Genomic DNA, 144,179 nt, shown 5'->3' with positions numbered 1-144,179 from the left:
ATTTGCCTCATCAAATATCTAATAATACACACCTTTCACATTTGGTCATTCGGCCACAATATACACACATCTCCTACATATTTCACACTAGCCCTTCGGCTTTACCACATATACATATCTCATACATATTTCACATTAGCCATTCGGCTTTACCACATATACATATCTCATACATATTTCACATTAGCCATTCGGCTTTACCACATATACATATCTCATATATATTTCACATTAGCCATTCGGCTTTACCACATATACATATATTTATCTTGTGCATCAATTTCAGCAATAGCTTATAAACAACTCAAATAGTTTCATCAATGTTTTCAACAAATTCACATATTCACTACAAGCTGTTTTCCTAAGCAATAGTCACTAAATTATTTATAACTGGAGCTACAAAACTCAAAATCAATTTCCGTTAATTTTCCCTAAATATAGACTCATATATATTCCATCCATAAAATTTTCAGAATTTTAGGTTTGGCCAATCAATACCAGATTTTTCTTAAAGTTTCCCCTGTTTCACTGTTTGACTAATCTGACCACTCTTCACAACGAATCAAATTTCTCATTGTACAGAATTCAAAATATGTTCCATTTGATTTCATTTGAAACTAGACTCCTTAAGGAGTCTAAGCATATAAATTTTCTCTTATAGCCATTTTTGTACAAATTATAATGATTTCCTAAATACACAATAGGGGATTTCGGAGTCATTCCGACACTGTCTCACACAACTTTAAATATCTCTTTATAGGAAATTTCTTTGCTCACACGGTCTCTTTTACAAGAAACTAGACTAATTAAGCTTTGATTACATATTTTATTCAGCCTATAATTCCACACCAACAATTTATGGTGATTTTCTAAATCCACGTACTGCTGCTGTCCAAAGCAAATTATTACAATTTGCTCTTAAATTTCCAAGTCCAAATACTTATGAACTTACCATTTGAATTTAAGACATATCATGGCCACATCATATCTTATTAAATCAACTCATTATGTCCAATTATGATTGAATTTACTCAACGTTTAATCACTTAAAACTTACCTCGGAAGTTGCCGAATGATTCTGACGGCTATTCGATCACTTTTCCTTCCCTTTATCGGATTTAGTTCCCTTTGCTCTTGAGCTTAATTTAACAAATAAATTGATTTAATCATTTGAACATCAAAAAGAGAAACTCAAGGTACTTAACCCATATATACATTAGACATTAGAGTCATATATATATGAAATCATGAATCAACTCAACATATTAGCCCACACTCTCTTTTAGCCGATTACCTAAGCCAAGATAAAAGCATCAATATGCTTGCCTCTAACCGAATACATGCAACACCAATCTACCTCATGTGGCCAAATATGCATGTCTATGTTGAGGCCGATTATATGCTTAATACATTCTACAAATATGGTCACATGTATTGACTAATTACCATTTGTTTCAAGTTCAAAGCTCGGCTAAAACACCTATATACACTAGTAATCAAATACTAACATTTGCACTTCACCTTAATAGCTAACTTAGCAACCCTTAATTTAACATATAATTGTTCATAAGAAAATTAGAGCGTCCTCTCCATTCCATCAATTCAAAACACATACATTACTCAATAATATTCAAAGTCACATTCGGCCTTAGCACACAACTTCTCTACTTCATCTAACATGAACAACAACTATATTTCTCTTCCACTTCTTAACATGGCCGAATGCTTCATGAAGTTGCTAAGACCTACCTTTTTCAAATTCTCACACACACTCACATCCAATCCTTTTTTGTTGAGCACTCAAACTCTATCATCTCCCTCACATAGCAAAGATTTAAACCATGGGCTAGGTAGAACTCAAGCTAACAACCAAAAATATACATGAATCTCATGGAGCAACATCAAACATACCTTAGCCTAGTTACATTCATGGCCGAACCTCTTCAACCTTTCTTCTTCCTTCCTCCTTAGAATTTTTGGCCAAGGATGTTAAAGGATGAACATTTTTTTTTCTTTTCTTTTTCTAGTCACGGCAATGGGGAGTAAGGGGGGACAACTTTGGTTTCTCCTCCCACTCACCTCATGTTTTATCATTCTCAATTCACTATTTTATTTTCTAAACCCATAATGCTAATAGGAAATTCATATTATCATCTTTGACCCATCCATGGCCGGCCACTACTCAAAATAAATGGATATTTGACATGCAAACCCTTCATTCTTATAACATGCATTAATAGGCCACTTACATTTGCCTAGCACATTTCTAAATTTTCTCACATAAGTCCTATTAACTAAATTCACATGCAATCGACTAAATCGAAGCTTAAAACTTTCACACATTCATATTCACATATTCTAGACAATAAATATCACATTCAAATGCTTCGGTGACTCGGTTTAGCGGTCCCGAAACTACTTTCCGACTAGGGTCACTTTAGGGGTGTCACAACTCTTCCCCTTTAGGGATTTTCGTCCCCGAAAATTTCTACCGATGCATAGTTTTGGATAACGTCCTCTTATTGAATTATATTCATATAAACATTAGCTCATCGATAGCAATTGTAATTCATTATTGATTTTGCATCGATCTAAAAAAATCATTTTCTTATCTTAAAACAAATACATAAACATTTCTACAAGTATGCACATATATCTCATTTTCTTGATTTCATAAGCAATAATCACTTAATTTAATTCACAAATGCATTTCAAACGCATATTAAGCACATATTAACATGTATAATTCACATCATCAACCCACATATTTGTAACCCACATTTTCATTCATGTATAAGCTGTAACCTGACCGAAAGTACACATATAGTCAAACATCCCAATAAATATCCTTTATGACTCCATCATATCTCACTATTCAACTTAACCTATTTCCAACAGAAAATCAACTTCCACATACCTGAACATTGAATTCATTTAGCACATTCAATCACCGTTAACGATACCCGTATACAATCGATTTGGCATAAAGCCTCATATAGTATATCGGCATGGGATTTATTTTAGCACATAACCCATATATCCAAAATTATCAGCATTCATAAAAAATTCTTACAGACTTTCAAATGTCGAACTTAATCGAAATTATTTCTTGAACATGATTAACAAAAAAAATAGGGGTCATTTAGCAATAGCACATATGACTTCATATACCAAGCATCCCATAAACGAAATCTGTAACACATTTATAACATGAATTCATTTCTTAACAACATATCCACCATCTTAAATCAATGCCTTCGTTCCATACGAGGTCTTACATGAATCTTGTTTTACTCATTTAATGTCTCTCGATCGATCTCGCACACATAGTGCTCGGTTGAAGAACTCGCACTCTCAGTGCCTCTAATCATTTGCACACATAGTGCCCCTATTCATTTGTTGTTACACATTGAAATGACTTAACCAAGTCTATAAACATCATGTATGTACACTTTTAAATATATCATCTCATTTAAATTTGAATTCGTATAGTAATGAACACTTAAACTTTGCTCAAATTAAAGCACGAAGCCTACTAGGCACGAAGGCGAATACACGCCACCAAACATGATTGCTCTTGGGACCTAGCCCGGATATAACACTAGCACGAATGCTCTTCGGGGTTTAGCACGGATATATCACTAGCACGAATGCTCTTTGGAACTTAGCCCGGATACATCACTAGCACGAATGCTCTTCGGAACTTAACCCGGATACATCACTAGCTTGAATGCTCTTCGAGACTTAGCCCGGATACATCACCAGCACGAATGCTCTTCGGGACTTAGCCCAGTTACATCACTAGCACGAATGCTCTTCGAGACTTAGCCCGGATGCATCACTAGCACGAATGCTCTTCGGGACTTAACCCAGATACATCACTAGCTCGAATGCTCTTCGGGACTTAGCCCGGATACATCACTAGCACGAATGCTCTTCGGGACTTAACTCGGATACATCACTAGCTCGAATGCTCTTTGGGACTTAGCCCGGATACATCACTAGCACGAATGCTCTTCGGGACTTAACCTGGTTACGTCACTAGCACGAATGCTCTTCGGGACTTAGCCTGGATATATATAACTCTCAATTCTCATGTATATATACATATATAACAATACGCATTAGTATATCATTTACATTACTTGAATATAAACACATCATGCTTATCGACCATTCAACTTTCAGTTCCATAGCCACATACAAAGATCACATTTATAGTCGTACAATATTTCAAAATTGCATCACTTATACCCTTATAATTCAATCCAAATCAAAATTCAAATGCGAGTACATGATACGTACCTGATTAACTTAATAATTTAAGCATATCCAAGTGAAGTTATATCATAAATTCTCATAGTTAGAAGCTTGCTACAGCTCGATCGGGATCAAAATTCATTGCAATACAACAAACACATTTTAATAGTAAAAAATCATCACACTATCATTTTATCACTTTATGGCATGTATAAATACACTCACGCATGCTACATTAGTCCTAGAATCGACTAAACCGTAGCTCTGATACCAATAAAATGTAACACCCCTATCCCATAACCGTCGCCGGAATAGGTAAGGGGCATTACCGGACATGTAACTCATATCAGAACAGTAAAATTTTGAACTTTTTCTTGAAATAAAGATCATTCATTTAAATAAGTACTAAGCACAGCCAGGGATAAAATTCAAACTTCTCTAAGTAAACATTCAAAAGATGCCATTTTCGCATGGCTTATATACATTGACCAAAAATATTCTTCCGCCACTAGTCTATTCTATACATGCCATAAAATAACTCAAAACATAACAGTAACAAGCAGTGGATAGTGATAATGTGACTAGTTGCTGACGATCCCCGAGCCTGTAGCTTCGAAGTGAGATCTATAAAACAGAGAAAACAAAGTAAACGGAGTAAGCATTACAATGTTTAGTAAGTTTTAAGCAGTGTCAACAGATAACAATCAAATTATAACATAGTTGTTCGTATTTATATTTCACTCTTCCTTCGGGCATACCATCCCTTTACCGAATATGCACATCTCATCATATACAATAGGCAGATAAACTTTCACATAAAAGTGAGCTCATGTGACATAGATATACTGCAAAATTTCACATAACCTCTCACACTGATCCGATGTCACATAATCATAGGAATAGTCTCATAGATTGCTCAGGTATGCATCACATAACTACCTTATGATTTAGTTCAAATCAAGCTCACATATAAACTTGGAGTACATACCTGTTTAACCTTTCGCATTGAATATATTTATAAGCAATTCTTATTACGAAGTCTTATAGCTTTAACCTCTACTCGGATTATCAGCGAGACCTTTAGCTCAGATGAAATCTCCACACGAAGTTATCGGGTCTTACCCGGACAAAATCTCCACACGTAGTCTTCGGGTCTTACCCGGAATATATTTCCAAGTTTCATGTACATTTAATCACATGTTATAACATTCACATCGACTGTCATATTTGTAATTCATTTGCCTCATCAAATATCTAATAATACACACCTTTCACATTTGGTCATTCGGCCACAATATACACACATCTCCTACATATTTCACACTAGCCCTTCGGCTTTACCAAATATACATATCTCATATATATTTCACATTAGCCATTCAGCGTTACCACATATACATATCTCATACATATTTCACATTAGCCATTCGGCTTTACCACATATACATATATTTATCTTGTGCATCAATTTCATCAATAGCTTATAAACAACTCAAATAGTTTCATCAATGTTTTCAACAAATTCACATATTCACTACAAGCTGTTTTCCTGAGCAATAGTCACTAAATTATTTATAACTGGAGCTACAAAACTCAAAATCAATTGCCGTTAATTTTCCCTGAATATAGACTCATATATCTTCCATCCATAAAATTTTCAGAATTTTAGGTTTGGCCAATCAATACCAGATTTTTCTTAAAGTTTCCCCTATTTCACTGTTTGACTAATCTGACCACTCTTCACTACGAATCAAATTTCTCATTGTACAGAATTCAAAATATGTTCCATTTGATTTCATTTGAAACTAGACTCATTAAGAAGTCTAAGCATATAAATTTTATCTTATAGCCATTTTTGTACAAATTATAATGATTTCCTAAAAACAGAATAGGGGATTTCGGAGTCATTCCGACACTGTCTCACACAACTTTAAATATCTCTTTATAGGAAATTTCTTTGCTCACACGGTCTCTTTTACAAGAAACTAGACTAATTAAGCTTTGATTACATATTTTATTCAGCCTATAATTCCACACCAACAATTTATGGTGATTTTCTAAATCCACGTACTGCTGCTGTCCAAAGCAAATTATTACAATTTGCTCTTAAATTTCCAAGTCCAAATACTTATGTGTAACAGCCCAAAATTGACCCTAGCCGGAATGTGGTTTCGGGACCACAAAACCGAGGCATAAAAATAATTAAAAATTTATTTTGATGCCTATAATATGTGTGTGCTCATGTATGACATTTTATGATGATTGATTTAGTGTTATAAAGGTGAATTTCACTAGAAAGGACTTGTGTGAGAAAATTTAGAATTGAGATAGGCAAATGTGGAAGTGGTCTATTGATGCACACTAGGAAATGTTGTCCTTGCATGTCAAATTCCCCAAATTTGACTATAGTGTCCGCCAAGGTGGGCATGATGGGCAAGGGAAAACATGTTTCCAACATGTTTGGCTAGTGAGTTATGTAGGAAGTATTATAATAAAATAAGCATAAAAAATGAAAAAAAAAGAGAAAGATGAGCTTGGATGCCCTTGTTGCCGTGAGTGTGGAGAAAGAAAGAAGAATTTTTGTTCATCATTTTCATTTCCTTTGGGCTGAAAATTCTAAGGAGGAAGGAAGGAATTCTTGTTTCATGTTGGTTTGGAAGAGGTTTAGGAGGAGGTTTGGCCATACTTGTACCTAGATTAAGGTAAGTTTGATGTTTTGCCATGAGATTCATGTATATTTTAGTTGCTAGCTTGATGTTCTTGTTAGCCCATGGTTCAAATCTTTGTTATGTCATGGGAATGAAATTCGGCCAAAGTGAATATGGTGTTAATGCCATTGCATGCTAAATATCAAGCTTGATAATGATTCATGTGATGGTAGATTGAGGATTCTTAGATTTTCTTTTAGCATTTTGAATGAGATACTAAGTTCTTTGTTTAACCATGACCAAATTGAAACGGTATGGTGTTGTGGTATTCGCCATGTTGTATCCATAAGTATGATTCATGCATGTTGCATGGTAAGTAAGATTTAAGCTTTGGATATGTGTGTATATTTGGATATAAGCCACTTGAGAATTCGGCCATTGCACCTACATGAATATATGTTTGCACATGATGAATTGGTATGACATGTATACTATTTTAAGGTGTCTATTTGCTTGTGATGTTGTTTGGTTATGAAATAAATGAGAGATGTGTATAGAACTACAATATGTAATGCGTTAATTAGGAAAATGTATGCTGTTTTTTTGTGTAGTATTAAGTGTAAAATTAGCCTCCACATAGACATGCATATTCGGCCAAAGGAAGTAGATTGGTGTGCATGTATTCGGTTAGAGGCAACCATATTGAAGCCTTATCTTGGCTTAGATTGTTGACCAAATGGGTAATAAGTGAGGATGGTTGCCGAATATACAAACATACATATGCATGTGTAATTGAATTATGAATGTTTAGCAAGAGGGTTAAACTAGTTGATTTATTGATTAAGCTCAAGGAGTTAAAGAAGGAGAATCAAGCAAGGGAAAGATGAAGGTCATCGAGTAGCCGACTTGGACTGTTTTACCCAACACAAGGTAAGTCATTAAGCGTATATTTGGTGTTGATTTAAATGATCAATATATATATGCAAATGTGTTTAAATGAGTTGGTGTGTAAATGGAAATGTATGTGTATGGAATGATGCCATTGTTGAATGTATAAAGGCAGCAAAATACATAAGGTATTGGTCTCGGCACTAAGTGTGCGGGTATAAATGGACACGGTGACAAGATTGGCACTAAGTGTGCGGGTTTAAAATTGTACAGCACTAAGTGTGCGAGTTTGATTATATAGCACTAAGTGTGCGAGTTGAATACATATAGCACTAAGTGTGCGGATTCACTATATGTTCTTGCATTACAATTGGCACTGAGTGTGCGACATTATCGAGCTAATCCCGGACAGCGGATTGGGTAAGTACCTCGAGCTCTTGACGAATAGAAAATATGTTCATGCTCGGGGTTGAATTTGGTAAGCCTTAAATCTATGTGATGATTGAAATTGTATGGTTGTGCTGGAAATTGAGTTAATGTGTAAAAATGCTTTGATTATCTTGTTGTGTAGAATATGAAATGTGGATGTATGAATTGGTGCGAGATTGGACCGAAAGGTTCGAGGTATTATGGTATAGATTCGATATGGACGAGTACCTAGCCTCATTTGTTGTACATGTAGTAGTAACTTTATCGATGGATTGACGAATGCTTATGACTTACTGAGTTGTAAACTCACTCGGTGTTTTCTTGTCACCCATTTTAGGTCTCTTGGACTCGTATTGTTGCGTGCTCGGAACCGTCGTTGAAGTCATCACACCGGCTGAAATCTTGTGGTATTGTTTTTTGTTGTTGAAGAACATTTGGCATGTATAGGCTATTATATTTTGTCGAATTGTGGGTTGTAAACTTTAAGCCATGTGAAAATGGCCTATGTGGTCGTCGAGTGGGATGCTAGAACCTATAGCCACGAGTCTTAGAAACTCAAATTTTGTTAAGGTGGCCATAATTTGTGTCATGTATGATGGATGATTAAGGCCAAGGAAAAATTCATGAAATTGGCATAGTCTACTGCAGTAACTGTTGCGGACAGCAGCAGTGAGATGAGATTGAAAAATCACTAAAATAGTAGAAGTAGAATTAAATAGTGAGTAAATTATGGAACTGAACCTTGATGAATCTATTTTATATGGACAAAACGAAACGACCATATGAGCAGTATACTGGGAAATATTAAAGTTCTCGTGAGACAGGGCCAGAACGATTTCTGGGTCCCCTGTCGCGACTTTGAAAATTACCATAAATTATCCAGAAAGAATTAGGAGTCATGCCTTATATGTACAGATTCCATTTTGAGTCTAGTTTCATTAGAAACAAACGGCACCAGTATTAAAGCCCTGTACAGAAAGATATTCAAGTTGTAACGCGCGGAGGTCAGAGCAGTCGATCCCTGTAACATGGGTGATTTTAACTAATAAACTGTACCAATTGGCCCAACCAAAATTCTAAAATAAATCCATGGATGGGTATATGAGTCTAAATTCAGGAAAATTTACGAAACCAGTTTCCGAGTTTTGGAACTCGAGATATGATTTTTAAGGCGACGGTGACGCAGTTTTCCAGCCTGTCCAGAAATGCCAAATTGGTCGGTACTTTAAGAGGATTTGTCTCGTTAACCCCTCGTGTCCGACACACGGCGTCGGTCACGAGTTAGGGTGTTACAATTTTATTGGTATCGAGCTATGGTTTAGTCGGTTCTAGGACTACCATAGCGCGTGTGAGTCTAGCTATACATGCCAAATTGTTAGCGCTTAATAATGTGATGACTTGACGGTTGGAATTTTTGTTTTGATTAGCAATGGAACCCGGTAGAGAGACCCTTGGCGGATGACGTTGAAAGTGTAGCGGCTGCTCTGCGCAAGGGACACCGCCCGTTGAGCCTCAGTCATCCGCGAATAATCAAAATGAAGGCGAAACAAGCCTTCTTCACCATGATGAATGAGTGGGTCGCGCAATATGCCCGAACCAACCCTATTGTCCAACCATTCCCGAATTTAAATACTCCACCCCAAGAGCCCGCAATGCCTCCAGATTCTTGATCCTGTGAGGTTGAGTAAACCACCGTGGACTTGATTAGGAAGCGTGGGGCGAGGAGTTCAAGGCCATAGTTCTTGATGATGCCGAAAAGGCCGAGTTCTGGCTCGATAACACCATTAGAGTGTTAGATGAATTGTCATGCACACCCGACGAATGTCTTAAGTGTGCTATATCCTTGTTGCGAGACTCAGCTTACTATTGGTGGAGGACTTTAATTTCCATAGTCCCAAATGAACGAGTTACTTGGGATTTCTTCCAATCCGAATTTTGAAAGAAATACATTAGTCAACGGTTCATCGATCAGAAGCGTAAGGAATTCTTGGAACTCAAGCAAGGCGGATGATCAGATCTGAATCTGAACATGAGTTCGTAAGACTTAGTCGGTATGCTCGGAGTGTGTGGCTGATGAGGTTGCGATGTGCAAAAGATTTGAAGAAGGATTGAATGAAGAGTTAAAGTTACTAGTGGGAATTTTGGAGATAAAGGAGTTCGTGACACTAGTCGAACGAGCACGCAAGGCGGAAGAACTTGGGAAGGAGAAGAAGAAGGCTGAATTTGAAGCAAGAGATTACCGTAAAAGATCGACGAGTAAAGCTCCATTCTCGGCTGTAAAGAGGTTCAGGGAGGACACCAAGAAGTCGAGGACGATGCGGGAATTTCCATTAGAGCAGACCAGCGACGGACTCGAGCTACTTTAGTAGCTAGTGTGGGCAATAATCGTCAAGAGAGACCTGAATGCCCCCAATGTGGAAGACGACACCTAGGTGAATGTTGGGGTAAGTCTGTTAATAGGGCTGTTATGGATGCGGTTCAAGGACCACTTCATTAGAGATTGCGGAGCTAGATGAGAGGAATAAGACGCAAGGTGCAAGACCTAGTGGAACGACGGCTGGAGGTAGGCCCCCGAGAATCTCTGGAGGTAGGGGTGGTAATCAGAGAGGAGCCTCTAATACGGCTGTCCGATCCGAGACCCGTACTCTGCTAGAGCATATGCCATCCGCGACGAGAGGAGGCATCCTCCCCGACGTTATCTTTGGTACTTTTACTCTCTTTGATACTATTGTGATTGCATTGATTGACCCCGCTCTACTCACTCATATGTATGTGAAACCTTAGCATCCAAAGAAGACTCTACCGTTGAGTCTCTCGAGTTCGTAATTCGAGTGTCAAACCCTTTGGGTCAATACGTGCTTGTTGATAAAGTGTGCAAGAGATGCCCCCTAACAATTCGAGAATCCTGTTTTCCAGCCGATCTGATGCTTCTACCATTTAATGAATTCGATGTTATTCTTGGTATGGATTGGTGACCATACATGATGCAATGGTGGATCGCAAAAGGAAAACCATTGATTTGAGGAGTGCAAATAATGAGGTAGTCCGAGTCGAGTCTCTTGATTTAAAAGGAGCGCCGGCGATAATATCTTCTATGACCGCCGGAGGTATGTGAAAAAGGGTGTGAAACATACCTTGCGTATGTGTTTGGAAGTAAAGAGACGGAAAGGAAACTCGAATCGGTACCAGTGGTTTGTGAGTATTCAGATGTTTTTCCGAGGAGTTACCGGATTGCCACCGGTTCGAGAAGTGGAATTCGCATCGGTTGTACCGGTACTACGCCGATTTCAATAGCCCGTATCGTATGGCATTAACGGAATTAAAGGAATTGAAGGTTCAATTGCAAGAATTGACGGATAGAGGTTTCGCTCGATCGAGTTTTTCTCCATGGGGCGACTTTGTATTGTTTGTGAAGAAGAAGGATGGAACCATGAGGTTGTGCATCGACTATCGTCAACTCAATAAAGTGACGATAAAGAATAAATATCCATTGCCACGAATTGACGATTTGTTTGATCAATTAAAGGGAGCCTCGGTGTTTTCAAAGATAGATTTGATGTGACAGCCCAAAATTGACCCTAGTCGGAAGGTGGTCTCGGGACCACAAAACCGAGGCATAAAAATAATTAAAAATTTATTTTGATGCCTATAATATGTGTGTGCTCATGTATGACATTTTATGATGATTGATTTAGTGTTATAAGGGTGAATTCCACAGGAAAGGACTTAGTAATGAACTTTGAAAGTATGATAGGGAAATGTGTGATGACTAATTAAAGCATGCATGCAAAATAATGGACTTGCATGTCAAATTCCCCTTTATAGGTGGTGGCCGGCCATGACAAGGAGGATGGGCTAAACATGTCATGAAACATGTTTTGTTGGTGCATTAGGGTGAAATAATAAACAAAGGTGTATGGGTGATAAAAAAAAAATGAAAAAAAAAAGTGTGAGTGTGGTAATCCCCCCCATTGCCGTGAGTTGTAGTGAAGGAAAGAAAAAAATTTTGTTCATCCTTTCTTTGAGCCAAAACTAAGGAAGAAGGAGGATTTTTGCTTCATGCTTGGTTTGGAAGAGATCTAGAAGGAGATTTGGCTAAGTTTGCATCAAGATTAAGGTATGTATGAGGTTGTGTTAGGAGTTTCATGCATGTTTTGGTTGCTAACTTGATGTGCATGTTAGCCATGGCTCAAATCTTTGTTAAGCCATGGAAATAGTATTTGGCCAAAGTTGTTATGGTGATAAAGCCATTGCATGCTAAGTGTGAAGCTTGATGATGATGCATGCAATGATGGATTGTCTACTCTTGAGTAAGATTTTGAGCTTTCTTTTGTTTTATCATGATTGAAGTTGAAAAGGAGCATGATTGTCATATTCGCCATGATGCATTCATGAGCATGGTTCATGCTTCTTGCATGTTAGTTAAAATTTGTGTTTTGGATGGCTATGGACACCTTGAAATTCGGCCATGCTCATATATGTATATATATGTTTGTACATGATGTTACAAATGGATGTGAAAATATATGCTAGATTGGGAAAATTTGATTAAATGTTCATGAGATGAAATTAGGTGATTAAAAGATGTTAGTTGACATTGTACATATATATATATATATTCGCCATTAAAGTGAGTATGTAGGTAATGTTGAATCAAGTTTTGGTGCATATTCGGTTAGGTGTATAATCGACCAAATGGGTGATTAGTAAGAATGGTTGCCGAATATACAAGCATACATATGCATGTGTAGTTGAATTATGAATGTTTAGCAAGATGGTTAAACTAGTGATTTATTGATTAAGCTCAAGGAGTTAAAGAAGGAGAATCAAGCAAGGGAAAGACGAAGGTCATCGAGTAGCCGACTTGGAACTATTTTACCCAACACGAGGTAAGTCATTAAGCACATATGTTTGATATTGCTTAAATGATTGGAAAATCTATGCAATTGTGTTTAAAGGAATGCTATATATATGTATAAATGAAATTGTATGTGTATGGAATGAGGATAATTGTTGAATGTAAAAGAAATAGTGGAATGTGTAGAAAGTTTGCTTTCGGCACTATGTGTCTTGGCAATACGTGTGTATGGTGACGAGATTGGCACTAAGTGTGCGTGCTGGAAATATATGGCACTAAGTGTGCGTGCTGGAAATATATGGCACTAAGTGTGCGTGCTGGAAATATTTGGCACTAAGTGTGCAAGCTGGAAAAATCTGACCTTGGGTGTGCGAGTTCGGAGGGTATGGCATTGTGTGTGCGAGCTTAAATTACGTGGCACTAAGTGTGCGAAATCGAGTGGTAAGCACTGTGTGTGCGTACTCTATATATATGGAGGTGTGTCTCCATTGAATTGAGTATGGACAGCGGATCGGTAAGTACCTCGAGCTCATGACGAATAGAGAATACGTTCATGCGTGGGGTTGAATTTGGTAAGCCTTAAATCTATGTGATGATTGAAATTGTATGGTTGTGCTGGAAAATGAGTTAATGTGTAAAAATGCTTGATTATCTTGTTGTGTAGAATATGAAATGTGGATGTATGAATTGGTGCAGATTGGACCGAAAGGTCCGAGGTATTATGGTATAGATTCGATATGGACGAGTACCTAGCCTCATTTGTTGTACATGTAGTAGTAACTTTATCGGTGGATTGATGAATGCTTATGACTTACTGAGTTGTAAACTCACTCGGTGTTTTCTTGTCACCCATTTTAGGTCTCTTGGACTCGTATTGTTGCGTGCTCGGAACCGTCGTTGAAGTCATCACACCGGCTGAAATCTTGTGGTATTGTTTTTGTTGTTGAAGAACATTTGGCATGTATAGGCTATTATATTTTGTCGAATTGTGGGTTGTAAACTTTAAGCCATGTGAAAATGGCCTATGTGGTCGTCGAGTGGGATGCTAGAACCTATAGCCACGAGTCTTGGAAACTCAAATTTTGATAAGGTGGCCATAATTTGTGTCATGTATGATGGATGATTAAGGCCAAGGAAAAATTCATGAAATTGGCATAGTCTACTGCAGTAACTGTTGCGGACAGCAGCAGTGAGATGAGATTGAAAAATCACTAAAAATAGTAAAAGTAGAATTAAATAGTGATTAAATTATGGAACTGAACCTTGATGAATCTATTTTTATATGGATGAAACGAAACGACCATATGAGCAGTATACTGAGAAATATTAAAGTTCTCATGAGACAGGGCCAGAATGGTTTCTGGGTCCCCTGTTGCGACTTTGAAAATTTACCATAAATTATCCAGAAAGAATTAGGAGTCATGCCTTATATGTACAGATTCCATTTTGAGTCTAGTTTCATTAGAAACAAACGGCACCAGTATTAAAGCCCTGTACAGAGAGATATTCAAGTTGTAACGCGCGAGGGTCAGAGCAGTCGATCCCTGTAACATGGGTGACTTTAACTAATAAACTGTACCAATTGGCCCAACCAAAAATTCTAAAAATAAATCCATGGATGGGTATATGAGTCTAAATTCAGGGAAAATTTACAAAACCAGTTTCCGAGTTTTGAAACTCGAGATATGATTTTTAAGGCGACGGTGACGCAGTTTTCCAGCCTGTCCAGAAATGCCAAATTGGTCGGTACTTTAAGAGGATTTGTCTCGTTAACCCCTCGTGTCCGACACCGGTGATGGTCTCGGGTTTGGGGCGTTACAATTTTATTGGTATCAGAGCTATGGTTTAGTCGATTCTAGGACTACCATAGCGCGTGTGAGTCTAGCTATACATGCCAAATTGTTAGTGCTTAAAAATGTGATGACTTCTGACGGTTGAAATTTCTATTTTGATTAGTAAATGGAACCCGGGGTAGAGAGACCCTTGGCGGATGACGTTGAAAGTGTAGCGGTTGCTCCCGCGCAAGGGACACCGCCTGTTGAGCCTCAGTCATCCGCGAATAATCAAAATGAAGGGGCGAAACAAGCCTTCTTCACTATGATGAATGAGTGGGTCGCGCAATATGCCCGAACCAACCCGGCTGTCCAACCATTCCCGAATTTAAATACTCCACCCCAAGAGCCCGCAATGCCTCCAGTTATTGATCCTGTGAGGTGAGTAAACCACCGTGGACTTGATTAGGAAGCGGGCCGAGGAGTTCAAGGCCATAGTTCTTGATGATGCCGAAAAGGCCGAGTTCGCTCGATAACACCATTAGAGTGTTAGATGAACTGTCATGCACACCGATGAATGTCTTAAGTGTGCTATATCCTTGTTATGAGACTCACTTACTATTGGTGGAGGACTTTAATTTCCATAGTCCCAAATGAACGAGTTACTTGGGATTTCTTTCAATCCAATTTCGAAAGAAATACATTAGTCAACAGTTCATCGATCGAAGCGTAAGGAATTCTTGGAACTCAAGCAAGGCGGATGATCAGATCTCGAATCTGAACATGAGTTCGTAAGACTTAGTCGGTATGCTCGGAGTGTGTGGCTGATGAGGTTGCGATGTGCAAAAGATTTGAAGAAGGATTGAATGAAGAGTTAAAGTTACTAGTGGGAATTTTGGAGATAAAGGAGTTCGTGACACTAGTCGAACGAGCACGCAAGGCGGAAGAACTTGGGAAGGAGAAGAAGAAGGCTGAATTTGAAGCAAGAGATTACCGTAAAAGATCGACGAGTAAAGCTCCGTTCTCGGTGTAAAGAGGTTCGGGAGGACACCAGAAGTCGAGGACATTGCGGGAATTTCCATTAGAGCCCGACCATTGACGGACTCGAGCTATTTTAGTAGCTAGTGTGGGCAATAGTCGTCAAGAGAGACCTGAATGCCCCCAATGTGGAAGACGACACCTAGGTGAATGTTGGGGTAAGTCATTAATAGGGCTGTTATGGATGCGGTTCAAGGACCACTTCATTAGAGATTGCACGGAGCTAGATGAGAGGAATAAGGCGCAAGGTGCAAGACCTAGTGGAACGACGGTGGAGGTAGGCCCCGAGAATCTCTGGAGGTAGGGGTGGTAATCGAGAGGAGCCTCTAATCTACCGTCCGATCCGAGACCCGTGCTCTGCTAGAGCATATGCCATCCAGCGCACGAGAGGGGCATCCTCCCCGACGTTATCACTGGTACTTTTACTCTCTTCGATACTATTGTGATTGCATTGATTGACCCGGCTCTACTCACTCATATGTATGTGAAACCTTAGCATCCAAGAAGACTCTACTGTTGAGTCTCTTGAGTTCGTAATTCGAGTGTCAAACCCTTTGGGTCAATACGTGCTTGTTGATAAAGTGTGCAAGAGATGCCCCTAATAATTCGAGAATCTTATTTTCGGCACGATCGATGCTTCTACCATTTCATGAATTCAATGTTATTCTTGGTATGGATTGGTGACCAGTACATGATGCAGTGGTGGATCGCAAAGGAAAACCATTGATTTGAGGAGTGCAAATAATGAGGTAGTCCGAGTCGAGTCTCATCGATTTAAAAGGGCGCCAACGATAATATCTTCTATGACCGCTCGGAGGTATGTGAAAAGGGTGTGAAACATACCTTGCGTATGTGTTTGGAAGTAAAGAGACGGAAAGGAAACTCGAATCGGTACGATGGTTTGTGAGTATTCGATGTTTTTCCGAGGAGTTACCGGATTGCCACCGGTTCGAGAAGTGGAATTGACATCGGTTGTACCGGTACTACGCCGATTTCAATAGCCCCGTATCGTATGGCATTAATGTAATTAAAGGAATTGAAGGTTCAATTGCAAGAATTGACGGATAGAGGTTTCGCTCGACCGAGTTTTTCTCCATGGGCGCTTTGTATTGTTTGTGAAGAAGAAGGACGGAACCATGAGGTTGTGCATCGACTATCGTCAACTCAATAAAGTGACGATAAAGAATAAATATCCATTGCCACGAATTGACGATTTGTTTGATCAATTAAAGGGAGCCTCGGTGTTTTCAAAGATGGATTTGAGGTCGGGTACTATCGGTTGAGGGTCCAGAATCGGACATACCCAAAACCGCTTTTAGAACGAGGTACGGTCACTACGAATTCTTGGTGATGCCGTTTGGGCTCACTAATGCCCTGCGGTGTTTATGGATTTAATGAATAGAATTTTCCGGCCATACTTGGATCGGTTCGTAGTTGTATTTATCGATGACATTTTGGTCTATTCGAGAGATGAAACCGAACATTTGAACACCGAGGCTAGTGTTGCAAATCTTACGAGATAAGCGATTATACATAAAGTTCGATAAATGTGAATTTTGGTTGAAAGAGGTTAGCTTTTTGGGGCACGTGGTGTCCGCGATCGGTGTCGGTGGACCCGAACAAAATTCGCCATAGTCGATTGGAAACCACCAAGGAATGTTACGAAGTTAGGAGCTTTTGGGGCTTGCCGATTATTACCGACGATTTGTAAAGGTTTCTCGACGATAGCCACGCCAATGACGGCTTACTCCAAAAGGATGTTAAGTTCGAATGGACGGAGAAATGTCGAAAAGTTTCGATCAACTGAAAGCTTATTTGATGAAGCCCCAATTCTAGTGCAACCCGAATCGGGCAAAGAGTTTGTCATTTATAATGACGCATCCCTACTTGGGTTGGGTTGCGTATTGATGCAAGAAGGGCGAGTTGTGGCCTATCGTCGAGGCAATTAAAGCCACATGAGAAAAATTATCCGACCCATGATCTCGATTTGGTCGCCATCGTATTCGCCTTTAAAGATATGGCGACATTACTTATTTGGTGAGAAGTGCCATGTGTATTCGGATCACAAAAGTCTCAAATATTTGATGACCCAAAGAGACTTAAATCTGCGACAAAGGCGATGGCTCGAGTTGTTAAAAGATTATGAGCTCGTCATTGATTATCACCGGGAAGGGCTAATGTGGTTGCGGATGCCTTAAGCCGAAATCACTTTGTTTGCTTTATGACGATGAATGTACACTCATCTATCCTACCCGACAATGTGTTAGTAGCTGAATTGAAAGCCAAACCATTATTGATACGTCAAATTCGTGAAGCTCAGAAAGTCGACGATGAGTTGGTTGCAAAACGGGATGAGTGTGTTCCGAACAAGGACTTGGAATTTCAAATCGATGATGACGATTGTTTCAGGTTCAGAAGTCGTCTGTGTGTTCCAAAGAATTCGGAACTTATTCCAATAATTTTGAACGAAGCCCATTGTAGCCGAATGGCAATCCACCCGAGGAGTACGAAGATGTACAACGATTTGAAACGTCAGTTTTGGTGGCATGGTATGAAACGAGACATCTCTGATTTTGTTTCGAGATGTTTAATATGTCAACAAGTGAAAGCGGAACATCAAGTGCCTTCAGGATTACTTCAGCCGATCACGATACCCGAGTGGAAATGAGATCGAGTCACAATGGACTTTGTATCCGGACTGCCATTGTCAGTGAGTAAGAAGGATGCGATTTTGGTCGTTGTCGATAGACTGACTAAGTCGGCTCACTTTATCCCCGTACATAAGGATTTTTCAATGGACAAACTAGCCGAATTGTACGTTTCTCAGATTGTGAGATTACACGGGGTGCCTATTTCCATCGTGTCGGATAGAGATCCGAGATTTACCTCGCGATTTTGGAAGAAGTTGCAAGAAGCTTTGGGTACCAAGTTGCATTTCAGCACCGCCTTTCACCCCCAAACCGATGGTCAATCCGAACGGATAATTCAAATACTCGAGGATATGTTGAGATGTTGTATCCTTGAGTTTAGTGGTTCATGGAACAGTATCGCCTTTGATTGAATTCGCCACAACAATAGCTTTCAATCAAGTATTAAGATGGTGCCTTACGAGGCTTTATACGATCGTAAATGCCGTACCCCATTATTCGGGTGAACTTAGTGAAGGTAAATTCTTGAGGTTGATTTGGTTAAGGATGCCGAGCAAAGAGTTCGAGTAATTCGTGAAAGTTTGAAAGTCGCCGGATCGCCAAAAGTCGTATGCGATTTGAAAAGAAAAGATATTGAATATCGGGTTGGAGACAAGGTCTTTCTCAAAGTTTCACCTTGGAAGAAGGTGCTTAGATTCTACCGTAAGGGCAAGTTGAGCCCGAGTTCGTTGGGCCATATGAGATATCCGGCGAGTCGATCCGGTGGCATATCGTTTGATTTTGCCCCCGAACTCGAAAAGGTTCACGATGTCTTTCACGTTTCGATGCTTCGACGCTATAGATCCGATCCATCGCACGTGATTAGTCCATCGAAATTGAAATTCAAGCTAATATGAGTTATGAGGAAGAACCGATTCGTATCCTATCACGAGAAGTGAAAGAGTTGTGAAACAAGCGGTTCCGCTAGTAAAAGTGTTATGCCTCAATCACGGGATAGAAGAAGCTACTTGGGAGACCGAGAACTCTATGAAAGAGCAATATCCAAACCTATTTACGGTAAGATTTTCGGGACGAAAATTTTTAAGTGGGGAGAGTTGTGATGCCCAAAATTGACCCTAGTCGGAAGGTGGTCTCGGGACCACAAAACCGAGGCATAAAAATAATTAAAAATTTATTTTGATGCCTATAATATGTGTGCTCATGTATGACATTTTATGATGATTGATTTAGTGTTATAAGGGTGAATTCCACAAGAAAGGACTTAGTAATGAACTTTGAAAGTATGATAGGAAATGTGTGATGACTAATTAAAGCATGCATGCAAAATAATGGACTTGCATGTCAAATTCCCCTTTATAGGTGGTGGCGGCCATGACAAGGAGGATGGGCTAAACATGTCATGAAACATGTTTTGTTGGTGCATTAGGGTGAAATAATAAACAAAGGTGTATGGGTGATAAAAAAAATGAAAAAAAATGTGTGAGTGTGGTAATCACCCCCATTGCCGTGAGTTGTAGAGAAGGAAAGAAAAAATTTTGTTCATCCTTTCTTTGAGCCAAAACTAAGGAAGAAGGAGGATTTTTGCTTCATGCTTGGTTTGGAAGAGATCTAGAAGGAGATTTGGCTAAGTTTGCATCAAGATTAAGGTATGTATGAGGTTGTGTTAGGAGTTTCATGCATGTTTTGGTTGCTAACTTGATGTGCATGTTAGCCATGGCTCAAATCTTTGTTAAGCCATGGAAATGGTATTTGGCCAAAGTTGTTATGGTGATAAAGCCATTGCATGCTAAGTGTGAAGCTCGATGATGATGCATGCAATGATGGATTGTCTACTCTTGAGTAAGATTTTGAGCTTTCTTTTGTTTTATCATGATTGAAGTTGAAAAGGAGCATGATTGTCATATTCGCCATGATGCATTCATGAGCATGGTTCATACTTCTTGCATGTTAGTTAAAATTTGTGTTTTGGATGGCTATGGACACCTTGAAATTCGGCCATGCTCATATATGTATATATATGTTTGTACATGATGTTACAAATGGATGTGAAAATATATGCTAGATTGGGAAAATTTGATTAAATGTTCATGAGATGAAATTAGGTGATTAAAAGATGTTAGTTGACATTGTACATATATATATATATATATTCGCCATTAAAGTGAGTATGTAGGTAATGTTGAATCAAGTTTTTGGTGCATATTCGGTTAGGTGTATAATCGACCAAATGGGCGATTAGTAAGAATGGTTGCCGAATATACAAGCATACATATGCATGTGTAGTTGAATTATGAATGTTTAGCAAGATGGTTAAACTAGTGATTTATTGATTAAGCTCAAGGAGTTAAAGAAGGAGAATCAAGCAAGGGAAAGACGAAGGTCATCGAGTAGCCGACTTGGAACTATTTTACCCAACACGAGGTAAGTCATTAAGCACATATGTTTGATATTGCTTAAATGATTGGAAAATCTATGCAATTGTGTTTAAAGGAATGCTATATATATGTATAAATGAAATTGTATGTGTATGGAATGAGGATAATTGTTGAATGTAAAAGAAATAGTGGAATGTGTAGAAAGTTTGCTTTCGGCACTATGTGTCTTGGGCAATACGTGTGTATGGTGACGAGATTGGCACTAAGTGTGCGTGCTGGAAATATATGGCACTAAGTGTGCGTGCTGGAAATATATGGCACTAAGTGTGCGTGCTGGAAATATTTGGCACTAAGTGTGCAAGCTGGAAAATACTGACCTTGGGTGTGCGAGTTCGGAGGGTATGGCACTGTGTGTGCGAGCTTAAATTACGTGGCACTAAGTGTGCGAAATCGAGTGGTAAGCACTGTGTGTGCGTACTCTATATATATGGAGGGTGTGTCTCCATTGAATTGAGTATGGACAGCGGATCGGGTAAGTACCTCGAGCTCATGACGAATAGAGAATACGTTCATGCGTGGGGTTGAATTTGGTAAGCCTTAAATCTATGTGATGATTGAAATTGTATGGTTGTGCTGGAAAATGAGTTAATGTGTAAAAATGCTTGATTATCTTGTTGTGTAGAATATGAAATGTGGATGTATGAATTGGTGCGAGATTGGACCGAAAGGTCCGAGGTATTATGGTATAGATTCGATATGGACGAGTACCTAGCCTCATTTGTTGTACATGTAGTAGTAACTTTATCGGTGGATTGATGAATGCTTATGACTTACTGAGTTGTAAACTCACTCGGTGTTTTCTTGTCACCCATTTTAGGTCTCTTGGACTCGTATTGTTGCGTGCTCGGAACCGTCGTTGAAGTCATCACACCGCTGAAATCTTGTGGTATTGTTTTTATTGTTGAAGAACATTTGGCATGTATAGGCTATTATATTTTGTCGAATTGTGGGTTGTAAACTTTAAGCCATGTGAAAATGGCCTATGTGGTCGTCGAGTGGGATGCTAGAACCTATAGCCACGAGTCTTAGAAACTCAAATTTTGATAAGGTGGCCATAATTTGTGTCATGTATGATGGATGATTAAGGCCAAGGAAAAATTCATGAAATTGGCATAGTCTCTGCAGTAACTGTTGCGGACAGCAGCAGTGAGATGAGATTGAAAATCACTAAAATAGTAGAAGTAGAATTAAATAGTGATTAAATTATGGAACTGAACCTTGATGAATCTATTTTATATGGACGAAACGAAACGACCATATGAGCAGTATACTGAGAAATATTAAAGTTCTCGTGAGACAGGGCCAGAATGGTTTTTGGGTCCCCTGTCACGACTTTGAAAATTTACCATAAATTATCCAGAAAGAATTAGGAGTCATGCCTTATATGTACAGATTCCATTTTGAGTGTAGTTTCATTAGAAACAAACGGCACCAGTATTAAAGCCCTGTACAGAGAGATATTCAAGTTGTAACGCGCGAGGGTCAGAGCAGTCGATCCCTGTAACATGGGTGACTTTAACTAATAAACTGTACCAATTGGCCCAACCAAAAATTCTAAAAATAAATCCATGGATGGGTATATGAGTCTAAATTCAGGGAAAATTTACAAAACCAGTTTCCGAGTTTTGAAACTCGAGATATGATTTTTAAGGCGACGGTGACGCAGTTTTCCAGCCTGTCCAGAAATGCCAAATTGGTCGGTACTTTAAGAGGATTTGTCTCGTTAACCCCTCGTGTCCGACACCGGTGATGGTCTCGGGTTTGGGGCGTTACATTTGAGGTCGGGGTACTATCAGTTGAGGGTCCGAGAATCGGACATACCCAAAACCGCTTTTAGAACGAGGTACGGTCACTACGAATTCTTGGTGATGCCGTTTGGGCTCACTAATGCCCCTGCGGTGTTTATGGATTTAATGAATAGAATTTTCAGGCCATACTTGGATCGGTTCGTAGTTGTATTTATCTATGACATTTTGGTCTATTCGAGAGATGAAACTGAGCATGCTGAACACCTGAGGCTAGTGTTGCAAATCTTACGAGATAAGCAGTTATACATAAAGTTCAGTAAATGTGAATTTTGGTTGAAAGAGGTTAGCTTTTGGGGCACGTGGTGTCCGTCATCGGGTGTCGGGGTGGACCCGAACAAAATTTTGGCCATAGTCGATTGGAAACCACCAAGGAATGTTACCGAAGTTAGGAGCTTTTTGGGGCTTGCCGGTTATTACCGACGATTTGTAAAAGGTTTCTCGACGATAGCCACGCCAATGACGGCTACTCCAAAAGGATGTTAAGTTCGAATGGACGGAGAAATGTCGAAAAGTTTCGATCAACTGAAAGCTTATTTGACTGAAGCCCCAATTCTAGTGCAACCCGAATCGGGCAAAGAGTTTGTCATTTATAGTGACGCATCTCTACTTGGGTTAGGTTGCGTATTAATGCAAGAAGGTCGAGTTGTGGCCTATCGTCGAGGCAATTAAAGCCACATGAGAAAAATTATCCGACTCATGATCTCGAATTGGCCGCCATCGATTCGCCTTAAAGATTTGGCGACATTACTTATTTGGTGAAAGGTGCCATGTATACTCGGATCACAAAAGTCTCAAATATTTGATGACCCAAAGAGACTTAAATCTGCGACAAAGACGTTGGCTCGAGTGTTAAAGGATTATGAGTGATCATTGACTATCACCCGGAAAGGCGAATGTGGTTGCGGATGCCTTGAGTCGTAAATCGTTATTCACTTTCGAGCGATGAATGTGCACTTGTCCGTCCGATCCGAGCGGTGTGTTAGTGGCTGAATTGAAAGAACCATTATTGACACACCAAATTCGAGAAGCTCGAGAAAGTCGACGACGAGTTGGTTGCAAAACGGGCTGCATGTGTTCGAACAAGGACTCGGAGTTTCAAATCGACGATGACGATTGTTTGAGGTTCAAAAGTCGTCTGTGTGTCCCAAAGAATTGAACTCATTTCGATAATTCGAATGAAGCCCATTGTAGCCGAATGGCAATCCACCCGGGAGTACGAAGATGTACAATGAATTGAAACGCGTCGGTTTTGGTGGCATGGTATGAAGCGAGACATCTCCGACTTTGTTTCGAGATGTCTAATATGTCAACAAGTGAAAGCGGAACATCGGTGCCTTCAGATTACTTCACCAATCACGATACCCGAGTGGAAATGGGATCGAGTCACAATGGACTTTGTATCCGGACCGCCATTGTCGCAAGTAAGAAGGATGCGGTTTGGGTCGTGATAGATCGATTGACTAAGTCGGCCCACTTTGTCCCCGTCGCACGGATTTTTCAATGGACAAATTAGCGGAATTGTACGTTTCTCGATTGTGAGATTACACGGGTGCCTATTTCTATCGTGTCGGATAGAGATCCGAGATTTACCTCGCGATTTTGGAAAAAGTTGCAAGAAGCTTTGGGTACCAAGTTGCATTTCAAGACCGCTTTCACCCCCAAACCGATGGTCAATCTGAACGGATAATTCAAATACTCGAGGATATGTTGAGATGTTGTATCCTTGAGTTTAGTGGTTCATGGGAACAGTATCGCCTTTGATTGAATTCGCTACAACAATAGCTTTCAATCAAGTATTAAGATGGCGCCTTACGAGGCTTTATACGATCGTAAATGTGTACCCCATTATTCGGATGAACTTAGTGAAGGTAAATTCTTGAGGTTGATTTGGTTAAGGATGCCGAGCAAAGAGTTCGAGTAATTCGTGAAAGTTTGAAAGTCGCCGGATCGCCAAAAGTCGTATGCGGATTTGAAAAGAAAAGATATTGAATATCGGGTTGGAGACAAGGTCTTTCTCAAAGTTTCACCTTGGAAGAAGGTGCTTAGATTTGGCCGTAAGGAAAATTGAGCCCGAGGTTCATCGGGCCATATGAAATATCTGAACGAGTCGGTCCATCGCGTATCGTTTGATTTTGCCCCCGAACTTGAAAGGATTCACAACGTCTTCCATGTTTCGATGCTTGACGCTATAGATCCGATCCATCGCACGTGATTAGTCCATCAGAAATTGAAATTCAAGCTAATATGAGTTATGAGGAAGAACCGATTCGTATCCTATCACGAGAAGTGAAAGAGTTGCGAAACAAGCGGGTTCCGCTAGTGAAAGTGTTATGGCTCAAGCACGGGATAGAAGAAGCTACTTGGGAGACCGAGAACTCTATGAAAGAACGATATCCAAACCTATTTACCGGTAAGATTTTCGGGGACGAAAATTTCTTAAGTGGGGGAGAGTTGTAACAGCCCAAAATTGACCCTAGTCGGAATGTGGTTTCGGGACCACAAAACCGAGGCATAAAAATAATTAAAAATTTATTTTGATGCCTATAATATGTGTGTGCTCATGTATGACATTTTATGATGATTGATTTAGTGTTATAAAGGTGAATTTCACTAGAAAGGACTTGTGTGAGAAAATTTAGAATTGAGATAGGCAAATGTGGAAGTGGTCTATTGATGCACACTAGGAAATGTTGTCCTTGCATGTCAAATTCCCCCAAATTTGACTATAGTGGCCGCCAAGGTGGGCATGATGGGCAAGGAAAACATGTTTCCAACATGTTTGGCTAGTGAGTTATGTAGGAAGTATTATAATAAAAATAAGCATAAAAAATGAAAAAAAGAGAAAGATGAGCTTGGATGCCCTTGTTGCCGTGAGTGTGGAGAAAGAAAGAAGAATTTTTGTTCATCATTTTCATTTCCTTTGGGCTGAAAATTCTAAGGAGGAAGGAAGGAATTCTTGTTTCATGTTGGTTTGGAAGAGGTTTAGGAGGAGGTTTGGCCATACTTGTACCTAGATTAAGGTAAGTTTGATGTTTTGCCATGAGATTCATGTATATTTTAGTTGCTAGCTTGATGTTCTTGTTAGCCCATGGTTCAAATCTTTGTTATGTCATGGGAATGAAATTCGCCAAAGTGAATATGGTGTTAATGCCATTGCATGCTAAATATCAAGCTTGATAATGATTCATGTGATGGTAGATTGAGGATTCTTAGATTTTCTTTTAGCATTTTTGAATGAGATACTAAGTTCTTTGTTTAACCATGACCAAATTGAAACGGTATGGTGTTGTGGTATTCGCCATGTTGTATCCATAAGTATGATTCATGCATGTTGCATGGTAAGTAAGATTTAAGCTTTGGATATGTGTGTATATTTGGATATAAGCCACTTGAGAATTCGCCATTGCACCTACATGAATATATGTTTGCACATGATGAATTGGTATGACATGTATACTATTTTAAGGTGTCTATTTGCTTGTGATGTTGTTTGGTTATGAAATAAATGAGAGATGTGTATAGAACTACAATATGTAATGCGTTAATTAGGAAAATGTATGCTGTTTTTTTGTGTAGTATTAAGTGTAAAATTAGCCTCCACATAGACATGCATATTCGGCCAAAGGAAGTAGATTGGTGTGCATGTATTCGGTTAGAGGCAACCATATTGAAGCCTTATCTTGGCTTAGATTGTTGACCAAATGGGTAATAAGTGAGGATGGTTGCGAATATACAAACATACATATGCATGTGTAATTGAATTATGAATGTTTAGCAAGAGGGTTAAACTAGTTGATTTATTGATTAAGCTCAAGGAGTTAAAGAAGGAGAATCAAGCAAGGGAAAGATGAAGGTCATCGAGTAGCCGACTTGGACTGTTTTACCCAACACAAGGTAAGTCATTAAGCGTATATTTGGTGTTGATTTAAATGATCAATATATATATGCAAATGTGTTTAAATGAGTTGGTGTGTAAATGGAAATGTATGTGTATGGAATGATGCCATTGTTGAATGTATAAAGGCAGCAAAATACATAAGGTATTGGTCTCGGCACTAAGTGTGCGGGTATAAATGGACACGGTGACAAGATTGGCACTAAGTGTGCGGGTTTAAAATTGTACAGCACTAAGTGTGCGAGTTTGATTATATAGCACTAAGTGTGCGAGTTGAATACATATAGCACTAAGTGTGCGGATTCACTATATGTTCTTGCATTACAATTGGCACTGAGTGTGCGACATTATCGAGCTAATCCGGACAGCGGATTGGGTAAGTACCTCGAGCTCTTGACGAATAGAAAATATGTTCATGCTCGGGGTTGAATTTGGTAAGCCTTAAATCTATGTGATGATTGAAATTGTATGGTTGTGCTGGAAATTGAGTTAATGTGTAAAAATGCTTGATTATCTTGTTGTGTAGAATATGAAATGTGGATGTATGAATTGGTACGAGATTGGACCGAAAGGTTCGAGGTATTATGGTATAGATTCGATATGGACGAGTACCTAGCCTCATTTGTTGTACATGTAGTAGTAACTTTATCGGTGGATTGACGAATGCTTATGACTTACTGAGTTGTAAACTCACTCGGTGTTTTCTTGTCACCCATTTTAGGTCTCTTGGACTCGTATTGTTTGCGTGCTCGGAACCGTCGTTGAAGTCATCACACCGGCTGAAATCTTGTGGTATTGTTTTTTGTTGTTGAAGAACATTTGGCATGTATAGGCTATTATATTTTGTCGAATTGTGGGTTGTAAACTTTAAGCCATGTGAAAATGGCCTATGTGGTCGTCGAGTGGGATGCTAGAACCTATAGCCACGAGTCTTAGAAACTCAAATTTTGTTAAGGTGGCCATAATTTGTGTCATGTATGATGGATGATTAAGGCCAAGGAAAAATTCATGAAATTGGCATAGTCTACTGCAGTAACTGTTGCGGACAGCAGCAGTGAGATGAGATTGAAAATCACTAAAATAGTAGAAGTAGAATTAAATAGTGAGTAAATTATGGAACTGAACCTTGATGAATCTATTTTTATATGGACGAAACGAAACGACCATATGAGCAGTATACTGGGAAATATTAAAGTTCTCGTGAGACAGGGCCAGAACGATTTCTGGGTCCCCTGTCGCGACTTTGAAAATTTACCATAAATTATCCAGAAAGAATTAGGAGTCATGCCTTATATGTACAGATTCCATTTTGAGTCTAGTTTCATTAGAAACAAATGACACCAGTATTAAAGCCCTGTACAGAAAGATATTCAAGTTGTAACGCGCGGAGGTCAGAGCAGTCGATCCCTGTAACATGGGTGACTTTAACTAATAAACTGTACCAATTGGCCCAACCAAAATTCTAAAATAAATCCATGGATGGGTATATGAGTCTAAATTCAGGAAAATTTACGAAACCAGTTTCTGAGTTTTGGAACTCGAGATATGATTTTTAAGGCGACGGTGACGCAGTTTTCCAGCCTGTCCAGAAATGCCAAATTGGTCGGTACTTTAAGAGGATTTGTCTCGTTAACCCCTCGTGTCCGACACCGGCGTCGGTCACGAGTTAGGGGTGTTACATTATGAACTTACCATTTGAATTTAAGACATATCATGGCCACATCATATCTTATTAAATCAACTCATTATGTCCAATTATGATTGAATTTACTCAACGTTTAATCACTTAAAACTTACCTCGGAAGTTGCCGAATGATTACGACGGCTATTCGATCACTTTTTCCTTCCCTTTATCGGATTTAGTTCCCCTTTGCTCTTGAGCTTAATTTAACAAATAAATTGATTTAATCATTTGAACATCAAAAAGAGAAACTCAAGGTACTTAACCCATATATACATTAGACATTAGAGTCATATATATATGAAATCATGAATCAACTCAACATATTAGCCCACACTCTCTTTTAGCCGATTATCTAAGCCAAGATAAAAGCATCAATATGCTTGCCTCTAACCGAATACATGCAACACCAATCTACCTCATGTGGCCAAATATGCATGTCTATGTTGAGGCCGATTATATGCTTAATACATTCTACAAATATGGTCACATGTATTGACTAATTACCATTTGTTTCAAGTTCAAAGCTCGGCTAAAACACCTATATACACTAGTAATCAAATACTAACATTTGCACTTCACCTTAATAGCTAACTTAGCAAACCTTAATTTAACATATAATTGTTCATAACAAAATTAGAGCGTCCTCTCCATTCCATCAATTCAAAACACATACATTACTCAATAATATTCAAAGTCACATTCGCCTTAGCACACAACTTCTACTTCATCTAACATGAACAACAACTATATTTCTCTTCCACTTCTTAACATGGCGAATGCTTCATGAAGTTGCTAAGACCTACCTTTTTCAAATTCTCACACACTTACATCCAATCCTTTTTGTTGAGCACTCAAACTCTATCATCTCCCTCACATAGCAAAGATTTAAACCATGGGCTAGGTAGAACTCAAGCTAACAACCAAAAATATACATGAATCTCATGGAGCAACATCAAACATACCTTAGCCTAGTTACATGCATGGCCGAACCTCTTCAACCTTTCTTCTTCCTTCCTCCTTAGAATTTTCGGCCAAGGATGTTAAAGGATGAACATTTTTTTTTTCTTTTCTTTTTCTAGTCACGGTAATGGGGAGTAAGGGGGGACAACTTTGGTTTCTCCTCCCACTCACCTCATGTTTTATCATTCTTAATTCACTATTTTATTTTCTAAACCCATAATGCTAATAGGAAATTCATATTATCATCTATGACCCATCCATGGCCGGCCACTACTCAAAATAAATGGATATTTGACATGCAAACCCTTCATTCTTATAACATGCATTAATAGGCCACTTACATTTGCCTAGCACATTTCTAAATTTTCTCACATAAGTCCTATTAACTAAATTCACATGCAATCGACTAAATCGAAGCTTAAAACTTTCACACATTCATATTCACATATTCTAGACAATAAATATCACATTCAAATGCTTCGGTGACTCGGTTTAGCGGTCCAGAAACCACTTTCCGACTAGGGTCACTTTAGGGGTGTCACAAGAACACAAGTAGAACACTTCATTTCAAAAATTTATTTTTGAAACAAGCAATAATAATTTTATTTAATAAACATGTCATTCAATTATATACAAAGCTTAATTCGAGCCTACAAGGCCTTAAAATGATTTAGAAACAATGAATGATTAAATCGAATCAAAATATGAAAATAAGATAAAAATTGAAAACAGGGGTCACACGGCTGTGTGAAAGAGACCAGCCTGTGTGGCCTCAAACACGGCCGAGTGACTTTTTCACATGCCCGTGTACCAAACCATGTGCAATTCAAAATTGGGTCATACAATCGTGTCGCCAAGCCGTGTAACAAACTGAACCCTTGTGGAAAATCCTACACCTACAAATCAATAAGACACACAGCCGTGTGGGTGGCCAAGTGTGGCACGTGACCGTGTGACAGCCCGTGACACCCGCCGTGTGCAACCAAATGACTTTACATTCAAGCCAATTCATCAACCATTCCTTAGGTACCAAGCCAAACCATTTCCAACCACTTTCACTTATTCAAAACACATGTGAACACACCTAAAACATACCAAAACCACATAATCTAAGTCCCTAACCAATTGCCCTCATTGGAACCATAATTTATATATATCAACAAGTAATATAACCAAAAACATAACCATCTAGTTAATCTTATTCAAACATCATCAAAGCTCCAAATACCAAATGCTAAGCTCATTCATTTATACCACATATCAAGGACCAACATATTTATTCAAGACAATAAACTACTTTGTAACGCCCCCATGCTCGAAACCGTCACCGGAGTCAAGCTCGAGGTGTTACTAAACTTATCTTACCTTTTAAACAACTCTAAACCACTTATTTTAATTTTCGGAATAAAATACTTTTCTGCATCATGGTTACTTAAAAATTCATTTCTCGAGTTTCAAAACTCGAAATTAAGATCCGTAAATGTTTCATGAAACTAGACTCATATATCTATCTACTAATTTTTTTCTAGAATTTTTGACTCAGCCAATTAGTACAGTTTATTAGTTAAAGTTACCCCTGTTTCAGAATTCGACTGCACTGGCCTCTACTTACTACGAACCACTTTTCTCTTTGTACAAAAATCATATGACTATACTGTTTGTTTCTGTTAAAACTAGATTCAATAAGGATTCTATCCATATCAATTAAACCACCTAATTATTTTTTTAAAATTTATGGTGAATTTCTAAATTTTAAATAGGGGATCCAGAAATCGCTCTGGCCCTATTTCACTAAAACTCAGATATCTTTTAAAATACAAAACCTTTACCTGTTTTGCTTAATCCATATGAAAATAGACACAATGAGCTTTAATTTCATATATTATTCACCATCAACCTATGTCTCTACAATTCCTTGTGATTTTTCAAAATCACATTATTTTTGATACTTGAATCTATTTTTAAGTTACTTTCACATTTTTCTTAGTTTTCATGTGATTGTCACTACTTATTCATACATACTATTAAACATGTATATCATCAGCCCTTCTATTAGTTAATCACTAGCAAGTATTTACACATCATTCATTGATCATATCGTATCAAAAGAAAACAAGTTCCTATACATGCCATACACAAAACGAAACGTCTAACTATACCAATGTGATTTCTTCGATAGTGTGATCGGTCTTCGACGTTTCCTTCGATCCCCGAGTGGCTTGATAAGAACTATAAGAAAAAGAAAACGAAGAGAGTAAGCACTAGGCTTAGTAAGCTTACAAGCAAATAAATTATAACATTCAATGTAATGAATAATTATACATAATGTCACCTAGCCTCATAAACTTTCTTTACTTCTCATTTTCTACCTTCTTCTTTACTTATTTACCTTCTTTCTTACCTGACCTTTCACTATTCATAAATATAATCTACCTTCCCTTTTGCTGATAATTCACTGTAATTTAACGTGTACAATGACCCATTGAACCACTCGGAATACTAAGGATACTAGGGCCGTTCCTGTCTATCAATATTCTGCCAATGCCATGTCTTCGACATGGACTTACATGAATTATTCCTGTCTCCAATGCCATATATATATATATATATTATGGGCTTACATGGCTCATTCCTGTCTCCAAAGCCATATATTTGATATGGACTTACATGGCTCATTTCTGTCTTGTCCTGTCCTGTCAACCCCAATATCCTAACATTCTTAAGGTTCAAACGGGGCTTCCTAATGCTTTTTCTCTGTCACTTCGCCTTTAATTCGACTTTAAATATTTTCAAGAAAAATAAGTATATAAATGATGGAAATTGATAATAATAATGTAAAATAAAATAATATTTCATTTATTTACTGTAAACTTACTTCGTATGCAAAAATAACTACTTTTACCATTTCATCCACAACTTGGTATTTTCCCCATTTTAGCCCGAATTTCAGTTTTCCTTGCTCTATCATTTAAAATATAGTCTAATTAGGACTCACATTATTCAAATTGACCCAAAATCATATTTTGGAAAAATTACAGTTTTGCCCCTAAACTTCACATATTTACACTTTTGCCCCAAAGCTCGTAAATTAAACTTCAGCCTATTTTCTTATGTTTTATGACATGCTGATCATTTTCCCTTCTATGGCAGCATCAAATTCACACTCTAACATGTACTTATGACTATTAGGTATTGTTACCGATTAAGTCATTTTACTCGTTTTTGCTTAAAACCGAGTAGTACAAGTTGTCTAACATAATTTAAAACCTCATATTCTATCATAAAACACCAAAATACACAAATTTCACCTATGGGTATTTTTCCAAATATGAACCCTAGGTTGAATTATTGCTAGCATAAGCTTAATCGAGCTACTGGGACTCCAAAAACGTAAAAATCATTAAAAACGAGGCTAAAACGGACTTACAATCGAGCTTGGAAGCTTGAAAAACCCTAGCCATGGTTTCTCCTTGCTATATTCGGCCATGGGGTTGAAGATGAGCAAAATTGGCTTTTAATTTTGTATTTTAATTCATTTTACCCCTAAATGACCAAAATGCCCTTGCTACTAAACTTTCCAAAAATTCCATCCATGTCCAATTTTTGTCCATAGACTTAGAAATTGGTAAAATTCCTCTTTAAGGACCTCTAATTAATAATCTAATTCAATTTTATGCAAAATACTTCTAGAACACAAGTTTTGTAATTTATTCAATTTAGTCCCTAATTTCAAATTAAGCACTTTATGCATAGAATTTCTTCACAAAATTTTCACACAATCATGCAAACATATAATAGATCTCAAAATAATAATAAAATAAAATTTTCTACCTCGGATTTGTGGTTTCGCAACCACTGTTCCGTTTAGGCATTATTTCGGGATGTTACATACTTAGACCATAACGTCCACTTCATATTTATGCACACATGATACATCAAAGTTACTACCATATCAATGTAACAAACATCAATTAATGTTTTCCATATTTATGACATAAAACATTTCGCCACCCATTATAGCCATCAAGACAATTCAATTAGACTTTTCTACCAACATCACAATTTAAACACAAAACATGATATTACTATTATATATCTTATGAACCAAATTTAAAAATCCAACTAGAAGTCTAAACTCATTAACTTCAAAACCCTATATACATGCTACAAACCCAAAATAGTCAAGTCAAAAACTACCGAGCAAAGGCTGGATAGTGTGAGCTCTGAAGTTGATCTGTTTGACCAGTTCCACAAAACGTCAACTATAGAAAACAAGAATTAAACAAGTAAGCTTAAGAAGCCTAGTAAGTTCATAGATATTTAAACAAAACTCTTACCGTAGTTTACAATTAAGTAAATGAATATAATTAAATTTAATACAAGTTCCTGTCTATACATTTAAAACAATTAGGTGAGCATTTCACATATCAATCGTATAGTCTCTCAATCATTTAATATGACATGTTTTTGTATCATTCAATAGGAAATATTCGACATATAAAGCATATCAACCATTTGATCATGTCAATTCATATTAATATTCCATTTCTTTTGAACACATGACTTTATCACCAATATCTATTTGCAAATCGAGCGTTTCATATCTATAATTATCAAGTTTCCAGTTATTTCATATCGTTTTAAACAACCTTTAAACACATAATCATTATTTATTCAATTTCATCATTTAAAATTTCAATATTCATATAAACATATCATTTCACTTTAACTTATTAATTAATATTAAAATAGTTTTCATAACCATACCTTGACAATTTTGCAAATTTCACTTAACGTTAGTATCGAAGAATTCAATAGAATAATTCATGTACCACAATAGTTCCAAACCAACAATTCATAAGTGTATATATATACATAAATGACACTTTCCAAAAAGGCTTAACCAATTCCATCAACCATACTTTCTTAATGTATCTGTAAAAATAAAATAAAATAAAATAAAGAACACACAGATTTTACATGGAAACCTTTCGGGAAAAAAAACCACAGGCAGAGGAGAAAACAATTCACTATGTCGAATTCGAATAATTACAAGAGGAATAGATTATGTCTATTTATAGGCTTGTAAAGCCATATTCTAATAGGAGTGTAGTAAGATTGAAACACCTTATTCTAATCAATATAAAATAGATGGAGTTTAATAAGATTTAAAAAGCCTTATTCTAAAATAAAATAAAAGAAGTGTAGCTCTATATAGATTTTACTTTTATTTTATTTTACCATTGTATTTTATTTAAATAAGGATTCGGGTCACTTAATTCTAACAATCTCCACCTTGACACAAATTCTCAATGAACAAATTCTTCATTGCGAACTCTCAACGAACAAGTTCTCCACCTCTTGCATAAAAACCCTTTAAGGGTTTAACTTCAACAATGAACACTAACCAAGTCTAAACAATGCTCAAACTTAGTTATAGGAAGTGACTTAGTCATCATATCTGCAGGATTTTCATGAGTACTACTTTTGCTCACAATAATATCACCGCAAGCAATAAAATCACGAACAAAATGATACTGAACATCAATGAGTTTTGTTTTCTCATGAAACATTTGATCTTTTGTAAGGAAGATTGCACTCTAACTATCACAAAATACTGTACTAATTTGAAGGTCTTCATTGAGTTCACTAAAGAGTCCCTTCAACCAAATAGCTTTTTTACAAGCCTCAGTAATCACCATGTACTCAGCTTCAGTGGTAGACAAAGCGACTGTAGTTTGCAATTTGGCTTTCCAACTGATTGCACAACCTCCGTTTGTAAATACATAACCTATGAGAGATCTTCTTCTATCAAAGTATCTAACAAAATTAGCATCAACATACCCAATGACTCCATTTCTAGTTCTTCCAAACTGTAAGCAAACATCAGTAGTACCTCGTAAGTATCTTAAAATCCACTAAAGTACTTTCCAGTGTTCTTTACCGGGATTCGCCATGTATCTACTAATTGCACTGACTGGGTATGATAAATCTGGACGTGAACAAACCATAGCATACATGAGAGATCCCACTGCACTAGAGTATGGAACATGTGACATGTACTCAATCTCATCATCTAATTGTAGAGACAAAGCCGATGAAAGTCTAAAATGGGTTGCTAAAGGAGTACTAACAGGCTTAGCACTCTACATATTGAACCTAAAAAGAACTTTCTTAATGTACCCCTTCTGACTTAGGTACAATTTACTTGCTTTTCTATCTCTGAGAATCTCCATACCAAGTATCTTCTTTGCTGGTCCCAAATCTTTCATCTCAAATTCTTCACTTATTTGGGCTTTGACCTTTCTTATCTCTCCTTTATCTTTTGCTGTTATCAACATGTTATCAACATAAAGAAGTAGATACACGAAAGAACCATCATTGTTTTTCTTAAAGTAAACACAACTGTCAAAACTAATTCTTTTGAAATCATGAGAAGTCATAAAGGAATCAAACCTCTTATACCATTGTCTTGGTGACTGTTTCAAACCGTAAAGGGACTTTTTAAGCAAGCAAACATAGCCCTCTTTTTCTAATACTGTAAAACTGTAACACCCCTCGCCCATATCCCTCTCCGGAATAGGGTTTGAGGTGTTGCCCGACTTAAACTCAATCAGTCACACAAAAACAGTGCCGAAAAATTTCAATCAATTTAAAACTTTTCTTTTCACATGCAATTTGTCCCATATATGGGCTTACGAGGCCCAAAACATCACTAGCCAACACCTTTGGCTAAATTATAATATCACATACTCAACATTAAAACCCTATACATGCCATAGACTCGAAATACTAGGATTTACTTACACCAATAGCATGAGCTCGACAGTGTGATAATATCTCTGGTGAACTCCAACCCGAGCAGGTAACCGAAGTCAACAATCTATAAAACAGAGGAATGTAACAACGGAGTAAGCTTTCATAAGCTTAGTAAGTCTTAAGCAATGCAAAGAAATAAACGCAATTATACTTTGATTATTCAATTTCTTAAGTGGCCATATTCTAGGTATATTGCCATCCGCGAATACACACAAACACATAATGCACGTTCAAGATTCTTATCACACTTAATCAATTCAGTATAACATAATTAAATCGAATACTTTCACATACTTTCACACCCGACCGGTGTATCATGATCATAGATATAGTTATAACATTTATTCACGTATGTATCACAATGCACGCTTATGATTCATTGCGATCAAACTCACATATGAGTACATAATGCGTACTGCCCACTTAACGTCTTGAATGTATTCATTTGTCAACCTAACACGAGGTACCTTAGTCATTGACTTTTCTCAAATCACCGCATTTCGCTTGTTAGGCTCGAGGCCCGATATTAGTTTATCGGCATTATAGCCTGCTAGGCTTGAAGGCCCGATTAGTATCTCAATGCATTATAGTTTGCTAAGCTCAAAGGCCGAATAATCAAGTCAACAAGTTCCATATAACATATTCATATCAATTAAGTACTAACATCATTCAACGTATATAATTATACATCTCAAACACTTTTCTTTCATCTCATTTTCACACTTAGCATTTGATAGCTTATGCATAACATTTCACTCACGTTCATTTCAAACTTATCATTCGATTATAAAAGCATATTGCATTTTTACCAACATGTTATACTTGCCATTAGGCCATATAAGCATGATACAATACACTATCATTTCATCTTTAACATTCGGCTAAACCCTTATCTTACAAGGAACAACGAATTCACATAACATATCATTTCACCGGCATTACGCCTGCTAGGCACGAAGGCCCGAATATACATCACCGGCACGAAGCCTGCTAGGCACGAAGGCCTGAATACACATCACCGGCACGAAGCCTGCTAGGCATGAAGGCCCAAATACACATCACCGGCACTAAGCCTGCTAGGCACGAAAGCCCGAATACACGTCACCGGCACTAAGCCTGCTAGGCACGAAGGCCCGAATATCATACCAGCACTAGGCCTACGAGATTTATCCCGGATATAGTACCAGTACGAAGCCTGTGGGATTTAATCCGAATACACATCAAATATCATGCATATTTAATCATATATTAATACATCTCATTTAACATATCACATTCGTAGTCATTTGCAACATTCGGGTATAAGCTCCATATGAACACCATCGTTTACGTTTCGTTTCAAAAGTCATTCATAAATATCACATATCCATTTCACCATTCAAACTTAACCCATAGTGACCATTCGACTATAAGTCATATACATAAATTATTTATCGCACAACTTAATTCAAGTAGAACCAAAAGGTCACGATTCATCTAAGATATACATATTGCTCACTGATTCACACACAACCTTTCAAATTAGCAATTATAAGATGGTTCCGCACATAGCCCATCCTTATCGATAATTTACGATGGTTTTACCCTTACTCACATATATGTCATAGGCATTTTTACCTATGCTTCGCAATTCATATTCATGATTCAATTCCAATCGATTTAACATGCATAAGTACATATCACATACCTTAATAATTTACTTTATGGAACGAATCCACATATCGTATTAGCCCATAGTCTTATAGCACCACACTTTTAATAGTTTACCTCATCAAAGTTCACATTTAATCACTTTAGTGCCAAGCCATATTCGGCTACCACAAAGGACTAATAATAATAATTTTATACACATCATGGTTTCCTTTAGGTATTTAATAATTACAAATCGTGATATCTCCACCAGCACATATACGGCACAGTTTATTCATTGTAACACTCATTTAGTGCATCAAATTTCCAAATCCAATTCAACTTAAGCATAATAGCCATAACTGGCTTATAGCCTTAAATCATTACATATTCGGCACATTAATTAAATAAAATTTACATTCCCTTTTCCATATTAATTTAACTCTTGGGCATATAAAAAGGAATCAAGCTTAAACACTTAAGAACTTACCTTGAATGTTGCCGAACGATTACAACGGCTATTCGATTACTTTCTCTTTTCCCTTCCGAATTTGCCCCTCTATGCTCTTGAGCTTAAATTCAACAATTTTAAACTTAGTCATTATTCGACTTTCACACATACAGATCATAGTAAGCTTATAAGAAATCAATAAGCAACTCATTAACAAATTTTTGTTAATGTTTACCACATAATTATAATTTCACTGCAAGCTGTCTTCCTAAGCAGCAGTCACTAAATCATTTATAACTGGAGCTACGAAGCTCAAAATCAATTTCCGTTAATTTTCAATGAAAATAGACTCATATATATTCTATCCATAAAATTTTCAGAATTTTTGGTTTGGCAAATAAATACCAGATTTTTCTTAAAGTTTCCCTTCTTTCACTATTTGACTAATCTGACCACTCTACACTATGAATCAAATTTCTCATTGTACAGAATTTAAAATATGTTCTCGTTTATTTCATTTGAAACTAGACTCATTAAGGAGTCTAAGAATGTAAACTTCATCTTATAACCATTTTTGTACAATTTATAATGATTCTGTAAAAACATAACAGAGGATCTAGAAGTTATTTTGACCCTGTCTCACATCACTTCATATATCTCATTATCGGAAATTCTTTTGCTTACACGGTTTCTTTTATAAGAAACTAGACTCATTAATCTTTAATTAAATAATTTATTCAGCTTCTAACTCATTTCCCTCAATTTATGATGATTTTCCAAAATCACATTACAGCTGCTGTCTCAAGCAGATTTATTACAATATACTAATTCACAACTCTTTACATTCATATTATTAACCAAACATAGTTATGCAACCAAAACACAAATCATATATATACCTTGTAATATGCATATCAAGATAATTAGGTTACTTAACACCTAACTCACATAGCCAAAGTACATATAACCTTAATGTCCAAATATTAATACCACCCAAAATTCTTATGACTTAACCCTTAACCCCATTTTGCGGAATATTCATTAAATATTTAGTTCACATACACATACATAAACGATTTGAAAATTTCCTTTAACCAAACATACATTCGGCAATGGTCACAACGACTTAACAAGTCTTACAAACATTCTTTAACATTTTAACTTCATCTTATTACCCCCAAAGACCGAATGTACATATATATAAAAAATAATAATAATAATAATGCCGAATGCCATTAACTAATAAAGCCACACACACAACTTATATACAAAATTCATCCTTACATAGCCTATAGCTCATTCGGCCATTCATCACTCAAACCTAACAAAGCTTCATATCAAACTCCTATGACCGAGCACACATATACTTACATTCCAATACTCATAACATTCAAAATCACATTCTAAATAAAAGAATCATGAACAATGCCGAATCCTTAGGTGTTCAATCATCTAATTTACTCAATTCAACACATCGAAACAACATTTGTTCAAGACATCAAGCATTTTTTTTATTTTCAGCTATTACATATATGAGCATTAAAAATTCATATTTTTAGCAAGATCAATTTCTTTCCTCAACACATTCTTCATCAAAACTTAAAGGAAATAATCAAATTCCTTCTTTGATAACCATAGCTGAATGCTCATCCATCCATCAAAATTTAAAATTTAGCTTGGGCTAAGTAAGAACCATGATGATTAACCTAAAACAAGCTAAAATTTCACAACTTTAACACAATATACTAACGTTCTTCAGCCTTCAAATGACCGAAAGTCTTCCCCCTTTTCTTTCTTCAATATTTTCTTTCCCCAATTTCGGCAATCAAGATAAAAGATGAACATCCATTTTTTTGTCATCTTTTATTGTTTTACTAATTAATTTATTTCAAAAATATAGCCATCACTTATTATAATACTAAAATAAAACATATATTATACATCAACCATCATTTATGGCAGGCCACTAAACAAAATTGGTCCATTTGACATGCAAATCCCTCATGTCATCATTTCATGCATTATTTGGTACTTTAAAGTTTACCTATCACACTTTCAAGTTTTATCACATGAGTCCTATCTTATAAATTTCACATACAAATGACCAGATTAAAGCATGAAACTTTCACACATGCATTTACACATATAATAAACACAAAATTTAACAGTTAATTATTTTTATGACTCGATTTTGTGGTCCCGAAACCACTTTCTGACTAGGGTCAAATTAGGGCTGTCACGAAAACCCTCTAGTTGTTGCATGTAAATATCCTCCTCAAGTTCTCCATGCAAAAATGCAATTTTTACATCTAACTGCTCAAGCTCCAAATCATGTATGGCCACATTACCAAGCAAAGCTTGAAACGATCTATGCTTCACAACTAGGGAGAACACATTTGTGTAGTCCACTCCTGGAATTTGACTGTAACCCTTTGCAACAAGCCTTGCTTTATATTTGGGTTCTTCAACTTTTAGAGTCCCTTTTTTTCTTTTTAAACACCCATTTACAATGAATAGCCTTTTTACCTTTAGGAAGTTTCATAAGATCCCATGTTCTGTTTTTTTGGAGTGATTCCATCTCCTTTTGCATAGCAAACATCCACTTTTCTGAGTCTTCATAGCTAATTGCCTCAGAATAATTAGACGGCTCTCGGTTTGCATCTATATCTTCAGCCACAATTAAAGCATAAGTAACTAGATCAACCTCGGCATACTTCTTTGGAGGTTTAATTTCTCTTCTAATTCTATTTTTGGCAATAGAGTATTGTGGTGAAGAAGCAACTCTATTCTCAATTTTTGTACTAGCTTGAGGAGTCGACTCTGTATTAATCTGATGCTCCATCTACTTTTGATTTTCTTTATTGGAAGAGTCTTTAAGAGATAAGTTAGGTAGCATTGCAGTTTCATCAAAATCACAACTTTTCTATTTTCAGGACACCATAACTTATACCCTTTTACACCGGCTTTATAACCAAGAAAAAAACATTTAATGGATCTCGGTTCCAATTTTCCATTATCAACATGAGCATACGCAGGACACCCAAAGGTCTTCAAGTCAAAATAATTAGCAGAATTACCAGACCATACCTCTTGTCGAGTTTTTTTCTCAATGGCAACGGATGGAGATCGGTTGATCAAAAAAATGCAGTAGAGGCTGCATCTGTCCAAAACGACTTTGGTAAGTTGGCATTTCACAACATACATTGAACCTTCTCCATGATTGTTCTGTTCATTCGTTCTACAACACCGTTTTGCTATGGAGTATGACGAACTGTCATGTGACAGCCCTAATGTGACCCTAGTCGGAAAGTGGTTTCGGGGCCACAAAACCGAGTCATAAAAATAATTAGCTGTCATATTTGATGCTTATTATATGTATATATGCATGTGTGAAAATTTTATATTTGAATTTTGTTTAATTGTAGGTGAATTTTAGTAAATAGGACTTATGTGAGAAAATTTAGAAATGTGCTAGGCAAATGTAAAGTGGCCTATTAATGCATGTTTTAGAAATGGTGGGTTTGCATGTCAAATTGCCCAATATTTGAGCTAGTGGCCGGCCATGCTATGGGGCATAGCATATTTTAAGCATGGTGTGCTAATGTGGTATGTAGGAAACAATAAAATAAAAAGCTAGTAATAAAGAAATGGAAAAAGGAAAATGATGAAAATAAAGAAAAAAAAATGTCCATCCTTTTTCATTCTTCTTGACCGAAATTCAAAAGGAAAGAAAGGAGGAAATGTTAAAGAGATTCGGCCATGCTTGTAGCTAGGTTAAGGTAAGTTTGATGTTGTTCCATGAGATTCATGCATATTTTTGATGTTAGTTTGAGTTCTACCTAGCCCATGGTTTAAATCTTGCTATGTGATAAAGATGATACTCGGCCATGGGTGTTGTTTTCTTGGTTGGTGTTTGTTTCATGCTAAATCTAGATGAACAGTGGGGGTTGTCATTTAGGTTAAGATCAAAGAAATTAATCTTGTTCAAAACTTTGAACTAATAATGCCCATATGTGTGATAGCCGAACATAGACTTTGTTTAAAGTCTTGGTCAAGGGCCGGTTGAGTGTTTTGGAAATGATTAAGATAGGTGTTTGATCTTTTTGGTTTGGCATAGTACATAAAATGTTGCTAGATGGAGGAAAAATTTAGCCAACAAGAGGTGTGCTAAGGCCGAATATAATTTTGTATATTTATGAGTAATGCATGTGTTAAATTGATGGAATGGAGAGGATGTTTTAATAGTGCATATATGTGTATTAGCCAAGTTTTGAACTTGAAACAAAATGGTATTTGGTCAATACAAGTGACCATACTTGTAGAATGTATTAAGTATGCAATCGGCCTCAACATAGACATGCATGTTCAGCCACATGAATGAATGCATAGATTGATGTTGTACATTCGGCTATAGGTAAGCATAATGATGATCCTATCTTGACTTAGACAATCGGCTCAAGGAGAATTTGTTAAGTGCTTAGTTAATTGATATTAGGTTAATGATGTGTGTATTTGGTCATAAAGGTGCACATGAGGAAATGTTTGATTAATTGTACTAAATTGCTCAATGTGATTAAAAATGCCTATGACCATTTTGTATTCGAGCTAAAGGTGGCCATATGACCTATCAAACTCCTTGTCATATTCGGCCATAAGCAAGCATAATGAGACTTTAATAAGTTAAATTTGTTTGGATTAGCTCAAGAGCTTAGAGGACCACAGTTGGATAAGGAAAGGAAAAAGTGATCGAATAGTCACGAAATTGTTCGACCACCTCCGAGGTAAGTTTTCGAGTAATGGAACTTAGATTATGATTCGATTAGATTATGTCACAAGCAAATCAAAATCATGCTCTTTGTATGTGGCTATTAAGCCTAAATTTGTAAGTGTGATAAGTGTCTTGTGTTTGAGCTTTGGTAATGAAAATGAAATATGGATGTGTCATGATTTATTGATACATGTGCATGGTTATTCGAATGATATCCGGGCTAAGTCCCGAAGGCTTTTGTGGTAAGTGAGTATATCCGGACTAAGATCCGAAGGCATTTGTGCGAGTTACTATATCCGGGCCAAAACCCGAAGGCATTTGTGCTAGCAACTATATCCGGGCTAAGTCCCGAAGGCATTTATACTAGTGACCATATCCGGGCTAAGACCCGAAGGCCTTGTGCGAGTGGTTATATCCGGCTAAATCCCGAAGATACTTGGGTTGGAATGAGCGATCTTGCTGTAATAATTTCAATTAATACGCTCGTAAAGTCCCAACAATGAGGTATGTTTTGTACATGCATTGGATTAAATGATTCCTTTTAAGTAGTATTCGCTCAGTCGGTAAATGAGCTACCGGCCTTTGGCTAAGTTGATCTTTTGTGTGTGAATATAAGGGTTGGTAATGTGAAGTAAGTATGATATTGAGAATTTGTGCATATGAAATTATCCGTTTAGCCATATGAATGCTACATTTTAGTTGTGTCTAATTTTATGGCTCAAAACTTACTAAGCATTAAATGCTTACTCCGCTTCTTTGAATCTCTGTTTTATAGATTTTGGTTCGTCAACTATCGGACTCGGGATTATTGAAGTCGAAGTCGCCCACACTATCAAAGCCCCCTTTGGTACACTTTTGGTTGAACTTTGAAATGGCATGTATAGGACTACCCGTTTTGTTGTTGGTCATGGACTCTTTGGTTTTGTATAAATTTGGATAGCCATGCGAAAATGGCTTATATACACTTTGAGCTTAGTATTATAATCGTCTTGTATGATGTTCATTAAGAGGTATGGAAATGTTTGGGAACGATTAGCCATTGGAATGGGTAATCATGATCATATTTTGTGCTATATATGCTAAAGGGCTAGTTGAATCATGGAAACTATGTAATAGGTAAAGTCTACCTTAAAATAGATCTGATAGAAGCAGTGACGTGAATGTGAAAAATCACTAAAAATAGTAGGAATGGAATTAAATAGTGAATAAATTATTTAATCTAACCTTGATGAATCTATTTACATATGGAAGAAATGAAACTATCATATGAGTCGTACGTTAAGAGTTATTTAAGTTTTCGCGAAACAGGGCCAGAACGGTTTCTGGATTCCCTGTTCCGAATTTGGAAATTCATTACAAATTAACCAGAGATAATTAGGAGTCATGCCATATATTTATAGATTCCTTTTCGAGTTTAGTTTCTATAGAAACAAACGGCATCAGTATTGAAGCCCTGTACAGGGAGATATTCAAGTTGTAATGTGTGAAGGTCAGGGTAGTCGAACCCTGTAACAGGGGAGACTTCAACTAATAAAATGTACTAATTTTCTCGACCAAAAATTCTATAAAAAAATTTGTGGATGGATATATGAGTCTAGTTTCAGGGAAAAATTACGAAACTGATTTTCGAGTTTTGGAACTCAAGATATGATTTTTAAAGTGACAGTGACACAGTAAGTTAGCTGTCTGGAAATTTTTAAAATGGACTGTGAAAATAAGTGAATTTAGTCTGTGAACCCCTCGTGTCTGACTCCGGTAACGGTCTCGGGTATGGGGTGTTACAATTTTATTGGTATCAGAGCTACGGTTTAGTTGATTCTAAGACTACCGTACTACGTTTGGGTCTAGCTATACATGCTATTATGTGATTATTTGATAGTGTGGTGATTTCTGACATTTGCAAATGTGTGTATTTATAGTAATGGATCCCGATCCTGACCGAGCGGTAGCTGATGATCTCGAGAGTGTAGCGCCTGCTCCCGCACAAGGGACAGCGCCGGCGGACTCTCAACCTAATGCTAGTAATCCGAATAATGAAGCTAGACAAGCTTTTTATAACGTGATGAATGATTGGTTCAACCAATACATTCGAACTAATATGGTTGTTCCACAACCTCCATTCCCTGACGAATACCACCCAAGACCTACCATACCTCCCAGAATCGACCAAATAAGGTCAAATAAGCCCGATTGATGAATCAAAACACGGGCTATGAATTTAAAGCTACGGACAGCGATGATGCCGAGCAAGCTAAATTTTGGTTGGACAACACTATCCGGCACTCGATGAGCTATCTTGCACACCCGATGAGTGCCTAAAGTGTACTATCTCCTTGCTATGTGATTTCGCCTACTATTGGTGGAATACGTTGACTTCTGTTGTGCCAGAGAGCAAGTAACTTGGGAGTTCTTCCAAACCGAGTTTCAAAGAAGTATATCATCGAGATTCATTGACCAAAACGAAAGGAATTTCTTGAACTCAAACAAGGTTCCATGTCGGTTACCGACTATGAATGAAAATTTGTGCGGCTTAGCCGATACGCGCGAGAATGCATTTCTTCAGAAGCTGCGATGTGTAAACGTTTCAAAGATGGACTGAATGATGATATAAAGCTGTATGTCGGCATTTTAGAAATCCAAGAATTTGTGATACTTGTCGAGCGAGCTTGCAAAGCCGAGGAGCTCAGTAAGGAGAAAAGGAAAGTTGATATGGGAGCAAAGGAGTTTCGTAAGAGATCTTCTGGAAAGCCCTTCCAACAGTCATTGAAGAAATTTAGAGATGACTTAGGCTGGTCTAGAGACACTTCGGGTTTTTCTAGACGAGATCGTGACCGACCCCCTGTGAGTACACGAGTCACTTCGGTCGCCAGTGTTGGAAACGATCGTCGAGACGTAAGGAGTGCCGATTGTAGTAAATGCCATTCGGGGAGTTGTAGATTCCATGACCGCTCCTGTTATAAATGCGGATCAGCTGACCATTTTATCAAGGATTGCCCGAGGCTGTCTGAACAAAATGTAAATCAGAGTGGGAAACCAGGTGCTACTACTGCTCGGGGTAGACCGTCTAGAAACACGGGGAATACTAGTGGCGGTCAGAGAGGATCTAGAGATGCTACAACCAGATCTGAGGCTCGTGCGCCTGCTAGAGCTTATGCTATATGGGCACGCGAGGATGCTTCTTCGCCAGATGTTATTACCGGTACTTTTACTCTCTTTGATACTAATGTGATTGCTTTGATTGACCCTGGTTCCACTCATTCTTATATATGTGAAACCTTAGCATCCAGTAAGACTTTACCTATTGAGTCTACTGAGTTCGTAATTCGGGTGTCAAATCCCTTGGGTCGTTACGTGCTTGTCGACAAAGTGTGTAAGAAATGTCCCCTAGTAATTCGAGGTTCCTGTTTTCCGGCGGACTTGATGCTTTTGCCGTTTGATGAATTTGATGTTATCCTCGATTTAGATTGGTTGACCGTGCATGATGCGGTTGTGAATTGCAAAAGCAAGACTATTGATTTGAGGTGCGCAAATAATGAGATAATCCGAGTTGAGTCTACGGACTTAAAGGGGTTGCCAGCTGTAATATCATCAATGTTGGCCCAGAAATATGTAAGAAAGGGGTGCGAAGCATACCTTGCGTATGTACTTGATGACAAAGAGTTAGAAAAGAAACCCGGATCTGTGCTGGTGGTTTGTGAATACCCAGATGTTTTTCCCGAGGAATTACCGGGTTTACCACCTGTTCGGGAGGTAGAGTTTGGTATTGAGCTTGTACCTTGGACTACGCCGATTTCGATAGCTCTGTATCGTATGGCACCAACCGAGTTAAAAGAGTTGAAAGCTCAGTTGCAAGAATTGACGGATAGAGGTTTCGCTCAACCAAGTTTCTCACCTTAGGGTGCACCAGTATTGTTTGTGAAAAAGAAGGACGGAACCATGAGGTTGTGCATTGACTATCATCAGCTGAATAAAGTAACGATAAAGAATAAATATCCGTTACCGCGTATTGATGATTTGTTTGATCAACTAAAGGGAGCCTCGGTGTTTTCAAAAATAGATTTGAGATCGGGTTATTACCAGTTGCGAATTTGAGATTCGGATATACCCAAAACTGCTTTCAGAACGAGATACGGCCACTACGAGTTCTTAGCGATGCCGTTTGGGCTCACTAATGCCCCTGCGGTATTTATGGATTTGATGAATCGGATCTTTAGACAGTATTTGGACCGGTTCGTTGTTGTGTTTATTGATGACATCTTGGTCTATTCAAGAGATGAGACCGAACATGCTGAGCACCTGAGATTAGTGTTGCAAATTTTACGGGATAAGCAGTTATATGCTAAGTTCAGTAAGTGTGAGTTCTGGTTAAGAGAGGTTAGCTTCTTGGGTCATGTGGTATCCGTGATCGGTATTCGAGTTGACCCGAGCAAAATTTCAGCCATACTTAACTGGAAGCCTCAGAAATATTCTTGAGGTTCGAGCTTTTTGGGACTTGCTTGGTTATTACCGATGGTTTGTAAAGGTTTCTCGATGATAGCCACACCAATGACGAAGCTACTTCGAAAAGATGTTAAGTTCGAATAGACGGAAAAATGTCAGAAAAGTTTTGATCAACTGAAAACTTATTTGACTGAAGCTCCAATTCTAGTGCAGCCCGAATCAGGCAAAGAGTTTGTCATTTATAGTGATGCCTCCCTACTTGGTTTGGGTTGCGTATTGATGCAAGAAGGTCAAGTTGTGGCCTATGCGTCGAGACAATTAAAGCCACATGAGAAAAATTATCCGACCCATGATCTCGAACTAGCTGCCATCGTATTTGCTTTGAAAATATGGCGACATTATTTATTTGGCGAGAAGTGCCATGTGTATTCAGATCACAAAAGTCTCAAATATTTGATGTCTCAAAGAGACTTAAATCTGCGACAAAGACGTTGGCTCAAGTTGTTGAAAGATTATGAGCTTGTCATTGACTATCACCCGGGAAAGGCTAATGTGGTTGCGGATGCCTTAAGTCGTAAATCACTGTTTGCTTTACGAGCGATGAATGTACACTTGTCCGCTCTATCCGACAATGTGTTAGTGGCAGAATTAAAGGCCAAACCATTGTTGATTCATCAAATTCGTGAAGCTCAGAAAGTCGATGATGATTTGGTTGCAAAACGGGCTGAATGTATTCCGAATATGGAATCAGAATTTCAAATTGATGATGACGATTGTTTGAGGTTCAGAAGTCGTTTGTGTGTTCCAAGAAATTCAGAACTCATTTCAATGATTCTGAACGAAGCTCATTGTAGCCAAATGTCAATTCACCCAGGGAGTACGCAAATGTACAACGATCTGAGACGTCAGTTTTGGTGGCATGGTATGAAACGAGACATTTCCGATTTTGTTTCGAAGTGCTTAGTATGTCAGCAAGTGAAGGCGGAACATCAAGTGCCTACGAGTTTACTTCAGCCGATCATGATACCTGAATGGAAATGGGATCGAGTCACGATGGATTTTGTATCTGGGTTGCCAGTGTCGGCAAGTAAGAAGGATGCGATTTGGGTTGTTGTTGATAGACTGACTAAGTCGGCTCACTTTATCCCCGTACGTGCGGATTTTTCATTGGATAAACTAGCTGAATTGTATGTTTCTCAGATTGTGAGATTACACGGGGTACCGATTTCTATTGTGTCGGATAGAGATCCGAGATTCACTTCGTGATTTTGGAAGAAATTGCAAGAAGCTTTGGGTACCAAGCTGCATTTTAGCACCGCTTTTCATCCACAAACCGATGGTCAATCCGAGCGGATAATTCAGATACTTGAGGATATGTTGAGATGTTGCATCCTTGAGTTTAGTGGCTCATGGGAGCGGTATTTACCTTTGATTGAATTCGCTTACAACAATAGTTTTCAATCAAGTATTAAGATGGCACCTTACGAAGCTTTGTACGGTCGAAAATGCCGTACACCATTGTTTTGGACCGAGCTCGGTGAAAGTAAAATTTTCGGAGTTGATTTGATTAAAGATGCTGAACAGAAAGTAAAAGTAATCCGTGAAAGTCTGAAGGCAGCCACAGATCGTCAGAAATCGTATGCGGATTTGAAACGAAAAGACATTGAATATCAGGTGGGAGATAAAGTGTTTCTTAGAGTTTTGCCTTGGAAAAAGATACTCAGATTTGGCCGTAAGGGCAAGTTGAGTCCGAGATTCATTGGGCCGTACGAAATCTCCGAACGAGTTGGTCCAGTTGCGTATAGATTGATTTTGCCTCCAGAACTTGAAAAGATTCACGACGTCTTTCATGTTTCGATGCTTCGACGTTGTAGATCTGATCCGTCACATGTAATTAATCCATCAGAGGTTGAAATTCAATCCGACATGAGTTATGAAGAAGAGCCGATTCGTATCCTAGCTCGTGAAGTGAAAGAGTTACGAAACAAAAAGGTTCCTTTAGTAAAAGTGTTATGGCTCAAACACGGGATAGAAGAAGCTACTTGGGAACCCGAAAACTCTATGAAAGAGCGATACCCAAACCTATTTACCGGTAAGAATTTCGGGGACGAAAATTTCTTAAGTGGGGGAGAGTTGTGACAGCCCTAATGTGACCCTAGTCGGGAAGTGGTTTCGGGGCCACAAAATTGAGTCATAAAAATAATTAGCTGTCATATTTGATGCTTATTATATGTATATATGCATGTGTGAAAATTTTATATTTGAATTTTGTTTAATTGTAGGTGAATTTTAGTAAATAGGACTTATGTGAGAAAATTTAGAAATGTGCTAGGCAAATGTAAAGTGGCCTATTAATGCATGTTTTAGAAATGGTGGGTTTGCATGTCAAATTGCCCAATATTTGAGCTAGTGGCCGCCATGCTATGGGGCATAGCATATTTTAAGCATGGTGTGCTAATGTGGTATGTAGGAAACAATAAAATAAAAAGCTAGTAATAAAGAAATGGAAAAGGAAAATGATGAAAACAAAGAAAAAAATGTCCATCCTTTTTCATTCTTCTTGACCAAATTCAAAAGGAAAAAAGGAGGAAATGTTGAAGAGATTCGCCATGCTTGTAGCTAGGTTAAGGTAAGTTTGATGTTGTTCCATGAGATTCATGCATATTTTTATGTTAGTTTGAGTTCTACCTAGCCCATGGTTTAAATCTTGCTATGTGATGAAGATGATACTCGGCCATGGGTGTTGTTTTCTTGGTTGGTGTTTGTTTCATGCTAAATCTAGATGAACAATGGGGGTTGTCATTTAGGTTAAGATCAAAGAAATTAATCTTGTTCAAAAATTTGAACTAATAATGCCCATATGTGTGATAGCCGAACATAGACTTTGTTTAAAGTCTTGGTCAAGGGCCGGTTGAGTGTTTTGGAAATGATTAAGCTAGGTGTTTGATCTTTTTGGTTCGGCATAGTACATAAAATGTTGCTAGATGGAGGAAAAATTCGGCCAGCAAGAGGTGCGCTAAGGCCGAATATAATTTTGTATATTAATGAGTAATGCATGTGTTGAATTGATGGAATGGAGAGGATGTTTTAATAGTGCATATATGTGTATTAGCCAAGTTTTGAACTTGAAAAAAAATGGTATTTGTTCAATACAAGTGACCATACTTGTAGAATGTATTAAGTATGCAATCGGCCTCAACATAGACATGCATGTTCGGCCACATGAATGAATGCATAGATTGATGTTGTACATTCGGCTATAGGTAAGCATAATGATGATCCTATCTTGACTTAGACAATCGGCTCAAGGAGAATTTGTTAAGTGCTTAGTTAATTGATATTAGGTTAATGATGTGTGTATTTGGTCATAAAGGTGCACATGAGGAAATGTTTGATTAATTGTACTAAATTGCTCAATGTGATTAAAAATGCCTATGACCATTTTGCATTTGAGCTAAAGGTGGCCATATGACCTATCAAACTCCTTATCATATTCGGCCATAAGCAAGCATAATGAGACTTTAATAAGTTAAATTTGTTTGGATTAGCTCAAGAGCTTAGAGGACCACAGTTGGATAAGGGAAAGGAAAAAGTGATCGAATAGCCACTTGAAATTGTTCGACCACCTCCGAGGTAAGTTTTCGAGTAATGGAACTTAGATTATGATTCGATTAGATTATGTCACAAGAAAATCAAAATCATGCTCTTTGTATGTGGCTATTAAGCCGAAATTTGTAAGTGTGATAAGTGTCTTGTGTTTAAGCTTTGGTAATGAAAATGAAATATGGATGTGTCATGATTTATTGATACATGTGCATGGTTATTCGAATGATATCCGGGCTAAGTCCCGAAGGCTTTTGTGCTAAGTGACTATATCCGGACTAAGATCCGAAGGCATTTGTGCGAGTTACTATATCCGGGCCAAAACCCGAAGGCATTTGTGCTAGCGACTATATCCGGGCTTAGTCCCGAAGACATTTATGCTAGTGACCATATCCGGGCTAAGACCCGAAGGCCTTGTGCGAGTGGTTATATCCGGCTAAATCCCGAAGATACTTGGGTTGGGAATGAGCGATCTTGCTGTAATAATTTCAATTAATACGCTCGTAAAGTCCCAACAATGAGGTATGTTTTGTACATGCATTGTATTAATTGATTCCTTTTAAGTAGTATTCGCTCAGTCGATAAATTAGCTACCGGCCTTTGGCTAAGTTGATCTTTTGTGTGTGAATATAAGGGTTGGTAATGTGAAGTAAGTATGATATTGAGAATTTGTGCATATGAAATTATCCGTTTAGCCATATGAATGCTACATTTTAGTTGTGTCTAATTTTATGGCTCAAAACTTACTAAGCATTAAATGCTTACTCCGCTTCTTTGAATCTCTATTTTATAGATTTTGGTTTGTCAGCTATCGGACTCGGGATTATTGAAGTCGAAGTCGGCCACACTATCAAAGCCCCCTTTGGTACACTTTTGGTTGAACTTTGAAATGGCATGTATAGGACTGCCCGTTTTGTTGTTGGTCATGGACTCTTTGGTTTTGTATAAATTTGGATAGCCATGCGAAAATGGCTTATATACACTTTGAGCTTAGTATTATAATCGTCTTGTATGATGTTCATTAAGAGGTATGGAAATGTTTGGGAACGATTAGCCATTGGAATGGTTAATCATGATCATATTTTGTGCTATATATACTAAAGGGCTAGTTGAATCATGGAAACTATGTAATAGGTGAAGTCTACCTTAAAAATAGATGCTGATAGCAGCAGTGACGTGAATGTGAAAAATCACTAAAAATAGTAGGAATGGAATTAAATAGTGAATAAATTATGTAATCGAAACTTGATGAATCTATTTACATATGGAAGAAACAAAATGATCATATGAGTCGTATGTTAAGAGATATTTAATTTTTCGTGAAACAGGGCCAGAACGGTTTCTGGATTCCCTTTTCCAACTTTGGAAATTCATTACAAATTAACCATAGATAAATAGAAGTCATTCCATATATGTATAGATTCCTTTTCGAGTCTAGTTTCTATAGAAACAAACAGCATCTGTATTGAAGCCCTGTACATGGAGATATTCAAGTCGTAATGTGTGAAGGTCAGGGTAGTCGAACCCTGTAACAGGGGAGACTTCAACTAATAAAATGTATTAATTGGATTGACAAAAAATTATAGAAAAAAATTTGTGGGTGGATATATGAGTCTAGTTTCAGGGAAAAATTACGAAACTTATTTTTGAGTTTTGGAACTCAAGATATGATTTTTAAGGTTACAGTGACGCAGTTAGTCAGCTGTCTGGAAATTTTTAAAATGGACTGTGAAAATAAGTGAATTTAGTCTGTGAACCCCTCGTGTCCGACTCCAGTAACGATCTCGGGTATGGGGTGTTACATGTCAAGTGTCTCACTATCCCTTCTAACTTGCACAGCCTATTAAGCTCATCAAAATAGAACTCTAAGCCATTATCTATGCGGAGGTATTTTATTTGTTTTCCCGTCTATTTTTCAATCATAATTTTTCAAGACTTAAATGCAGAAAACAAATTGCTTTTCCGCTTCAGGAAGAACGCCCAAACTTTTCTGAAAATATCATCAATAAAAGTTAGCGTATAATTAGTTCAACCTCTCAAAGGCACTCTGGATGGCCCCTACAGATCAGAATGACTGTACTTCAATGTTCCCTTAATGTTATGGATTCCTCTAGTGAATTGAACTCTCTTTTGCTTCCCAAAAATACAGTGCTCACAGAACTTCAGTTTGCAAATTCCTTACCCATCAAGAAGTCCTCTTTTGCTCAATTCTGCCATGCCATTCTCACTCATATGCCCTAGGCGCATATGCCAAAGTTTAGTAATCATCTGACAAGGAAGAGGAAGCGATAGCTACATCACCAGTAATAGTAAAACCCTGCAAAACATATAACTTGGTAGTCTTTCTCTGCCCTTTCATCACAACAAGAGAACCTTTGGAAATATTTAAAACTCCACTTTCAGCTGTGTATCTGTACCCTTTTGAATCAAGAGTACTCAACAAAATTAAATTTCTCTTCAATTCTGGAACATATCATACGTCACTAAGTGTTCAGAGAACTCTATCAAACATCTTAACTTTAATTGTTCCAACACCTATGATTTTACATGAAGCAGTATTTCCCATCAAAACAACACCTTCAGACACTATTTCGTAAGTTGTAAACCAATCTCGATTGGGACTCATATGGAAGGTGCAACTTGAATCAAGTATCTATTTCTCGCCCACTTTAGAATTGTTGACAGAAGCGACTAGAAGTTCACCATCGCTGTAGTCTTCTACAACATCAGCTTCTCCAGAACTTTCTGGTTGTTTTCCCTTTTGATTCGTAGCCTCCCTTTTAATCTTGTTCTGTAGCTTATAGCACTCAAATTTAATGTGCCCTTTCTTCTTGTAGAAGTTACAAGTTTTACCTCTGTTTGAAGACTTCGATCTACCCTTAGGTTTACCGCGAGGATTCTGTTCCTGTGTCTTTCCACAATCATCATCAGCATTCCAATCTTATCTCCCACGAACAATGAGACCCTCTCCCTGAGAGTCGGGTTTAACCACAAGATGCTTCATCTTATCAAATGAGGTCAAAGAATCATAAACCTCATCAACTGTGAGAGACTCGCTACTATATAAAATCGTGTCATTAAAGGTTGAATAAGACGGAGGCAACGAATAAAGTAGAATCAACCCTAGATCTTTCTTATCATATTAAACCTCCATGGCCTCCAAGTTTGAGAGAATTTCTTTAAACACTGTTAAGTGTTCGTGTACAGATGCACCTTTCTCCAAACAATGAGCATAAAGACGTTGCTTCATATGCAACTTCCTTGTTAGAGTTTTCGACATACATATTTGTTCCATCCTCTTCCATAATGTAGCAGCGGTCTTCTCCTTCATCAAACCCTGCAAAATTTCATTGGAATAATGCAGATGTAATTGTGTTAACACCTTTCAATTCTTATGCTTCTTCTCTTCATCTATTAATGTCAAAGGCATCTTATCTATCCCTAGCAAGCCATCCTCCAGATCCATCTGCGCAAGAACTGCTTCCATTTTAATCTGCCACAACGCAAATCTGGTGTTACGATCCAACAGCGAAATTTCATACGTCAAAGATGCCATTACCGTGATCGAGATGAACTACCCGGAAACTTGGATGCTAATTTGTGAAAATAAAATAAAATAAAACTAAAATAAAATAAAGAACACAGATTTTACGTGAAACCTTTTCGGGAAAAAAAACCACGGGCAGAGGAAAAGAAAATTCACTATGTCGAATTCGAATAATTACAAGAGGAATAGATTATGTCTATTTATAGGCTTGTAAAGCCATATTCTAATAAGAGTATAGTAAGATTAAAACACCTTATTGTAATCAATATAAAATAGATGGAGTTTAATAAGGTTTAAAAACCTTTTCTAAAATAAAATAAAAGAAGTTTAGTTCTATATGGATTTTACTTTTATTTTATTTTACCACGTATTTTATTTAAATAAGGATCCGGGCCACTTAATTCTAACAATAATAAAAAAACATTTATAAACAATAATTTCATTGTAACATTTATCACTTAGTAACACCATAAATATGCAATAGCATTTAGTAAGTAATTAAGTTCTAGATCAATTAACACATAGCCCGATGAACTATAGTAACTTGACTCGGATGCTCAGGTAACTACACCACACAAAAGGCATCATAGATGCGTAACAGAGGCACCGAAGTGCAGATAGAAGCACAAATGTGCAATCCCGTACAAGCGCTCGTACAAGCGCTCGTACAAACCCTATTGGCATGCCAATTGCACCTTAATCGTTTACTATGTTCAAACAAACATTTAAAAAAATTCTTAACATTTAAAAATTAAAGGCACTTCCGGAATATTCATACACATTCTACAAATCCATTACATACATTCCGAGATCGTATAACTTACATTCACAATCATTCATCAATTCTAATTAAATACTCTCTCACCTTGTACTTAATTGTAAATGATTTATAATTATAATTCGATATTAAATATTCAACACGTATCAATTTAATCTAATTCAAAACAACATAAATTATATATATTTATATATACATTCATCACATTTCAAGTAATTCTTACTCACCTTACATTCAACTGTAAACATTTAATATCCCCAATTCAATATTAATAATTCAACCAAAAATTAATTAACTAATTCATACAACATATAACATGAACATATAAACATATACCTATTCTATGAACTTACCTAATACAACCAGCAAATAAATTTGTTTGTATGGACTATTTTGCAATTTTTCCTTTTTTCGATTTTCCTCCGTACTATTCAATCATTGATCTATGTAATAATTAAATTCAATTTATTAAATTGAAATATATTATCATATTCATTATTATGTATATGAATTGTAATTCCCTTCTACAAATTTTCCCCAAAATTTTACACCTTATTCAATTTAGTCTCGAAAATCGAAACTATTAAAAATTTCACATTTAAGTTCCATTGCACATAACCAATTCTAATTCCATCCATAATCAACCTTCAACCACTTATAAACTACAATATTTTCATGCTAAGTTTAAAAAAATTATAGATTAATCCTTAAACATAAAACTAATAAAATTCACTTAACAAAATAGTCCTAAAACATTTCCGTGCTTCAAAATCTTCCATTTATTATCAATAACACTAAAAATAATCAATGGCAATTTTTAAAAAAAACTTTAATAGTTTTAAAAAATAGAGATTTGAGTTAATTAGACCTAATTGTAACGATCTCAAAAACATAAAAATTATAAAAAAAAACATACCTCAATTAAACCTCCATACATGAGGAAAAATTTAGCCGAATTTGAAGCTTCTTCAATGGTATTTCCATTCTTTACATTCGGTGGAAGACGAAGAAATAAACAAAATAATGGTTTTATTTTATTTAATTCTAACATACTATAAAATAATTATAATTATTTTAACATTTTATCACTTACAACAAAGCACTTGTTGTCTGTAACACCCCATACCCGTAACCCACGCTGGAGCTGAATACGAGGCATTACCTAACTCTATTTCATGCATATAAATGTTCCCCAAGTCACCAAGACTTGGTCCAATTTAGAACTTTTTCAATTTCTACTTTAAACTTCTTATTATGGGCCTACAAGCCCCAAATCGACCATTGAAAACTATTCGGGATCAACTCGGGTCCTTAAACCATATAGAAAATTTGACTTTAAAACAGGGCAAACGCTCGTGTAGAAGGGAAACACGCCCGTATGGCCATTTCAACATAGTCGTATTGATGGCCCGTGTGGCTCACATGACCTAAGTAAGGGACACGCCCGTGTCCTCCACCCATATGGAATAAATTATAAATGAACACCTACAGGGGTTTTCACACGGCATGGGACATGCCCGTGTCCCTGCCCGTGTCCTTCACATGGCCATGACACGCCCGTGTCCTAGCCCGTGTGCAAAAACATGGACATTCTATTTCTGAGGTTAGCATCCCCAAAATGTCACACGGCCAAGGCACACGCCCGTGTGCTAGGCCGTGTCCCTCATACTGTTGAGACACACGGCCGTGTCTCTGCTCGTGTGTTTACTATCATGCATATTAACTTGAAATTTTTACGTGTAGAGGACATACGACCAGACCACAAGCCCATAAGGTAGACCGTGTGCCACACACGGCCTAGACACATGCCTGTGTGTCTACCCGTGTGGACGATATAAGGCTATTTACCAAGCCTCTTTGCCACCCTTACTTACATAACCTACACAAAAGCAACCAAACCAATAGAAGAACAAATTATTTAAGCCAATCAGCCATAATAGACTACATATGAATAAAGCAATTACTCATTCATGAGAGTAACTACATTTGCATATATCAAAATGAATATTTGCCATCATTTAAGGCTTTATACAAAATGAAGGGTTTCCAACCCAAGCCAACACATTTGGCTAGTTCTCAATAACACAAAAATAATAAATTCTAAGCCCTATACAAGCCATATTAAAAAATACAAATCAAACTATACTGAATGCTTCGATTGATAGTGTGATCGATATCTCTGACTTCGTTGGTCCTTGAGCTAGATAAGCGGCACTATAAGAAAACGAAAAAGGAGAGGGAGTAAGCTTAAAGCTTAGTAAGTTGCACATAAATCAATGTACAATACAACTTTACCATTCATCAACAAGCTCATAACTTATAAGTGGGCATAAGCAAAACTTACTCATCAATATCCAATACACATCATATAGTACATATTGGGTTCACATTTTATACATACCAAATAGGTACCTGTATCACTCACAACACAGTTATACTTTCCTCATTAACTTGAAATCATAACTTTCACCTTTGAACCATTTAGAACACTATCGGATATTCTATAAGCCTCAAACAGGAGGTAAGGTGCCGATGCCATGTCCCAGACATGGTCCTACACAAGTTCTAGCATATCTGTGCCGATGCCATGTCCTAGACATGGTCTTACACTGACAAATCTCGTAGCTGATACATGTCCCAGACATGTCTTACACTGGCTTACGTCTCGAGGCCGAAGCATGTCCCAGACATGTCTTACACTAGCAATTGTCTCAATGCCGATGCCATGTCCCAGACATGGTATTACACTAGCTCTCATAATGTGGCCGATGCATGTCCCAGACATGTCTTACACTAGCTCACACAAGTGACCCTAAATGTCATGCCATGAATATCTAATTTATTTCCTAAGGTTTGTTTGGGAATTCTACTATCTCTATTCTCATCACATTTTCTCATTTCCACAATCAAGCAATTTTTGCTATAAAAATTTCAATACAATTCAAACAAATATATTATCAATGTAATTGTATTATTTACATACAACTTTCCTCGGATTACAAAATATGGCGACTAGTCGATTTGCTTGGCTTTCCCCCGGTCTAAATTTAGATTCGGTATTTCTTGATCTATAATAGCAAAATGCACTTATCCAGACACTAAATAAAATTAGGCAATAAAAATTTCACTTCTTCGGTGAAATGACCATTTTGCCCTTAGACTTTGGCAAAATGACCATTTTACCCCTAGGCCCGAAAATTAATTTTTGTCGAATTTCTTCATATCTTAAGCCTACCTCAACCCTTTTTACTCTTATAGTAACTCCAAATTCCCACTATTTCATATACTTAACATCTATTTTACAACTTATGCTCTATAGTCCTTTTAGGTGTTTTCATGCTAACACCTTTCACAAAAGTTGTTCATAACACACCCAAGACTTATTTTCTTCCATAAAAACTCAGCAAATACTACAAAACCTTTCATGGAAAAACCCTACACTCTTGATCATTTTTCAAAATAGTACCCTCATTTGAAAGCCCATGTTTCAAGGGTCTCAAAAGTGCAAAAATCATCAACAAAGGGTAGGAAAATCACTTACTTGTGAGTCAACTAAGTAGTTGAAATTTCAAGCTCCTAAAAGCCCTATTATTTCTGGTAAAATTGGTGAAGAAGGAGAGGTGAAAGAGATGATATCATCCTTTGATTATTTTATTTCTACTTTAGTTAAAAAGTCAAAAATCAATTACCTAACATTGAAAATTTTCAATTCATTGTCCCCTATGGCTGTCCACCCTATTTCTAAGGGTATAATTGCACTTTAAAGGCCCCCAATATTTATTGCCTAGCTATTTGAAACTTTTGGCTATCAATTTAGGACTTTTGCATTTTATGCGATTTGGTCCTTTTTCTCAATTGAGCTCACGAACGTCAAAATTAACTCACCAATTTTTTCATACACTAATATAAACATGCAATGACTCTAAAATAATAATAAAATAATTTATTCATACCTAATTCATATAGGTTGGTGATTTGGACATTAATTGCTAGATTGCAACCTTGTAATTCATTTGAATTGGTGTGTGATTTTTGGTGTCTTTGATTGACATATTGGTTAGGTCTTATAGGTTCTCTGAAATGGTACGTTTTGTGTATATTGCTATGTGGTTTGGTCATGTTAGGGCTTACGAAAATCGAGTGTCTTGATGGACAAGAATTAGACTTGATTTCACTTGCTTTAGAGGTTATAAATGCTGCACATGGCCTGGGACATGGGCTGTCACACAACTGTGTGTCATTTTTAAATTACGAGCAGGATCCACAAGGCTTAGGACACAGACATGTGGCCCAAGTCAGTGTCTAACACGGTTTGATACATGGTCGCGTGTCTGAAAACAATTTGTAACATGTTCTGGCACACGACCGTGTGACCTAACTTTGGACACACACATGGTTTGGCACACAGGCATGTGTCCTAACTTTGAATGTTTACACAATCTCGACTATATCATACGGCCGTGTGACCCCTGTTTTCCAAATTTTCAAGTTTTTTTAGAAATTTTCTGATTTGTTTAGGTTTGAACCTTGATTATTGTCAAACTGTTTTTAGGGCCCCGTATGTAACAGCCCGATTCAGTGCCTAGTCAGAACAGTGGTCTCGGGACGACAAATTTGAAGTTAGAAAATTTATTTTATTACAATCATGGGGGTGTAACATGATTATAATAGTGCATGAACAAAATTTGGTGAGTCAATTTTAACATTTGTGAGCCCAATTGCGAAAAAGGACTAAATCGCATAAAAGGTAAAAGTTACTTTTTAGTACCTAAATGTGTTAAATAGCTAGAGAACTAAAATTAGGGGATTTTTAAAGAGTAATTTGACCCCTAGAAGCAAGGTGGCCATCCATAGGAAGAAAAATTGGTCAAATAGTCAAAGTTTAGGGGAATGATGTCATGAGTTGGTGATAAAATAATGCCTAAAAAGCCTAGCTATTATTTTCATCTTCTCCATGTCTTCTCCCCACTAGAAATATCAGTAAAAGAGGGGTTTTTGAAGGTTTGAAATTTCAGCAACTTATTACCTCAACAAGTAAGTGATTCTCATGTCCCTAGTTAATAATTTTTGCACTTTTGAGACCCTTGAAGCATAAGCTTTCAAATAAGGGGTCTATTTTGCAAAATTATTGAGAGTTTAGGGTTTTTCCACAAAAGGATTTGTGATGTTTGATAGTTTTTTATGGAAGAATATGAGTCCTAGTTGTGACATAAACAACTTTTGTGAAAGGTACTAGCATGAAAACACCTAAAGTGAAAACAGCTAAAGGGACTATTTTTTTTTAAGTTGCAAAATAGGTGATATGAGTGTGAAATAGTGAGATTTTGGGATTGCTATAGCAGTAAAAAGAGTATAACTAGGCTTGAAATACGAAGAAATTTAATAAAAATTGATTTTTGAGCATAGAGGTAAAATGGTCATTTTGCCAAAGTTTAGGGGAAAATAGTCATTTTTACAAATATATGAATTTATGATTTCCTAATTGTAATGAGTGATTAAATGTGTGCATTTTGTTATTATAGATTAAGATTTGCCAAAAACGAACTTAGACCGGGGCAAAGGCAAGCAATCCGACTAAACAGACTAGTCAAGTATATTTTGTAAATCGAGGTAAGTTGTATGTAAATAATACGACTACATTGTTAATGTATGTATTTGAATTTTCATTGAATTGATATAGTTTGAATTGCTAGATTGTGATCTGAGATTGTATATTAATGATTGAGATAATGGAATGGTCTAGTTGAGACCCTAGGAAACAAACCATATATTCATGCCAATCGTTCAGATTTCTTGTGTGCCAGTGTAAGACATGTCTGGGAAATGTATCAGCCACATTATGAGTGCCAGTATAAGACCATGTTTGGGACATGACATTGGCACAGAGACGAGTATTAGTGTAAGAAATGTCTGGGACATGCATCAGCCTCGACGATGATAGCAAGTGTAACACGTGTCTGGGACACGCTTCAGCTAAGAGTTGTGCTAGTATAAGACACGCTGGGACATGCATCAGTACATACATACGAGAGCTAGTGTAAGACCATGTCTGGGACATGGCATCGACCTCGATGATGATAGCCAGTGTAAGACCATGTCTGGGACATGGCATCGGCCTCGATGATGATAGCCAGTGTAAGACCATGTTTGGGACATGGCATCGACAATTTATCTCATGATCGAGGCTTATAGAATATCTGGTAGTTTTTCGAAAGGTTTAACTTTAAAGGTTATGAAAGTGACTTAAGAAGGAAAGTATAATAATGTTTTGAGTGATACAGGTACCTATTTGGTATGTATGAGTAATGAGTTCAAATTAGAAAATGTAATTTGAGTAAATGGTAATGAGTAAGTCAAATTTATGCTTACCCTTTGAGCTATGAGTATGATGACTAATGGTAAAATTGTTGTTGTATATTTATTTATATGCAACTTACTAAGCTTTATGCCTACTCTCTTTTCTTTCCCCTTTTCTTTCCCCTTTTCTTTCAGTGCCGCTTAATTAGCTCAAGGATTCTTTGACGTCGGAGATATCGATCACACTATCAATTGAAGCACTTGGTATAGTACAAATCTTCTTTTGAGTATGGCATGTGTAGGGCTAGACTAAGTTGTTGATTTAAATGAGAAATTGGTTATGTATTTTGGCTTATGTCAAAGCCCTTCATTTTGTATCAAGCCTAGAATAATGGCTATTTTTCATTTTGATAAATGCATATAATGTTCTTTATATGGATGAATTGGTGTTTATTATAGAGAAATTTGTGTATTGAAATGATCTTGTGTAGGTGGTGTAAATTGGGTGACAAAATGGCTTGGAAATGGCCTCCTTTTTGTCCACACAGGCATGACACACGAGCGTGTGTCTAGGCTATGTGTGACACACGGCTCACTCCCATAGGTGTGTGTTTTGGCCGTGCGTCCCCCGTACTTAAACTTTTTAGTCAGTGTTGTACACGGGCAGGTCACATGGGCGTATTCCATGGCCGTGTTCTTAAGTCAGTTTTGCACACGAGCTGAGAGCACGGGTGTGTCCCAAGCCATACGGGCGTGTATGGCCACATGGTCTTTACCCACATGGACATGTGGAGCCTTAAAGCACCAAATTTTCCACGCTCTTTTTAAGTTCTCGATTTGGTCTCGAACCATCTTGAATGTACGTTTTGGGCCTCTTAAGCCCATTTAAGGAACAAATTACTTATGAAACAAAAAGTTTTGACTTTATTAAGATTTTATGACCTGATTCCCTAAGATTGATTGAGTTTAAGTTAGGTAGCACCTTAAACCTGATTCCGGTGTTGGATACGGGTGAGGGGTGTTACATTTAGTGGTATCAGAGCATGGTTTAGTCGGTTCTATGACTAACCTAGCTAAAGTACGAGTCTAGCTATACATGCCATATATATATGCTGATAGTGTGACGACTCTTGACAATTGTAAATTATATTTTTATATATTAATGAATCTTGATAGAACCACGGCGGATGACGTGGAGAGTAATGCGTTGCCTCCCACAGAAGGGACCGCGCTAGTAGAGAGTGGGCCCGTGAGTATGGGCCAAAGTAGAGGGGCTAGGGAAGCCTACCTCTGAATGATAGACGCTTGGTATACGGAGTTTGTTTGTCTGAACCCGAACACTCCACCTCCCCCACCTCTTCCGATTCCTCAGTATGCCTCGGTGGCTCCGCAAGGTGCGGACATGTTTAGGAGAGAGAAAGCTTCGGTAGACAAGATCCAAAAGCAAGAGGCCGAGGAATTTTGGGCTACTGTAGATGATGACCCGGAGAGAGCGGAGTTTTGGCTAGAAACTACCATGAGGGTATTTGACGAGCTGTCATGCGCACCTGAAGAGTGCGTGAAGTGTGTCGTGTCACTTCTACGAGACTCGACTTATCAGTGGTGGAGAACTCTCATGTCTGTGGTATCAAAAGAAAGAGTAACTTGGGAATTTTTCCAAGAAGAGTTCAGAAAGAAGTACATTAGCAGAGGTTCATAGACAAGAAAAGGAAGGAATTTTTAGAGTTGAAGCAAGGTAATAAGACTGTTATGGAGTATGAAAGTGAGTTTGTAAAACTTAGCCAGTATGAGCGAGAATGCATATCTACAGAAGCCATCATGTCTAAGGGATTTGAAGATGGCCTCAATAAAGATATTCGAGTGTTTGTTGGCGTTCTTGAACTACGAGAATTTGTAGCCCTTGTTGATAGAGCATGCAAGGCAGAGGAGCTGGTAAAAGAGAGGAGAAAGGCGACAATTGAGTCGCGGGATATGAAGAGGAGGCAGATGGGGAAATCACAGCAGTCCTCATCTAAGAGGTCAAAGGAATTCACTACCTGATCGAATACTTTGGTGGGATTCTCAAATAGAAATAAGAACAGGCAGAACATAACTTCGAGAGCCTAGACCACTTTGGTCGCAAGTGTCGGTAGCCCTAGACCCAATAGGCCAGAATACTCAAAGTGTGGTAGGCGTTATTTTGGTGAGTGCCGAGGAAATGAGAGGGGCTGCTATAGCTGTGGATCACTAGACCACTTTATTCGTGATTGCCTTGAGACGAAAGAAAGAGAGAGGAAGCAAGAAATGAAGGCAAACAACGCTCCATTAAGGGGTAGGTCACAAAGTAACCCTGGGAGTGGGGCTAGTAGTAGGGGTACGGCAAATGATGTTGCAGTGAGGTCTGAGGGCAGAGCACCTGCAAGGGCTTATGCTATTCGTGCCCGCAATGAAGCAGAGTCTTTTGATGTGATCATGGGTACTTTTTCTATCCATGATATATCTATTGTTGCATTAATTGATCCAGGGTCTACCCACTCCTATATTTGTAGGGAATTGATTCCTAGAATCAACATGATAGTGGAGTCTACTGAATTTGTAATAAGAGTGTCCACTTCCTTGGGTAGATATGTGCTAGTTGACCAAGTATGTAGGAGTTGTCCCTTGACAATTAGAGGTCATTGTTTTCTGACTAATTTAATGTTATTGCCATTCAATGAGTTTGATGTAATCCTCGAGATTAATTGGTTGACTTCTCATAGCATTGTAGTGGATTGTGGGAGGAAAATTATTGAGTTAAAGGGTGAAGATGGGAATATTCTTCGGGTTGGACCAGGTGACTTGGCTAAATTACTTGTGGTAATATCGTCTTTGGCAGCTGAAAAATATTTGAGAAAAGAGTATGAGGCTTATCTAGCTTTTGTGCTGAATACTCAAGTGCTCAAGTCAGAGATTGAATCAGTACCAGTGGTTTGTGAGTTTATAGATGTTTTTCCAGAAGAGTTGCCCGGATTACCTCCAGAGAGAGAAGTTGAGTTTGGTATCGAGTTAGTTCTTGGAACGATGCCAATCTTGATTGCACTGTATAGAATGGCCCCTACTGAGTTGAAAGAGTTGAAAGTATAGTTACAAGAATTAATAGATAAGGGTTTTGCTAGACCGAGTTTTTCACCATTGGGTGCTTCGGTACTTTTTGTGAAAAAGAAAGATAGGTCGATGAGGTTATGGATCGACTATAGACAGCTTAACAAAGTAACAGCGAAGAACAAGTATCCCTTGCCGAAGATTAATGATCTCTTCGATCAACTGAGAGGAGCCACTGTATTTTCTAAATAGATTTGAGGTTGGGTTACTACCAGTTAAGATTCAAGGAAGAAGATATACTGAAGACTGCTTTTCGGACGAGATATGGGCATTACGAGTTTCTTGTTATGCCTTTTGGATTGACAAATGCCCCAGCGGTATTTATGGATTTAATGAATCACATCTTCCGACCGTACTTGGATAGGTTCAACGTCATTTTTATTGATGACATATTGATTTATTCGAGTAATAAAAGTGAGCACGCAGAGCATTTGAGAACTGTATTGTAGACCTTGAGGGATAAACAACTTTATGCCAAGTTTAGTAAGAGCGAGTTTTGGCTCAACGAAGTCAGATTTCTAAGACACATTGTGTCGAGTGACAGAATCAAAGTCGATCCATGTAAGGTCTCAGCTATTATGGAATGGAAACTGCCAAGGAATATAACAGAGGTTCGTAGTTTTCTGGGGCTAGTAGGATACTACAAACGATTTGTAAATGGATTCTCTATGATAGCTACACCTATAACGAGGCTACTTCAGAAAAAGGTCAAGTTTGAATGGACAGAAGAGTGCCAGCAAAGTTTTGAGAGATTAAAGGCTTTGTTAACTGAAGCCCCAGTATTTGTACAACCAGAATCGGGTAAGGAGTTTGTAAGTTATAGCGACCCCTCTTTAAACGGTTTAGGGCATGTGCTCATGCAAGAAGGCAAGGTTGTAGCCTACTTCTCGAGACAGCTAAAAGCGCACGAGAGAAATTATCTGACCCATATTTGGAGCTGGCGGCTATAGTGTTCACGCTGAAGATTTGGAGACACCATTTGTAAGAGAGAAATGTCAAGTATTCACCGACCATAAGAGCTTAAAGTATTTTATGACTCAAAAGGAGTTGAATTTGAGGCAATGTTGATGGTTAAAGTTGTTAAAGGATTATGAATTAGTTATTGACTACCATTTGGGAAAGGCGAATGTAGTTGCAGACGCCTTGAGCAGAAAGTCCTTGTCTGCCTTGAGAGCATTGAACACTCAGTTGACTATATCTAATGATGGATCGATCCTAGTAGAGTTGAGGGCTAGACCGACTTTTCTTCATAAATTCGTGAATCTCAGAAAGATGACGAGAAATTGCAGGCCAAGAAAACTCAGTGTGAATCAGGAGATTGAGTCAGATTTTCGTATTAGTACCGATGGTTTATAATGTTCAAAGACAGAATTTGTGTACCCAAGAACGATGAGCTACTATAGAAGGATTTGAATGAGGCACACGGTGGTTGTTTATCTGTTCATCCAGGTAGTGCTAAAATATACAACGACCTTAAGAAAATGTATTGGTGGTCGGGTATAAAAAAGACATCTTAGAGTTTGTTTCCAAGTGTCTAGTATGTCAACAAGTAAAGGCTGAACACCAAGTACCTTCAGGTTTACTTTAGCCTATTATGATTCCCAAGTGGAAATGGGATCGTATCACTATGGACTTCGTGACCAGTTTGCCACTAACCCTGAAAAAGAAAGATGCAGTATGGGTTATTGTCAATAGACTAACTAAGTCAGCACACTTCATACCAGTGCGTACCGAATACTCCCTTGAAAAATTGGCTGACTTGTATGTTTCTGAGATTGTGAGGCTTCATGGTGTACTGTTATTGATTGTTTTAGATCGAGACTTGAGATTCACCTCGAGGTTTTGGAAAAAGTTGTAAGAGGCTCTAGGAACCAAGTTGAGTTTCAGCATGGCTTTTCATCCACAAACTGACGAACAGTCGAAAAGAGTGATACAGATCTTAGAAGACATGTTGTGTTCTCGAGTTTCAAGGAAGTTGGGAAAAATACTTGCCATTGGTCGAATTTGCCTACAACAACAGCTATCAGTCGAATCCGAAAATGGCGCCTTATGAGGCCTTGTACGGGTGAAAGTGTCAAATGCCCTTATACTGGACTGAGTTGAGAGAGAATCAGATTCATGGAGTTGATTTAGTTAAAGAGGCGGAGGAGAAAGTTAAAGTGATTCGTGAATGTCTGAAAGCCGCCTCAGATAGACAAAAATCCTATGCAGATTTGAGATGAAAGGAAATTAAGTTTGAAGTCGGTAATAAGGTATTTTTTAAAAGTTTCCCCGTGGAGGAAAGTCCTCAGGTTTGGAAAAAAGGGCAAGTTGAGTTTTCATTTCATAGGACCTTATAAAGTTATCAAGAGAGTAGGGCCTGTTGCCTACCATTTGGATTTACCACCAAAATTAGAAAAGATTCACGATGTGTTCCATGTTTCCATGTTACGCCGGTATAGATCAGACCCTTCGCATGTAATTGTGCCAACTGAAGCTGAGATTCCTCCGGATATGAATTATAATGAGGAACCGGTCAAGATTTTAGCTCGAGAAGTCAGAAATTTAAGAAATAAGAATATACCACTTATAAAGGTTTTGTGGCATAGACATGGAGTCGAGAAAGCCGCATGGGAACCTGAGGAATCTCTGAGAGAGCAGTATCTGAACTTATTCACCGGTAAGATTTTCGGGGATGAAAATCCCTAAGGGCGAGAAATGTAACAGCTCGATTTAAGGCCTAGTCGGAATAATGGTCTCGAGACCGCAAATCTGAAGTTATAAAATTTATTTTATTACAATCATGAGGGTATAACATGATTATAATAGTGCATGAAAAAAATTTGGTGAGTCAATTTTAACGTTTGTGAGCCCGATTGCGAAAAAGGACTAAATCGCATAAAAGGTAAAAGTTACTTTTTAGTACCCAAATGTGTTAAATAGCTAAAGAAATAAAATTAGGGGATTTTAAAGAGTAATTTGACCCCTATAAGCAAGGTGGTTGGTCATAGGAAGCAAAATTGGTCAAATAGTCAAAGTTTAGGTGAATGATGTCATGAGTTAGTGATAAAATAATGCCTAAAAAGCCTAGCTATTATTTTATTCTTCTCCATGTCTTCTTCCCACCGAAAATATTAGCAAAAGAGGGGTTTTTGAAGCTTTGAAATTTTAGCAACTTATTACCTCAACAAGTAAGTGATTACCATGTCCCTAGTTAATAATTTTTGCACTTTTGAGACCCTTGAAGCATAAGCTTTCAAATGAGGGGTCTATTTTTCAAAATGATTGAGAGTTTAGGGTTTTTCCATGAAATTATTGGTGATGTTTGCTAAGTTTTTATGGAAGAATATGAGTTCTAGTTGTGACATAAACAACTTTTGTGAAAGGTATTAGCATGAAAACACCTAAATTGACTATTTTGTGTAAGTTGCAAAATAGGTGATATGAGTGTGAAATAGTGAGATTTTGGGATTGCTATACCAGTAAAAAGAGTTTAACTAGGCTTGAAATATGAACAAAATCTATAAAAATAGATTTTTGAGCATAGGGGTAAAATGGTTTTTTTGCCAAAGTTTAGGGGCAAAATGGTCATTTTTCCAAAGATGTGAATTTATAATTGACTAATTGTTATTAGTGACTAAATGAGTGCATTTTGTTATTATAGATCAAGATTTTCCAAAACCGAACCTAGACCAGGGTAAAGCCAAGCAATCCGACTAAACTGACTAGTCAAGTATATTTTGTAAATCGAGGTAAGTTGTATGCAAATAATACGACTATATTGTTAATGTATGTATTCGAATTTTCATTGAATTGATATAGTATGAATTGCTAGATTGTGAACTGAGATTGTATATTAATGATTGAGATAGTGGAATGGTCTAGTTGAGACCCTAGGAAACAAACCGGATATTCATGCCAATCGTTCAGATTTCTTGTGTGCCAGTGTAAGACAGGTCTTGGACATGCATCGGCCACATTATGAGTGCAAGTATAAGACCATGTTTAGGACATGGCATTGGCATAGAGACGAGTTCCAGTGTAAAACATGACTGGGACATGCATCGGCCTCGATGATGATAGCCTGTGTAAGACGTGTCTGAGACACGCATCAGCTAAGAGTTGTGGTAGTGTAAGACATGTCTGGGACATGCATCAGCACGTATATACGAGAGCTAGTGTAAGACCATGTCTGGGACATGGCATCAGCCTCGATGATGATAGCCAGTGTAAGACCATGCTTGGGACATGGCATCGGCAACTTATCCCATGTTTGAGGCTTATAGAATATTCGATAGTTTTCCGAAAGGTTTAACTTTAAAAGTTATGAAAGTGACTTAATAAGGAAAGTATAATAATGTTTTGAGTGATACAGGTACCTATTTGGTATGCATGAGTAATGAGTTCAAATTAGAAATGTAATTGGAGTAGACAGTAATGAGTAAGTCAAGTTTATGCTTACCCTTTAAACTATGAGTATGATGACTAATGGTAAAATTGTTGTTGTATATTTATTTATATGCAACTTACTAAGCTTTATGCTTACTCTCTTTTATTTCCCATTTTCTTTCAGTGTCGCTTAATTAGCTCAAGGATTCTTTGAAGTCGAAGATATCGATCACACTATCAATTGAAGCACTTGGTATAGTACAAATCTTCTTTTGAGTATGGCATGTATAGGGCTAAACTAGGTTGTTGATTGAAATGAGAAATTGGTTATGTATTTTGGCTTAAGTCAAAGCCCTTCATTTTGTATCAAGCCTAGAATAATGGCTATTTTTCTTTTTGATAAATGCATATAATGTTCTTTCTATGGATAAATTGGTGTCTATTGTGGAGAAATTTGTGTATTGAAATGATCTTGTGTAGGTGGTGTAAATTGGGTGACAAAATGGCTTGGAAATGGCCTCCTTTTTGTCCATACTGGCGTGTGTCTAGGCCATGTGTGACACCCAGCTCACTCCCATTGGTGTGTATTTTGGCCATGCCTGCCCCGCACTTAAACTTTTTAGTCAGTGTTGTACACTGGCAGGTCACACGGGCATGTGCCATGGCCGTGTTCTTAAGTCAATTTTGCACATGAGCTGAGAGCACGGGTGTGTCCCAAGCCACACTGGTGTGTGTGGCCACATGGCCTTTACCCACCGGGCATCTGGAGCCTTAAAGCACAAAATTTTCCACGTTCTTCTTAAGTTCTCGGTTTGGTTTCGAACCATCTTGAATGTACGTTTTGGGCCTCGTAAGCCCATTTAAGGGACAGATTCCTTATGAAACTAAAAGTTTTAACTTGATCAAGATTTTATGACCTGATTCCCTAAGATTGATTGAGTTTAAGTTAGATAGCATCTCAAACCCTATTTCGGCGTTGGATACGAGTGAGGGGTGTTACACCGTATGCTCGATTTAAGGTCTATAGGTGTATGTATGTCACGAATTTAATTATTTAACAAATGCTTGCATTTAATTGTAAAATTATGTCTGTTGAAAAGTTAAATGTTCTATTCTGCTCAGTAACACTCTGTAACCCTAATCTGGTAACAGAGACGGAATAGGGGTTTTACACCATACTTGATGGACGTGAGCTTAAGAATAGCGAAAAATACTACGTGCTTGAGTCGTTCATCCTAGATGAATCGAAAAGGTACAATTTTGATTAAGTGTTTATTACTTTAGATATCACAACCAAGTTTTTGTTTTTTTCAAAAAAAATAAAACTCTGATTTTTCCTTAAACCTATTTTCTGTTGCATTTTGTAAACTCATTTTTTTTCAACAATTGGTATTAGGGTCAGGTTGTGATCTATCTGTAAGTATAAACAGATAATCAAAATATATTTATCTTCTTCTTGAATAATTCAATTACATAGAAAGTGAAATTCTTTAGATCTTAAACATGTTTTGAGTTATATATGGGAAAAGATGTGATTTTATATATTTGCTATATAACTGTTATTTTTTTCCAAACTTATGGTTCTTAGGAAATAGACTGTGGATTATCATCTCCACGTAGGAATTTTTTTTTTAAATTCATAGAATTTTTGTGAGCCGGAAATGGACATAGGACTTAAATATAATTTTTTTCAAAATGAGTCCATGATGATGAGAAGATAGAGTGATGGCATTTGAAGGCCTAAGAAATGTCTTCTGGTAAAAAATTGTGTAATATTTGTTTTTAATTTATTTTCTAGAAATAGAACCATGGAAACCTTGGCTGACAATTTTATTTTAATTACTCATCTCCTTATATATATATATATATATATATATTATAATTATTTATAATACTTAATTATGTTATATTATAATTTGATAGATATGTATGAGATGATCAACAGTTGATCGATTAAAAAAATAAGAAGTGTGGTAATGAGAAAATACATGTGTTGTATTGTTCCATTCACTTTTTTAGATTGTCCAATTGTTGTAAGAAGTGTGGTAACGAGAAAGTGCATGTCTAAAATTGGCTCTGGCAAGCAAAGGCTTGAATTTTAAGTGGTCAAATTTGACAGACCTTGCCTTAAAAGAAAAATTGTAGAGAATCAAAATTGTGTGTTTTTTTCATTGATTTATTCTTGTGAATAAATTAATGCGAATATTATAAATTTACCATAGCATTCCATGCATATATTGGAAGCATATCATATAGATTAGGTAAGAATGCCACTAGGACTATTGTATGACCATTTTTGAAATCATGGATAAAAACCTTTCATGTTTTTAAAATATTGAGTGGGAGAAGGTCCTTGAACAAGACCTATGACTTCCATTGATGGTCCTTAAGTGATAGCATGATAAAGTTTCGAGCCGGTTCCTACCATGGCCACACTCTAAGGTCAACTTTATCATATGGGTTCACTAAATGAGATATTCCTTTAAGGACAACTAGTCATGCATGACTCTCATTGAGATTGTCCCAAGATGACTCAAAAATGAAATTATGTTCATGATGGGTGTTGAGTCAATGGTTACACACTTAATATTGTCTCTTATTATATAGTTTCCCAAGAAACGATATTTAAGCTAGAGATAATGGTCAAACGTTAAACAGTCGTTGATTCATGTGTAGTTGATTGCGAGGTTTCGTGATAGGTTTTAAAATATTTATAATTACTCATTCTTGAACTAACTATTATCACGATGTAGGCAAGTGTACCTATCGAACAGTAGTATAATTTTAGCAAGACCGGATTGTCGAACCCAAAGGAACTAAAAGTACTAGTAATGATTGTCTTTTTATTATCTAGCCTAAGAATAAAGAGGTTTTGTATTAATTAACTAATTATCTAAACTAAGAACTCACAGAGAAAAGAATTTGGGAATTGCTTTTGGGAAAAATTGATTGACTTAAGACAATACCTAAGGACAAATCCACCTAGACTTTACTTGTTATTTTGGCTCTGAATCGGACGATGTATTCATTCAACTTGTTCCGTAGAGATCTCTAAGTTATGTTATTATCCCTATTCAAGACTAATAACGTCTAATCCCTAGATTGAATAACTGAGACTTTTCTCTAATTAACATTCTAGGGTTGCATTAACTCGATCTACGGATCCCCTTATTAGGTTTCACCCTAATCCGGCAAAATCTTGTCACCCTATTTCAAGGCGCGCAATCAACTCCGCTTAATTATTAAAAAAGTACTCTTAGACAGGATCTATTCCTCCTCTGAATAAGAGCATGTCTTGAATCAGTATCCTTGTAACGCCCTAATTTTCAAAAATTCTGTGTATGTTGGTGAATTTAAAATTCTTGTGTTCTGTTTGTATGGGTGTAGGTTTAATTATGTTAGTGGGCCTCTAGAAGGTCCAAGCGTAAGTTAAAACTCGGTAATTTTAGTTAATTTTAGTTCCATAAGAAAAGGGGTTCTGGTTAACTGGGCTTTTAAGAATTAACTGGGTAAAATAAAACACAAGGAAGCCTGTGGTAAGTTGGCATGTGACGCCACTTGGGGGGCTTTAGAGGTGGCGTGTGGATGACCAAGGAGAGCTAAGGTTTGAGTCGCAAGGTAAGCAAATTAGTGATATTAATTTTTATGTACAGAAAAGGTAAGCAGTGGAACTGAAGTGAAAGTCTGTCAGGAGAGGATTTAGGAGTTGATAAGGGATAGGATTTAGGAGCTGATAAGGGAGGGGATTTAGGAGCTGATTAGGGAGAACAGTGTTGGCCGAATGGTGGACTTTTGAGGAGCAAGAATTGGCCGACCAAGGGGTGCTTTAGGGGGGCAATTTCGACTAGGTTAAGCGCCAGTATAAGTTCGGCATTAGGGGTGAGTTGTTGTAACACCCCGTACCCGAGACCGTGGCCGGAGTCGAACACGAGGTGCTAACAGACATAATATATTTATTTTCACAGTCCATTTAAAAATTTCCAGATAGCTGGCTAACTGTGTCACTGTCACCTTAAAAATCATATCTTGAGTTCCACAACTAGAAAATCAGTTTCATGATTTTTCCCTAAAACTAGACTCATATATACATCTACAAATTTTTTTCTAGAATTTTTGGTCCGGCCAATTAGTACAGTTTATTAGTTAAACTCTCCCATGTTACAGGGATCGACTACACTGACCTTTGCGCATTACGACTTGGATATCTCCCTGTACAGGGATTCAATATTGATTCCGTTTGTTTCTATAGAAACTAGACTCAAAGAGGAATCTATAAATATATGGAATGAATCCTAATTATCTCTGGTTAATTTATAATGAATTTCCAAAGTTGGAATAGGGAATCTAGAAACCGTTCTGGCCCTATTTCACAAAAACCTAAATATCTCTTAACATACAACTCATATGACCGTTTCGTTTCTTCCATATGAAAGTAGATTCATCAAGGTTGATTTACATAATTTATTCACTATTTAATTCCATTCCTACTATTTTTAGTGATTTTTCACATCCACATCGCTGCTGCTGTCAGCGTCTGCCTTTAAGGTAGACTTTACCTATTTCATAGTTTCCATGATTCAATTAGCCCTTTTTGCATACATAGCACAAAGTATAATCATGATTAACCATTCCAATGGCTAATCGTTTCCAAACATTTCCATACCTCTTAGTGATCAACATACAAAACGATTATAGTACTATGCTAAAAACGTATATAAGCCATTTTCGCATGGCTATCCAAATTTACACAAAATCCATGGGTACATGACCAACAACAAAAGGGTAGTCCTATACATGCCATTTCAAAGTTCAACCAAAATTGTACCAAAAGGGGCTCGATAGTGTGGGAGACTTGACTTCCAAAAATCCCGAGTCCGATGGTGACGAGCCAAAATCTATAAAACAGAGAAACAAAGAAACGGAGTAAGCAATTTATGCTTAGTAAGTTTTGAGCAAGGATTCGGCACAACAAAAGCATAGCATTCATATAGCTAAACGGATAATTTCATATGCACAAATTCTCAATATCATACTTACTTCACATTACCAACCTTTATGTTCATACACAAAGATCAACTTAGCCAAAGGCGGTAGCTCGTTTATCAAGCGGCGAATACTTATTTGTAAGGGCTCAACTAATTCAAAGCACATACGAAACATACCTCATTGTTGGGATTTCACAAGCGTATTAACTGGAATTTTTACAGCAAGTTCATTCATTCGCAAATCACGTACCTTCGGAGTTTAACCGGATATAGCTACTCGTTCAAATACCTTCGGGACATAGCCCGGTTATAGTAGCTCACACAAATGCCTTGGGACTTAACCCGGATTTAGTAACTTCGCACAAATGCCTTGGATCTTAGTGCGGATTTAGTAACTCGTACAAATGCCTTGGATCTTAGTCCGGATATAGTCACTTAGCACAAAGCCTTGGGACTTAGCCCGGACATTATTCGAAGAACCATGCACACATATATCAATAAATCATGACACATCCATATTTCATTTTCATTACCAAAGCTCAACACAAGACACTTATCATATTTACAATTTCGGCTCAATAGCCACATACAAAGAGCATGATTTTGATTTATTTAAGACATAATCTAATCGAATCATAATTTAAGTTCCATTACTCGAAAACTTACCTCGGATGTTGTCGAACGGCTTCAACGGCTATTCGATCACTTTTTCCTTTCCTTTATCCAACTGTGGTCCCCTAAGCTCTTGAGCTAATTCAAACAAATTTAACTTATCAAAGTCTCATTTTGCAAGCTTATGGCCGAATATGACAAGGAGTTTGATAGGTCATATGGCCACCTTTTAGCTCAAATACACAATGATCATACGCATTTTTTTATCACATCAACAATTTAATACAATTCATTCGAACATCAAAAGAGAAGCTCAAGGTACTTAGCCCATATATACATTAGACATTAGAGTCACATATGTACGAAATCACGAATCGAATTCAACATTCTAGATAATATTTCCCCTTAGCCGAATTTTCTAAGTCAAGCTAAAGCCATCAATAGGCTACCAATGGCCAAACATACACATCTATGCTAAGGCCGATTGCAACACTTAATACATTCTACAAGTATGGTCACTTGTGTTGACTAAACACCATTTGTTTCAAGTTTAAAACTTGGCTAATACACATATATACACTATTAAAGCATCCTCTCCCTTTACACTAATTCAACACATGCATTACCCATAATATACCAAATTACATTCGGCCTTAGCACACAACTTGCTAGCCGATTCTTCTCCATCTAGCAACTAATGCACATCTGAGCTCATTTGTTAGACTCTACTTCATCTAACAACAACCTTATTTCTCTTTTATATCCTACCATGACCGAATGCATCACAACACCTTACCATTTCAATTTTGGTCATGGTTGAACAAGGAACTTAATGTCTCACTCAAGGATGCTAAAAAGGAGATTCAAGAGTTATCAATCCACCATCACATGCATCATTAACAAGCTTCACATTTAGCATGCAATGATATCAACACAAAATCCACCTTGGCCGAATGCCATCCCCATGACATAGCAAAGATTCGAACCATGGGCTAATAAGAACATCAAGCTAGCAACTAAAAAAAAACATGCATGAATCTCATGGCACAACATCAAACATACCTTAATCTTGATACAAGTATGGCCGAACCTCCTCATAATCCTCTTCTAAACCAAACATGGAGCAAGAACTCCTTCTTTCTTCCTTAGAATTTTCGGCCAAAAGAAATGAAAAGGATGAACACACTTTTTTTTTTGTTTTCTTTCCCTCAACTCACGGCAATGGGGGGGGATCACACACATTCTTTCCTTTTTCCATTTCTTTATTATCCATACTCCTTATTTTATTTATTCCAACATAACCCATTTACACAACATGTTTTATGACATGTTTTGCCCATCACCCTTTGTCATGGCCGGCCACTAGGCTTTAATTTAGGGAAATTTGACATGCAAGCCCATCATTTTCACAACATGCATTAACAGGCCACTTTACATTTGCCTAGCACATTTCTAAATTTTCTCACATAAGTCCTATTTGATGAAATTCACTTACAATTAACAAAATTCAAACATGAAATTTTCACACATGCAGATGTACATATAATGAGCATCCACTATGACGGCTAATTATTTTTATGACTCGGTTTAGTGGTCTCAAAACCACTTTCCGACTAGGGTCAATTTAGGCTATCACAACTCTCCCCCACTTAAGAAATTTTCGTCCCCGAAAATCTTACCGGTAAATAGGTTTGGGTATCGCTCTTTCATAGAGTTCTCGGGTTCCCAAGTAGCTTCTTCTATCCCGTGTTTGAGCCATAACACTTTCACTAGCGGAACCCTTTTGTTTCGCAACTCCTTCACTTCACGAGCTAGGATACGAATCGGTTCTTCTTCATAACTCATATCGGCTTGAATTTCGACCTCTGATGGACTAATTATGTGTGATGGATCAGATCTATAGCGTCGAAGCATCGAAACATGAAAGGCGTCGTGAATCTTTTCAAGTTCGGGGCAAAATCAATCGACACGCGAATCGACCGACTCGTTCGGATATTTCATATGGCCCGATGAACCTCGGACTCAATTTGCCCTTACGCCCAAATCGAGTATCTTTTCCAAGGTGAAACTTTAAGAAACACTTTGTCTCCCACGATACTCAATGTCTTTTCGTTTGAGATCCGCGCACGACTTACGGTGATCTGTGGGCGCCTTCGAGACTTTCACGGATTACTTTTACTTTCCGTTCAGCATCTTTAATCAAATCAACTCCGAAAATTTTACTTTCACCGAGCTTGGTCCAAAACAATGGTGTATGGCATTTACGCCCGTACAAGGCCTCGTAAGGTGCCATCTTAATACTTGATTGAAAACTATTGTTGTAAGCGAATTCAATCAAAGGTAAATACCGCTCCCACGAACCGCTGAACTCGAGGATGCAACATCTCAACATATCCTCAAGTATCTGAATTATCCGCTCGGATTGACCATCGGTTTGGGGGTGAAAAGCGGTGCTAAAATGCAACTTGGTACCCAAAGCTTCTTGCAATTTCTTCCAAAATCGTGAGGTGAATCTCGGATGTCTCTCCGACACGATAGAAATAGGTACCCTGTGTAATCTCACAATCTGAGAAACATACAATTCAGCTAATTTATCCATTGAAAAATCCGTGCGTACGGGGATAAAGTGAGCTGACTTAGTCAATCTATCAACAACGACCCAAATCGCATCTTTCTTACTTGCCGACACTGGCAGCCCAGATACAAAATCCATCGTTACTCGATCCCATTTCCATTCAGGTATCATGATCGCTTGAAGTAAACCCGAAGGCACTTGATGTTCCGCTTTCACTTGCTGACATATTAAACACTTCGAAACAAAATCGGAAATGTCTCGTTTCATACCATGCCACCAAAACCGACGTCTCAGATCGTTGTACATTTTCGTACTCCCCGGGTGAATTGACATTCGGCTACAATGAGCTTCGTTCAGAATCATCGAAATGAGTTCTGAATTTCTTGGAACACACAACCGATTTCTGTACCTCAAACAATCGTCATCATCAATTTGAAACTCGATTCCACATTGAACACATTCAGCCCGTTTTGCAACCAACTCATCGTCGACTTTCTCGAGCTTCACGAATTTGATGAATCAATAATGGTTTGGCCTTTAATTCACTATTAACACATTGTCGGGTAGAAACGAGACAAGTGTACATTCATCGCGTCGTAAAGCAAACGGTGACTTCGACTTAAGGCATCCGCAACCACATTAGCCTTTCCGGTGATAATCAATGACCAGCTCATAATCTTTCAACAACTCAAGCCAACGCCTTTGTCGAGATTCAAGTCTCTTTGAGTCATCAAATATTTGAGACTTTTGTGATCCGAAAATACATGGCACTTCTCACCAAATAAGTAATGTCGCCATATTTTCAAGGCGAATACGATGGCAGCTAATTCGAGATCATGGGTCGGATAATTTTTCTCATGTGGCTTTAATTGTCTCGACGATAGGCCACAACTCGACCTTCTTGCATCAATACGCAACCTAACCCAAGTAGGGAGGCGTCACTATAGATGACAAACTCTTTGCCTGATTCGGGTTGCACTAAAATTGGAGCTTCCGTCAAATAAGTTTTCAGTTGATCAAAACTTTTCTAACATTTTTCCGTCCATTCGAACTTAACATCTTTTTGAAGTAGCCGTCATGGGTGTGGCTATCATCGAGAAACCTTTACAAACCGTCATTAGAGTAAAGCAAGTCCCAAAAGCTCGAACCTCGAGTAATATTCTCTGAGGCTTCCAGTTAAGTATGGCTGAAATTTTGCTCGGTCGACTCGAATACCCGATCTGAGATACCACATGACCCAAGAAGCTAACCTCTCTTAACGAACTCACACTTCTTGAACTTAGCATATAAGCGCTTATCCCGTAAAATTTGCAACACTAATCTCGGTGTTCAACATGTTTGGTCTCATCTCTTAAATAGACCAAGATGTCATCAATGAACACAACTACGAACCGGTCCAAATACTATCGAAGATCCGATTCATCAAATCCATAAATACCGTAGGGCATTAGTGAGCCGAACGGCATCACTAAGAAATCATAGTGACCATACCTCGCTTAAAGCGGTTTTGGGTACATCAGAATCTCGAATCCAAGAATCGATAATAACCCGATCTCAAATCTATCTTTGAAAACACCGAGGCTCCTTTAGTTGATCAAACAAATCATCAATACGTGATAACAGATATTTATTCTTTATCGTCACTTTATTCGGTGACGATAGTCAATGCACAACCTCATGGTTCCGTCCTTCTTTTCACAAACAACTTTGGTGCACCCCAAGGTGAGAAACTTGGTCGGCGAAACCTCTATCCATCAATTCTTGCAATCGAGCTTTCAACTCTTTTAACTCGGTTGGTGCCATATGATCTGAGCTATCGAAATCGGCGTAGTCCCAAGTACAAGCTCAATACAAAACTCTATCTCCCGAACAGGTGGCAAACCCGGTAATTCTTCAGGAAAAACATCCGGGTATTCACAAACCACCGGCACAGATTCGGGTTTTACTTCTAACTCCTTATCATCAAGTACATACGTAAGGTATGCTTCGCACCCCTTTCTTACATATTTCTGGGCCAACATTGATGATATTACAGCTGGCAACCCCTTTAAGTTCGTAGACTCAACTCGGATCATCTCGTTATTTGCGCACCTCAAATCCATAGTCTTGCTTTTGCAATTCACAACTGCATCATGCACGGTCAACCAATCCAAACCAAGAATAACATCAAATTCATCAAACGGCAAAAGCATCAAGTCCGCCGAAAAACAGAACCTCGAATTACTAGGGGCATTTCTACACACTTTGTCAACAAGCACGAACGACCCAAGGATTTGACACCCGAATTACGAACTCAGTAGACTCAATAGGTAAAGTCTTACTGGATGCTAAGGTTTCGCATATATAAGAATGAGTAGAACCAGGGTCAATCAAAGCAATCACATTAGTATCAAAGAGAGTAAAAGTACCTGTAATAACATCTGGCGAGGAAGCATCCTCGCGTGCGCGTATAGCATAAGCCCTAGCTGGAGCACGAGCCTCAAGATCTGGCCGAGCCATCTCTGGATCCTCTCGACCGCCGCTAGCATTGCCCGTATTCCTAGATGGTCTACCCGGCGGTGGTAGCACCGGTTTCCCACTCTGATTTACATTCTATTCAGACAATCTCGGGCAATCTTTGATAAAGTGGTCGGCTGACCCGCACTTGTAACAGGAGCGGTCATGGAACCTACAACTCCCCGAGTGCCATTTACCATAATACTGGTATTCCGCTCTGTCTCGACGGTCATTTCCAACACTGGCGATCGAAGTGACTCGTGTGCTCACAGGGGGTCGATCGCGATCTCGTCTAGAAAAGCCCGAAGTGTCCCTAGACCGGCCCAAGCCATCTCTAAATTTCTTCGATGATCGTGGGAAGGGCTTCCCAAGACCTCTTCTGAAACTCCCTTGCTCCCACCTCACTTTTCTTTTCTCCATCTTGAGCTCCTCGGCCTTTGAAGCTTGCTCAACAAGTACTACAAATTCTGATTTCCAAGATGCCAACATACAGACTTTATATCATCATTTAGTCCACCTCAAAGCGTTTACACATTACGGCTTCGAGGAAATGCATTCTCGCATGTCTGGCTAAGCCTCACAAATTTTCGTTCATAGTCGGTAACCGACATGGAACCTTGTTTGAGTTCAAGAAATTCCTTCCGTTTTGGTCAATGAATCTCTCGATATACTTCTTTCAAACTTCGGTTTGGAAGAACTCCCAAGTTACTTGCTCTCTAGGCACAAAGTCAACGTATTCCACCAATAGTAGGCGTAATCACGTAGCAAGGAGATAGTACACTTTAGGCACTCATCGGTGTGCAAGATAGTTCATCGAGTACTCGAATAGTGTTGTCCAACCAAAATTCAGCTTGCTCGGCATCATCACTATCCGTAGCCTTAAATTCAGAGCCCGTGTTTTCGGATTCTATCAAGCTGGGGCTTATTTGACCTTATTTGGTCGATTCTGGAGGTATTGTAGGTGCGGGGGTTGTGTTTGTTGGGAATGGAGGTTGTGGAACAGCCATATTAGTTCGAATGTATTGGTTGAACCAATCATTCATCACACTATAGAAAGCTTGTCTAGCTTCATCATTTGGATTACTAGCATAAGGTTGAGAGTCTGCCGGCACTGTCCCCTGTGCGGGAGCAGACGCTACACACTCAAGATCATCAGCTACCGCTCGGTCGGGATCGGGATCCATTACTATAAATAAACACATTTGCAAATGTCAGAAATCACCACACTATCAAATAATCACATAAAATGGCATGTATAGCTAGACCCAAACGCATTACGGTAGTCCTAGAATCGACTAAACCATAGCTCTGATACCAATTTAATTGTAACACCCCGTACTCGAGACCGTGGCCGGAGTCGAACACGAGGTGCTAATGGACATAATATATTTATTTTCACAGTCCATTTAAAATTTCAGACGGTTGGCTAAGCGTGTCCTTCACCTTAAAAATCATATCTTGAGTTCACAACTCGAAAATCAGTTTCGTGATTTTTCCCTGAAACTAGACTCATATATGCATCTACAAATTTTTTTCTAGAATTTTTGGTCTGGCCAATTAGTACAGTTTATTAGTTAAAGTCTCCCATGTTATAGGTATCGACTACACTGACCTTCACGCGTTACGACTTCGATATCTCCCTGTACAGGGCTTCAATAGTGATATCGTTTGTTTCTATAAAAACTAGACTCAAAGAGGAATCTATACATATATGGAATGACTCCTAATTATCTCTGGTTAATCTATAATGAATTTCCAAAGTCGGAATAGGAAATCCAGAAACCGTTCTGGCCCTGTTTCACGAAAACCTAAATATCTCCTAACGTACAACTCATATGACCGTTTAGTTTCTTCCATATGAAAGTAGATTCATCAAGGTTCATTTACATAATTTATTCACTATTTAATTCCATTCCTACTATTTTTAGTGATTTTTCACATCCACATCGCTGCTCTGTCGTCGTCGCGCTTTAAGGTAGACTTTACCTATTTCATAGTTTCCATGATTCAATTAGCCCTTTTTGCATACATAGCACAAAGTATAATCATGATTAACCATTCCAATGGCTAATCGTTTCCAAACATTTCCATACCTCTTAGTGATCAACATACAAAACGATAATAGTACTATGCTAAAACGATATAAGCCATTTTCGCATGGCTATCCAAATTTACACAAAATCCATGGGTACATGACCAACAACAAAAAGGGTAGTCCTATACATGCCACTTCAAAGTTCAACCAAAATTGTACCAAAAGGGGCTTTGTTAGTGTGGGAGACTTGACTTCCAAAAATCCCGAGTCCGATGGTGACGAGCCAAAATCTATAAAACAGAGAAACAAAGAAACCGAGTAAGCAATTTATGCTTAGTAAGTTTTGAGCAAGGATTCAAAGACAACAAAAGCATAGCATTCATATAGGTAAACGGATAATTTCATATGCACAAATTCTCAATATCATACTTACTTCACATTACCAACCTTTATGTTCATACACAAAAGATCAACTTAGCTAAAGGCCGGTAGCTCGTTTATCAAGCGAGCAAATACTTATTTGTAAGGGCTCAACTAATTCAAAGCACATACTGAAACATACCTCATTGTTGGGATTTCACAAGCGTATTAACTCGGAATTTTTACAGCAAGTTCATTCATTCCCGAATCACGTACCTTCCGAGTTTAACCAGATATAGCTACTGTTCAAATACCTTGGGACATAGCCGGTTATAGTAGCTTCGCACAAATGCCTTGGGACTTAACCCGGATTTAGTAACTCAAACAAATGCCTTCGGATCTTAGTCCGGATTTAGTAACTCGCACAAATGCCTTGGATCTTAGTCCGGATATAGTCACTTAGCACAAAGCCTTGGGACTTAGCCCGGACATCATTCGAAGAACCATGCACACATATATCAATAAATCATGACACATCCATATTTCATTTTCATTACCAAAGCTCAACACAAGACACTTATCATATTTACAATTTCGGCTCAATAGCCACATACAAAGAGCATGATTTTGATTTACTTAAGACATAATCTAATCGAATCATAATTTAAGTTCCATTACTCGAAAACTTACCTCGGATGTTGTCGAACGGCTTCAACGGCTATTCGATCACTTTTTCCTTTCCCTTATCCAACTGTGGTCCCCTAAGCTCTTGAGCTAATTCAAACAAATTTAACTTATCAAAGTCTCATTTTGCTAGCTTATGGCCGAATATGACAAGGAGTTTGATAGGTTATATGGCCACCTTTTAGCTCAAATACACAATGATCATACGCATTTTTTTATCACATCAACAATTTAATACAATTCATTCGAACATCAAAAGAGAAGCTCAAGGTACTTAGCCCATATATACATTAGACATTAGAGTCACATATGTACGAAATCATGAATCGAATTCAACATTCTAGCTAATATTTCCCCTTAGCCAAATTTTATAAGTCAAGCTAAAGCCATCAATAGGCTACCAATGGCCGAACATACACATCTATGCTAAGGCCGATTGCAACACTTAATACATTCTACAAGTATGGTCACTTGTGTTGACTAAACACCATTTGTTTCAAGTTCAAAACTTGGCTAATACACATATATACACTATTAAAGCATCCTCCCCCTTTACACTAATTCAACACATGCATTACCCATAATATACCAAATTACATTCGGCCTTGGCACACAACTTGCTAGCCGATTCTTCTCCATCTAACAACTAATGCACATACGAGCTCATTTGTTAGACTCTACTTCATCTAACAACAACCTTATTTCTCTTCTATATCCAACCATGACCGAATGCATCACAACACCTTACCATTTCAATTTTGGTCATGGTTGAACAAGAAACTTAATGTCTCACTCAAGGATGCAAAAAAGGAGATTCAAGAGTTATCAATCCACCATCACATGCATCATTAACAAGCTTCACATTTAGCATGCAATGATATCAACACAAAATCCACCTTGGCCGAATACCATCCCCATGACATAGCAAAGATTCAAACCATGGGCTAATAAGAACATCAAGCTAGCAACTAAAAAAAAACATGCATAAATCTCATGGCACAACATCAAACATACCTTAATCTTGATACAAGTATGGCTGAACCTCCTCCTAATCCTCTTCTAAACCAAACATGGAGCAAGAACTCCTTCTTTCTTCCTTAGAATTTTCGGCCAAAAGAAATGAAAAGGATGAACACACTTTTTTTTTTGTTTTCTTTCCCTCAACTCACGGCAATGGGGGGGATCACACACCTTCTTTCCTTTTTCCATTTCTTTATTACCAATACTCCTTATTTTATTTATTCCAACATAACCCATTTACACAACATGTTTTATGACATGTTTTGCCCATCACCCTTTGTCATGGCCGGCCACTAGGCTTTAATTTAGGGAAATTTGACATGCAAGCCCTTCATTTTCACAACATGCATTAAAAGGCCACTTTACATTTGCCTAGCACATTTCTAAATTTTCTCACATAAGTCCTATTTGATGAAATTCACTTACAATTAACAAAATTCAAACATGAAATTTTCACACATGCATATGTACATATAATGAGCATCCACTATGACGGCTAATTATTTTTATGACTCGGTTTAGTGGTCTCGAAACCACTTTCCGACTAGGGTCAATTTAGGCTGTCACAGTTGTGCCGTTTTTCTGACCATCCTTCCTCCTCCTCTCTTCTTTTCTTTTTCTCTCCATCCACTTTCTCCTCTACTTTTCTCCATAGTCGAATCCTTCCACCACTCTACCCTACACTACTTTTTCCATTGTTCTAAGCCTATAGTCGATTGCCTCAAAAAGCCAAAATCCCGAAAGCCTGATTTCTTTTGTGTCGTTTTCTTCTAGGAAAAACCCTATTATTCTCCCTCATTTTCTTGACCAATTCTTTTGTCCTCTGAACCACAAGTTTTTGTCGACAAAGCCACTGCAAAACATCATCTTTCTTCACTGTTACAAAAAGCCGAAAACGCATAGCCATAGGGTCATAGCCGAATTTTAAGATTGCTAAAGGCTCAATTTTTGTTATCATTTGAGGGGTAGATCTACGCCAGAATCGAGTAGGAGTTAATTGGAGTCAGTGACTGAAGGAACCGGTGGTAAGTTTTTTTTAACTTTATCCTTATTTCGGGTTTTAGAAAAGCCGAAACCCGTAAAGGTTAGGGGGCTGTCGATTTGGGCATGTAGCTCTAAGGGGTGTTATAACTGTTTTATTTTGATAATAGTGGGATCTAAAGGCTACTGATCAAAGGCTTGGACAAGCGGAGCGACTGGATCTAACATAATCGCTAATTTCGGCAAAGGTAGGATCACTAGTGCCTAAGGTGCCTTTGGCCAAATGTGGTAAAGGGTTATTACGTAGTTCGTTTTCGATAAGTTAGATTAACGTGTTAGTAATTCAACTGTAGGTAGTACGTGTGTGGATCTCGTCAGCATATCATCGCAATCAGGTGTGTAACTGATACCCTCTTATAGACTAGATCGGTAAAAGCCGAAAAGCCGAAATGCCGAAAAGCCGACATTTTAAGAGCATGCGAGTGTGCAAATGCTTGTGAGATTAGTAGTTTGATGTATATGGTAGATTAAAGTGATAAGACTATAGAGTGCACGATTCTGTGCATTTCGATGCTTTTGGGCTTAATGGGCCAAAAACGGGATAATGGGCCAACGGGCCCAATTCGGTAAGAAGAAGCGGTAAGTGTTTCTGGTCGTACGTAAATGGCTATGCTATGCATGAAAACCCTAAGAACAGTTAAACTACTTGAATACCCCTATGTATGGAAATTACTGATATACCCTAGGTGCAAAATTACCATTATACCCTTGGGGTTACTTTTGACTGAAAAGCATGATAATTTAATTCTGTATGATGTATGCCATGATTGTATATCTGCTGCATGGGGACATGGGTTATATTATGGAGGAAGCGTCCTGGTGGCTATGCCACAATTATCTGATCTGGTGGCTCTGCCCCATATATTCGATTCCGTGGCTCGCCACAATTATCTGCTCGTGACTTTGTCACATTATACGCTACGCGACCATGCTGCATATTTCTGTGGCATGTAGCGGTTGGGTGGGTCGAGTAGTCTCCCCACATGGTGAAAGGTTGGTCTGGGGGTGCATGTGGTTGGATATGGGTTGGGTTTTGCATAGACATGTAATTTCTGTTCTGTTCTGTTATGGGCCTATGGGCTTTATTCTAACTTTTGTTCTGGGCTAAGGCCAACTTTTTCTGTTTCTGTGGTTGAGCTGATATAGGCTATGGTTGGGTTAATTTACACACTGAGTTTCCCCAGACTCACCCCTTTATTTTCATCCACGCAGGTAATCCCCAACCATAGTGGGCTTGGAGCTGTGAGGGATTCAGAGTGGCCACACGTTCTGCAAGTTTGACTCTTTTCCGGTGAACTGGAGATTTATTTTACATTTAAGGTTTCGTTTTTTTTAAATTTGTAATAAGGCCACTTGATTATTTTTGATGGTTTTAATATGTTTTGTTAAAGTAGGTAATACTTATATTTAACTATTGGAATTGGATAACTTTAGGATGTGTTTTCAAAAACAGTAATTGATTTCAAAATAACAGGACAACAAGTAGAGCTTCTGCAATGAAAATATTTTCCAAAATTAATCACTTTTCCTAAAAAGGACTTAATCAAATTGGTTTCTGAAATATACATGACGTTAAGGTGTGGCAATGGCGGTGTGCATGTCTAGGATTGGATCCAAAGGAGCTTGGTACTTAGCGATCGATGGACTCACCTCCTCCTTTCCATTTCCTACACGGTGCTCGACTTCCATTCACCTTAACCTACATTTAAAATTATCTTTTAAAACACTAAGTAAGTTTTTTTAGAACAATGACCTGAAATGTTTTTGAACGCTTTGATGTGGCATGTCGGATCTGGCCATAATGTCTAGGCCGGGTTTGGGGTGTTACATTTAGTGGTATCAGAGCCAAGTTGCAACAACTCGGCTGTGGAATGGGTTTACAAAAAACAAAGATTTTTGAAAATAAAATATAAAAAAAACTTAATTTTTAAAATTTAGATCTTTAGAAGGTGGCATTTCGAATCTCCGGCCTAATCCTGTAAGTATTACTCTAAACTTCTCTGAGTATTTTCCTGAATTATCTATCTGTACTGAAACCCTACTAGGATACTCTAGATAGGATGATACTGAAACCTTAGGAAAATTTGATAAGAGACTGAAACTGTAGCTAGACTTCGATTCTGTGAAAACAAACTTTGAATTACTGTCTGATTCATAAAACATCTGTAATAAGCACTGGAATATTGAATTAATGCATAAAATTTGTAATAAGATAATACGATATAAGTACAATAGCCACTTGTGGAAGAGGCCGTGGACGGGGCCGAGGAAGTGCTCGAGCGAGATCTTCATCTTCGGGACAGATGCCGGTGGTGGATGCACCAGTACCACCAGCAACGGAGGTGGAGTCTCATGACCGCGGTGCCAGGGATGATGCCCTGTCACAGGCAATGCTTCGGGTTTTGGAAAGGGTTGACCGAGGCAAGTACGGGCAACGAAATTTGGGGATCTATTTCTGAACGACTTTAGGCTAACGGAGCGGAGATCTTTAAGGGTGTGTCTAGTGTAGCCCGAATGTGGCGAAATATTGGTTGGAGGCCACAAAACGGATTATGGACGACTTGGACTACTCAGTGGAGCAGAAGCTGAAGGGAGCCGTATTGTTGCTGCGGGACGAGGCCTATCAGTGGTGGCTTTCTGTGTGAGAAGGGACCCCAGCTGATAGGGTAACTTGGGAACTGTTTAAGACGGCCTTTAAAGGGAAGTACATTGGGGCAAGTTATGTGGACGCTCAAAGAAAAGAATTCTTGAATCTGGTGCAAGGAGGTAAAATAGTTGCTGAGTACGAGACCGAGTTTCTGAGGCTGAGCCGGTATGTCGTGGGCATAGTCGCTACGAAATATAAGCGTAGTGTGTGCTTTGAGGATGGTCTTAGGGATGACCTTAGGGTGTTGATTGCTCCGCAAAGGGAGCGGGACTTTGCGGTCTTGGTGAAGAAGACAAAGATAGCTGAGGAGGTTAAGCGGGCTGAAAAGCAGAATTGGGAGAAGGATCGAAACCATTTTGGGAGGGATTCAGGGCCCTCAGGTGGTGCTAATAGAAATGTTAAGAGAGCAAGAGTAAAGGAACCAGTTCGAGCAGTGCCGATGAATGTGGTTAGACCACCAATCTGTGGAGACTGTGGTAAGGTACATTTGGCCAAGTGTAGGAAATGTTTTGGTACTTGTTTCTGATACGGATCTATGGAGCATAGAGTTAAAGCATCCTCTCGAGAGCCGATTAGGCTCGAGTTGTTTGTCTGAGAGGTTTCTCAACCCATGAGAGGTGGACCACAGCCATCGAGAGGACGTGGGCAAGGTAGGAATAGAAATGGTCGAAGTCGAGGGGCACCTGGCAGGGGTTCCAGAAATGCTGAAGCTCGACAGCCAGCATTGGTGTATGTAGCTCGTCGTCGAGAGGAGGGCGACGCACCTGTCGTCATAACGGGTACGTTTTTTGTTTCTAGCATGCCGTATACTGCTTTGGTAGATATTGGATCTACTCATTCCTATGTTGCATGTGCTATATCTGGGTCGTTGGGTGTGCACTCTAAGAAGATTGTGAGTGGGGTATCTGTGCTAAGTCCTTTGGGTCACTCGATTAGGGTAGACAAACGGTATAGGGATGTACCCTTAGAAACTCAAGGTAAGACTTTCCCTGGAGACCTGATGGAGTTACCATTCGGGGAATTTGACCTCATTCTGGGAATGGACTGGCTTGTTAAGCATAAGACGACTCTGGATTGTGCAGCTAAGCGAATGGTGTTAAGGACTGCGGAAGGTGAGGAGGTTATGGTGATAGGGGAACGAAGGGATTATTTGTCCAATGTGGTGTTAGCATTAAGAGCCGAAAAGTGGATTCGGAAAGGTTGTGAGGCTTATTTAGCATTTGTAAGTCAGTCGGAAGAGGAGGGACTGACGGTGGATAAGGTCAGGACCATGAAAGAGTTCCAAGATGTTTTTCGGATGAGCTTCCAGGATTGCCTCCGAACCGAGAAGTTGAGTTTGGAATCGACTTGTTGCCTGGAACAGCGCCCGTGTCCATTGCACCGTATAGGATGACACCGAAGGAGTTAGTGGAGTTAAAGGCACAAGTTTAGGAGTTGTTGGATAGGGGCTTCATTAGGCCAAGTGTGTCTCCTTAGGGAGCACCGGTGCTATTCGTGAAAAAGAAGGATGGTACGATGCGGATGTGCGTTTAACAATAAGTATCCACTGCCAAGGATTGACGATCTGTTCGACCAGCTTAGAGGAGCTTCTGCATTTTCCAAGATCTACCTTCGATCTGGATATCATCAGTTAAGGGTCAAGGAGGCAGATATCCATAAGACGGCATTCAGGATTCGATATGGTCATTGCGAGTTTCTGGTTATGACATTTGGACTAATGAACGCTCCTGCAGCGTTTATGGATCTGATGAATCGTGTGTTCCAATCATTCTTGGATCAATTCGTAGTCATCTTTATTGACGATATCCTAGTATATTCTGAAACGAAAGCGAAGCATGATGAGCATTTTCGTATAGTGCTGCAAGTGTTAAAGGAGAAGGAACTTTATGCAAAGTTCAGCAAGTGTGAATTCTGCTTAAGGGAGGTAACCTTCTTAGGTCATGTTGTCTCTGCCGAGGGCATTAAGGTGGACCCTCGAAAGATTGAAGCGATTTTGGAGTAGAAGCCGCGTAGGTCAGTGTCGAAAATATAGAGTTTTCTAGGATTGGTAGGATACTACAGAAGGTTTGTGGAAGGTTTTTCTATTATGGCAGCACCCTTGACAAAACTCATAAGGAAAGGTGTACCGTTTGTGTGGACTGAGAAGCAGTAGGAAGATTTTGAGAAGTTGAAGAAAGTTCTGACTGAAGCACCTGTGTTAATTCAGCCAGAGTGTGTATAGTGACGCATCACATGTAGGTTTGGGCTGTGGGTTGATGCAAGAGGGTAAGGTGGTTGCATATGCATCACGACAGCTTAAGCCTCATGAGGGGAACTATCCTACTCATGATTTGGAGTTGGCGGCGGTGATATTTGTACTTAAGATTTGGAGACAATACTTGTACGGAGAAAGGTGTATTATATACACAGACCACAAGAGTCTTAAGTATTTGTTGACTCAGAAGGAGCTAAACCTTAGGCAAAGGAGATGGATTCAGTTGCTCAAGGATTATGACTGCTCGATCGAGTATCACCTGTGCAAGGCTAATGTGGTAGCCGACGCCTAAGTCGAGAATCAGATTCGATCCGAGAGCAATGTTTGCTCGTCTGAGTCTGTATGATGATGGAAGTCTGTTGGCTGAGTTGCAAGTGAGACCAACCTGGGTGGAACAGATTAAGGAAAAGCAGTTGAATGATGAGTCTTTGGTCACTCATTTTCAACAAGTTAAGGAAGGGGAAACTTCTGAGTTTGGGTTAAATAGCGAAGGAGTTCTGTGTTCCCGAGGAAGAATTTGTGTTCCGAAGGACTCTGACTTGAGGCAGGCAATATTTAAGGAAGCCCATGGGGGACTGTGTGCCATGCATCCTGGAGGGAATAAGTTGTATCATGACTTGCGAGAAGTGTACTGGTGGCCTGGAATTAAACGAGAAGTAATAGAGTTTGTAGGAAAATGTCTGACATGCCAGCAAGTAAAAGTTGAGCATCAATTACCTTCTGGACTGTTGCAGCCGGTGAAGATGCAACTTTGGAAGTGGGAGAGGGTAACCATGGACTTTGTGAGTGGGCTGCCCTTGACACCATCGAAAAAAGACTAGGTGTGGGTGGTTGTGGATAGGTTGACCAAATCAGCCCATTTCATACCTGTACGTACTGACTTCCCACTTCAAAGGTTAGCCAAGCTGTATGTGGCAGAGATTGTATGACTTCATCGAGTTCCAGTTTCGATTATCTCTGACCGGGATCCTAGATTCACATCTCAGTTTTGGCAAAAGTTGCATGAGGCATTAGGGACACGATTGAACTTTAGCACGGCTTTCTATCCCCAAACTGATGGTCAGTCGGAAAGGGTTATTCAGATTCTGGAGGATATGTTGAAGGGATGCGTAATGGACTTTCGAGGTAGTTGGGAGGATTACTTGCCATTGGCGGAATTTGCGTACAATAACAGTTACCAGGCGAGTATTCGAATGGCACCGTATGAAGCACTGTATGGACGAAGGTGTCGTACCCCTAGTTGTTGGACTGAACTAGGAGAGCGACAAGTCCTTGGACCAGAGTTGGTAGCTGATACTGAGGATAAGATTAGAATAATTAGGGATCGATTAAAAGAAGCTTCTAATAGGCAAAAGTCGTATGTAGATTTGAAGCGGAAGGAGATTGAATACTCAGTAGGTGATATGGTTTTCTTGAAAGTTTCTCCTTGGAAGAAGATATTAAGGTTTGGTAAGAAGGGCAAGCTGAGTTCGCGGTTCATTGGGCTATATCAGATTTTGAAGCGAGTAGGCCCAGTAGCTTATCAATTGGAATTGCCTCCAGAGTTAGACAGGATTCACAATGTTTTTCACGTTTCCATGTTAAGGCGTTATCGTTCTGACCCTGCTCATGTCGTGCCGGTTGCAGATATTGAAGTTTAGACTAATTTGACCTTTGAGGAGGAGCTTGTGCAAATATTGGCTCGAGATGTTAAGGTTCTCAGAAGGAAATCTGTCCCGTTAGTGAAAGTGCTTTGGCGTAATCATGGTAGAGAGGAAGCTACTTGGGAACCGGAAGAGGCGATGCAACAGCAATACCCTCATCTGTTTGGATTAGGTAAATTTCGAGGACGAAATTTCTTTAAGGAAGGTAGAGTTGTAATGCCCCAATTTTCGAGAATTCTGTGTATGTTGGCGAATTTAATATTCTTGTGTTCTGTTTGCATGGGTGTAGGTTTAATTATGTTAGTGGGCCTCTAGAAGGCCCAAGAGTAAGTTAAAACTCGATAATTTTAGTTAATTTTAGTTCCATAAGAAAAGGGGTTCTAGTTAACTGGGCTTTTAAGAATTAACTAGGTAAAATAAAACACAAGGAAGCCTGTGGTAAGTTGGCATGTGACGCCACTTGAGGGGCCTTAGAGGTGGCGTGTGGATGACCAAGGAGAGCTAAGGTTCGAGTCGCAAGGTAAGCAATTTAGTGATATTAATTTTTATGTACAGAAAAGGTAAGCAGTGGAACTGAAGTGAAAGTCTGTCAGGAGAGGATTTAGGAGTTAATAAGGGATAGGATTTAGGAGTTGATAAGGGATAGGATTTAGGAGCTGATAAGGGAGAGGATTTAGGAGCTGATTAGGGAGAACAGTGTTGGCCGAATGGTGGACTTTTGAGGAGCAAGAATTGGCTGGCCAAGGGGTGCTTTAGGGGGCAATTTCGGCTAGGTTATGTGCCAGTATAAGTTTGGCATTAGGGGTGAGTTGTGCCATTTTTCTGACCATCCTTCCTCCTCTTCTCTTCTTTTCTTTTTCTCTCTATCTACTTTCTCCTCTTCTTTTCTCCATAGCCGAACACTTCCACCACTCTACCCTAAACTACTTTTTCCATTGTTCTAAGCCTATAGTCGATTGCCTCAAAAAGCCAAAATCCCGAAGGCCTGATTTCTTTTGTGCCATTTTCTTCTAGGTAAAACCCTCTTATTCTCCCTCATTTTCTTGACCGATTCTCTTGTCCTTTGAACCCCAAGTTTCTGTCGACAAAGCCACTACAAAACCTCATCTTTTCTTCACTGTTACAAAAAGCCGAAAACGCATAACCATAGGGTCATAGCCGAATTTTAAGATCGCTAAAGGCTCAAATTTTTTTATCATTTGAGGGGTAGATCTGTGTCAGAATCGAGTAGGAGTTAATTGGAGTCATTGACTGAAGGAACCGGTGGTAAGTTTTTTTTAACTTAATCCTAATTTCGAGTTTTAGAAAAGCCAAAACCCCTAAAGGTTAGGGGGGTTGTTGATTTGGGCATGTAGCTCTAAGGGGTGCTATAACAGTTTTATTTTGATAATGGTGGGATCTAAAGGCTACTGATCAAAGGCTTGGACAAGCGGAGCGACTGGATCTAAACATAATCGCTAACTTCGGCAAAGGTAGGATCGCTAGTGCCTAAGGTGCCTTTGGCCGAATGTGATAAGGGGTTATTACGTAGTTCATTTTCGATAAGTTAGATTAACGTGTTAGTAATTCAACTGTAGGTAGTACGTGTGTGGATCTCGTCAGCATACTGACACCCTCTTATAGACTAGATCGGCAAAAGCTGAAAAGCCGAAATGCCGAAAAGCTGGCATTTTAAGAGCATACGAGTGTGAGAATGCTCGTGAGATTAGTAGTTTGATGTATATGGTAGATTAAAGTGATAAGACTGTAGAGTGCACGATTCTGTGCATTTCGATGTTTTTAGGCTTAATGGGCCAAAAACGGGATAGTGGGCCAACGGGCCCAATTCGGTAAGAAAAATCAGTAAGTGTTTCTGGTCGTCCGTAAATGGCTATGTTATGCATGAAAACCCTAAGAATAGTTAAATTACTTGAATACCCCTATGTATGGAAATTACTGATATACCCTAGGTGCAAAATTACCATTATACCCCTAGGGTTACTTTTGACTGAAAAGCATGATAATTTAATTTTGTATGATGTATGCCATAATTGTACATCTGCTGCATGGGGACATGGGTTATATTATGGAGGAAGCGTCCTGGTGGCTATGCCACAATTATTTGATCTGGTGGCTCTGCCCCATATATCTATTCTGGTGGCTCTGCCACAATTATCTGTTCTGGTGACTCTGTCACATTATTCATGCTCGCGACCATGCCGCATGTTTCGTGCGATGTAGCGGTTGGGTGGGTCGAGTAGTCTCCCCACATGGTGAAAGGTTGGTATGGGAGTGCATGTGGTTGGATATGGGTTGGGCTTTGCATAGACATGTAATATCATTACGCTACATTATGGGCCTATAGGCTTTATTCGACGACATTGCAGGCTAAGGCCAACTTATTCTGTTTCTGTGGTTGAGCTGATATAGGCTATGGTTGGGTTAATTTATACACTGAGTTTCCCCAAACTCACCCCTTTATTTTCATCCACGCAGGTAATCCCCAACCATAGTGGGCTTGGAGCTGTGAGGGATTCGGAGTGGCCACACGTTCTGCAAGTTTGACTCTCTTCCGGTGAACTGGACATTTATTTTACGTTTAAGGTTTTGATTTTTTTTAAATTTGTAATAAGGCGTTTGATTATTTTTGATGGTTTTAATATGTTTTGTTAAAGTAGGTAATACTTATATTTAACTATTGGAATTGGATAACTTTAGGACGTGTTTTCAAAAATAGTAATTGATTTCAAAATAACAGGACAACAAGTAAAGCTTCTGCAATGAAAATATTTTCCAAAATTAATCACTTTTTCTAAAAAGGACTTAATCAAATTGGTTTCCTGGAAATATACATGACGTTAAGGTGTGGTAATGGCGGTGTGCTTGTCTAGGATTGGATCTAAAGGGAGCTTGGTACTTAAGTAGTCCGATGGACTCACCTCCTCCTTTCCAGTTTCCTACCTGGTGCTCAGCTTCCATTCACCTTAACATGCATTTAAAATTATCTTTTAAAACACAAAGTAAGTTTTTTTAGAACAATGACCTGAAATGTTTTTGAACGCTTTGATGTGGCATGTCAGATCCGGCCATAACGTCTAGGCCGAGTTTGGGTGTTACAATCCTAGGATATCAAAACAAGAATTAAGAACACATAATTAAGAACAAGTTAAATATTTATCATACGCTTCAGAAAATAATAACAAGATTCAGCTTAGGTTTCATTCCCCTTAGGTATTTAGGGGTTTTAGTTCATAACTAAATAAGAAAACATCTCAGAAGAATAAAGAACACAAAACATAAAGAAAACCCAAAACTCCTAAAGGGAAATTGAGGAGAGATCTTCAGTCCTGATGAAGAATCTGACTTCTGAAATGGATCAATCGGCTTCCTTGGAGTAATTCCTTACCCCCTATTCTCTGTCTCCTTTTTTCTTCCTCCTCTAGGTTGTATTTATAGGCTTTGGAATGCCTAGAAGCCCTCAAAATTAGCCTTTTTCGAATTGGACTCAACTTGGGCTCGGTAGTGACACGCCCGTGTGCGATTACTTCAGGCCATGTTCGAGCTTGTTAGAATGGCACGGGCATGTGCTATACCCGTATGAGTCATGCTCCAATTCTGCCAGATTGACACGGTCATGTGGTCTACCCGTGTGAGGAGGTCCATGCCGTGTTGATCTTGTACTTTGGCCCATTTTCTCCATTTTTGGCCTGTTTCTCGTTCCTTTCACTCTCCTATGCTCTCCTAAATATAAAATATGAAATTAAAGCATTAGGAGCATTGGATTCACCAATTCTAATGAGAAATCATCCATAAAATGCAATAAACATGGGGTCAAAATATGTATAATTTATGGTTTATCAGAAGTCTTGAGAATTAAGGTTCACAAATTGATCGTATGTAATCCATGTTCTTTCTAGTTAATTATGGGACCCCAAGGCGACATGATAATTTGCCGCAATGAATTCTGGCAAATTAGGCTTTTCCGACACATTACCAAGCTTGTTTTCTAGTGTTTTTATATGTTTATATTCTATTTTTAGTTTTTATTATCATAAGTATAATTTATACAAAATAAGTGTTTTTACATAATTTTTGACTAATTTCATGACCTAATGGGCTACTACAAGCCTAAGGATGATTTAACAACTCAATTTAGAGTGTAGGACGACTATTGCGCTATGACACCATCAGACTTTGAAGCTAGATTATTCCCATTCAAAAGGCAGTGTTGTAACAAGGGCCGATAATAAGGAATTTTAATTATGGGTGTTTTAGTACACTCAATGAAATGTAATCAGGTTTTTGGGCTATTAAGCAACCCTAATTAGGCTAGAACATAAATTCTATAAATAGGCATGTTTAGCCTCATTTTAGAAGGCTTGACCAAGTGATCCACTTAGTTAGTTTTATGTTTTGATTGTACTTTTTATTCTATTTAAATTTAGTCCTTTAAACAATTTTTGTTCTTGTTTAATTTGAATTCAATTTTGATCCAAGCTTTCAATTTAATAGTTTTTTGTTATTTCTTTTTGGTTTCCAATCAAAATCAGAATTATCTTCGCAATTGTTAAAGGAAATCCCACTTTCATGATCAAATTGACATCAAACAGATTTATTTTCTTATTCCCTTCATTCATTTAATTTACTATTTTTTATGTTAATATTAGTTTAGGGATTATTGCCTTTAGACTCATGAGTGGCTAATTTCTTTAGGGAGATTAACGAACAGATGCGTGACTAGTTAACAGATGAATTAGGGTTTAAATCTAAGTTAGTTGGTCTAAATTATGTATGATTAAACCCTAGGATCTGACGACCTTAGGATGAAATTTAGGATAAACGAGATTGAAAGGTAAGTTTACTGAGCAAATCATAATTTATCTCAACAAGAAAGTTAGGCCAAGTGGTAAGCATGTATTGGTCGATTAAGTATTAGTTAGAAGTCGAGAGGTAATAACTAATTAGTTAATAAAACCCGAGTTCTAAAGTTAATTAGGAGCACTAAATTGAGTTAATCTCATACTTGTTTTATTAGAATTAATTTTGATTGTTAATTGGTTGTTTTCATTTTAGATGATTTATGTTAATTTTGTAACACCCTGAATTTGGGCCTAGAAGTTTTGGGCCTTGAGCATGGGAGCGGTTGAAGGCAGCTTATAATATTCTGTTGTGCATGCAAATTTCTTTTAGTGGTTAAGTGTGTTGAGAAGTGTTGGAGAAGTCCTCGGTTTAAACCTGGACTCTAGCAAAAAATTTGGTTTAAGGTGAATCAAACCCTAAGTGTAGTAGGTAGGCCTTAAGAATATTGTTCGAGAAATTGTGACACAAAAAACCTTATGGCTTAGTGGCAAGTGGCGTGTGGAGCATTTGAGGGGAGGCATGGGTTCGAATCCCATAGCAAGCAAAGAGCATTTATTTTGCTAACAGGGGGCGGCAAGAGTTGGTGTTGAATTTAAACTCTGATGTTGGAGGGATCCCACATCGGGAAGCTAACATAAGAGTGGATGGGAAGCTGGCTTTAAATAGAGAGAACCATGAGGAGAGTAAAGGTACCTTTCTTGGCTGATCCCTTTCGCTTTATGGCGTGCTCGTTTGGGTTGGGCGTCGGCTAAGAGTGCTCGGAGCGTGGATTAACTCCAGTCTCCAATCAGGTGTGTATTTATCACTACTCTTGTTGTTGGATGGCTACTTCGGGCCGCGATGGGCCGAAAGGGGCCATAATGGGCTAACGGGCCTATGGGCCCAATTGGATAAGTTGTTTGATTGTGTAGTAAATATTGGACTAGGCTAGGTGAATCGCATATCTCGTGGCTAGGTTTGGGCTAAAAGGGCTACACGAGCGCAGGGCCCATTTGGGTAGAGAATAGGCTTTAGGCCCATTCGTATTGTTATCCATGTTTAGAATACTTTAGTTTACCAATTCTTGAAATGCCCTCGACTTGTAAAATTACCAAAGTACCCTCAATTTACAGAATTACCGTTTTACCCTCGGTTCTGTAATTACTATTTTACCCTCGATTTATAGAATTACCGTTTTACCCTCGATTTGTAAAATTATCGTTTTACCCTTGATTTCTGAATTACTAGTTTACCTCGGTTTACAAAATTATCGTTTTACCTCAATTTACGTAATTATCGTTTTACCCTTGATTGTGAAATTCTTGAAATACCCTGTAGGGTAGAATTTAGAAATACCCTATAGGGTAGAATTCTTGAAATACCCTTATAGGATAAAATTACCAAAATATTTCTGTAGGGTAGAATTATCGAAATACCCTTGTAGGGTAGAAATACCGAAATACCCCCGTAGGGTAGAATTACCGAGATACCCTTGTGGGGTAAAATTACCATTTGCCCCTAGGGTGTTAAATGACTTATTTTGCCCTTGTGGGCAAGTGGTGACTTGGATTTGTGTGTTTGTGGATTTGATTGTGAATATATGTTGGTGATATGAATGACTTGACGGTGATTGTTTGATTCAAATATGGGCATGACATTCTACATACATGACTTGTTGCATGGGTTGGGATTTTGTATGGAGGAAGCGTTCTGGTGGCTATGCCACAAATATCTGATACGGTGGCTCGCCACAATATTCATGTTGGTGACTCTGTCACAATATCTCGCTGACCGATCGATGGCTAAGTGCCGATCACGCCACCGAAGGTCGTGTGCCGTTGTTGTGGGCTTCGTGCGATTATAGACCCGTTATTAATGGCTCTGTGCCAACCTAAATATGGCTTTGTGCCATCTTGACTATGGCTTCATGCCAAACTTATTTACCTGTAGCTATGTGCCTAACATATTTGTTGACGACTATGTGTCGATCATATTTACCGAAGGCTGTGCGCCAGTTATATTACCGTCACTGATGGCTATGTGCCAAAGTTATTACAGTTATCTATGGCTTTGTGCCACGATTCATTAGGTGGGTTTGCCACACTATTCGATTCGGTGGCTCGCCACAATATCTATATCTGGTGACTCATCACGATATCTATTCTGGCGACCATGCTTGCAAATTCGTGGTGTAGCGGATGGGTGGGTCGAGTTGTCTCCCACATGGTGTAAGGTTGGTACGGGGTGTATACGGTGGATTGGGTTGGGATTGCATTCACATTCGATTCGATTACATCACGTAATTCGATTCGATTTCGATTTTGTTCTTGATTCTAATTCGATTCGATTCGTCACCTAATTCGATTCTAATTCGATTACATTACTAATATTGATTACGATTCGATTTTGTTATCGATTCGATTACGATTCTCATTTTGGTTCCCATTCGATAATGTTTCTTATTACGTAATGGGCTAAGGTCCATCTGATAATGTCTATTGTAATGGGCTAAGACCGATTGGTACTAAAATTGTAAGTAAGGTGGGGCGGACTTTTAATTCTTTTAGATGACTGACTATTCCTTTTATGGTAGGGATTTCACATCGAGTTTTAAGTAAACTCACCCGCTTATTAACCTTTCGTAATTTCCACCTTAGATGGATCGGGGTTCTTTGGGGCTCGGAGGAAGCCACACACAATCGCTTATGTTACGCTTTGATTATTACCTTTAAATTATTTTATGTGGGTTGTAGTAAAGCCGTTGTAATTTTCTGGATTTCAAATTTGGAATTTTATTTATTGTTCTTATAATTGCTTTGGTATTAGAACACGATTTTCCAAAGCAACTCATCGTTATTCAAAACATCACGTAACGCAATTGTTTTTAAAGTAAGTTTCCACAACTACCAAGATTTTTACAAAGTTGTTAAGAATGTTATTCAATTTGAGGTTTTCTAACAAGGTTTAAAAAGGGTATAAGTTTTTAATTATTAAGAAGGGTTTTTAATGGAAACATGGTTTCGAAAAACACTTCAATGTGACACGCCAAGTTCGAGCCAAACTTCTAGGCCGGGTTTGGGGTGTTACAAATTTGGTTAATCAATTTTAATTTTTTTTCATAATATAATTTTAAATTAGTACTATTTAGTAGAAAATTGATTTAAGTTTAATTCAACCTCCCTAGGATACGATCGTTGAAATACTTTCCGGAGTATTTCGTTGTAACATTATTCTATATTAAAATTTGACCCATACACTTGTGGATGCCGCTATTCAATCATATATTTATTTCCTGCAATATTTCCAGTCCAGATGTTCGCACATCTGGCGATGGTCAAGTTGTTGGCGCTGTTGCCTGGGAGGTTTCGACATTAAACTGAAATTTTATTTTCTACATTTTTATAGGATAAATGCGAATATTTATAATTATAGATACAAATTTTAATTTTATTTATTTTCATTCATCTTACCTTAATTAATTTTAAATCACAAATTTTATATTAATTTGAATTATTTGATTTAGGAAATTTATTATTTGTTGGGATAAACTATGACAACTCCTTTGGGACAACCAATATTCAGCACAAGTTGGATTCAACCAAGTATAACGAAGCCCATTGTTCATGAACTCACTTTGAGATTAATCATCCATTTCTAACTTGGGTGTCAATGAATCTTCAGTACAGTGATGGGGTTGATTTGTATCAAGTGGTATTCTTGTTGTAACACTCCAAGTCTGGTGAATATAATGTTTTGACATATAGTAGTAAATATTTTTTCAAGCGAAGTGTTGTCTGCCTAAATGACTATTTTGGCGTATAAGTGTAGGTGTATAGTATCTGCCACATGAGTCAGTGAAAATTTTAGTTCAGGATATTTTGCTAGTCAAGGGAAAAGACGGTGTCAAATAAAAAAGGGTACTTATGTTATGAGTTAAAGCCAAATTAGTGGTTATTTCATCTCAAGGGAAGTATTTTAGTCCTGCATGTTAAGTTCAGAATAAGTCTGTATGTGGTATTTGACCAATAAGATTTGGTGTAAAGTTTTGCATGAGGCTGTTAGCGATTGAAATGATAAGTATATTATATGCATAAGAGTTGTAATGGTGAAATTCTATTTCTAGATAGTGGTTGCTACTGGTTCGAGAGGGATATCTGGGTTTGGAGCTTTGAACAACATTAGGTAAGAATCAGGTGAGTCTCTACCCTAACTTTCTTGTATAAACTTTTCAAGTAGAAGTGTTTGCATATAAAGGATGATTATATCTGTTTTAATCGGTAAATGTATGATCATGGTAAAGATGAAGTAAGTTTTATGATGATGATACAGGTATAGTTGTGATACGAAAAAGATGTCAATCAAGAATACGATCACATCTAGGTAAGTAAGTAATGAGAAATGTCCCACTGTGAATCCTCTGGTAGGGCAATTATAATGCTAACTAGACTGGCATATCACATATTAAAAACAAGTGTAAGACCATGAGGTAGAGGTCTATAGTAGTTTGGAATGATTTGGAACCATTCATGGTGTAGCCTCCGATAAAATGAAACCAGAAAGCCAAAACACGATACATGAATGTGTGTAAGGCCATGCGGTTAAGACCCGTGGCATGATATGATATGTTTGTATATATGTTCATGGTGTAACCTTCGATAATGTGCAAATCGAAATGGTAGATCACAATACATGAAAATCTATATAAGACCATGAGCGAGAGACCCATGGCATCTTCTGTAAAGTCTGTCGGGAGAGTAAACATGAGATTATGTATAATGCCTGTATGACGTGTTCTATTTGGCCTGTATGGTGAGATCTGTCAAGAATGTCTGGTAAGAGTTGAATGTCTGTATTTATGGTAAGATATGGATAAGTCTATTAGTTTTATAATAAGTATGGCTGAGATAAGATATTGAGATGCTCAGGGTTAAGAGTTGAATAAGATCGATAATTCAGTTGAAATAATCTTAAAGGTTTTCATGAAACGAGATGTGTATCTATATGTTATGAAGGGTATCCGCCAGGATGACCTATAAATATTAAAATTGGGTGTATTCATAGTTATGAGAGACTTAAGAAATAATTAAATGATTTGATCCGTTTTGTGTAAGAGTTGAATTAGATTTATGTGAAATCCACTATGTCTGAGTTCTATTGTATTTTCTTCTGAAATTATTCAGAATATGAGTTAGTGTCATCTTGAGCTTATGGGATTTTGAAATAAAATGATATGGAATTCATCTGAATGGTCTATGTATTACATTATTAGTATGGGTATGTATGGTATTGAACTAGGGAATGTTTGAGTGTGAATTTGATGGTATTTAGTTTTGTGTAAGTATTCGCCAAACATATATATATTTGTTGGTGATAAATATTAGCGAATCATTATTTTAAAATAAGTGTATATGTTAAGGCTTGGTTTGCTGGAAGTGAACTCTGAGGGTATGTTTTGTTGATATCCACAAAACCAACTAAAAATATGACTAAGGCAAGTGCACCTATCAGTTAATAATATAGATACAATGAGCAAATGTATTTTTACCACGAAGACTAAATGTACTGGTAATTATTGTCTTTCTGTTATTTAACAAGTAAATTCGAGTGATTGATTAAAAACTAAAATTAACTAAATCAATTAACTACGAACATGACAAAGAACAAATCAGAAAAATAATTGAGTATTGACCAAGAAGTGAAACAATACCCAGGAATGAATTGACCTAGATTTCATATGTCATTATCAATCTAAATTACACAATTTCTTCAATTAGTATCTTGATCCATAGAAATCCCTAAATTATGCTAATATTTCAATTCAAGAATAATAGCAACTTACTCTAGGTTGATTAGTAGAAATTTATTTCTAATTAAAACCTCTATTATTGCATTAACTTGATCTGTGGATCTCCCAATTAGATTTGACTCTAATCCAGTAGATTTATGCCAGCCTATTTCTAGGATTGCATGCAACTCCACTCAATTATGCTAGATCTACTTTTAAACAGGGTCTATTCCTCCTACGATTTAAGCACATCAAACATGGATCAATAATTTAGAAATATCAAACTAAGAATTAAGCACATATAATTGAAAACAAGATCAAAGTATTTATTGGGTAAAATAAAAATCAAAAGACATAATTCATCATAGGGTTCATATCCCTAGATATTAGAAAATTAGTTCATCCTAGCAAATAAAAATATCCCAAAGACAATATAATCGAAAGAAGTAAAGAAACTTATGATAATCTCCAAAAAATCAACTTGGAATCTTTAATATTGATGGAAATCTGCTTCAAAATCAGCTTCAACGGTGTTTTTAGAGTTGTTTTCTTGACTATTCTATGATGGCTCACTCATATCTTCTTAATTTTGACATATATACGCCTGAGAATGTCTAAAAATCCTAAAAATCGCATTTATCTATTGTTTGGGGTTCAAATTCTTGAATTTGACACGGCCTGCTACATGGTTATGTGGCAGCCTATGTGGCTGTGTGTCCATGTAATACTCCTTATCAGTATTCAACGCCGGAACATGATACGAGGCATTATCGGACTCACATCGCAAACATACAATTCTGAGTCATAAATTTCCACCCAAATTAAAATCATTTGCATTCAACCATAAAGTCTCTAATATGAGCCTATGAGGCCCAAAACATGCTTTGGAAGTCGTCCGAGACTAAATCAAGAACTCAGGGAATTTCTATAAAACATAGAAAAATTTTGCTATGAACAGGGGTCACACGCCCGTGTGGTTTTGGGACACCCCAGTGTGGGCAGGCCGTGTGGTCACACACGCCCGTGTCCCTAACCTGTGTAACTCTTTATTTTGCAATACATGAACAAACTGATGTCACAATGCCAAATCACATGCCCGTGTGCCAGGTCGTGTGGTAAATTATATTTTCATAAAATAGGTGCAAACTTCACATGGTCGGGACACACACCAGTGCCAGAGGCCGTGTCCCTCACATGGCGAAGACACACGCCCGTGCCTCTGCTCGTGTGGTCAATTCTGAGCATTCTGTTTCTTAAAATTAAGGTGCAGGGGACACACAGGCAAAACACATGCCCATGAGGTAGATCGTGTGTCACACATGGCTTCGACACACACCCGTGTGTCTACCTGTGTGGATAAAATAAAGGCTATTTACCTAGCTTTTTGTCACCCTCATTTACACCTGCACACACACAAGTTCAATGGCATAATCCATGGCATGTTTAAACAACCAAACCATCCATAATCAAGACTAAATCATATCATTCATTACTAACACTTAACATATTTACTATAGCATAATTTACCAAATCAATCCATACCAAACTCACATTCACAAGTATCAACATGAATACTTTCATCATGCATAATTCTACTTAGATTTCCTAGCACATCAAAGGACCCATCTCATCCATTTCACAACAAGTCATTTAACCATAGTAAACACATAGCAACCTATTACAAAACACAAACACAAGAAGGCATTAACACATATACTTATATAAATGGGCTTACAATAATTTTAGCCAAAATAAGCCAAATACATGGCTAAATACCAAATCACTTTAAACAAATATAAGCCAATACATTTGGCCAAATCAAAGGACACATATAACAAAATGACCAAGTTCCTATTCATGCCATACTCTCAAAATGTTTTAAAAATCATCGGTACCCAAAGGATAGTTTGATAGTGTGATGTGACTTTCGACGATCTCTAATCCCGAGTTAGGTTGGTGACATTATAAAACATTGAAAATAAAATGGAGTAAGCTATACAGCGTAGTAAGCTCGTATGAAGAATTAAGCAACCTTACCATACATTAATCATGCAAGTAATATAACATAAGATAACATAATTTACCATAATCTCATGATCATAATTCACTTCCCTCGCAACTTACCTTGAAATCATCATTCACGAATTTATAATCATAAGCTTCGAGTACATACCTATACCATCTCGTAACAAATTTACACTTATTCTCATCTTTGACATACCCGTGAACCACTCGGAATAATAATGTTGGATACTTGGGAATCTTGCACATTAAGTGCCACATATGTAGCTAATGCTACATCAATCTCATATCGCATAATTGCTCGCTCTCGAGCTAATCAATGGGCCTACTCACACAAGTTGTCAGTTAAGACGTAGCTAATCGATACTGCTCACACAAGCTATCAAGTAACAACAACATATGCCGGTATACTCAGCCACTGGTAGGATGTAGAGACCAGCACCTGGATCATATAATCACATAACACATGGTAACCCTGGTGACATGTCACTTGTATCTTAATCTATTCCTAAGGTTCAAACGTGATTTCTTGCTTATCGAACCGTTGTCGAACTCCTCTGTAAAGTTAAACTCGTCCGCACAATCAATCATACAGTTCAAGAAATATTAAAGTATTTAAATAAAATTGTATTAAAGCTTATTTAACATACGATCTTACCTCGATTACAAAAACGGCTATTAGTTCGATTTAGTCCACAACCTTGTTCTTTCCCCGGTCTAAACTCAAACTTCATTTTTCTTGATCTATAATATCAAATTTAACTTATTTAATCATCACATTATTTAATTCAGCCCAAAAAGACACTATGGCAAAAATTACATTTTTTCCCTTAACCTTTTGACATTTTTACAATTTAGTCCATAGGCTCGTAAAATGAATTTCTTTCAATTTCCTCACAACCCAACCCTAGCCAAACCTTTTTTGTGCTCATGATAGCCCACATTTTTCTACTCATTTTATAGACTTTTACAAATAAGTCCCTATTTTTCATTTTTACCGAAAATCACTTTTCAAAAGTCGTTTAACAAACAACAACCATGCATTTTCTACCATCAAACATCAAAATACATACATGTTCAACATGGGTAAAATTTTAAACTTCACCTTTCTTTCAAATTAGCCCTTGAAATAGCTAAATCAAGTTACAACGATCTTAAAAATATAAAAATCGTTAAAAATGTGACAAGAACAGACTTACAATCGAGCTTGAAAGTGGCCAAAACCCTAGCTAGTATTCTCCTTGTGAAATTCGACCATGGGGGACTAATTTGAAGAAGATGACATCTTTTATTTGTTAAATTTTGTTTTTATTTACCAAATGACTAAAATGCCCTTAATGAAAAACTTTAAAATTTCACCTAACCATGTCCATTTTTGTCCATCCTAGAGTATAATGGTCTAATTACCATTTAAGGACATCTAATTTAAGGATTCATAGCAATTAGACACTTTTAACATAGCGAACTCAAGTTTTGCACCTATTGTAGTCAAATTGGACACTTAATCGATAAAATTTCTTAACAAAATTTTCACACAGTCATTCAATGACGCTGAAATCATGTACGAAGGATCTGATCAATGACGATGCAACATTGACGCATGAAAGACATTGTGAATTCTTTCCAACTCCGACGGAAAAGCTAATCGATATGCCACTGGCTCTATTCTTTCAATAATTTAATATGGCCCAATGAACCGCGAACTCAACTTACCTTTGTGGCCAAATATAAGAATTTTCTTCCACAGAGACACTTTTAGAAATACCTTACCACCGACTTGAAATTAAATTTCCTTTCTTTTTATATCCGCATATGATTTCTGTCATATGAAGGTTCTTTTAAACAATCACGGATTACTTTCACTTTTTCTTCAGTTTCTCTAACCAAATCAACCCCGTGAATCTGTCTCTCACTGTGACAGGCCTAAATTGACCCTAGTCGGAAAGTGGTTTCGGAACCACTAAACCGAGTCATAAAAAAATAATTAACTGTCCTAGTTGATGCTCATTATATGTACTTATGCATGTGTGAAAATTTCATGTTTGAATTTTGTTAATTGTAAGTGAATTTTAGTAAATAGGACTTATGTGAGAAAATTTAGAAATGTGCTAGGCAAATGTAAAGTGGCCTATTAATGCATGTTATAGAAATGGTTGGTTTGCATGTCAAATTGCCCAATATTTGAGCTAGTGGCCGGCCATGCTATGAGTGGAAACATGTCACAAACATGTTATGTTAGTGATGTATGTTAGGAACAATAAAATAAGGAGTATGGGTAATAAAGAAATGGAAAAAGGAAAGAATGTGTGTGATTGTTTCTCTCCCTCCCCATTGCCGTGAATGTAAGAAAGAAAACAAAAAAAAAAAGTGCCCATCTTTTTTCATTTTCTCTTGGCCGAATGTTCTAAGGAAGAAAGAAAAACAAGTTGTGTTCTTTGGTTCTTCTTGGCCGAATTGAAAGGAAGAAGAAGGGAGTGAAGCAATCGGTCATCTTAGGTCACTATTAAGGTAAGGAAGTTTGTACTAGCTCTTGAAATTTTAGTTGATATTGAGTGAGATATCAAGTGATTTTTGTAAACCATGTTGAAATTTTGATTTTTGGGGTGAGTATGGTTTTCGGCTATAAAAGATTAATAAGGGTGATGGTTGTGTTTCATGCTAAACTTAGATGAATAAAGGTAGTTTGCTTACATCTTGATATCTATGAGTTCCTTTCTCGGTTCTACCATAGACCCACGAAGTATATGTTTATTTGGTGTTGTTGGAGGTTTATGATAGAAGCTAATGAGTGAGAGTTTGATAGATACTATGAGGTTAAACTTCATGAGATTGTAAGATTGTAAGTTGGATGATGAAATTCATGCTTTGTGAAGGTAAATGGTGTAGAAGGAGCATTAGGCCATGAAAAAAAAAAAGAAAAAAAAGAAAATTTATGATGAATTAAGTTGGAAGCTATTATAATGTACTTGTGCATTCGGGTATGGGATGAAAATATATAAGATGGTTATAATCAGCCTTGTGATTCGGCTCTTGCATATATATATATATATATATATTTGCACATGATGTATTAGTATGACATATATATATATATATCATCTCAAGGTATATGTTTATATATGGTGGTGTTTTAGTTATGGAGTAAATGATGGATGCGTATTGAGTTATAATATGTAATGCATTAGTTAGTAAAATGTGTGTCATTTATATGTGGTACTAAGTATATAAATGGCCTCAACGTAGACATGCATATTCGGCCACAAGAGATGGATTGGCGTTGCATGTATTCGGTTAGAAGCAAGCATATTGATGCTTTTATCTTGGCTTAGACAATCGGCTAAAAGGAAGTGTGGGATAATATGTTGAGTTGATTCATGATTTCATATGTATGTGACTTTAATGTCTAATGAATATATATGGGCTAAGTACCTTGAGTTCCTCTTTTCGATGCTCAAATGATTAAATCAATTTATTTGTTAAAATTAAGCTCAAGAGCAAAGGGGAACTAGATCCGATAAAGGGAAGGAAAAAGTGGTCGAATAGCCATCGAAATCGTTCGACGACATCCAAGGTAAGTTTTTGAGTAATGGAACTTAGATTATGATTTGATTAGATCATGTTTTAAGCAAATCAAAATCATGCTCTTTGTATGTGGCTATTAAGCCGAAATTGCAAGTGTGATAAGTGTCTTGTGCTTGAGCTTTGGTAATGAAAATGAAATATGGATGTGTCATGATTTATTAATAAATGTGCATGGTTATTCGATTGATGTCCGGGCTAAGTCCCGAAGGCTTTATGCTAAGTGACTATATCTGGACTAAGATCCGAAGGTATTTGTGCGAGTTACTAATTCCAGGCTAAGCCCGAAGGCATTTGTGCAAGTTACTAAATCCGGGTTAAGTCCCGAAGGCAGTTGTGCGAGTTACTATAACCGGGCTATGTCCCGAAGGCATTTGAACGAGTAGCTATATCCGGTTAAATTCCGAAGGTATGTGATTCGGGAATGAGCGATCTTGCTGTAAAATTTCAGTTAATACGCTTGTAAAATCCCAACAATGAGGTATGTTTCGTATGTGCATTGGAATAGTTGATTCCCTTCGAATAATATTCGCTCAGTCGAGTAATGAGCTTCTGGTATTTGGCTAAGATGATCCCTTATGTATGAATATAGGGGTTGGAATGTGAAGTAGGAATGATTTGAGAATATGTATATATGGAATTATCCGTTTAGTTATATGAATGCTATACTTCAGTTGTGCTTAAATTCTTTGCTCAAAACTGACTAAGCATTTAATGCTTACTCCGTTTATTTAATTCTTTGTTTTATAGATTTTGGTTCTTCAGCTATCGGACTCGGGATTTTGAAGTCGAAGTCGCCCACACTATCAAAGCTCCTTTTGGTTGAACTTTGAAATGGCATGTATAGGACTACCCTTTTGTTGTTGGTCATGTACCCTTCGGTTTTGTGTAAATTTGGATAGCCATGCGAAAATGGCTTACATATACTTTGATCATAGCATTATAATCGTTTTGTATGTTGTCCGTCGAGAGGTATGGAAATGTTGGTAGCGGTTAGCCATGGGAATGGTTATTCATGATCACTTTTGGTATATGTATGACAAACTCTAGTTGATCCATGGAGGATCATGAAATAGGTAAAGTTTACCTTAAAAATAGACGCTGGCAGCAGCAGTGATGTGGATGTGAAAAATCACTAAAAATAGTAGGGATGGAATTAAATAGTGAATAAATTATGTAATCGAACCTTGATGAATCTATTTTCATAGGAAAGTAACGAAAGGTTCATATGAACAGTATATTATGAGATGTTAAAGTTTTCGTGAGACAGGGCCAGAACAGTTTCTGGATCCCCTGATCTGAGTTTGGAAATTCATTATAAATTAACCAGAGACATTTAGAAGTCATGCCATATATGTATAGATTCCTTTTTGAGTCTAGTTTCTATAGAAACAAACGGTATCAGTATTGAAGCCCTGTACAGGGAGATATCCAAGTCGTGATGCATGAAGGTTAGTGTAGTCGCACCCTGTAACAGGGGAGACTTTAACTAATAAACTGTACCAATTGGCCCGATCAAAAATTCTAGAAAAAAATCTGTAAGCGGACATATAAGTCTAGTTTCAGGGAAAAATTACGAAACTAATTTTCGAGTTTTGGAACTCAAGATATGATTTTTAAGGTGACAGTGATGCAGTTAGCCAACTGCCTGGAAAAATTTAAAATGGACTGTGCAAATAAGTGATTTAAGTCTGCGAACCCTCGTGTATCGACTCGTGACGGTCTCGGCACAGGTGTTACAATTTTATTGGTATCAGAGCTACGGTTTAGTCGATTCTAGGACTACCGTAATGCGTTTGGGGCTAGCTATACATGCCATTTTATGTGATTATTTGATAGTGTGGTGATTTCTGACATTTGCAAATGTGTTTATTTATAGTAATGGATCCCGATCGACCAAGCGGTAGTGATGATCTTGAGAGTGTAGCGCTTTCTTTGCGTACAAGGGACAAAGACCGGCGGACTCTCAACCTAATGCTAGTAACCCGAATGATGAAGCTAGACAAGCTTTCTATAGCGTGATGAATGATTGGTTCAACCAATACATTCGAACTAATACGGCTGTTCCACAACCTCCATTCCCGACAAATACCACCCCCGCACCTACAACACCTCCGGTAACTGACCAAATAAGGTCAAATAAGCCCCTAGTTGATAGAATCCGAAAACATGGGGCTACTGAATTTAAGGCTACGGACAGCGATGATGCCTAGCAAGCTGAATTTTGGTTGGACAACACTATCCGGGTACTTGATGAGCTATCTTGCACACCCGATGAGTGCCTAAAGTGTACTATCTCCTTGCTATGTGATTCTGCCTACTATTGGTGGAACACGTTGACTTCTGTCGTGCCCAGAGAGCAAGTAACTTGGGAGTTCTTCCAAACCGAGTTTTGAAAGAAGTATATCAGTCAGAGATTCATTAACCAAAAACAGAAGGAATTTCTTGAACTCAAACAAGGTTCCATGTCGGTTACCGACTATGAACGAAAATTTGTAAGGCTTAGCCGGTACGCGCGAGAATGCATTTCTTCAGAAGCCGTGATGTGTAAACGTTTCGAGGATGGGCTGAATGACGATATAAAGCTGTATGTAGCCATTTTGGAAATCCGAGAATTTGTGGCACTTGTCGAGCTAGCTTGCAAGGCCGAGGAGCTCAGTATGGAGAAAAGAAAAGCTGAGGTGGGAGCAAGGGAGTTTCGGAAGAGGTCTTCGGGGAAGCCCTTCCCACAGTCATCAAAGAAATTTAGAGATGGCTTAGGCCAGTCTAAGGACACTTCGGGCTTTTCTAGACGAGATCGCGATCGACCCCCTGTGAGCACACGAGTCACTTCTATCTCCAGTGTTGGAAATGATCATCGAGACAGAACGGAGTGCCAATATTGTGGCAAATGGCATTCTGGGAGTTGTAGATTCCATGACCGCTCCTGTTACAAGTGCGGGTCAGTTGACCACTTTATTAAAGATTGCCCGAGGTTGTCTGAACAGAATGTAAATCAGAGTGGGAAACCGGTGCTACCACCGCTCGAGGTAGACCATCTAGAAATACTGAGCAATGCTAGTGGTGGTCGAGAGGATCTAGAGATGCTACGACCAGATCCGAGGCTCGTGCTCTGCTAGGGCTTATGCTATCTGCACGCGAGGATGCTTCCTCGCCGGATGTTATTACCGTACTTTTACTCTCTTTGATACTAATGTGATTGCTTTGATTGACCCCGGTTCTACTCATTCTTATATATGCGAAACCTTAGCATCCAAAGAAGACTTTACCTATTGAGTCTACTGAGTTCGTAATTCGGGTGTCAAATCCCTTGGGTCGTTACGTGCTTGTCGACAAAGTGTGTAAGAAATGCCCCCTAGTAATTCGAGGTTCCTGTTTTCTGGCGGACTTGATGCTTTTGCCGTTTGATGAATTTGATGTTATTCTTGGTTTGGATTGGTTGACCGTGCATGATGCGGTTGTGAACTGCAAAAACAAGACTATTGATTTGAGGTGCGCAAATAACGAGATAATCCGAGTTGAGTCTACGAACTTAGAGGGGTTGCCAGCTGTAATATCAGCAATGTTGGCCCAGAAATATGTAAGAAAGGGGTGCGAAGCATACCTTGCGTATGTACTTGATGACAAAGAGTTAGAAAAGAAACCCGAATTTGTGCCGGTGGTTTGTGAATACCCGGATGTTTTTCCTGAAGAATTACTGGGTTTACCACCTGTTCGGGAGGTAGAGTTTGGTATTGAGCTTGTACCTAGGACTACGCCAATTTCGATAGCTCCGTATCGTATGGCACCAACCGAGTTAAAAGAATTGAAAGCTCGATTACAAGAGTTGACGGATAGAGGTTTCGCTCGACCAAGTTTCTCACCTTGGGTGCACCAGTATTGTTTGTGAAAAGAAGGACGGAACCATGAGGTTGTGCATTGACTATCGTCGGCTAAATAAAGTGACGATAAAGAATAAATATCCGTATCAGCGTATTGATGATTTGTTTGATCAACTAAAGGAGCCTCGGTGTTTTCAAAGATAGATTTGAGATCGGGTTATTACCGATTCTGAATTCGAGATTCGGATATACCCAAACCGCTTTCGAGAATGAGATCGGCCACTACAAGTTCTTAGTGATGCCGTTTGGGCTCACTAATGCCCTGCGATATTTATGGATTTCATGAATCGATCTTGACGATTTGGACCGGTTTGTAGTTGTGTTCATTGACGACATCTTGGTCTATTCAAGAGATGAGACCGAACATGCTGAGCACCTGAGATTAGTGTTCCAAATTTTACGGGATAAGCAGTTATATGCTAAGTTCAATAAGTGTGAGTTCTGGTTAAGAGAGGTTAGCTTCTTGGGCCATGTGGTATCCGCATCGGGTATTCGAGTTGACCCGAGCAAAATTTCAGCCATACTTAGCTGGAAGCCTCCGAGAAATATTATCGAGGTTCGAGCTTTTTGGGACTTGCGGTTACTACCGACGGTTTGTAAAGGTTTCTCGATGATAGCCACACCCATGACGAAGCTACTTCAATAAGATGTTAAGTTCGAATGGACGGAAAAATGTCAAAAAGTTTTGATCAATCGAAAACTTATTTGATGAAGCTCTAATTTTAGTGACCGAATCGGGCAAAGAGTTTGTCATCTATAGTGACGCCTCCTACTTGGGTTAGGTTGCGTATTGATGCAAGAAGGTCGAGTTGTGGCCTATCGTCGAGACAATTAAAGCCACATGAGAAAAATTATCCGACCCATGATCTCGAATTAGGCGCCATCGTGTTCGCCTTGAAAATATGGTGACATTACTTATTTGGTGAGAAGTGCCATGTATTTTGGATCACAAAAGTCTCAAATATTTGATGACTCAAAGAGACTTGAATCTGCGACAAAGGCGTTGGCTTGAGTTGTTGAAAGATTATGAGCTGGTCATTGGTTATCACCGGAAAGGCTAATGTGGTTGCGACGCCTTAAGTCGAAATCCTTGTTTGCTTTTACGAGCAATGAATGTACACTTGTCTCGTTTCTACCGACAATGTGCTAGTAGTGAATTAAAGGCCAAACCATTATTGATTCATCAAATTCGTGAAGCTCAGAAAGTCGACGGTGAATTGGTTGCAAAACGGGCTGAATGTGTTCCGAATATGGAATCCGAATTTCAAATTGATGATGACGATTGTTTGAGGTTCAGAAGTCGGTTGTATGTTCCAAGAAATTCAGAACTCATTTCGGTGATTCTGAACGAAGCTCATTGTAGCCGAATGTCAATTCACCCGAGGAGTACGAAAATCTACAACGATCTGAGACGCCAGTTTTGGTGGCATGGTATGAAACGAGACATTTTCGATTTTGTTTCGAAGTGTTTAATATGTCAGCAAGTAAAGACGGAACATCAAGTGCCTACGGGTTTACTCCAGCCAATCATGATACTTGAATGGAAATGGGATCGAGTCACGATGGATTTCGTATCTGGGTTGCCAGTATCGGTAAGTAAGAAAGATGCAATTTGGGTTGTTGTGGATAGACTGACTAAGTCGGCTCACTTTATCCCCGTACGTACGGATTTTTCATTGGATAAACTAGCTGAATTGTATATTTCTCAAATTGTGAGATTACACGGGGTACTTATTTCTATCGTGTCGGATAGAGATCCGAGATTCACCTCGCGATTTTGGAAGAAATTGCAAGAAGCTTTGGGTACCAAGCTGTATTTTAGCACCGCTTTTCATCCACAAACTGATGGTCAATCTGAGCGGATAATTCAGATACTTGAGGACATGTTGAGATGTTGCATCCTCAAGTTTAGTGGTTCATGGGAACGGTATTTACCTTTGATTGAATTCGCTTACAACAACAGTTTTCAATCAAGTATTAAGATGGCACCTTACGAGGCCTTGTACGGGCGTAAATGCCGTACACCATTGTTTTGGACCAAGCTCGGTGAAAGTAAAATTTTCGGGGTGGATTTGATTAAAGATGTTGAACAGAAAGTAAGAATAATTCGTGAGAGTCTGAAGGCAGCATCAGATCGTCAGAAGTCGTACGCGGATTTAAAACGAAGAGATATTGAGTATTAGGTGGGAGACAAAGTGTTTCTTAAGGTATCGCCTTGGAAAAAGATACTCAGATTTGGCCGTAAGGGCAAATTGAGTCCGAGATTCATTAGGCCGTATGAGATCTCCGAACGAGTTGGCCCAGTTGCATATAAGTTGCTTTTACCCCCTGAACTTGAAAGGATCCACAACGTTTTTCATGTTTCGATGCTTCGACGTTACAGATCTGATCCTTCACACATAATAAACCCCTCCGAGGTCGAAATTCAAGCTGATATGAGTTATGAAGAAGAACCGATTCGTATCCTAGCTCGTGAAGTGAAAGAGTTGCGAAACAAAAGGGTTCCATTAGTGAAAGTGTTATGGCTCAAACACGGAATGGAAGAAGCTACTTGGGAACCTGAGAACTCTATGAAAGAACGATACCCAAACCTAATTACCGGTAATATTTTTGGGGATGAAAATTTCTTAAGTGGGGGAGAGTTGTGACAGCCCTAAATTGACCCTAGTCGGAAAGTGGTTTTAGGACCACTAAACCGAGTCATAAAAAAATAATTAACTGTCCTAGTTGATGCTCATTATATGTACTTGTGCATGTGTGAAAATTTCATGTTTGAATTTTGTTAATTGTAAGTGAATTTTAGAAAATAGGACTTATGTGAGAAAATTTAGAAATGTGCTAGGCAAATGTAAAGTGGCCTATTAATGCATGTTATAGAAATGGTGGGTTTGCATGTCAAATTGCCCAATATTTGAGCTAGTGGCCGGCCATCCTATGAGTGGAAACATGTCACAAACATGTTATGTTAGTGATGTATGTTAGGAACAATAAAATAAGGAGCATGGGTAATAAAGAAATGGAAAAAGGAAAGAATGTGTGTGATTGTTTCTCCCCCTCCCCATTGCCGTGAATGTAAGAAAGAAAACAAAAAAAAAGTGCCCATCTTTTTTCATTTTCTCTTGGCCGAATGTTCTAAGGAAGAAAGAAAAACAAGTTCATTCTTTGGTTCTTCTTGGCGAATTGAAAGGAAGAAGAAGGGAGTGAAGCAATCAGTCATCTTAGGTCACTATTAAGGTAAGGAAGTTTGTACTAGCTCTTGAAATTTTAGTTGATATTGAGTGAGATATCAAGTGATTTTTGTAAACCATGTTGAAATTTTGATTTTTGGGGTGAGTATGGTTTTCGGCTATAAAAGATTAATAAGGGTGATGGTTGTGTTTCATGCTAAAACTTAGATGAATAAAGGTTGTTTGCTTACATCTTGATATCTATGAGTTCCTTTCTCGGTTCTACCATAGACCCACGAAGTATATGTTTTTTTGGTGTTGTTGGAGGTTTATGATAGAAGCTAATGAGTGAGAGTTTGATAGATACTATGAGGTTAAACTTCATGAGATTGTAAGATTGTAAGTTCGATGATGAAATTCATGCTTTGTGAAGGTAAATGGTGTAGAAGGAGCATTCGGCCATGAAAAAAAAAAGAAAAAAAAGAAAATTTATGATGAATTAAGTTGGAAGCTATTATAATGTACTTGTGCATTCGGGTATGGGATGAAAATATATAAGATGGTTATAATCAGCCTTGTGATTCGGCTCTTGCATATATATATATATATATATATATTTGCACATAATGTATTGGTATGACATATATATATATATATATATATATATCATCTCAAGGTATATGTTTATATATGGTGGTGTTTTAGTTATGGAGTAAATGATGGATGCGTATTGAGTTATAATATGTAATGCATTAGTTAGTAAAATGTGTGTCATTTATATGTGGTACTAAGTTTATAAATGGCCTCAACGTAGACATGCATATTAGGCCACATGAGATGGATTGGCGTTGCATGTATTCGGTTAGAAGCAAGCATATTGATGCTTTTATCTTGGCTTAGACAATCGGCTAAAAGGAAGTGTGGGATAATATGTTGAGTTGATTCATGATTTCATATGTATGTGACTTTAATGTCTAATGAATATATATGGGCTAAGTACCTTGAGTTCCTCTTTTCGATGCTCAAATGATTAAATCAATTTATTTGTTAAAATTAAGCTCAAGAGCAAAGGGGAACTAGATCCGATAAAGGGAAGGAAAAGTGGTCGAATAGCCATCGAAATCGTTCAACGATATCCGCGGTAAGTTTTCGAGTAATGGAACTTAGATTATGATTTGATTAGATCATGTTTTAAGCAAATCAAAATCATGCTCTTTGTATGTGGCTATTAAGCCGAAATTGCAAGTGTGATAAGTGTCTTGTGCTTGAGCTTTGGTAATGAAAATGAAATACGGATGTGTCATGATTTATTAATAAATGTGCATGGTTATTCAATTGATGTCCGGGCTAAGTCCCGAAGGCTTTGTGCTAAGTGACTATATTCGGACTAAGATCCGAAGGCATTTGTCCGAGTTACTAATTCCGGGCTAAGCCCGAAGGCATTTGTGCAAGTTACTAAATCCGGGTTAAGTCCCGAAGGCATTTGTGCGAGTTACTATAACCGGGCTATGTCCCGAAGGCATTTGAACGAGTAGCTATATCCGGTTAAATTCCGAAGGTATGTGATTCGGGAATGAGCGATCTTGCTGTAAAATTTCAGTTAATACGCTTGTAAAATCCCAACAATGAGGTATGTTTCAGTATGTGCATTGGAATAGTTGATTCCTTGAATAATATTCGCCAATCGAGTAATGAGCTTCCAGTATTTGGCTAAGATGATCCCTTATGTATGAATATAGGGGTTGGAATGTGAAGTAGGAATGATTTGAGAATATGTATATATGGGCTTATCCGTTTAGTTATATGAATGCTATACTTCAGTTGTGCTTAAATTCTTTTCTCAAAACTTACTAAGCATTTAATGCTTACTCCGTTTATTTAATTCTTTGTTTTATAGATTTTGGTTCTTCAGCTATCGAACTCAGGATTTTGAAGTCGAAGTCGCCCACACTATCAAAGCTCCTTTTGGTATACTTTTGGTTGAACTTTGAAATGGCATGTATAGGACTACCCTTTTGTTGTTGGTCATGTACCCTTCGGTTTTGTGTAAATTTGGATAGCCATGCGAAAATGGCTTAAATATACTTTGATCATAGCATTATAATCGTTTTGTATGTTGTCCATCGAGAGGTATGGAAATGTTGGTAACGGTTAGCCATGGGACTGGTTATTCATGATCACTTTTGGTATATGTATGACAAACTCTAGTTGATCCATGGAGGATCATGAAATAGGTAAAGTTTACCTTAAAAATAGACGCTGGCAGCAGCAGTGATGTGAATGTGAAAAATCACTAAAAATAGTAGGGATGGAATTAAATATTAAATAAATTATGTAATCGAACCTTGATGAATCTATTTTCATAGGAAAGTAACGAAACGTTCATATGAACAGTATATTATGAGATGTTAACGTTTTCGTCAGACAGGGCCAGAACGGTTTCTGGATACCCTGATCTGACTTTGGAAATTCATTATAAATTAACCAGAGACATTTATAAGTCATTCCATATATTTATAGATTCATTTTTGAGTCTATTTTCTATAGAAACAAACGACATCAATATTGAAGCCCTGTACAGGGAGATATCCAAGTCGTCATGCATGAAGGCCAGTGTAGTCGCACCCTGTAATAGGGGAGACTTTAACTAATAAACTGTACTAATTGGCCCGATCAAAAATTCTAGAAAAAAATATGTAAATGGACATATGGGTATATTTTTAGGGAAAAATTACGAAACTGATTTTTGAGTTTTCGAACTCAGGATATGATTTTTAAGGTGACAGTGACGCAGTTAGCCAACTGCCTGGAAAAATTTAAAATGGACTGTGCAAATAAGTGATTTAAGTCTGTGAACCCCTCGTGTCTGACTCCGGCGACGGTCTCGGGTACGGGGTGTTACACTCACTGAGCTCGATCCAGTACAATGGAGTTCAGCATTTGTGGCCATACAATGCTTCATATAGTGCGATCTTTATACTCAATTGATAACTATCGTTGTAAGCAAATTTGACTAAAGGTAGATATTTTTCCCAACTACCTTCGAACTCTAAAACACAACAATGAAACACATCTTCGAGAACCTGAATCGTTCTTTTAGATTGACTTTAGTTTGTAGATGGAACGTAGTACTAAAATTCAAATTTGTACCCAATGATTCTTGCAATTTCTTCCAAAATTATGACATAAACCTCGGATCTCTATCTGAAATAATAGAAGTAGGCACTCCGTGCAATCTAACAATTTCAGCAATGTACAATTCAGCTAGCTTATTAAGTGAACATTCAGTATGTACCAGAATAAAAAGAGCCGATTTCATCAATCTATCAACAACGACCAAACAACATCTTTCTTCTTTGGAGTAAAAGGTAATCCAGTTACGAAATTCATCGCAATTCTGTCTCATTTCCACTCGAGAAACATCATAGCCTGAAGTAAACCCAAAGGTACTTGATGTTCGACCTTTACTTGTTGACAAATCATGTAACACCCCAAACCCGACCCAGACATTATGGCTGAATCTGACGTGCCACATTGGAGTTGAAAACCCACGTTCCGTCTTAGTGTTTTAAAAACCATATATTTTGTTGAGTTAACAAAGTGTATGGAAGCTGGGCACCGTGTAGGTATCCGAGAGAGGAGGTGAGCCATGAAGGTCGCTTAAGTACCAAGCTCTTTGATTGGATCCAATCCTAGACATGCCCATAACCATAGCCACACTTTGTTATATCGAGTTTAAATTTGTTTAAGTGGACGTCTTTGATAAATTGATTAATCGTGGCATTGAGCTATTTTGAAAACAAGTATCATTTTGAAAACACGTCCTAAGTCTAGCCCATTTGAATAATTATCAACCAAGTTTAAAGTTATTAAAATTGAAATAATCCCGAAAAGAAATAAAAGGAAAGTTAAAATGGCCTTATTACAACCCAAAAAAAATAATAATTAAAGGAAATTTAATGAAAACCAACGCTTATTTAAAAGTCCAAAGGCGATCACCGTGGCTACTCTGAATCCCCTCCGGCCCAAGTCCCCACATCAAGGCTCACCTGCAAGGTTAAGGAAAGGGGGGTGAGTTTGGAAACTCAGTGTGCAACAAGCCCTTTTCAGAGCCCAAAACAATAATAGCCTGTTGGGCCTAAGCCCAAATCCAATCTCAACATGTACTGGGCCATAGCCCTTTTCATATTTCATATTTCATAACACTGGGCCGAAGCCTTTTCATATTTCATATTACTGGGCCGAAGCCTTTACTATAAATGGTATGGCCCATATGCCCATTTCAATATCACATATAATGTCAATGAAAGAATGCAAGCCCATTTGGGGAGACTACTCAACCCACCATCCGCTACTCTCCACCCGTACCAACCAACACACCATGTGGGGATTAACTCAACCCACCCCGCCATAGCTCTCCACTGGCAGCATAGCTGCTTTATCATATAACTGGAGGCCTAGCCTCTTTTAATAACTGGGGAAAAAGCCCTTTTAATAACTGGGGCATAAGCCCTTTAATAACTGGGGCATAAGCCCTTAAATAGCTGGGGCATAAGCCCTTTAATAACTGGGGCATAAGCCCTTTTACACTTCCTCCATTCATATAAAAACCCAACCCAATGCATTTATGATTACATCATGTGCATATCATACACGTCATGTGCATATCATACATACCATGTTTATCAAAATCCCATGTATTAAATTCATACATAAACCTTAGGGGTATAATGGTCATTTTTACCTAGGGGCAAAACGGTCATTTTCATGTTATAAGGGTAATCTTGTAATTTTACCAAAAATTAGGGTTTCCATGTTCATTAACAGTTACTAACAATTCATGGGTGCAAACAGTGATTCTAGCCCATTTTTTTAGCGAAATCGAGTTATTGGGCCTAAAACCCCTAATGGGCCCTACTTAGCCGATTTTGTCATCTAGGCCCATTTAGCCTATATCCATAACAGTAATAACAATCTTAACATGCAATTTAACAAATTTTCGTTTTCTACCAATTTTTCCCAAATGGGCCCGAAAGCCTATTGGGCCCTATTGCAGCCCCTCGAGGCCCAACTTACTGTGAATGCCAAAAATCACGTTCTTACCATTTCCAATGTTCCTGATCATCATCTCAATGAATCTAACTAACTAATGAGTGTTCTCTTGCTCACGAGTCCTTGAAATGCCAGAATTTCGGCATTTCGGCATTTCGGCATTTATCGCTTTAAGCTTATGAAAAAGGGTTCGTTACACACCTGTTTGGCGATATTCTTCGACGAGATATCCTACACGATTTCTCCTATAATCCATCATTAATAATCAGCTTCCCATAATTGAACCACACCAAAAATCATCTAATACTAATACTTACACATTCGGCCACCATCCATAATGGCCTTAGGAAACTTACCTTTGTCGCGATTGATGACTAGGTCTAGCCACTCTGGAGATCCAAGCTACCCCAAGTTGACACTACACCTTGCTGCTCCTCCACTAAATAAACCACAAAAAATATTAAAAGAAGACCGCATAAAGCCTATACCCATATTCGACCATCTCCTTAAATTATAGGGTTTTGACTTTTGGCCAACAGTCTTTCTTCTCTTGAACCCGTATGCCTAAAAGGTAAAGGAATTGAATGCCAACAATTGAAAAGGAAAGAAAAGGTTGCTGGTCACAAAGAATCGGCACCCCCTATCTTCACTGATTTCGGCTTTTCCGGTATTTCGGCAAAAGTAGAGATAAGGGAAAGAAACAATGGTGAATGGAGGGAAATAGTGGGCTGATTTGAAAAAAGGAAAAGGAAGAAAAAAATGAATGGGAGGGAGGTAGATTCGGCTGGAAAAGAAAAGAGAGAAAAAGGCTACACACCAAAGGAGAAATCGGCACCACCTAGCCCCTAAAGCCGAAAATCCCCACCTAAAACCCCTCTGCTGAAAATCCCCTCTCCAATCTCCCTTATTCGGCCAACTCTATCTCCATATCAAATCCATAAAATCTCTCCCCTTATCCCTCCTTAATCTATGCATTTGACTTGATCCAACTCTCCTCTTATAGAATCCACTTAGGTTCCAATACTTACCCTTCCTGCACATAAAAATAAATACTCTTATTTGCCAACACAGGGAATCGATCCTAGGTCTTCCCTTATGCTCCACATGCCACCTTTTTAGGAACTTAGTGGTGTCACCCTTGCCACTTTACTACAGCTCTTTTTGTGATGCATGTTACCCACAACTTTATATAAGGGCACCTAGCCAGAACCCCTAACTCTTAAGTCCAAAATTTAAAAATTCTACCGGGTTTGGCCAACTCATGGGCCTTCCATAAGCCCATTTACATACCCAAATTATGAATTCCATAATCACATACCAAATTTTAGAAACTTACTTAAAATATCAAGAATCGCGAAAAACCCAAAAATCAGGATGTTACAAATAAAACATCTCGATACGAATTCAGAAATACCTCTTTTTATACCTGACCACCACTACTGTAACACCCCAAACCCGGCCCAAACGTAATGGTCGAATCTGACGTGCCACATTGAAGTTAAAAATCCACTCTTTGTTTTAGTGTTTTAAAAAAAACCGTCGTTTGATAAGGCTTAACCAAGTGAATGGAAGCTGCGCACAAGGTAGGTATCCAAAAAGTAAGAGGTGAGCCATGAAGGTCGCTAAGTACCAAACTCTTGAATGGATCCAATCCTAGACATGCCCACAACCATTGCCACACTTTGGTGCGAGGTTAGGTTTTGAGAAAAACGAGTTAGAATTCATTTAAGTAGATATTTTTGATAAACTGATTAATTGTATCATTGTGTTATTTTGAAAACAATTATCATTTTGAAAACGCAGCCTAAGTCTAACCCATTTTGGATTGTTACCAGTAAAATATAGGGTATAAAATAAAATAATCCCAGAAAAATAATTAAAATGGCCTTATTACAACCCAAAACCAAATAATAATATTAATAAGATAAAACTTATAAAGAAATAAATCGGCTACTTATTGCAATTAAAAGAAACAGAAATAGTAGTGTGGCCATCTCCGAGTCCTTCGCAGCTCCAAACCATCTAAGCTTAGGGATTTCCTGCACAGTTAGAAACAGGGTGAGTTTACGAAAACTCAGTGTGTAATCCCAATAATATACAAACAGTGAAAACACAATATCAGTACAATCTGGACCAAAGCCCTATTTAGTCTTGACATATACTGGGCCGGAGCCTTTCATTTAACGGTTACTAGGCCGAAGCCTTTTCATAAATCATATCACTCGGCTGAAGCCTTTACTGTAAACGGTATGGCCCATAGGCCCATTTCAATATCACATGTAATGTCAATGGATGTGTGCAAGCCCATTTCAATATCATATAAAATACCAATGAATGTATGCAAGCCTATTTGGGGAGACTACTCGACCCACCATCTGCTACTCTCCACCCGTACCAACCAACACACCATGTGGGGAATGATTCAACCCACCCAACCAACACACCACTGGAAGCATAGCTGCTTTATCATATATCTGGAGGCCTAGCCTCTTTTAATAACTGGGGCAAAACCCTTTTCGGTAAACTGGGGCAAAGCCCTTTTCAATAAACTAGGGCATAAGCCATTTTCGGTAAACTAGGGCATAAGCCCTTTTCAATAAACTGGGGCATAAGCCCTTTTCAATAAACTGGGGCATAAGCCCTTTTGCACTTCCTCCATCCATATAAAAACCCAACCCAATGCATTTATGAATACATCATGTGCATTTCATACATATCATGTGCATTTTATACATATCATGTGCATATCATATCAATCATGTATATCATATCCCACGTATCAAATTTATAATTAAACCCTAGGGGTATAATGGTCATTTTTACCTGGGGGCAAAACAGTCATTTTCATACTATAAGGGTAATTTCATAATTTTAGCAAATATTAGGGTTTTCCATGTTCATCAACAATTATCAATATTTTCGAGTGTTTAAACAATGATCTTTAACCCATTTTATCAAACTCGGGCTTTTGGGCCCAAAACCTCTAATGGGCCCTACGAATACCGATTTAGCCCACTAAGCCTACTTAATAAAAAATTTTACAACAGTACTAACCGTGTTATCATGCAACTTTTCCAAATTCTATTTTCTATCAATTTTACCCAAATGGGTCCGAAAGCCCATTGGGCCCAATTTCAGCCCATTGAGGCCCAACTTACCATCGTGCACAAAATTGAGTTCTTACCTGTTCCATCAATCCAAACACTGATCTTATCGTATTTATCGCATCTATACCCAAACGCAACATTACAAGTTTGCGAAATATCGGTATTTTAGCATTTCGGCTTCTCAGCAAATATTAATCTAAGATATTACGAGGGTTAGTACACACCTGTTACGGGTTGAAGTTGAAACGTTTTCATAATCAATCACTTACGATAACCACCACCTGTCACTCAAACTTAACTATTCCAATATCAATATATGTAAATCCTAAGCACATCAGTCATATGGAACATAAGGGCGTATTCATCATTTTACCATACAAGGGTATTACGGTCACTTTACCCTATAGGGGCTTTACGGTCTTTTTACCTATTAGGGGTATTTTAGTCTTTTCATCCTACAAGGGTGTTTTGGTAAATTTACAAATCAAGGGTATTTTTGTAATTTTGTAAATTAGGGGTATTTTGGTAATTTTATAAATTGAGGGTATTTCAGTAATTTAACAAACTAGTGGTATTTTGGTAATTTTACAAACTAGGGGTGTTTTGGTAATTCTACCCTATAGGGGTATTTTAGTAATTTCACAATCGAGGGTAAAACGGTAATTTTGTAAATCAAGGGTAAAACAGTAATTCTGTAAATCAAGGGTAAAACAGTAATTCTATAAATCGAGGGTCTTTGGTAATTTTTACAAGTCGAGGGTATTTCAATAATTTTACAAATCAGGGGGTATTTTAGTAATTTTACAAACCAGGGGTATTTTAGTAATTTTACAAACCAGGGGTATTTTGGTAATTTTATTGATCGAGGGTATTTTGGTAATTTTGTAAACCAAGGGTATTTAAGTAATTGTGTAAACCGAGGGTAAAATGGTAATTCTGTAAATCGAGGGTAAGACGGTAATTTTGTAAATCGAGGGTAAAATGGTAATTCTATAAATCGAGGGTAAAATGGTAATTCTATCTTACAGGAGTATTTCAGTAATTTTACAAAATCGAGGGTATTTCAGTAATTTTACAAACTGGGGGTATTTCGGTAATTTTGCAAATCGAGGATATTTGGGTAATTTTATAAATTGGGGGTACTTTGGTAATTTTACAAGTCGAGGGTATTTCAATAATTTGGTAAACTAAAGTATTCTAAACAAGGATAACAATACGAATGGGCCTAAAGCCCTTCTCGACCCAAATGGGCCCACACGTTCGTGTGGCCCTTTTAGCCCAAATCTAGCCACAGATATCAAACAACTTATCCAATTGGGCCCGTAGGCCCATTGGGCCCACATGGCCCCTTTCGGCCCATCGCGACCCGAAGTAGCCATCCTACAGCTAGAGTAGTGAGAAATACACACCTGATAGGAGACTAGAGTTAATCGACACTCCGAGCACTCTTAGCCGACGCCCAACCCAAACGAGCACGCCATACAGCGAAAGGGATCGTGAAGAAAGGTACCTCTACTCTCCTCATGGTTCTCTCTATTTAAAGCCACCAGCATCCCTCTTATGTTAGCTTCGATGTGGGATCCTCCATCATCGAGTTTAAATTCAACACCAACTCTTGCCGCCCCCTGTTAGCAAAATAAATGCTCCTTGCTTGCCATGGGATTCGAACCCATGCCTCCCCTCAGATGCTCCACATGCTACTTGCCACTAAACCACAAGGCTTTTTGTGTCATATTTTATCCCCAATTAATTATAAGGTCTAAAGGCCAAAGTCCAGGTTCTCTAAAAAAAACCAAAATAAATTGCAAGAGCCAAGGCTTGAACCCAGGCTCCTATACAACATTAATGACGCCACAACCACTAGACTACATGCTTCCTTGTGTCATTTATTTACCACAATAATTTAAAAGGCCCTCATCCAAGCATCCAAGTTTTTTTTTCACTTAATACCAAAATTTTTGCTAAAGCCCAAGTTTAAACCCAAGATTTCTCCAACACTTCTCAAAGCCATTAACCACTAAAGCAAACATTTAATTGTTTCATTTCATTGCACAATTAAATACCTATATACAACCTCCTTACAGACCCCCACTCAAGGCCCAATACTTCTAGGCCCAAATTCAGGGTGTTACAAATACAATTTCTTCAAATCATTATACATCTTCGTACTTTCTAGATGAACAGATAGACAACCTGTAATAGCCGATTTAGACCCTAATTGGAACGGTGGTTTCAGGACCACGAATCCAAGTCAGAAAAATTTTTAAAAATTTATTTATTTATTTATTTTGTGTGAATTTATATCTATGAAGTTTTCGTGATTTAATTTTGTCGTTTAGGTACTCGATTAAATAAAATAACTTAATCGCGCAAAATGAAAATTTGGTGGTTATTTCTAGAAGGGACCTATTTATTAATGGCTTTTTAAATGAAAACCTTTATGTGGTAAATAACCCACTTTCATGTTAGTTGGACGGTAATGGCCATAGTTAAAATGGTTTTGTAATTTAATAAATAAGGTTAAAATAGGAAATGAAATAAAATGTTATAATATATCATATTATAACATAAGAAGAAAGCCATATTCATCATTTTTATTTCCTATTACCGAAACAAAAGGGAAGAACAACAAGCTAGGGTTCAGCCATCTATTTAACTCAATCAAGGTTCGTTTTTTGTTCGATTTTTTGATAATTTCTACGTTTTGAGATCGTTGCTTCGAGTACTACAAAACTCATGCTTGAATTTTCAATTTTGATGAATATTTTGGGTTGTGCCATTGTTGATAGCTTGTGATTTTTGTTGTTTGATGATGAAAAATGAAAGATATGTTTTGGATTAACATGTTTTGTATTGGAGTTTTTGATGATTTTGAGTAATTAGGACTTAATTGCAAAAATAATAATTTGAGGGATTAAAATGTGAAATTAATGAAATATATGGACTTGTATGGTAATGGGTAAAATTCGGCCTAACATGGGTACTTTGAAATTTTGTGTGTTTTGTGTTTTGTGCGATAGGGATTAAATTGTAAAAATTGTAAATGTCAGGGGTAAAATGGTAATTTGCCCATTTATGTGTTTTTAGACTAAATTGAATAAAAATATGTTTGAATGAGCTTAATTTGAATATGTTTAGATCAAGAACTAAAGAAATCGAATTTGGATCGGGGAAAATCAAAAGTTGTCGACTAGTCAATTCGTACTAGTTTTTCGTTGTTCGAGGTAAGTTTATAAGCAAATAGACGTGTTTATTTGGTAATTAAGTGTTATATTTGTATGCTGTTATGAAATGTTAGAATTTAAATATGCTATGGCCGAAAATGATTAAATTTGACTATTACACTTTCGAGTTTGATTTGACCGAGTTACAACGTCTGAAAGCCCTGTATGAACCTTAGGAATAGTTAGGATACATATGTCATGACATAGGATTCCTATATATGTGTGCGAGTAAGACCATGGCATTGAATTGTGGTTTCGATATGTGTTTACGAATAAGACCCTGTCTGGGACAGTGGCATCGATATGTGGCTACATGTAAGACCACGTCTGAGACGTTGGCGTTGTACGATTTACGCGATTTTTCGAGTGTCCTATCTGATTCCAAATGGTTCATCGGGCAATGATAAGCTATGTTTGAATATGTAAAACGAGCTATGTACAAGTATGGATTAATTTGTTACCAAGTCAAAGTAAGGTAAGTAAGTAATTAATGGTTGATACAAATGACTTATTAAATAAATATGGAAGATGAAATCATATGATAGTAATCGAAGTTGATAAGGAAATATATATGTACTGTGTTTGTCTTTGAAATGATATGTGATATGCTTATTGATGTAACTAAGTGTATTCGGCTATTTGGTTAATGTGTACGTGATGACATATTATGATGCTTGAGTAGTAATTATGAGTATATGTATATTCGATTGATTAATGATATCTTGGCTTTGTAAATAAAATATGAATTACTTATGTTGGTTATACAGGCTTTCGGCCAAGGTGATAATTTTGTATAAAAATGAAATATCATGAATGAATTTGGTAGGTTGAGACTAAGCATACTCATATTAGTATAATTCGACTAAATTTATTATGACATAGTTATTATTAGATTGTTTATTTGCTTATGGCTTACTAAGCTATAACAGCTTATTGTGTGTGTATTTGTTTCTGTTTTATAGATTTTGGATTTAATTTACAAGCTCGGGGATCGTCAGCAAAGTCCATCACACTATCTGCTGTTTTGGTATTTAAATAGTTGAACTTGAACTATGGCATGTATAGGCTGGATTTTATTTTGAAATATAAGATTTTTGGGTCGTGTATACTTTAGCCATGCGAAAATGGCTTAAGTGTTATGCTTGAGTTTGGTTTGGAAGTAATTATTTTGAACTATGGTTTGACCTCATTTCAATTATTTTGCTATATGCGATGGGTTGGAAGTAATTATGTTATGCGTTTTGAGTATTGAATTTAATTATAAATCTTGGATGTGGTATGAAGGTGATTAACTTGGATGTGTATAATACTAAGATAAAGTATGCATGTGGATGTTGTTTATTATATTTAGTTTTAATCTAATATGTTTTTAGTAATAAAGATTTATTAAATTGGTTTGATAATTCGGTAATGGAAGCCTTGGATAGATGTGTGAATTAAATAAATAATTTGCCTTTGCATGGCATTAAATAAGGAAAAATATTCCATGATTATTTTCGTCATTTACTTGGTAAGAAATTAATTAATAAAGTGTGGCTTTGGTGCCTAGGGTGAATGTGCACTAGTATTAAACCTTAAGGTATGTTCAACTATGTAACGCCCCGTACCCGAGACCGTTGCCAGAGTCGAACAGGAGGTGTTAACGGACTTAATTCATTACTTAAACAGCTCATACAATTCATTTTAAAATTTCTAGACAAGCTGGCTAACTGCATCACAGTTGCTTTAAAAATCATATCTCGAGTTCCAAAACTCGAAATCCAGTTCCATAAATTTTTCCTAAAACTAGACTCATACATCTATCTACTAAATTTTTCCAGAATTTTTGGTTGGCCCAATTAGTACATTTTATTAGTTAAAGTCTCCCCTGTTTCAGGGTTCAACTACTCTGACCTCTGTGTATTACGAATTAGATATCTTCCTGTACAGAGCTTCAATAACTATGCCGTTTGTCTCTAATAAAACTATACTCAATAATGAATCTGTAAATATAAATCATGACTTATAATTATCTTTGTAAAATTTATGGTGAATTTCCAAAGTTATAACAGGGGATCCAGAAGTCGCTCTGGCCCTGTTTCACAAAAATTTAAACATCTCATAAAATATAGCTCATATACCTGTTTTTCTTCTTCCATATGAAAATAGACTCATCAAGCTTCATTCCATAACTTATTCATTATTTAATTCTATTTCTACTATTTTTAGTGATTTTTCAAATTCACATCACTAGTGCTGTCTGAATCTATTTTGTGGTAAATTTTACCTATTTCATGGTTTCCATGGATTAGCTAGCAATTTGACATACATAGCACCAAATATGATCATGATTAGCCATTCCAATGGCTAATCATTACCAAGCATTTCCATACCACTCAATAACCATATCATAAAACCATATATACAAAATGATTATAATGCTATACTCAAAATATACAAGCCATTTTCGCATGGCTATACGAATATACATTACCAAAAGATACTTAATTAACAACAAAGGTCAGTCCTATACATGCCATTATCAAAGTTCAACTAAAAGAGTACCAAAAAGGGGCTTAGATAGTGTGGATGACTTCGACTTTGACACTTCCTAGTCCGATAGCTGACGAACAAAATCTATAATACTGAGAATTTAAGCAACAGAGTAAGTGTTTCGATGCTTAGTAAGTTTATAAGTAAGGAAACCATTTAAAACAAAAACACAAAAGAAATAGCATTCATAAGGATAAATAAATGCCTATGCACAAGATCACATATTCATTTTAATTTACACTTCTATCAATATGTTTACACACTCGAAGTCAAACTTAACTAAATTTCATTTGAATCAATTTCATGTAACTCGAGTGAGCTATAGACTTCATATAACCCTAAGAAATGGTCGGGAGAGCATTATTCGATTACATAATCACAACTTATACTGTACCAAATTTTTCCAATGTATATACGATCCATACCTGGTCATATTAGGGATTATGAGCACATTAATCGGAATTATTACGACAGAATCGCACCTTTCCAAACATAAATACTTTCGGAATTTGGCTCGGATGTAACAACCAGCACGAATGCCTTCGGGGCTTAACCCGGTTATAATAACCCACATGAATGCCTTCGGGACTTAACCCGGTTATAATAACCCGCACGAATGCCTTCGGGACTTTACCCGGTTATAATAACCCACACGAATGCTATGCACATATATATCATAACCCATTAGCATTTCCATTACATTACTAGAAAACAAGTTCAACATGCTTATCAACCCTTACTCTTACGGCTCAATAGCTACATACACGTAATACGATTTCATTTCGCTATTCCACATGAATTCTTTAACCATTCGGCTCCAAGTCATATAAATAAAAATCATTTGTTTCACTATGTAATTTATATAGAACCATAAGATCACAATTTATCTACTATGCTTTTATATGATACCTATAAAATCATAAGCTAAGTTCCGTTACTCAAAGACTTACCTCGGATATTTTGAATAGTTGCGGATGGACTACTCGATTGCTTTTCTTTTCCTTTATCGATTTTGACCCTCTTAGCTCTTGAGCTTGATTCAACAAATAGATTTTATTAAATAACTTATCAATTTAGCTATTCGATTTAATACATGTATACTATACAATTAAGTACAAATGATGTTATTAACTAGATATTAAACATCATACATATGCTCTACTTATGTACTAACGAACATAATACTAGCTTAATACCATGCATAATCAATTTATTTAACATCATTTAGTTTCATATAAATACACATATCGTCCCAAATCGACACAAGAGTCAAATTCATCACTCAAACATTCACACCAATTTATTTTAATATTTTGGCGAAACCCTCAATTGGCTATCATAACCTTAATATTTCAATATAAATACGTATACATATATATACAATCTAAATCCTCACTTAACACATAATCTACTAACTTGGAAATTATTTTCTAACAAATTTTAACTTACACTAAAGCCGAGTGTTACTCAAGCTTTAAGCTCATGTTCTTTCATTATTAAGCAAGTGTTATAACACAAGGATTCATAGTCAAACCTATGCATAACATTATTCAAGATTTAAACTCTTAAATTCATTTACAAAGTCGAACCTTTTGATTTATATATATAAAATAATCTCTAATTATTTTATTCAAGCACCCAATGACATTTTCTTTAATTTAACCCTAAGATAAACAAAAGATTTATTCATGCAACTTAATAAGTTCAAGTTCATCTCTTTCACATATAAATACCAACAATTAAGTATTTACTAGTTCAAACTCCATTAAACCGTTAGAACATCAATCTATCCCTTACCATATCTCCCAAAAAAAAAACGAATGCACAAATATATATAAATGAAAAATAATGTTAAATGTCATTAACAATTAAAGCCATACACACACAATTTGACAGCCCAAAATTGACCCTAGTCGGGATGTGGTTTCGGGACCACAAAATCGAGGCATAAAAATAATTTAAAAATTTATTTTGATGCCTATGATATGTGTTAATTTGTGTGTGACATTTTGATGATTTGATTTAGAGTTATAAAGGTGAATTTCACTAGAAAGGACCTAGTAGTAAACTTTGAAAGTATGATAGGGAAATGTGTGATGACTAATTAAAGCATGCATGCAAAACAATGGACTTGCATGTCAAATACCCCCCTTTTTATAGGTTGTGGCCGGCCATGGCAAGAAAGGATGGGCAAAACATGTCATAGACATGTTTTGTTGGTGCATTAGGGAGAAATGATAAAATAAAGAGTATGGGCAAAGAAAGAAAAAAAAATTGGTCTCATCCATGCTTCTCCCCCCCTTTGCCGTGTATGAGAGAAAGAAAACAAAGAAGAAAAAAATTTGTTCATCTATTCTCATTTCTTTGGCCGAATTTGGCCGAAAATACTAAGGAAAAAGGAAGGATTTTTGCTTCATGCTTGGTTTAGAAGAGAACTAGAAGTAGATTTGGTCATACTTGTATCAAGATTAAGGTATGTTTGAGGTTGTGTCATGAGATTCATGCATGTTTTAGTTGCTAACTTGATGTTCATGTTAGCTGTGACATCCCAAAATTGACCATAGTCGGGAAGTGGTTTCGGGACCGCTAAACCGAGTCACCGACATGTTCGAACGTAATATTTATTGTCTAGAATATGTGAAAATGCATGTGTGAATTTTGAATTCTTTGATTTAGTTAATTTGATTGTGAATTGAAAGAAAAAGGACTCATGTGAAAGGATTTAAATAGATGTGGCTAATTTTAGGAGATTAATAAAAGGATGAAGTAAAATAAATGGACTTGCATGTCAAATAGCCCATTCGTAAGGGTAGTGGCCGCCATGTCAAGAGTGATGGGCAAGGAAAACATGTTTCAAACATGTTTAGCTAATGGATTATGCTTGAAAGAATAAAGAAATGAAATTGAAAAAAATAGGATATGATGAAAACAAAAGAAAAAAAAAGTGTTCATTCTCTCATTTTCTCCTTGCTTGGCGAATATACTAAGAAGAAAGGGGAAAAAGCTTGAGAAAATCAGCCATGGGAGCTTACTAGACTAAGGTGTTTTGATACAAGAAGGTATGTTTTATGCCACTCTTGAAAATGCATGCATGATTTGGAGGATTGGTTCAAAATTTTCCTTGAATCTCAAATCGAAACTAAGTTGTTAGGTGAGTTAAATTTCGCCATGCATGTTGTTCTCCTTGGTGAGTGTTTTGATGTTGTTGTGATGAAAGCATGGAGATGAGTGAGTTGAATGTTTAACAAAAAGGAAATTTTGTGCCATTGAGTTCTTGTTGTTATATGTGTGTGCATGAGTATTCGGCCATGCTATAGAATTTATGTTGCAAAATGATTAATGCTTAATGAGATGTATAATAGTACTTGTGAATGAGCTTGAGAGTATTTAAACAATTAGACATGAAAAGGGTGGTAATGAGGCTGAAAAATTGTTGGATGGTTAATTGGGTAAGGAATGAAGCATTCGCCATATGGGGTATAAATGGGCATAGGTGTTAAATACCTTGTATTGGAAACTTTGATAAATAAGTAGCAATAAATTAAGATGAGATTGAGTAAATTTTCAGCTTAGTTGTGTTAAGTATTCGCCAATAACCATAATAATGCATGTGAATGCCGTATGTTTGTGTTTGATGGAGAGGTAAATTGTTTGATTTAGCTCAAGAGCAAAGGGAACTAGATTGGACAAAGGAAAGGAGAAAGCAAGCGAGTAGCCGATTTGGAACCGTTCTACCCCAAACAAAGTAAGTCATTAAGCACATATGTTTGATATTGCTTAAATGATTGGAAAATCTATGCAATTGTGTTTAATGGAATGCTATATATGTATAAATGAAATTGTATGTGTATGGAGTGAGGATAATTGTTGAATGTAAAAGAAATAGTGGAATGTGTAGAAAGTTTGCTTTCGGCACTATGTGTCGGGCAATACGTGTGTATGGTGACGAGATTGGCACTAAGTGTGCGTGCTGGAAATATATGGCACTAAGTGTGCGTGCTGGAAATATAAGGCACTAAGTGTGCATGCTGGAAAAATATGACACTATGTGTGCAAGCTGGAAAAATACGGCACACTTTGGGTGTGCGAGCTCGAAGGGTATGGCACTGTGTGTGCGGGCTTAAATTGCGTGGCACTAAGTGTGCAAAATCGAGTGGTAAGCACTGTGTGTGCGTACTCTATATATATGGAGGGTGTGTCTCCATTGAATTGAGTATGGACAGCGGATCGGGTAAGTACCTCGAGCTCATGACGAATAGAGAATACGTTCATGCTTGGGGTTGAATTTGGTAAGCCTTAAATCTATGTGATGATTGAAATTGTATGGTTGTGCTGGAAAATGAGTTAACGTGTAAAAATGCTTCGATTATCTTGTTGTGTAGAATATGAAATGTGGATGTATGACTTGGTACGAGATTGGACCGAAAGGTCCGAGGTACTATGGTATAGATTCGATATGGATGAGTACCTAGCCTCGTTTGTTGTACATGTTGTAGTAACTTTATCAGTGGATTGATGAATGCTTATGACTTACTGAGTTGTAAACTCACTCCGTGTTTTTCTTGTCACCCATTTTAGGTCTCTCGGACTCATATTGTTTGCGTGATCGGGACCGTCGTTGAAGTCATCACACCGGCTGAAATCTTGTGGTATTGTTTTCGTTGTTGAAGAACATTTGGCATGTATAGGCTATTATATTTTGTCGAATTGTGGGTTGTAAACTTTAAGCCATGTGAAAATGGCCTATGTGGTTGTCGAGTGGGATGCTAGAACCTATAGCCACGAGTCTTAGAAACTCTAATTTTGATAAGGTGGCCATAATTTGTGTCATGTATGATGGATGATTAAGGCCAAGGAAAGATTCATGAAATTGGCATAGTCTACTGCAGTAACTGTTGCGGACAGCAGCAGTGAGATGAGATTGAAAAATCACTAAAAATAGTAGAAGTAGAATTAAATAGTGAGTAAATTATGAAATTGAAACTTGATGAATCTATTTTTATATGGATGAAACGAAAAGACCATATGAGCAGTATACTGAGAAATATTAAAGTTCTCGTGAGACAGGGCCAGAACGGTTTCTGGGTCCCCTGTCGCGACTTTGAAAATTTACCATAAATTATCCAGAAAGAATTAGGGATCATGCCTTATATGTACAGATTCCATTTTGAGTCTAGTTTCATTAGAAACAAACGGCACCAGTATTAAAGCCGTGTACAGAGAGATATTCAAGTTGTAACGTGCGAAGGTCAGAGCAGTCGATCCCTGTAACATGGGTGATTTTAACAAATAAACTGTACCAATTGGCCCGGCCAAAAATTCTAGAAATAAATCCATGGATGGGTATGTGAGTCTAAATTTAGGGAAAATTTACGAAACCAGTTTCCAAGTTTTGAAACTCGAGATATGATTTTTAAGGCGACGGTGATGCAGTTTTCCAGCCTGACTGGTAATGTCAAATTGGTTGGTACCTTGAGAGGATTTGGCGTTAACCCTCGTGTCCGACACGGCGACGGTCACGAGTTAGGGTGTTACAATTTTATTGGTATCAGAGCTATGGTTTAGTCGGTTCTAGGACTACCATAGAGCATGTGAGTCTAGCTATACATGCCAAATTGTTAGTGCCTAATAATGTGATGACTTGACGGTTGAAATTTTTGTTTTGATTAGCGATGGAACCCGGGATAGAGACCCTTGGCGGATGACGTTGAAAGTGTAGCGGCTGCTCCTGCGCAAGGGACACCGCTGTTGAGCCTCGGTCATCCGCGAATAATCAAAATGAAGGCGAAACAAGCCTTCTTCACCATGATGAATGAGTGGGTCGCATAATATGCGAACCAATCCGGCTGTCCAACCATTCCGAATTTAAATAATCCACCCCAAGAGCCCGTAATGCCATTAGTTACTGATCCTGTGAGGCTGAGTAAACCACATGTGGACTTGATTAGGAAGCGTGGGGCCGAGGAGTTTAAGGCCATAGTTACCGACGATGCCGAAAGGGCCAAGTTCTGGCTTGATAACACCATTAGAGTGTTTGATGAACTGTCATGCACACCCGATGAATGTCTTAAGTGTACTATATCTTTGTTGCGATACTCAGCCTACTATTGGTGGAGGACCTTGATTTCCATAGTCCCAAAGGAACAAGTTACTTGGGATTTCTTTCAAACGGAATTTCGGAAGAAATATATTAGTCAACGGTTCATCGATCGAAGCGTAAGGAGTTCACGGAACTCAAGCAAGGCCGTATGACCAGAATGGCGAATATGAACATGAGTTCGTAAGACTTAGTCGGTATGCTCGGGAGTGTGTGGCTGATGAGGTTGCTATGTGCAAAAGATTTGAAGAAGGATTGAATGAAGAGTTAAAGTTACTAGTGGGAATTTTGGAGATAAAGGAGTTCGTGACATTAGTCGAACGAGCTCGCAAGGCGGAAGAACTTGGGAAGGAGAAGAAGAAGGCTGAATTTGAAGCAAGAGATTACCGTAAAAGATCAACGAGTAAAGCTTTGTTCTCGATTGTAAAGAGGTTCGGGGAGGACACCATGAAGTCGAGGCGATTATGGAATTTCCATTAGAGCCCGACCATTGACGGACTCGAGCTACATCGATAGCTAGTGTGGGCAATAATCGTCAAGAGAGACTGAATGTCCCCAATGTGGAAGACGACACCTAGGTGAATGTTGGGGTAAGTCTGTTAACCTGGCTCATTACGGATGTGGTTCAAGGACCACTTCATTAGGGATTGCACGGAGCTAGATGAGAAGAATAAGATGCAAGGTGCGAGATCTAGTGGGGCGACGACTAGAGGTAGACCCCGAGGGTTTCAGGAGGTAGGGGTGGTAATCGGGGGAGCCACCGTCACGGCTGTTCGATCTGAGACCCGAGCTCCTGCTAGAGCATATGCCATCCGCGCACGAGAGGAGGCATCCTCCCCTGACGTTATCACTTGTACTTTTACTCTCTTTGATACTAGTGTGATTGCATTGATTGACCCCGGCTCTACTCATTCATATGTCTGTGAAACTTTAGCATCCAGTAAGACTCTACCTGTTGAGTCTACTGAGTTCGTAATTCGAGTGTCAAACCCTTTGGGTCAATACGTACTCGTTGATAAAGTGTGCAAGAGATGCCCCCTAATAATTCGAGAATCCTGTTTTCCGGCCGATCTGATGCTTCTACCATTTGATGAATTCGATGTTATTCTTGGTATGGATTGGTGATCGTACATGATCACGGTGGTGGACCGCAAAAGGAAAACCATTGATTTGAGGAGTGTAAATAATGAGGTAGTCCGAGTCGAGTCTCTTGATTTAAAAGGAGTGCCAGTGATAATATCTTCTATGACCGCCGGAGATATGTGAAAAGGGGTGTGAAACATACCTTGCGTATGTGTTGGGAAGTAAAGAGACGGAAAAAACTCGAATCGGTATCGATGGTTTGTGAGTATTCAGATGTTTTTCGGAGGAGTTACCGGGATTGCCACCGGTTCGAGAAGTGGAATTCGGCATCGAAGTTGTACCGGGCACTACGCCGATCTCAATAGCTCCGTATCGTATGGCATTAACGGAGTTAAAGGAATTGAAGGTTCAATTGCAAGAATTGACGGATCGAGGTTTCGCTCGACCAAGTTTTTCTCCATGGGGCGCACCAGTATTGTTTGTGAAAAAAGAAGGACGGAAGCATGAGGTTGTGCATCGACTACCGTCAACTCAATAAAGTGACGATAAAGAATAAATATCCGTTGCCACGAATTGACGATTTGTTTGATCAATTAAAGGGAGCCTCGGTGTTTTCAAAGATAGATTTGAGGTCGGGATACTATCAGTTGAGGGTCCGAGAATCGGACATACCCAAAACCGCTTTTAGAACAAGGTACGGTCACTACGAATTCTTGGTGATGCCGTTTGGGCTCACTAATGCCCTCGGTGTTTATGGATTTAATGAATAGAATTTTCAGGCCATACTTGGATCGGTTCAGTAGTTGTATTTATCGATGACATTTTGGTCTATTCGAGAGATGAAACCGAACATCTTGAACACCTAAGGCTAGTGTTGCAAATCTTACGAGATAAGCGATTATCGCAAAGTTCAATAAATGTGAATTTTGGTTGAAAGAGGTTAGCTTTTTGGGGCACGTGGTGTCCGATCGGTGTCGGGTGGACCCGAACAAAATTTCGACCATAGTCAATTGGAAACCTCCAAGGAATGTTACCGGTTAGGAGCTTTTGGGGCTTGCGGGTTACTACCGACGGTTTGTAAAAGGATTCTCGATGATAGCCACACCCATGACAAAAGCGCTTGAAAGATGTCAAATTTGAATGGACGGAAAAGTGTCGAAAAGTTTCGACCAATTGAAAACCCATTTGACGAAAGCTCCAGTTCTAGTACACCTTAATCGGCAAAGAGTTTGTCATCTATAGTGATGCCTCCCTACTTGGGTTAGGTTGCGTATTGATGCAAGAAGGTCGAGTTGTGGCCTATGCGTCGAGACAATTAAAGCCACATGAGAAAAATTATCCAACCTATGATCTCGAATTGGCTGCCATCGTATTCGCCTTAAAGATATGGCGACATTACTTATTTGGTGAGAAGTGCCATGTGTATTCGGATCACAAAAGTCTCAAATATTTGATGACTCGAGAGACTTAAATCTGCGACAAAGACGATGGCTCGAGTTGTTAAAAGATTATGAACTCGTCATTGATTATCACCAGAAAGGCTAATGTGGTTGCGGATGCCTTAAGTCGAAATCACTTTGTTTGCTTTACGAGCAATGAATGTACACTTGTCTATCCTACCCGACAATGTGTTAGTAGCCGAATTAAAGGCCAAACCATTGTTGGCTCATCAAATTCGGGAAGCTCAGAAAGTTGATGAGGAGTTGCTTGCAAAACGGGTTGAGTGTGTTCTGAACAAGGAATCAGAGTTTCAAATTGATGATGACGATTGTTTGAGGTTCAGAAGTCGTCTGTGTGTTCCAAAGAATTCGGAACTTATTTTGATAATTCTAAATGAAGCCTATTGTAGCCGAATGGCAATCCACCCGGGGAGTACGAAGATGTACAACGATTTGAAACGTCAGTTTTGGTGGCATGGTATGAAACGAGACATCTCTGATTTTGTTTCGAAATGTTTAATATGTCAACAAGTGAAAGCGGAACATCAAGTGCCATCGGGATTACTTCAGCCGATCACGATACCCGAGTGGAAATGGGATCGAGTCACAATGGACTTTGTATCCGGACTGCCATTGTCAGCAAGTAAGAAGGATGCGATTTGGATCGTTGTAGATAGATTGACTAAGTCGGCTCACTTTGTCCCCGTACGTACGGATTTTTCAATGGACAAACTAGCCAATTGTACGTTCTCGAGTTGTGAGACTACACGGGTGCCTATTTCCATCGTGTCGGATAGAGATCCGAGATTTACCTCGCGATTTTGGAAGAAGTTGCAAGAGGCTTTGGGTACCAAACGCATTTTAGCATCGCTTTTCATCCCCAAACCGATGGTCAATCCGAACGGATAATTCAAATCTGGAGGATATGTTGAGATGTTGCATCCTTGAGTTTAGTGGTTCATGGGAAAGATATTTGCCTTTGATTGAATTCGCTTATAACAATAGTTTTCAATCAAGTATTAAGATGGCGCCTTACGAGGCCTTGTACGGCGTAAATGCCGTACACCATTGTTTTGGACCGAGCTCGGTGAGAACAAAATTTTGGAGTGGATTTGATTAAAGATTTGAGCAGAAAGTAAAAGTAATCCGTGAAAATCAAGATAGCCTCCGATCGTCGAAGTTGTAGCGGATCTAAAACGAAAAGACATTGAGTATCAAGTGGGAGATAAAGTGTTTCTTAAAGTTTCGCCTTGGAAGAAGATACTCAGATTCGGTAGTAGGGCAAATTGAGCCCGAGGTTCATCGGGCCATATGAGATATCCGAACGAGTCGGTCCGATCGCGTATCGTTTGATTTTGCCCCGAGCTCGAAAAGATTCACAATGTTTTTCATGTCTCGATGCTTGACGATATAGGTCGATCCATCGCACGTAATTGCTCCATCCGAGATTGAGGTTCACCTAATTTGAGCTATGAAGAGGAAGGTTCGCATTATGAGGTGTGAAGTAAAAGAGTTGCATAATAGGAAAATACCGTTAGTGAAGGTGTTGTGGCATAAACACGGAATGGAAGAAGCCACTTGGGAGCTTGAGGACTCTATGAAAGAGCGATACCGAGCCTATTCACGGTAAGATTTTCGGGACGAAAATTTCTTAAGTGGGGAGAGTTGTGACATCCCAAAATTGACCATAGTCGGAAGTGGTTTCGGGACCGCTAAACCGAAAGTCACCGACATGTTCGAACGTAATATTTATTGTCTAGAATATGTGAAAATGCATGTGTGAATTTTGAATTCTTTGATTTAGTTAATTTGATTGTGAATTGAAAGAAAAGGACTCATGTGAAAGGATTTAAATAGATGTGGCTAATTTTAGGAGATTAATAAAAGGATGAAGTAAAATAAATGGACTTGCATGTCAAATAGCCCATTCGTAAGGGTAGTGGCCGGCCATGTCAAGAGTGATGGGCAAGGAAAACATGTTTCAAACATGTTTAGCTAATGGATTATGCTTGAAAGAATAAAGAAATGAAATTGAAAAAAATAGGGATATGATGAAAACAAAAGAAAAAAAAAGTGTTCATTCTCTCATTTTCTCCTTGCTTGGCCGAATATACTAAGAAGAAAGGGGGGAAAAAGCTTGAGAAAATCAGCCATGGGAGCTTACTAGATTAAGGTGTTTTGATACAAGAAGGTATGTTTTATGCCACTCTTGAAAATGCATGCATGATTTGGAGGATTGGTTCAAAATTTTTCCTTGAATCTCAAATCGAAACTAAGTTGTTAGGTGAGTTAAATTTCAGCCATGCATGTTGTTTTCCTTGGTGAGTGTTTTGATGTTGTTGTGATGAAAGCATGGAGATGAGTGAGTTCGAATGTTTAACAAAAAGGAAATTTTGTGCCATTGAGTTCTTGTTGTTATGTGTGTGTGCATGAGTATTCGGCCATGCTATAGAATTTATGTTGCAAAATGATTAATGCTTAATGAGATGTATAATAGTACTTGTGAATGAGCTTGAGAGTATTTAAACAATTAGACATGAAAAGGGTGGTAATGAGGCTGAAAAATTGTTGGATGGTTAATTGGGTAAGGAATGAAGCATTCGCCATATGGGGTATAAATGGGCATAGGTGTTAAATACCTTGTATTGGAAACTTTGATAAATAAGTAGCAATAAATTAAGATGAGATTGAGTAAATTTTCAGCTTAGTTGTGTTAAGTATTCGCCAATAACCATAATAATGCATGTGAATGCCGTATGTTTGTGTTTGATGGAGAGGTAAATTGTTTGATTTAGCTCAAGAGCAAAGGGAACTAGATTGGACAAAGGAAAGGAGAAAGCAAGCGAGTAGCCGATTTGGAACCGTTCTACCCCAAACAAAGTAAGTCATTAAGCACATATGTTTGATATTGCTTAAATGATTGGAAAATCTATGCAATTGTGTTTAATGGAATGCTATATATGTATAAATGAAATTGTATGTGTATGGAGTGAGGATAATTGTTGAATGTAAAAGAAATAGTGGAATGTGTAGAAAGTTTGCTTTCGGCACTATGTGTGCGGGCAATACGTGTGTATGGTGACGAGATTGGCACTAAGTGTGCGTGCTGGAAATATATGGCACTAAGTGTGCGTGCTGGAAATATAAGGCACTAAGTGTGCATGCTGGAAAAATATGACACTATGTGTGCAAGCTGGAAAAATACTGACCTTTGGGTGTGCGAGCTCGAAGGGTATGGCACTTGTGTGTGCGGGCTTAAATTGCGTGGCACTAAGTGTGCGAAATCGAGTGGTAAGCACTGTGTGTGCGTACTCTATATATATGGAGGTGTGTCTCCATTGAATTGAGTATGGACAGCGGATCGGGTAAGTACCTCGAGCTCATGACGAATAGAGAATACGTTCATGCTTGGGGTTGAATTTGGTAAGCCTTAAATCTATGTGATGATTGAAATTGTATGGTTGTGCTGGAAAATGAGTTAACGTGTAAAAATGCTTGATTATCTTGTTGTGTAGAATATGAAATGTGGATGTATGACTTGGTACGAGATTGGACCGAAAGGTCCGAGGTACTATGGTATAGATTCGATATGGATGAGTACCTAGCCTCGTTTGTTGTACATGTTGTAGTAACTTTATCGGTGGATTGATGAATGCTTATGACTTACTGAGTTGTAAACTCACTCGGTGTTTTTCTTGTCACCCATTTTAGGTCTCTCGGACTCGTATTGTTTTGCGTGATCGGGACCGTCGTTGAAGTCATCACACCGGCTGAAATCTTGTGGTATTGTTTTCGTTGTTGAAGAACATTTGGCATGTATAGGCTATTATATTTTGTCGAATTGTGGGTTGTAAACTTTAAGCCATGTGAAAATGGCCTATGTGGTCGTCGAGTGGGATGCTAGAACCTATAGCCACGAGTCTTAGAAACTCTAATTTTGATAAGGTGGCCATAATTTGTGTCATGTATGATGGATGATTAAGGCCAAGGAAAGATTCATGAAATTGGCATAGTCTACTGCAGTAACTGTTGCAGACAGCAGCAGTGAGATGAGATTGAAAAATCACTAAAAATAGTAGAAGTAGAATCAAATAGTGAGTAAATTATGAAATTGAACCTTGATGAATCTATTTTTATATGGACGAAACGAAACGACCATATGAGCAGTATACTGAGAAATATTAAAGTTCTCGTGAGACAGGGCCAGAACGGTTTCTGGGTCCCCTGTCGCGACTTTGAAAATTTACCATAAATTATCCAGAAATAATTAGGGGTCATGCCTTATATGTACAGATTCCATTTTGAGTCTAGTTTCATTAGAAACAAACGGCACCAGTATTAAAGCCGTGTACAGAGAGATATTCAAGTTGTAACACGCGAAGGTCAGAGCAGTCGATCCCTGTAACATGGGTGATTTTAACTAATAAACTGTACCAATTGGCCCGACCAAAAATTCTAGAAATAAATCCATGGATGGGTATGTGAGTCTAAATTTAGGGAAAATTTACAAAACCAGTTTCCGAGTTTTGAAACTCGAGATATGATTTTTAAGGCGACGGTGACGCAGTTTTCCAGCCTGACTGGTAATGTCAAATTGGTTGGTACCTTGAGAGGATTTGGCCGTTAACCCCTCGTGTCCGACACCGGCGACGGTCACGAGTTAGGGGTGTTACATTAGCCCATGGTTCAAATCCTTGTTATGCCATGGAAATGGTATTTGGCCAAGGTTGATATTGTGTTAAAGCCATTGCATGCTAAATGTGAAGCTTGTTGATGATGCATGTAATAATGGATTGACTACTCTTGAAATTTCTTTTAGCATTCTTGAGTAAGACATGGAGTTTTTTTTTGTTTAACCATGACCAAAAATTGAAACTGGATGGTGTGTGATGTATTCGGCCATGGCATGCTCACAAGTGCGATTTATGCTTGTTGCATGATAGGTAAAAATTTGTGTTTTGATATATGTTTATATGTGATTATGATCACCTTGAGATTCGGCCTTGCACCTATATGTGTATATATGTTTGCACATGATGTTTTGGTTATGAAGTAAAGGATAAATGTGTTTGTTTAAAGAAGAAATTGTTGGAGAATGTTTGTAAAATTGCAAGTATATTCGGCCATTAAGGTGAGTATGTGGGTGATGATGAATCAAATTTTGGTGCATATTTGGTTATGTGTGTATACATATATATATATATATACATGAGTATGCCCATTCGTGATGTTGCCTTTAATTATGTGTATAATCGACTAAATGGGTAATTAGTAAGAGTGGTTGCCGAATGTACAAACAAACATATGCATGTGTAATTGAACTGAAAATGTTTAGCAAGATGATTAAACTAGTTGATTTATTAATCAAGCTCAAGGAGTTAAAGGAGGAGAATCAAGCAAGGGAAAGGCGAAGGTCATCGAGTAGCCGACTTGGAACTATTTTACCCAACACAAGGTAAGTCACTAAGCATGTATTTGGTATTGATTTAAATAGACATAATGTCTATGTAATTATGCCGAAAGGAATGATAAATTTATATACATGTATGTATGTGGTGATGAAAGTATTGAATGAAAAGAAAAGAGGTGTGATGTATTGAGTTGTTGATTTCGGCACTAAGTGTGCGGGTCTAAATGGGCACGGTGACAAGATTGGCACTAAGTGTGCGGGTTTAAAATTTGTACAGCACTAAGTGTGCGAGTTTGATTATATAGCACTAAGTGTGCGAGCTAAATATATATATAGCACTAAGTGTGCGGACTCAATATATACTTTTGCATCACTATTGGCACTGAGTGTGCGACATTATCGAGTTAATCACGGACAGCGGATTGGGTAAGTACCTTGAGCTCATGGCGAATAGGCACTATGTTCATGTTCGGGGATGAGCTTGGTAAGCTTTAAATCTATGTGATGATTGCAATTGTATGATTGTGGTGAAAATGAGTTGGTGTGTAAAAATGCCTCAAATATCTTATTGAATAGAATATGAAATGTGGATGTATGACTTGGTATGAGATTGAACCGAAAGGTTCGAGGAATTATGGTATAGTTTCGACATGGATGGAGTACCTAACCTCGTTTATTGTTTCATGTTGTGAAAATTTTATTGATGATGATTGTCGAATGCTTAGGACTTACTGAGTTATAAACTCACTCTGTGTTTTCTTGTCACCCATTTTAGGTCCTTTGGATCCGTCTCGTTTGTGTGCTCGGAACCGTCGTTGAAGTCATCACACCGGCTAGAAATCTTTTGGTATTGTCTTCGTAGTTGAACTAGGAGAACATTTGGCATGTATAGGCTATTTTGTTTTGTTGAATTTTGGGTTGTAAACTTTAAGCCATGCGAAAATGGCCTATGTGGTCGGTTGAGTGTGATTCTAAAACCTATAGTCAAGAGCCTTAAAAACCTTAATTTTGATAAGGTGGCCATAGTTTGTATTATGTATGATGAAATAGTTGGCCATGGAAGAATTATGAAATAGTCATTGTTTGCTTTAGTAACAGATGCTGCCAGCAGCAGTGAGGTGAGATGGAAAAATCACTAAAAATAGTAGAAGTATAATTAAATAGTGAATAAATTATGAAATTGAACCTTGATGAATCTATTTTCATATGGATGAAACGAAACGACCATATGAGCTGTATTTTATGAGATATTCAGGTTTTTGCGAAACAGGGCCAGAACAGTTTCTGGATCCCCTGCTCCGAATTTGAAAATTCACTATAAATTAACCAGAGAGAATTAGAAGTCATGCTCTATATGTACAGATTCCCTTGTGAGTCTAGTTTCTCTAGAAACAAACGGCATAAGTGTTGGAGCCCTGTACAGGAAGATATCCAAGTTGTAGTGCACAAAGGTCAGTGTAGTCGAACCCTGAAACAGGGGAGACTTTA

The sequence above is a fragment of the Gossypium arboreum genome, chromosome 10, assembly GCF_025698485.1.
Source record: "Gossypium arboreum isolate Shixiya-1 chromosome 10, ASM2569848v2, whole genome shotgun sequence".
Taxonomy (NCBI): Eukaryota; Viridiplantae; Streptophyta; class Magnoliopsida; order Malvales; family Malvaceae; genus Gossypium; species Gossypium arboreum.
Note: the sequence above shows the minus strand (reverse complement) of the source record.